We start from the raw sequence: 111833 nt of genomic DNA, 5'->3' as shown, positions 1-111833 counted from the left end.
AACAATAAAGAGAGCACTTCAGTTTCTGAATCAGTTTCTCTGATTTTGCTATTTATAGGTTTATGTTTGAGTAAAATGAACATTGTTGTTTTATTATTCTGTAAACTACAGACAACATTTCTCCTAAAATCCAAATAAAAATATTGTCATTTTGATCAATTATTTGCAGAAAAAGAGAAATGGCTGAAAAAACAAAAATGCAATGAAAAACAAGTTCATATTCATATTAAAGTTTTAAGAGTTCAGAAATCAATATTTGGTAGAATAACCCTGGTTTTTAATCACAGTTTTCATGCATCTTGGCACCATGTTCTTCTCCACCAGTCTTACACACTGCTTTTGGATAACTTTATGCTGCTTTACTCCTGGTGCAAAAGTTCAAGCAGTTCAGTTTGATGGTTTGATGGTTTGTGATCATCCATCTTCCTCTTGATTATATTCCAGAGATTTTCAATTTGGTAAAATTAAAGAAAATCATAATTCTTAAGTGGTTTCTTATATTATAGAAGCTTATTCTTCTCTACATCCAATCGCAATCAGATTCACTCTATCTGGATAAAGGAGAGATTTATCTGGATGGGGGCTTTTTTATTTGAACGAGCTGAAATGAAAGTTCAGATAATTGTGTTAAAATGTGCATTTTTTTGATAAATTCGATGTTTGTTCACAATGAAACAGAGACACACACTCACCAAATGTCTTGCAAGTAAGTAGGAGAGGTTTTTAATGTTTGTGCTCGTGTAAATACAGTGTCTGGACCGGGCCCTTTAGTCTGCAGATACAGGAAGAGCAAGCAGCAGGCAGGAGAGTAAGAAGCGTGGTGAGATCATAGTGCAAGCATATAAAAGCAGGGGAGCGTCTGCATAGCTAAAGACACGAGAGCAGGGAGGAGTACTGAAGCGTCCTCTACGCCGGAAGAAGAAGAAGAAGTGGTTAAAATAGTCCTGCAGCTGTACACTGTACATTTCTACACCTTCACACTCCTCACCAGAGTCCATGTGTTGTGTAACAGCACATTCGTATACGCCACGCTGTGTGTGTGTGTGTGTGTGTGTGATGGTGTGTGTGTGTGATGGTGTGTGGAATAATAAGGCATAGTCTCAACACAACTCTGATCTAAATCACTTCTGAAGCATAAAAAGGAAGAGGAGTGTGAAAGACCAGTTTCTTCAAATGCAAAGACAGATGTGCATAATAAAGCTTTCTGCGTATAGAAAACACACACACACACACACACACACACACACACACACACACACACACGTTTACGCATAAACACACTCACGCAGCCTATTATATACAAAGCCTTAATTATGTGTTGTTAAAAGCAGCATGAAAATATAAGATCACAAGGTTCATAGAATCATCGTATTGAACCCCCCTAGAACATTGTTTGCTATGAACATATATATATGTTAATTATATATACAGCTCTGGAAAGAATTAAGACCACTTAAGTTTGAGAAATGGCTGAAATAACAAAAAAGATGCAGAGCTTTTAGACCTTAAATAATGCAAAGAAATCAAGTTCATATTCATAAAGTTTTAAGAGTGCATCTCGGCATCATGTTCTCCTCCACCAGTCTTACACACTGCTTTTAGATAACTTCATGCAATAACTTTAAGCAGTTCAGTTTGGTGGTTTGATGGCTTGTGATCATCCAAATTCCTCTTGATTATATTCCAGAGGTTTTCAATTTGTTCAAAAATCATAATTTTTAAGTGGTCTCTTATTACTTTTTTCCAGAGCTGTATAAAACCAGAGGTTCCCAGTCCTGGCTCTGGAATTCCTAAGAAATTCCCAAAGCCTTCAGTAGCTGCATGAGCAGCGCAGAGCAGTCTAGGTTTAGGTTTTTAGGTCCAGGACTGGAAAACGTATAGTACACACAGCAAACATCCCAGTGTTTGAGTTTAAACACATAAACACACTGGATTTCTCACTTTTACATAATCACAACTATCTGGCTGATGGTGCAAAATGGCTCAATTTAAGCTTGGAAAAGAGATTCCCACCAGATTCTCAACATTTCTCACAATTCAGTGGTTCAGCTGTAGATAAAGTCATTTAGAGCGGGGGTTTGGTGTGAAAATTTGGTTTGTTTTCTTACACTTATGGTGAACGTCTGAGTTTTAAACTGTTTTAAATGTTAAAGATTAGCAAATAATATCAAATCATTACTATCTTGAGCGGACTATCTTGTCTTTATTTTAGCGATTAATGTTCTCTAACTATGCCTCTTTGTTCTCCCCAATTTGGAAGGCTAATTGCCCCACCCACATCTATAGTTAATTGGATAATTTGGATACATGTGAAGTTAGACTCCGCCTCTTTTCCAACTGCAGCTGATGCAGCATAACTGGGTAGCCAACACACTTGTGGAAACAGCTAGCATCCAGCTAACAGACAACGTTGAAACAATGTTTAGCAACGTTTCGAAAAGGTTCCAGAAAATTAAGCCTGTAAACTGTAACATTACAGAAATAAAGTTTCAGGATCGTTCTGAAAAAGCGTAGCATTAAACTGGTTTGCATCAAAACGTTATTAAAGCGTTTCTCACAAAACATTTCAAGCTAGCGAATGCTAACATTATGGAAACGTTAAAAGTAACATTCCCAAGACTACAAATTCAAACAAAGACATTGGCACAGAATATTTCAAAATGTTAAATAAGGGTGCTTTCACACCTGCCTCTATTGGGCCGGACTTTCGGACTTTTCAGTTTGGTCCGAACCAAAGTAGCAGGTGTGAAAGGGGCCGCGAACCACGGTCCGGACCAAAGGACCAGATTTTGGTCCGACCAAGAGAGGTGGTCTCGGTCCGGATCTTCTGAACCATGGTCCGGTTCGCCTGCAGTGAGAAAGCGCTTTTCTGGATGGTTCCAACTTTCGGACCAATTACAGGAAGCTGAGCAGGCGTTCCTCAACAACGGCAGCAGAAGAAGAAAAATAACTGTCGGCGGCGATACAGCTGCTTCAGGACGAGCACTTTCGTTTGGCGAATTTGAAATAACCCAGAGTACTTTACCTGAAGTTGCTGCTGCTGCTGGTATATAACCCACAACAGCAGCAGCATTACTATGGAGACGAAATGAATCTGTTCATTCATTTTATCCTGATCCTGGAAAGACTTCTCACTGAATGAACCACCGGCTTAATTATCATCAATACGTATCAATACGGTCAGACGCATGTCCTTCTTAAACCAATCAGCATCAAGTTAAGGAAAACGCATCGATACGTAAGTGATGATGAAAGGATGTAGCAGTATCACACAAAGGTATTTGGTGCGCTCCATAAACTGCAGTGTAAAAACAAAAAAAAGCGGACCAAATATATACAATGTAGCACTTTCAGGTGTGAAAGCACCCTAAAATGTTCTACGCACATTGAGAAAACTTGACTAGCTGAACATTCCAAGAACGTTTATCGTAATGTTTAAAAAAAAAAAAAATTTAACTAACCAAAAATTGTTAGCCGGGCAGACGCCTGTGCTGACTGACATTATATTAGGAGTGATGAGGGGGAAAAGAGTGGGAGAGCACCATCTACCCACTCAGCCAATTGTGCTCTTTCTCTCTCTCTCTCTCTTTTTCTCACTCTCTCTGACTCCGGCTGCTGATGCTGATAGCAAACAGCATAAGCCAGGATTCAAACAGGACTCCTCGGATCTTAGTGGCAGCACCTTAGTCAACTTATACATATTAACCTGTATCTTCTTATTACTCTTAAACTATGTTAAAACTGTGTTTCTGGCAACCTCTAAATTACTTTGTTCACATCTTAACCCTTTTACTTGTGTTGAAATGTCGAAAAAAAAAACTGTTGGATAAAACCTCAATAATGTACATTCAGGTCATCATTTCCACCCATTCGTAGTGTACAAATCACCCAAAACTTCAGAGAAAAACCCTTAAATATTACTTTTTTCTTGGTGAAACGACATTGCAGACGATCCAAAGTCTCCAAAACTGCTGTTCAAGGCACTCTTTGCAGGTTCTCCACCTGAATTTCAACAGTCGTTTCCAATTTCTCCGTTTCCTCAGGGTTGAACGTTGTCGAACAAAAAGATTGTTGAGCGTTTCTAGCGTTTCTAGAGTCCAGTTCAGGGGTCTTAGTCCAGAATGAGTGGTATGAAGCTCTGGCGACCGCGGGACCGTCAGTCTTGAGGCTTCACAGTGATTATGCTATCATTACTGGTGGCGAGACAACCTCTCGATGTCTTATTTACATACATAATAAGATTCCTCAGCTCAGAATCTACATGAACAGTATTTACATTTAATCCGGCTCTATTGGAGTTTAAATTAAAGGCTCAGCTACATATCAGTACGACTGGCTTAGCTTATATACACTCATATATATTTATATTTATATATATACTGTATATACAGTGGCTATATACAGGCTACGTACGCCAGAACACCATTAAGGGTTCAGTTCTTATTGGTAAGACTGGGAAGTCTATGCACACAGGCAAGCATAAACTAATGAAGAAATAAAAAAAGAACACAATAACACTGTACATGGATTATTATGGACATATATGACACAGGTGACGCAGTGCACCTTAAAAATATACATATGCTAAATATACATCAATGATCCAGCGTGAACTGGCATGATCGGGTATTTACACCTTATGTATACCGTACTGTTTACATCAACCATAAAATACATGCTTTCATAAGAAACTGATATAATCGTATGTCCTATAAGACCAGACTAGATGATGCTAAATCAGGCGATTCCCATTCCCAGTTCTTGGGGGCTCCATGATCCACATAATTATTTTATTTTTTATGTTTTTACTGCTCTAACACAACCAAACCCTGGTTTTTAACCCTTATTACTCTTGGACTTAATGAGAAATATGTAAATACATAGAGTTTAGTACGTAGTTAGTAATATAATTAATTATATTTGATAAGATAATACAATTTAACACAGATAAAAACTCAGGTTTGCACTTTTTCTGTTAGTTTAGAACTGTCTAGAAATGAAAATGGTGTGAATTTAAAACAGACAAACAAACAACTCTGTTTCTCTGCTTGTTTCACTGAAATACAATCATAAATGATTATTATTAAATCTCAAAAGCATGCCAAAAGTTATAGGACACAATACTGGATCCTGTCCCATGACTTTTGGCATGTCTATTATTATAGTACTGTATGTCATGCTAGTGTTATCTGCAATATCTATCACAGGTTCCTCAAATTCATTCCTGGCAGCCAAGCCAAGTTAGTCTTACCTAATCTTGAGGGAACAAAATACTGGAATACAAACATCTGATTGCCATTTCAGAAACATATTTTAAATCACTGATAAAATCTGTTAATGTCATGAATAGTTTATAGTATTTAAATCAATAATGCCCAAAAAAAACCCACTGATTTTCTGACTTATTGTGGCTGCTGCTCCTGCGCACATCTCCACAGCAAGAGAGGCTTCCCTACCAGCACCCTGATTCTCCTCCACGCGATACACAACCAGCAAGCTGATTGGTTGTTTTTGCTAATGGACAGGACTTTGTCCTGGAACGGGTGCAATAATTTGCATTGCGAGAAATCGCAAAAGATTAACGCATTTATAAATAATAACAATGTCTCCTTCTTAAACTCAAAGCTTGGATCCTAACTCTACCTCAACCCTAATATCAACCCCAAACTGCGACCCAAACCTAACCTAGGCCTAACCATAAATTCAAAACTCATCCTTAAACCACACCCCTGATCATAACCTAACTCTAAATACCCTAAACCTTAAATCTTAACCGTACTGTAACTCTTTTATCAACCTTACACATAGCCTTAACCCTAACCCTAAACTCTAACCCTACCCTACACATAGCCTTAACCCTAAACTAGGCCTAACCCTAAACTCTAACCCTACCCTACACATAGCCTTAACCCTAAACTAGGCCTAACCCTAAACTCTAACCCTACCCTACACATAGCCTTAACCCTAAACTAGGCCTAACCCTAAACTCTAACTGTACCATACACATAGCCTTAACCCTAAACTAGGTCTAACCCTAATCCATAAACCTACCTTAAACACAGCCTTAACCCTAACCTAGGCCTAACCCTAAACTCTAACCCTACCTTAAAACCAGCCTTAACCCTAACCCTAAACTCTAACCCTACCCCAAACACAGCCTTAAACCTAACCTAGGTCTGACCTTAAACTCTAACGCTACCTTAAAACCAGCCTTAACCCTAACCCTAAACTCTAACCCTACCCAAAACACAGCCTTAAACCTAACCATAGGTCTGACCTTAAACTCTAACGCTACCTTAAAACCAGCCTTAACCCTAAACTTGTCCTGACCCAAAACTCTAACCCTACCCTAAACATAGCCTTAACCCTAACCTAGGCCTGACCCTAAACTCCAACCCTACCCTAAACACAGCCATAACTCTAACCCTAAACTGAAACCCTACTCTAAAAATAGCCTTAACCTTGGCCCTTAACTCTAACCCTACCCTAAACATAGCCTTAACCCTAAACCTAGGCCTAACGCCAACTCTAACTCTCTCCTAGTACTAAACTCTAACTCTGCCCTGTTTGGTGATTTCCAACTCAAAGCCAACTGGATTAAACTGTCTGTAACTGTTGAGCGCAGCAGATGAGTTTTAGACCACTAAACCTCTACGACTGGATATGAAGAACCGTATGAAGAACCCTGTTCTATGGGGTAAAATCAGAGCTGCTAGAACAGTAAGAACACACACAGCTGTGCAGAGTATGGAGCCCCCGAGTGTGTGGGAAGCACTGCTGCTGTAGGTGATCCTGTAGAGGAGCTCAGCTGTAGGCTGAAAAGCTGCTGAAAGCCCCTTCAGATGCTACAAAGTCCTGTTCTGGGTTCGAGGGGGTTCTGGGGGAGACGACGGCGCCGTCCAGGGCGGAGACACGGTGGAGAAGGTGAGCACGCCCTGGCTGAGAGGTGCAGTCAGAGCGGGCCAGCGGGCGATGTAGATGGGGGTCCGCAGGACCTCTGCGAAAGGGCCGCCGTGCAGAGAGAACCCGTCCTGGAAGCCCAGCAGATGATCAGCCGTCAGAGTGGAGGTGTGAGAATTAACTCTGGGCCACGAGAGAGGAAGCCTGGAGGCTGCTGTCACCGCCGCCGAGCCTGGAGGCATCTAGAGACAGAAGTGATAGATGGTGATGAGGATAAAGATTTGTGGTAATTTGTGTTATTTAGTATAAAAATCACTTTTTTTAAGTTGCATTTTTTTTCTACTTTAGAATTAGATTTAAATATGCATTTACGCGCTTTATGCACAGAGCTAACTCTCTGAGGAAAGCGCAGCGACTCGGTTCTGATACATCAGCTCACAGACGCAGCCTTGTGCTGATCCAAATCACCTTAGGAGTGATGAGGGGAAAGAGCGCCATCTACTGTACCCACTCAGAGAGAGCCAGACCAATTGTGCTCTCAGGGCTCCGGCAGCTGATGGCAAGCTGCGTTACTGGGATTCGATCCAGCAATCTCCTGATCTCTTTTTCATTATCTTCATTTTTGTTGATTTTTAGTTTACTACATAATTTGAACAGAAAAACTGTCCCTTACACTGTGCCAAAATTTCTTGATGAACAGACCAATAGAAACTCTTCAAAATTACCTGAAATAAACTCTTTTTACATTAACTTCCATTGAAAATTTACAAAGGTTTTTTCTCTCTCCTGTAAAGTTGCTGTTTTGGAGATAAATTGGACACCGACGATATATTATCTAGTTTGCTGTCGAAGTTTAACATAGGTCTCCTTTAAATGAAAGATTCTGGGTTTATTTAACATTTTTTGAGATAAATACTTTTTACTGGCAACATGTTTGGGCATGGCTGTATCTCGGGGGGTTGTGTTTTAGTTTCAGTATGAGACTCTTCTCAGTCAGCAGGGTGTTTAGTCCTCACCCCTCCGGTGCTCCTGGTCCTGGCTCGCGTGGTCCACGTGGGCCTCTGGCCGACGGGAAGGCCGAGCGTGGGGCTCCGCGACTCCTGAACCCACGTGCCCACCAGCCGCTGCAGCTCCACAGGAAACAGGTCGGTTTTGTTATTGCTGTTGTTGGTCTGAGCCTGAGCCAGGCCCACTACCGGCTGGTGGGGAGGGGGGGTGGAGCCTGGGGGCATCTGTGGCTGATTACTGGCTGCTGGAGGAGCTCCAGTTCCTGAGAAATCAGAGAGATCCGATTGAAATATGGGTTAATTTTATGGGCCATTAGCTTGATTTGGGGCATGTCAGTGTGTCTTTGCTATCGTAACGACGGGAAAAGTACACCATGCCTAGCTTGAAACATGCAAAAAGCATGTACTAATTCTCTTAATTAATCATTGGTGTCTTTTGGGTGTAACGTGAAATAAACCAATCAGTGTGTCATTTGCTAATCATTTCCTTTAAGAGGCAGGTGTGCTCTTTCCATTTTTTTTATTTTTGCAATTTTAAAGGAGGCGCAGCCGGTCATTAACAAGAGCAGAAATGTTATTTTATTCTGTATTCTGTTTACTGTTGATGTAAAAGTTGGGTTTGTGCACTGATGCATGTGCAAGTGTGTGGGTGTAACGAGCCAGGCTGTAAGAGTGCTGATGGTTGACATCTGCCTTGGTTTTTTCAGTCAGTGGAGCCCCTGTGTTTTCCGCTGGCAAGGTTTTTACATGCCAGGAAAAATGTACATAATTTCAAGATCACCACACCCATCGATGTAGATATATTCAGAAGCACCATTGCTCATCGATATTTCAACGATGCAGGAGCAAGGTGTGAAAATAGACTGTTGATGGGGGATAAGATAGCAATGAGCAGTGCAACGTCTGACACCTTTGTGTCAGATAGTGCTCTCTGTGTGCTCCACAGTCACCTGTGTGCTTTAAAACAGTTTATTTCAAGGTTAAACAAGTGCTGGATCTAAAAGGTTCAACACCTTGGTTAGCAGCAGCACTTAGCGCTACTAAACGCCGCCCGACAGCGCTACACTGAGGAACCTTGAGTGTTCCGGTAAGCTAGGGTGTTATCAGCTAGCGATTCATTCCTCGTAGCTTGTTTTAACACGATATACATGCAGACTACAATCCAATAACTCGCGTCTGAACGATTAAAAAGCTAGTGCTACGCTTAGCAGCTAATGCTAATAGTGCTCCAGCTTTATTGCTGGAGAAACTTCACTTAAACTCCTGTATAACGGATTTGGAGGTGTGTCTTATTCAATAAAATTGAAGCTTGTTCTAAATGTAGGTATTGTGTACAGTAGATATACAGTATGTAGGGGTAAAATGATAATTACTGCTGCCACGTTCTTTTCCCAGACAGAGCCTCTTCAGCGTCGACCCTACAGAACAGAGGAGAACATCAGGGCTCAGGATCAAACCAAACATCAAATCCACGCCCACTGAGATACTTATTTAAGGTTACACTTTCTATAAATGTCATGTCTATTAGCATCCATAAAAATACTCATAATATCCATAAAGCATTATAAACATGGTTATACATATTTTTAAAAATGCGTAACATAATTATAGCTATGTGTATTATACATTATAAATTGTGATCATGTGATCACTTTTAACCACTCATTAATTACACAAAATATTTATAATAGTTCATATTACTTTATATTGTATTATAATGTGTCGTCGTACACTCTAAGTAAAGTGACAGATGTCCATCATGGGAATATACAGTATTAATAATGACATATACAGCTCTCGAAAAAATTAAGAGACCACTTCATTTTCTGAATCAGTTTCTCCGATTTTGATATTTATAGGTTTATGTTTGACTAAAATGAACATTGTTGTTTTATTCTATAAACTACAGACAACATTTCTCCCAAATTCCAAATAAAAATATAGCAATTTAGAGCATTTATTTATAGCAGAAAATGAGAAATGGCTGAAATAACAAAAAAGATCTTAAATAATGCAAAGAAAACTATTTCATATTCATAAAGTAGTTTTAAGAGTTCAGAAATCAATATTTGGTGGAATAACCCTTTTTTTTAATCACAGTTTTCTTCATGCATCTTGGCATCATGTTCTCCTCCACCAGTCTTACACACTGCTTTTGGATAACTTTATGCTGCTTTACTCCTGGTGCAAAAATTCAAGCAGTTCAGTTTGGTGGTTTGATGGATTGTGATCCTCCATCTTCCTCTTGATTATATTCCAGAGGTTTTTTAATTAGGTAAAATCAAAGAAACTCATCATTTTTTGAGTGATATATTTTTTCCAGAGCTGTATATGATCATTTAACCTAGATGTGTCACAATTCACCATTCATAATGCATAATAAACATAGCTATAATGTGTTATTTATAGCCATGTTTATAATGCATTATGTGTATGTTTATAGAGTCTAATAGACATGACGTTCATAGTAAGTGTTTCCCTATTTACTACCTCACATCTGTATTATAATAGTAATAGTAATAGTAATAGTGCTAATGCTAGTGTTGTAGATTCAGGTGACAGATGTTCTGCAGATGTGAAACAGGTTTCTATATAAAGTGATTTTCTCAGTAATGTCTGTAGAGAGCGAGTGTGTTTATATAATCTCAGTAGGAGCTTGGTTTTGGTTTTGGTTTCAGTTTCAGTTTGACTGGGTTCATTAGAACAGAGCGAGAACAGATGCTCATAAATCGTAGAAAAACAAATAAAACCCGTTTCACATGAATGGAGACAACAGTGGAACAAAGACTAAACATCAGGACCACAGAATTCTGTCTTATTGGTCAATTTTAGGCTCAGTAAAGCCCTGCAGGTTAATCAGGGTGCTGTGAGTAAGCCTCATAAAGTCCTCTTATTTTGTTTCAGCTAGAAATAAAACAATATTAATGTAATGTAATGCAATTTATATATATATTAAACTTAAAGTTTCTTTTAGTTTCTAATCACTATCAGAAAGCCTGTGACTGTTTTAAATGACTTTTTTTAATAGTTTATCTTTTTTTATATTATTTATATATTTTATTTATTTATTATTATTGTTATTTATTTTTTTTTTTTTTCATTTTTTTGTTTATTTATTATTACTTTTATTTTTTCATTTCATTTTAATGTTTTGTATTTTCACTCTTGTTCTTAGTTCTATTATTCATTTAATCACTTTTAATCATTTTTAACATTTTACTTTACTTTTGCTATTATCTATTTTTACGTATTTTATATTTTATACATATTTTACTTTTTATGTCAAATTTGGTTTTTTTTTAAGATATTTTAGAATTTGCTGTTTTACATATATTTTTTTATTAAATGTTTATTTAAAATGCGTACTTTTTTTTTTTTTACTATTTTATTTCTTATTATTTCTAAATTATCAATAAATGTGTTTAATCCCTTTGGTGTCATAAAGGCTCGGCAACATTGTAAATGAGGGTCACCCTCAATGTTTCTTCCCAAGTGAAAATAAAGGTTGATTGATTGATTGATTGATTGATCGATTGATTGATATATATTATTGTATCAGCCGATATCGCTTTATTTAGAATAATTCAGGGTTCATACGGTCATGAAAAACCTGGAAAAGTCATGGAATTTGAAAATAGCGATTTCCAGGCCTGGATGAGTTTTGGAAAAAAATACTCAAAGTTTTGGTCTACAAATATTTGTGTTTCTGTTTATCGATGGAGGGAATCAGTTTTGAGCCAGTGATTTAGCCCTACACAAGAGAGCTCTCATTTTATTATTAAATATTGTGTGTCATTTATTTTAGACCAACTATAATCAATTTTAATCATAGTTTTAGGTGATTTTTTGTTTTATTGCCCATGTCTTAAAGTCATGGAAAAGTCATGGAAATTTATTGGTTAAAAAGTGTATGAACCCTGATAATTGTTTTGTGCCAATGCCGAGATTTGGCTGATATTTTAAACCAATGTTTGGTGACATATTAATTATATACTGGAATAGAACCAAGCGACTCTGTGCTACTTTAAAATTCATTTATTTAAATTGGCAGATATAAACATGTGTAATATCAGATATTGGCATTGGTGCATCTCTAACTTCAGCATTTATTTTTATTATATATTTTTTGCTGCACGCAGTTTTGATGTTAAACTCAGAAATATACAAACTATGCAGAATAAACTTAAAAGTTTTCATGTGTATTGTCTATGCACTTATTTACAAGTTTGAAAATACTTCACTAACTTTAATTTCTTACTGAACTTAGATATTACTGTATATCTGAGACTGATATTTACACTACAGCCTTTAGTAGAAATGGTCATTCTGTGGTCTTGGTGTGGAAAGAAGAACAAGTGAAAAAAACATTTAATCCTTAAAAGAACAGTTTAACCGTTTTCAGCTTAGACCCGACTGAACAAACAGCCTTCAGTTTATATAGAGATCTGAGCTGAAACACAGAGAAATGTTCCTTTAAAGAGGAGCAGAAATTACAAACTGCACTGACAGAGAGAGAGAGAGACAGAAACAGAGAGAGAGAGAGAGAGAGAGAGAGACAGAAACAGAGAGAGAGAGAGAGAGAGAGAGAGACAGAAACAGAGAGAGAGAGAGAGAGAGAGAGAGACAGAGATAAAGAGGCATAGATAAAAAATAGATAAAGAGAGAAACAGAGAGATTGATAGAGAGATAGAGATAGATAAAAAGAGATAAATAAAGAGAGAGATAATATAGATAAAGAGAGAAAAAACAGAGGGAGATCAATAGTGAGATAAAGAGCGAGAGAGAAAGGGAGTGAAAATTAGAGAGAGATCAATAAAGAGAGTTACGGAGATGAGGGATAAAGAGAGACCAATAGAGAGATAAAGAGAGGTTGATAGAGAGAAAAAGAGTGAAAGAGTGCAATAAAGAGAGATATGGAGATAAAAAGAGATCGATAGAGAGATGATAGAGAGAGATAGAGTGAGATACAGAGAGAGAGAGAGACAAAGAGAGGATAAAGAAAGACTGCTGAGTGTTTGGGTGGGGGAGAGGAGAGATAAGGAGGTAGATAAAGAGAGAGAGAGACAGATAAAGAGAGAGACACACAGATACAGAAGGACGTAGAAGGACTGCTGAGTGTTTGGGTGGGGGAGAGGAGCGATAAAGAGGTAGATAAAAAGATAGATTAGAGAGATAAAGAGAGAGAGAGGTAAAGAGAGAGATACACAGATACAGAAGGATGCAGGAGGACTGCTGAGTGTTTGGGTGGGGGAGAGGAGCGATAAAGAGGTAGATAAAGAGATAGATTAGAGAGATAAAGAGAGAGAGACAGACAAAGAGAGACAGACAGATAAAGAGAGAGATACACAGATACAGAAGGATGCAGGAGGACTGCTGAGTGTTTGGGTGGGGGAGAGGAGAGAGATACAAACAGATGGAGAGAGAAAGTGGCCCACTGATGAATCTAGCGCGAGGTTTACTGGACTTATAGCTGACCCTCTCGGCTGCCTGCGGACAGGGGGGCCAACCTGCAGAACAGACAGGAGGAAGGGTGGAGAGAGAGAGAGAGAGAGACGAGTGTGAGATCAGAAGTTGTTTCAGCATCCCACAAATGAAAATACACTAATACACATCCTATCATTACCAAATATACACTAAAATGCTAACACTATTTAAAATGTTCTGCATTGTGGATTAATACTAGCCATCTAAACTATGAATAAACACATATGGAAAAAGTGTTAAACAAACCAGACTATGTTTTGTATTTTAGATTCCTCTTGCTTAGATTAGACAGCTTTGCAAATCTGCATTTTGCTTTATGAGGTAGAGTCACCTGGAATTCAGGCTTTCAGTTAACAGCTGTGCTGAACTCATCAAGAGTTAATTACTTGAATTTCTTGTTTGTTCGTGTTTGAGAGCATCAGTTGTAAAGTTTCTAGTAAAGAAAAAAGAAGTATCCTCAAGTTGCAAAGAATATTATGATGAAACTGGCTCTTATCAGGATCACACTTGATGATAAAAAAATTTGTATTGACTGACCATCATTACTTTAAGTATTTTTTTTTTACTTAGGACAGCAGGTCTTAATCTGTTTAAATGAAAGAATATACAAGCAATGGACGCAGGGTCTGAAAGGGTTAAATCTCGGTAAACTCACCCTGTCCTGGCTGGCTGTAAGCTCCAGGTCCCTCTCCCTGCAGTCCAGCGTAGATGTTATCGGAGGACAGCGAGCCCTTGAGGGAACAAGGCTGCTGGGTCTGGACGGGTTCAGATACAGAGCTGGAGAGAGGACCCGTCCCTGAGCGAGAGCGACTGTCCGACAGAACCGACGCTCGCGCTGGAGAACCGTTCAGACTTAGAGCCGGCTCACCTGACGGAGGAAACAGGTGAAACTCTGTTACAACACATACAAACCAAATACACTTCTCTACCGTATGTTACTCCTGACTGTACAAGCCCCACTGTAAAGTTTGGTGGATGGGGGATAATGCTATGATGGTTTTTAGAGGCTGGCCTTATGCTTTTTAGTTCCAGTGAAGGAAAATATTAATGCTTCAGCAAACTAAGACATTTCAGGCAATTATAGGATTCCAACTTTGTGGAAACTGTAGGGGGAAGGCCATTTTATATTTCAGCATGACTGCGCTCAGAGTTCACAGCACCTTTTTTGCTTTTCTGTTTTGAACTTTTTTATCTCAGATCTGAGTCTGTGTTCTGCTCACAGAGCTGTGAGACAGCAGTTCCTGCATTATCCTGACATGGTTGTGTAGCATATTTCCCAGCAGAAGGCCGGTAGTGACTCACTGTATTTGGCGGCGTCGCCGGATTTGCTGCTTTCGCTGGTTTTCTTCACGCTTCTGAGCTGCTGGACCAGAGGACTCAGGAGTTTCCCGGCTTTGAGTTTGTGCTTGCTGGTCTTGCGTCTGCGTCCGGCCGGGGGCACGGTGGAGGTGAGGCCCAGGCCAGTAGGGGGCGCTTTACCCAGCCTCATATAGAGCAGCTCGATTTCTCCACGCTGGTGAGCCTGCAGCTCTGTGATCTCCTTCATATGCCTACAAGAGTGAAGATATTTAACAAGCATAGTAAGCATCAGCAGAGATTGACCTCCTAAGACCAGTTGGTACTTTTGGCAGTGTGGGCAGTGTGCCAAGTCCTGCTGGAAAATGAAATCTGCATCTCCATTAAAGTTGTCAATAGCAGAGGGAAGCTGTAAGATATGAAGTGCTGTAAGATTTTGTGGGAAAACAAAACTGCACTGACTTTAGACTTGATAATAAAACACAGTGGATCAACACCAGCAGATGACAGACATGTCTCTCCAAACCATCACTGATTGGTGGAAACTTCACACTAGACCTCAAGCAGTTTGGACTGGTTATCTCTCCACTCTTCCTCCAGACTCTGCTCCCTTGATTTACTTTAAATGAAATGTAAAATTTACTGATGATCAGTGATGGTTTGGAGAGACATGTCATCTGCTGGTGTTGATCCACTGTGTTTTATTATCAAGTCTAAAGTCAGTGCAGTTTTGTTGTCCCACAAAATCTTACAGCACTTCATGCTTCCCTCTGCTACTGACAACTTTTATAGAGATGCTGATTTCATTTTCCAGCAGGACTTGGCACACTGCCCACAATAGGTGCCAAAAGTACCAATTGGTCTCTTATATAATAGTCTAATTTTCTGAGACACTGATTTTTGGGTTTTATCATTGGCTGTAAGCCATAATCATCATAATCAACAATAAAAGGAATAAACTTATAGATTTTAGATCACTCTGTGTTTAATACATCTATATAATATATGAGAATCACATTTTGAACTGAATTACTAAAATAAACTATTTTTTATTGATATCCTATATTTTTTTAGATAGCATTTGTATACAGCTCTAGAAAAAAAATAAAAGATGACTTAAAAATGATGAATTTCTTTGAATTTACCAAATTGAAAACCTCTGGAATATAATCAAGAGGAAGATGGATGATCACAAGCCATCAAACCACCAAACTGAACTGCTTGAATTTTTGCACCAGGAGTAAAGCAGCATAAAGTTATCCAAAAGCAGTGTGTAAGACTGGTGGAGGAGAACATGATGCCAAGATGCATAAAACTGTGATTAAAACCAACCAGGGTTTTTCCACCAAATATTGATTTCCTAAGTCTTAAAACTACTTTTTTGTAATTTTTTTGTTATTTCAGCCATTTCTCATTTTCTGCAAATAAATGCTCTAAATGACAATATTTTTATTTGAAATTTGGGAGAAATGTTGTTTGTAGTTTATAGAATAAAACAACAATGCTCATTTTACTCAAACATAAACCTATAAATAGATAAATCAGAGAAACTGATTCAGAAACTCACTTCTCCCTCAGTCTCTGCAGCTCGTTCTTTATATCCGAGTCCTCCATCTCCGAGTCGTTATCGCTGCTGATGTAGGAGCCGTAAACGCCGCCCTGCCTGCTGGGGGAGTCGGAGCTCTGCACGCTGCTGCTGCGACCCGAGCGCCTCAGGAATGCCACCGCCCTCTTCATGAAGTCACTCCCCCTCCTCTCTGATTGGCTGAGCCGAGAGGGGGTGGGGGGAGGCATCTTGGCGGGGCTGCTCTCCGCCCCCGAGTCGGAGGACATGAAGCGAGCGGCGTGGACGTCCACCGGGACGGAGGTGTGCGCCCGCGGGAGGGAGCCCCGCTTGGTCAGGGAGGGCGGAGCATCCAGGTAGAAATCGGGCGGAGCCGAATACCTGCTGCCGTGTTTCCTGCGGGTCACTTCCTCCTCCTCCGCACTGACCACTGAGAAACGCCCAATGGTGCTGACTGGAACACTGGGCCCCGGGTAAACGCTGTGCTCCACAAAACCGCCACCAGGGTGCGCTGGAGAGGCTGTGCTGCTCAAACTCCGCTGCTTTATCTGCTGCCTGCCCAGAATATCAGGAGGACCAGGAATCATCTGAAGGAGAGAACAAGATATTTAGAAAGCACTATTTCAAATACACTATGGATTCTGTTTATTTAGAGCATGTCAGTGCATCTTTGCTATCGTAACGACAGGAAAAGTACACTTTACATGGCTCAAAACATAGGCATTTGCTCTAATTCTCTTAATTAATCATGGGTGGGTTTTGGGCGTAATGTGAAATTAAACCAATCAGCGTATCACTTGCTCATCATTCCCTTTAAGATCCAGGTGCACTCTGACTTTGGCGGATTGCTATTTTAACGGCGCAGCCAATGCTTCTCAGCAGAGGAAACTGACTTGTTCTTGTTCTGGGGAATTCTGTCACATGCCACCTGTCATCTTCCTTGGGAATGTCCTCATGCTCATCTTCCCCTGATTGCTAATTTGACTCAACTGTGTTTCATTTACTTCCTATGTACATTTACTTCCTAAGCCTGTTTTTTTTTACATTAAACCTTGCACAGTTTCCTTTTACATAATTTTTTTTAACACGTTTTCTCTTTGTTTATGTCTTTTATACTACAAGTGTTACAGATTCATTTTTAAATTAAACTGGAATAATGTGATAGATGAGTCCCACCATATACAGTATAACATGCTTTTTTATGGGTTATCCCAGAGACTGTAAAAAAAGATTGGTCGCCGTGTTGCCGTTCCCATTCATTCCGTTGCCGTTCCCAAAATCTTCCTCCATGTTGGCGATCCTTAAGCCCGAGTCTGCGCAGTAGAGACCAGAGGAGGGAGAAAGACTGTGGAGAGACCGCCTCCTCATTTAAATAACCCCGCCCCTGAGGGCTGCCTCCACAGAGCTCACACAGTCTGTGGTCCCACCCATACAATCATTGGTCCCACCCCGGCCAGCCCTTTTACAATAACCACATCTTTTTGAATAGAGCTGAATAACGTTTTTAAAAACTAATTCTGTGAGAATATAAAAATGTAACACTATAAGCAGAGGTTACACTAGCTGCTGCATTTAAATAATGGAGGTAGAATTACAGTATATTAGAAAAAAACGTGATTGAAAGTTGTCAGTTTTGCCATTGAAACCTATGGGGATGGGTGGGGTTAAACAGCTTTCTGCAACCGAACAGCAGGGGGCGCCCGACCTGTGGTGGCTTCACTTTTGAGAGACGATGCTCTGTCCAGCTATACACAGTCTATGTGTTATCCAAACTGAATGTGATCAGTTTACATCACTCACTGCAGGCTGGACCTTAAACCTAAATCAAGCTTCCAGGTTTGTGTGTTTGGGTGTAGTGGGAGCAGCAGGTACCTTAAAGCGATTCCTGGAGCCGGAGCAGGAGGTAGAGTGGGGCATCACATGTTTCTTTGATACTGTAACTGCAGAGACAATCATCTTAACTATAACTCACAACCAGTCTACAGTATATACAGTGTGTTTCTATTCTTTTACTACGGCATGTTTCTCGAAAATGTAAGAAAGTGAAAGTTTGGACACTCATTTCCTTCTTAATTAATGTGATTTCTTTATTTGTATTATTTTTTTACATTGTAAATTTAATATTGAAGACTGTGTTAAAGCTATACAAATGTCATACCTCCAACAGCAGAGTCACTGAGGGCACTCAGACTGTCCACTCTCTCTGGAATCTGTGGCTGAAAGAGACGAACAGTTTTACAAATACAAACTATAAAAAAATTATCATCACTTTTACACTGTTATTGAATGATCAGGATCCCACAGAGCAGCTAGTATTTGGAAGGTAAGTTATTCTCAGTGTATCAGACACAGCAGTACTGCTGGAGTTCTTAAACACCTTAGCATCCTGTGAGCACTTATGGATTGTTATGCTCATTGCTATCTTACACCCCATCAACGGTCTATTTTCACGCCTTAACCTGCATCATTAAAATTTGCAGCAGCCGCACTGCTGTATCTGATCAATAATAATGACCCACCTTTATGGTTCTGATCATTTAAGTAACAATTCTTACCAAACAATTAGAACTTAAAGGGTCATCATCTTACCAGCTGTTCCCCCGCCCGGATCAGCCCCTCTCCGATAAGGCTGGGGGTGCTGGTGCCCGACCCCCCGGTGGCGCTCTCCGGCCCGGGTGGGGACTGGATGTACTCTGTCCCGGACCCGGGAGTCTCGGCGGCGCTCCCTGAGGGGTACATGGGCGCGTACTCCTGATACAGCAGGTTCCTCAGCTTCTCGTCCAGCGTCTTTATCGTACTGTCCACAAACCCAACCCGGCCACGCCCCTCACCATCTGATTCACCAGGGGGGAGATGGTGCTGCGAGGGGGCGGGGCTCTGGGGCAGCGAGGGAGCTTTGGCCCCGCCCACAGCAGAGAAAGGTTGCTGAAGGACGACAGGATGCTGACCCCGTTCTGAGATGGACTGCAGCTGCTCCCTCGCCGACGGGACGTCCTGCGGTAGAGGGGGGGTCAGCGGGGAGATCTGCGGGACGCCCGCGGTGACGTCCAGGGCGAGGGGCATGACGAGGGGGCAGCAGGGCACAGTTTCTGCCACCGACGTGGCACAGGCCAGGTCTGCCCCCTGCTGGGCGGCATAGAGCGGCGAGAGCGGCGCGAGAGCGGCACTCTGAGCTTCGTCCACCGTCAGCGAGCCGCTCAGAGCCACGCCCGCCTGCACCCGCAGCTGAGCTGCAGCCGGGACAGCGCCCTCTTCTGGATGGTGGGAGGAGGGCGGCGCTGAAAGAGAGGCAGCCTGCGGCACAGGGGGCACCGGAGAGAGCGGAGCCAGAGATAACGGGTCTGTGGTGGTGAGAGAAAGCGGACTGCAGAATCCATGAGCATCACTGTCTCCAGAGGGGGGCGCTGTAGCATAGCCTTCTGAATCTGAGTGATAATAAAGAGAGAATACATGAAAAATATCAATTAAAAGATTTTACAGCAATAATAAACAGAATACAGAGTAAAATAACATTGATGTTCCTGTAAATGAGCTGATCGCACACCTTCACAGCGTGAACAAGCAGGTCAGTTTAGCTCTGCGCCTTTAAAATAGCAATCCGCCAAAGTCAGAGTGCACCTGACTTTTATAGGGAATGATGAGCAAGTGACATTCTAATTGGTTTATTTCACGTTACACCCAAAATATACCAATTATTAATTAAAAGAATTAGTAAGTGCCTTTTGAGTGTTTTTGAGTTGCGCAACGTGTACTTTTCCCATCGTTACGATAGCAAAGCCTTCTAAATCTGAACTATAATGAAGAGAATACACAAAAATAATCAGTTAAAATATGATATTTATCATCATTAGTAGACAATATTACTTGGAATACTTCAAAAGAATATAGCCATATGTCAATATGATGCAAAAACGAGCCAAAGCTCATTTAAAATTAAGAGAGAGAGAGCAAAATAGAACTTATTAAGGCGTGGGAATGAGATAATAAAGTCATAGCCAGAGAATAATAAACGTATTAAGGCATTGAAACAAGATCTTGTTCCTATGCATTATGTTCTCATTCCCACACCTATATAAGTATATATGAGGCCAAGTGTAATTTTATTTTATATTTTTTTACATTATTTCCACTTAGGGGCTCCACATAAAATCTGGAGGTGGTCAAATATTTAGCTCTTTTTTACATTTATTTACATTAAACACAGTGCCTCACCTTTTTTGGAACTGGGGTTGTAGAACTGTTATGGTCAAATCTATTGACAATTATTACTTTATAATTATAAGGCTTTATAATGTTTTTTCAAAGCCTAAAAAAGACCTTTACCTATAGAGACAGAAGCAGATGCAGTGCTGCCCTCTAGTGGCTGTGCTGAAGCAGTGTCTGCAGTCTGTACAGGAAGTGTCCCATCAGTCAGTGCGCTGGTTGGGGGCGTCTGTGTGGCTGTAGCTCCCTCTGCTGGTGCCTCCGGAGACGCTGCAGGAGGCTCGTCCACAGGGCAGATAATAAACCACCTCTTTCCAGTATGAAGCACTGCAGAGAACAACCAACACAAACACACAGCGTTACGTAACACCACCCACAACACTGACTGATGACAAACACTGGGGAACACTGGTGAACTGTCACTGTGATGCTTCCAGAAAAAGCTTATTAATTTTTAATTAACCCCACACCACACACTATTAAATTGTATTAAATCTAAAAAAGAGTAAAATAGAGTAAAATAGCATTGCTGAACATGCAGCAGGTCAGTTTTCTCTGCTGAGAAGTGCAAGAGATATAAAACGCTGTGGCCGATTGTGTTTTGAGTTGTACTTTTACTGTCGTTATGACAGCAAAGACACACTGACACTCGCTAAATCTGTATAAATAAAAGCTGCACGGAGCACGGTTGACAGTTTGTTTATAGATCACTAAAATATGACCCAAACTGTTCAGCAACAGATTCAGAGCTTCTGTCTCTGACTTTATCAAACCCAATAAAATGTATTTCTATATTTATTTATTTATTTATATTAAACACACATCACACACTATTAATTCACATTGGATATATATAAAAAATAGTAAAATTTAGACTAAAATACCATTGTTGTTCCCGTAAATTAGCTGAACATCATGAACATGCAGGTCAGTTTCCTCTGCTGAGAAGTGCAGAAGCTTTAAAACGTGGCTGTTTGTCTTTCGAGGTGTACTTTTCCTGACGTTACAACAGCAAAGACACACTGACACTCGCTAAATCAAGCTGCACAGAGCACGGACCCAAACTGTGCAGCAACAGATTCAGAGCTTCTGTCTCTGACTTTATTAAAACCCAATAAAATTGATTTCTATATTTATGTATTAATTTATTTATATTAACCCACAAAACACCCTATTAGATATATAAAAATAATAGTAAAAAATAGACTGAAACAAAATGGTTGTTCCCGTAAATGAGCGGAGCATCATGAACGTGCAGGTCAGTTTCCTTTGCTGAGAAGTGCAAAAGCTCTATAACGTTGTGGCTGATTATGTTTCAAAGTGTACTTTTCCTGTTGTTACGACAGCAAAGATTTCCCTTGGAGAAGAGCTGTAAATGTAAATGTATATTGACTCACACTTGGAATATACACTTTCTTTAGGCTTAAAAGAATGTAAACTCTCATCACTGATAAATATTTATATAAATTATTCTGCGGAAAATTAAAACATTTACCGTTCTGCTGATAGACCGGCTGAGGGGCTCCATCTCTCTGTCCTCTTGTGGCCTGGAAACATCAGACAAACAGGAAAAGAGGAATTTTAGTTGCTGCTGTGATAACACTTAGTTTTTTATTCACCTTTTTGAGGCTGTTTGGACGAGGGGAGCAGATTAAATGTCTGATGGTTCAATAATTGCTTTATTATTTTCTGTATTCTGTATTTAACCAAATTGTTTTTTTATTAGACAAACCTAAATTACCTTTGGTTTAACTTTACAATATGTCTGTAATAATCTGTGTAGTTACAGGTTAACAATCCATGTAATAACGCCTTGTTCCAGAATAATGACAGATGCACATGTGTATGAAGGTCAGATAGATATAGCAGAATATTTTGTTAATATTCCCAGGATAAAATCTGAATAATGTTTTTTAGTATTCAATCAAAGCCCTAAAACAATCAAAGCCCTAATTACATACCATGCAAAGCTGTTTGAGAAACAAATTAATTAAATGAATTACATAACCTCTACAACCGTAATAAATCTGAAAATGTATTCCTTAGTACGTTACACTGTTATTACATGATAGTTATCCTGTAACTACACAGTTATTAGAGACACTTATTATAAAAGTAGAGCCAGTAACTTTTCTATTAGGTATAATTTCCCTCACCTCGTCCCCCACCCCACCAGGGAAATGTCCCTGTAGTGGAGCGTCTCTCGGGGCAGACGGTCTGTCCCCCTCCACCTCCTCATTCAGCATGTCCTCAGCTTTGTCCACGATGTCCTTCAGCTGATCAATGAAGATCTCCTTCTCTATGGGCAGAATGAAGCCGTTCTCCACCTGCAAGCACACAATAGTATAAGAGAATAAATGTAGTATATATAATATGTTTTACAGGTAGACAATCTCACTAACTACTGACTTTATTTATGTTAATTTGAGTCTCACCATGTACGTGGCGATTTCCTCTGGTGCATCTCCGTCCAGATCAAACTTGAAGGTCACCATTTTGTGGTTATGGGTTTCCAGCTGACATTCCACCATTTTATCACCTGTATCACAAACCTGATAACAGCAGAGAGAGAGAGAGAGAGAGAGAGAGAGAGAGAGAGAGAGAGACAGGAGGACAGGTGAACAGACAGGGACAGAACAACAGACAGACAGGGACAGGAGGACAGATAGGGACAGGAGGCAGACAGACAGAAAGGGACAGAAGGACAGAGAGGGATAGGAGGACAGATAAGAGGACAGGGGACAGACAAACAGGAGAACAGACAGGGACAAGAGGACAGACAGGAGGACAGGTGAACAGACAGAGACAGGGAGAGGAGGACAGACAAACAGGGACAGAAGGATAGACAGACAATATGACAGACACACAGGGATAGGTGAACAGACAGAGACAGGGAGAGGAGGACAGACAGACAGGGACAGGGGGACAGACAGGAGGATAGACAGACAATATGACAGACACACAGGGACAGGAGGATAGATAGTAGGACAGACAGACAGGGACAGGTGGACAGACAGGAGGACAGGTGAACAGAAGGAACAGGAGGAAAGACAGACAGGGACAGGAGGACAGACAGAGACAGGAGGATAGATAGTAGGAAAGACAGACAGGGACAGGGGGACAGACAGGAGGATAGACAGACAATATGACAGACACACAGGGATAGTTAAACAGACAGAGACAGGTGGATGAATAGTAGGACAGACAGGGACAGAAGGACAGACATGTACAGGAGGAAAGACAGACAGGGACAGCAGGAAAGACAGATAGGGACAGGAGGACAGTAGTTAATATGTGCTAAAAAAGATATATAATCTATATATAATCTGTATATAACAGTAATAATGAAGCGTGTGTCTCACGTTGAGCATGCTGAGTTTGGGTTTGTTGGTTTTCTCTTGGCGTGATCGGGTCCGGGATGATTTTCGATGGTGTTTTCTGGGTTTTCCGTCACCTTTTCCTCCGCTGGCGGCGGCGTCGTAACTATCGCTCATCTCCTTACCTGAAGCTGCATCTGAATTTAAACTGGACACCAGCAACACAACAACACTGTCATTTCCTTCATACGAAAAAAAAATACATTTGGCAAAGCTAAACTATTCGAGATTCTGCCACAATACAAATTAGCACTGATATCACAGAAACTGGAAATACTGCCAAAAACACTCATTTATTATTACATTTTTAATATTATAGCAAAATTTTTTTTTTTTTTTGTATTCCTAAGATACTTGGAAACTGTAAAGGACCATTAATAAACAGCAGTGGTGGAAGTCACCTACCTGTCACATGTGTAGATGGGGAGTGGCATGGGTATCGGCTCCTGAGACATAAACACACTGATTTAAGCAAAATTCGAATTGTAGTTTTACAGTGTTCACTTTTAAACGCTACCACAATCCTCAATCCACAGTCATCTTAACATCACAGCACAACTAACCTGTCGAGATATGGGACATATTTTAGTGATCTAGAGGCGAGTTGTTAACTGTGTACTATGCAGCTCGGTTTAGGGTGTGTTAGTGTGTCTTTGCTGTCGTAATGACAGGAAAAGTACGACATGTGCAGCTGGAAATGGGGAAAAGGCATGTATTAATTCTATTAATTAATCATGGATGTGTTTTGGACGTAATATGAAATAAACCAATCAGTGTATCACCTTACTATTTCTTTTAAAACCAGGTGCCCTCTGACTTTGGCGGATTGCTATTTTAACAGCGCAGCTACCTTCTTGTTGAGTGTGATACTTTTTCAGTGTGGATCGTGTTCAGTGTGATGTTCTGCGGTGCTGCTGTACCTCCTGGCCGTGGTCAGGTGCAGGGGGGAGGTACACTGAGGTTGGGTCCAGGATCTTCTGAGTGTTGCTGGGTATGGAGCTTTCGGCTGCAGCAGCTGCTGTCTGCGTTCCAGCCGGCTGCAGAGTCTGCAGAGTCTGCAGTGCAGCGTTCTCAGGGACGATCTGCTGAACTCGGTCTGCAGCAGCTGGACAAGATACTGGGAGATTATCATTGAGTTGTATCAAATACAGTGCTGTGAAAAAAGTGTTTGTCCCTTAAACCTAAATACTGGATGTGCTTCCCTTATTTATAAACCCAAATTTATAAAGCCTTACGATAACTGGCAACAAGTTTTTCACTCATTGTCCTGCTGCAGAACCCAAGTAAATCTGAGCTTAAAGTCACAAACTAATGACACTCCCCTTTAGGTTTTTCTGGTATAGAGCCGAATTCATGGTTCCATCAATTATAGCAAGCTGTCCAGGTCCTGAAGCAACAAAGCAGCCCCAGACCACCACACTACCACCACCATGTTTGAAGATGTTTCATTTTGATGTTCGTTTTCTGAAAATATGTGTTAATTTAGTTGTTCTGGGTTCTTTTGGGACCTCCTGGATGAGTTGTTCGTGCCCTTTTGGAGTAATTTCAGGCGGCCGGCCACTCCTGGGAAGGTTCACCACTGGTCTGTGTTTTTTTCCATTAGTGAATAATAGCTCCCAAAGCTTTAAAAATTTTAAGTAATTTCTTGATTCTACAGATCTGGAGGTAATCAGGCCTTGAATTGAATTTAACTCAACTTTTAAAAAAATGTAGATAATCAAAGTTTTGTGAACAATTACTTTTTCACACAAGGCCAGGCTTGTTTGGATAGTTTTTACCCTTAATAAATGAAAGGTTATATTTCTCTGATATTAAAGTTTGTTAGATAATCTGAAAAATGTAAGTTTATAACAAAATAAATCTAAACAAGGGGCAAATCATTTTCACGGCACTGAAAAATTATACTACTAGTAATAACACAAGGAAGCTTATTAGTCATTATAAGTCATTTTTAATGTTATGGATGATTTGGTCTAATCACGACTCACCGCCGCCGGCTGCAGAGAACTCCAGCTCAGGTTCCTCCATCTGTGGAGGAGACTGGATGCGGGTGGGGTCGGCGTGGCCCGGGGCCAGGGTGTCCTCCTGGGGAGGGAAAGCGTGTCGCAGTGGGGTTCAGTCTGGATGCTGCTATATCTGCACTTTCTGACACTTACAGTAACTGCTTTCCTCCACTACATAATATATATATACTAAAAAACAATCACTGTGCACTACTGCCCTGCCTGAGCGCATGCTAACTCAGCTAAACGCTAGTGTTCAGGAATTAACTCCTGAGTTCAGAGGTGGACATAAAGCTCCTGCTTCCTGATTAAGCACTCCAGTACACTCCTGGGAAAGAAGCCCATTCTCAGGAGTCTACAAGTGCAGCTTAGTGAAATGCTGCTCTGACATGAAACCTGCTTATCTGAATAAGATGAGTTCAATTCAATTCAATGCAGCGTTAATTCTATAGTTAATTCAATAGGGATTAAATAAACTACCGATAATACTTGTTTGCTCTTAATGCCAAAATTGTAACACAGCGATTCTCAACTGGTGGGTCGCGGACGGCTTGTAAAAAAATAAATACATAAAAAACATTATATATATATATATATATATATATATATATATATATACATATATATATATATATATATATGTATATATATATATATGTATATATATATATATATATATATATATTTGTACTCGTCTTTAATATTGGGGAAATATATTTTCTCTCCAAATATACAAGGCCAATTACCCAACTCACTCATTAGAACTCCCCCTATCACTAGTGATGCCCCAACACACCAGGAGGATAAAGACTAGCACACGCCTCCTCCGATACATGTAAATTCAGACTCCGCCTCTTCTTTTTTAGTATCATCACAGCTCTAACGTTTGGAGGAAAGCGCAGCGACTCGGTTCTGATACATCAGCTCACAGACGCAGCCTTGTGCTGATCCACATCACCCTAGGAGTGATGAGGGGAAAAAGCGCCATCTACTGTGCCCACCCAGAGAGAGCAAGGCTAATTAATTGTGCTCTCTCAGGGCTCTGGCAGCTGATGGCAAGCTGCATAACTGGGATTCGAACCAGCGAATACTGTGGCAGCGTCTTAGTTCGCTGGACCATTCGGAGCCCCTAAGAGAGAGTTTATTTTGTGCAGTTTTGATGTTTAATTTTATTGTACTAACTTTAATACATGTATAGTTGAATTGTGCCTCCTCAGTTTCTTAATTTAATTAATTTCTTTAATTGACTTTGCATGCATATGTATGTGTTTGAATAGGTTTATTAAGGCTAGTTTTCAAAAATAAATTTGTTGGGTTTGTATTTTATAAAAGTGGGTCGTAACCTAATGATAATGAATAAATGTGGGTTCTGGGATGAGACCAGTTGAGAACTACTGATCTTATACATTTATAGGTGTGCTATAACATGTAAAATGTACTGTAACTGAACATAAAGTACCTTTAACGGTTAACACTGGCGATTTCTCATCATTTAATTTAATTTTTTCATTAAACTGCTTCTGTTTACTGAAGGACAGTGAAGGAAGAAGATGACTTACGAAGAATCTGTACTAGAACATCATCATCACATCCTCATGCAGATGCAGAAGAACTGGAGGAGAACAGCATGCTTTTAGCTACAGAGCACCAGTGAGCTGGAATTCACTACAGGAAACTCTAAAACTTTAAAACAGCTCACTGGTGTCACTAAATCATAAAATCTAATATAAGTAAGCCTGTACCTGTTTTACTTAATCTTATTTCCTTTTTATTTCTTTCCTTATTTTATTATTTTTTTTAGTAGTTTTGTATTATTCCTTTTTAACTTATTTTGATTTTCTTTTATTATTATTACTATTATTTTTATAAGTTAATTTGAATTCATTTATTTATTTGCATTTGTATTGTATTATGTAAAAGTAAGTTTTAGCTCATTTTAACACATTTTTTTGTATTAATCTTAATTTTCTTTTGATCTTTTATTTTTATTTTTTATGTATTTTTATATTTTATTTACTGTTATTTTAAAATAATTAAATTTAGTTATTATTTTCTTTGCCATGTTAATCCATGTTTTTGTAAATGCTCGGATACATTGAAAATGAAGATTGCCCTCAATGTACTTCCGAGTCAAAATAAAGATTGATTGATCAATTGATTGATTGATTGATGTACCTGTGCAGACGGTGTGGAGGTACAGAGCTCCTGCTGAGGAAGGGAGGACGGAGGCTGTGGAGGGATTTGAGGGAAGGGCAGAGTTAACTGGGGGGGTTGGGGCTGAAGGAGAGCGCCCTCTGGAGGAGGAGCAGGTGAGTACACCTGCTGCTGTTGCTGCTGTTGTGAAAGTGGAGGTACGAGGGACGGGGGAAGGGCTATACCCAGCAGCGGGATGGGGGCCGGTATACCCATGGGTGCAGATACGGGGGTCTGGGGCGTTCCTGCCCCGGGGATGGAGGGCAGGGGCTGTATGGAGGCGAGAGACAGGGGGGCGGGGCCGGGGGAGTAGTAGGGGGAGGGTACAGGAGGACCGGTACTGGGGTAGGGGGAGGAGTACGGGACAGGGGAAAAGGGCATCGCCTCACTTCCAGCAGGAGTGCCCCCTGTTGGCAGAACAGGGTATGGCGAAGGGAACTGAAGAAGAAGAAAACATAAAACAAACAAAAAATAAAGAGAAACAGGCATGCTACTCGACACTGCAGTGAGTTAGGAGTTACTGGGGGAAGAACAAACTCTTTCACACTGGATTCTTGCCACAACAGGTCTAAGGATGTTGATAAGGATGTTTTTTTTAAAGATTTAAAAGCACTGCTAGTGATGCACTGAAACTGAAAAAAATTAAAAAAAGATAAATTTAGCTAACATTTATCACAGCTTTTTAAAATACATTTTGCCACTTTTTAAACCATTGCATAAAATTAATTGCCTAAATGTATTTCTGTTTCGCTTTACAAAGAAAAAGCAATTAAAACATTTCTTAACTCAACACAATGGTAGCCAACCAATGCATAATAATGCTATTCTTAAAATCGTAATCAAAACTAATGAAAATCAAAACTAATCTCAATATTTTATAAGTTCGAATCCCAGTCATGCAGCTTGCTATCAGCTGCCAGAGCCCTGAGAGAGCACAATTAATTAGCCTTGCTCTCTCTGGGTGGGTACAGTAGATGGTGCTTTTTCTTTCCCCTCATCACTCCTAGGGTGATGTGGATCAGCACAAGGCTGCGCCTGTGAGCTGATGTATCAGAACCGAGTCGCTGCGCTTTCCTCCGAGCGTTAGCACTGTAATGCTACTCTGCAATGCTGTGGGTGGGATATTCAGCCTAGCTTAATTGGGAAAGAAGTGGAATAATAAAAAAAAAGATTTAAAACAATGGATTTTTCTGAGCTGGATTACTCGCTGAGTTGATGACAGACTGAAATTTCTGTATGAGCTCAGTGGCTTTAGGCTTCAGTCTGTTTTAACCTTAAGCTAACTCTGACATATTTTTACTTCGCTTTGTGTCTTGGAATTCAATAAATTCCAGCATTGATAAAAAGAAATCCTAGACGAAATACTGAAATATGGCCTAAAATAAATTAGTCATATTTTTAATCTTTTTAAATATTCAGCCATATTTTTTTAGTCGATAAATATTCAGTGCATCCCTCAGCACCTCTACAACTTTGAGGCAAGTCCAGACAGTGTGAAAGGAGTTGTGTAGACACGTCACACAAACAAAGAACAAACTAATATCAAACTACCATCTACATTTATCCATTTACTGAAGCTCTAAAACACAGATTACAGATTTAAACACGTGCAGTTTAGTGTAAAATCTGCAGACCTGTGTGGAGATCTGAAGAGGCTGCAGGAGCGCGGTGGAGTGGACGGTCTGCTGAGGATGCTGAGGATGGGTCTGGCCTTCAGAAGACGACTCTATGACTGGCTGCAGAGTCGATAACGTCTGGTGGAGAGGAAGAGAAAGCTCTGTTATCTGAAACTGAATTACAGACATGCTGTTTAACCCTTTCAGGCACAATCTGAGAATTTATTTGATCATATTTTTTGGTGTGTACAAATTACACACTATTAAAATAAAGCAAATGCGGAATGTGATTTTTGAAATATAATTTTTGACGTGTTTTTTAAGAAATGGGCCGGACCTAGCTTTTCTGGAAAAACTACAGTTCATACAACAGTTCCTGTGTGCTACATTTTTAACTGTCCCCAGAAAACATCATTTATTTCTAATGTAGAAGTTTTCTCTTTAAAGCTCCTGTTCAGTCTTTCAATAAGTCAGTAAGTCATTATTGAGATACTATGTAATTATCATTAGATAGTAGTTTATAATTAAGAGATAGTAAGTCATTATTTTGAGATACTAAATGTTTATTATGATACAGTATGTTATTACCATTAGATAGCAATTTATAATTATGAGATACTATGTAATAATTATTAGATAGTAAGTCATAGTTTTCAGATAGTAAGCCATAATTATGAGATAGTAATTTATTATTATGAGATAGTAAGTCATTATTTTGAGATACTAAATGTTTATTATGATACAGTATGTAATTACCATTAGATAATAATTTATAATTATGAGATAGTAATCCATAGTTGTGAGATACTATGTAATGATTATTAGATAGTAAGTCATAGTTTTCAGATACTAAGTCATTATTATGAGATACTATGTAATTATCATTAGATAGTCATTTATAATTATGAGATAGTAAATCAATATTTTGAGATACTAAGTTTTTATGATGATAGTTTATGTAATTATCATTACATAGTAATTTATAATTATGAGATAGTAAGGCATTATTCTGATACCAAGTCCTTATTATGAGAAATTATGTAATTATCATTAGACAGTAACTTATGATTATAAGGTAGTAAGTCATAACTACAAGATAGTACGTAAGTCATTATTTTGAGATACTATGTAATTATCACTACATAGTAATTAATAATTATGAGATAGTAAGTCATTATTTTTTTGTCATTATCATAAGTCCCAAACCTGAATAAGTGATATTGTATCTCACAATTATGACTTACTATCTCATAATTATAAGATAGTATGTCATAATTATGAGATACTAGGTCATTATAGTGAAATAGTAAGTCATAATTATTATAATAATGAGACAGTAAGTCACTAAGACAGCTGTGGAACTAGTAAAGGATTGTCTTGTCTTACAATTATGAGATACTAAGGCATTATTATGAAATACTAAGTCATAATTATGAGATCTTTAAGCTCAGACTCAAAGAGTCTGAATATTAAAATTCAGCCGATATTTATCAGATTTTGGGAAATGAGGAAAAAATAGAACTTTTCTAACAGTGAATATCGTGCCTCAAAGGGTTAAACTAGCATGTGATTTCATCAGGAATGGCAACCCAACAATGAGCCAGAACTGGACTTCCTTGAATTTCCTTACTTACTTAGCAATTAGCAATGCTAACATTTCTCAATCAAAGTTCCTTTGATCTCCAACAACATAGAGCAACATATGAAACAGTAAATCACGCTCAGTTTCAAATCTCAATCAAGATAAACTGCAGATTTATATATTTTTGATATTAAAATCCTAGTGCAATAATTCTCATTCAGGTTAGTGATCCAGAGGCCAATGAGAGAGAGAGCTTAGCGACGGGAGGATGAGGGAGTTTCTACAGATCTGAGACGGTGGGTCTACCTGGGACAGGAAAGCTGCAGGATGGAGATAGAGGTGAAACTGAGAGAGATAAAAACACAAGAAAGAAAAAACAAGCTAAATTAAAACACTAAGCCACTACACCATGAGAACAGAGGTCAGTTACTCCACACATGGATGCTAGCGCACACAAATATACTGTAACACACACTTACACACACACACACACACACACACACTCAATGTGGGCCGATGCTGTTAATTCTCAAAGCAGAAGCGGATGTTGCTGTGTGAGTTAAATAGACCTGTGAGGATCTCACCTCCTGAGCTACTGGATGAGTTGGAGCTGGTGTAGCTGGAGCAGACATGGTCTGAGCCAATGAAGCAGTGGGCTGAAAAACATCAAACATCAACACTTTAAAAAAAAGAAGCTCCATCAGAAATAGGAACATCACAACCGAGAGCTACAAACCTTAAAGGTGCCCCAGAATGAAAAACTAAAAAGAAAAACTGCATTTTTCTTGGCTGAGTTACCAAGAAACCGCACTGTGAACTAGGGCTGCATGATACTGGAAAATTTTTACATTGCGAATGTTCTTTTTTCAACAATATATCTAATTTTCTGCTAAAATAAAATAACTATAGTAACAAAGGAATTAACCCTTTTAAAGACAATAAACTTTCCATTCCTGTTTAGGCACCTAATTATACATTTTGGAACCTAAAAAGTTCCCAGCTTGAACCAAAGTAGGTTATAATAAGTTCTTAAGTGTATATATACACATTGTGAAGTGTGGAGGCAGGGGAATCGTAGGTCTGGCCCACACCATGACATGCAGCCCCGGTCTGTCCCAGCTGGCACGCGTTGAACCGACATAAAGACCCTGCCTCAGCCTTCACTCAAGAGATATGCTGATGGTGAATGGAAGGCTGAGGCAGCACGAACCTAAGTCACTAGAGCTACTAAAGCTACTAGAGCTGTTAATATATTTCTTTAAGTTAGTTTTGTGTGTTGATGGAGGACATTTTTCCTAATGAAGATACGTTTTGAGTTAATTCACTCTTTGTGTCTGTGTCTGTGTTTCCACACTACCAGGTCACTGCTGCCAGCGCAGTCACAATATATGTCAGTGCATTTTATAAGTGCAAACACAATTGGAGATATCACGATTATTAAAATGATTGAAGTCAAGTCAATTTATTGAACGATAAGTCGATAAGTCGCGCTTCTCAGGAAGCAGCAGCCTGTCACTCACACAGACACAGAGACAGCGCTGTGTATCTACTTCTTGTGTCAAGAATCAAAACGTTGCAACATGACGTGTTTGATTTAATTGCCTTAAGTGACTATTGCGTACGCGCACGTCCCGATGATGATGCCTAAACTATATGTTGTGGTATATAACACAACAGCAGGTATATACAGTGTACTGCAGCCTCGGCATCCTTCTAAAAAGCTCAATCAGAAGAACCTAAGTATCACAATAACATTAACTACTGGCAATGCGTTTGAAAGATCAAGACTTAAAGCTTAGACCCCAGAAGGGCTACAAGACATAAGCTGAGCTGCTAATTTCCCCTGATTAGGCAAGAACTGAGCTTCACTGAGCTTAGACACAGACTTTGTATTTATATTTCACAAAGCACATTCTCAATACTGTACATGCATTCTGTGGCACCTTTAAAGGAATTATCTACTCAAAATGATCTTATTATAGCAACAACAGAAAGCAGATCAAAAAGGAGCCTAGTTTGCATTATGCATTATTAGGATAGAATCACAACGTTTGCTTATATTTCTCCTGCTAGCAACAGTTCGCTGTTAGCCGCATTAGTACTCTGGGTGAAGCAGTCGAAGGGTTGAGCAGGAAAGGGAGAGTTCCTAAGGCAGCGTTTTTTGTAGTAATGTGACAAGGGAAATTATTTTCTGCAGCTGGAGAGAAGAAAGCAAGAAGACAAATGGCCTAAAGCTACGGGGAGCTCTGAATAGAGAGTTAAAGAGTTTGGGGGATGCTTCTGGAGAGAACTTTTGTTTTGGTGACAGTGGTAATTTTCTGCATTGCAGCAGTTTATAGTCACTGTGTTTTGAGGTTTTTTAGAAAGTCATGCTTTTGAAAAGTATGTTTTTTGAATGAAGTTCCATTAAGAACTATACTGCAACTGTATGTTACAAACTGCATAACAGTCTACAAAAATCCACTCCTGTTTGTGGACCATAGGGTGCACAGAAGTGCAAGGACTTGTAGGACACCCACTTATATATTTGAAGCACTCCAAAGGTGGCGTAGGAAGCTTAGCCAAGCAGCAAGGCAACAAATGGGAAGGAACTAGAGATGTTTACTTGTCCACTACAGCAGAAATTTGGACATACCATAAGAACTTGTCCAAGTACAGAAATTGTCGTGCCAGATGCCTTGTCTGTAGGAGTGGACGATGATCCCAACAAGCTCTGGAGGTTATCTTGCGGAACAGAGAAGCTGTACGATCTGGAATCACCATGGCTGTTCCCTGGCTGCCATGCCGTTCTGTCCAGCAGTACTGGTGAGCTGGTGCGGCGACTGGTGATGTGGTGTAAGCAGCGATTGAGAAGAGATAGATCTGCACTGCCCCCTACAGTTCGGGAGGCACTGAAACCATGTACCCCTGAGGAGGACGGGCTAACAGGGGAACACGGACCAGCAGAAGAAGAGGAGAACATGTTGTGTTTATGGGAATTTGGAGACATGACTGGGGAAGGGATCAGTATGTGCACTGGAGAGGTTGCGTTTTCGGTCTTGCGTTTTAGGGACGGAGAGGATTTTGGAGACTTTCTGGAACAGGAATAGTGTACGTGTTCGGGAGAAGGGGGTGTGATATGAACTAAAGAAGGTACAGCCTGGGGAATGGGAGACAATACCTTTTGGAGTTTTGAAAAGGAGGCATGAAGGTCAAAGGAAGAGGGAGGGGAACTTCTTGGGGAAGGTGCTGGCACATGATTTGTGGAGGTTGGGGTTGGACTTCTATGGAATAGGGAAGCAGAGATGCCTTGATCTGAGTGGACCGGACAAGTCGAACTGTGGTCAAATGATCCTCTGCTTCCTGTCCTTGCACTCAACAGCAGAGCAACGCAAGCCTGGCAGAAATGTGGACGGCACGATGGGCCAAGACAGCTCCTAGGGCTTGAGGGCATGGCTTGTGTCTGGGGCTTAGGATCTGAGTCAGTCCAGGAATCAAGGTTTCCTCGGTTGCCTCGAGGAGACAATTCAGCTTCCACAGAAGAAGCTATCCCAGACAGGTTATCCTTGAGGAATTCTGGCAAGGACTCTGGCAAGGCACTTGGGGAAAGTCTTTCGCGTATCGTGTCCCTGTAACAATGTTCCTGTTTTGGACAGCTACAGGGCAGGTGTGTCAGTGGACTTGTGTGAATGTGCAAGTGCGACCTCTTCTGCAAGGTATCGAGAAATGAGGTACTGCCACGTCTGGCACCAATCAAGCTCTCATAGGACATAAGAGAATCCTGCGACTCACATGGAACACTCCCATGTCGCTGAGTGGTCATGGTCGAAGAAATGAAAACATGTTTAGAATGCAAACAATTGTTAAACATACAGGATATGCTTTAAATAAGTGTACATTTCATTATAGTTCATTATAATCACAGAGGGAGGGATGTGTTTTACTGTATTTTAACGCTAAAGGCAATCAAGGAATCAAGGAGACTGTAGACTTACCGTAGGAGACTGCTGGTAAAGGCTCTGGTGTAGCGGCAAAGAGGACTGCAGAAAAGCTCCTTGTATCTGAGAAGTGGTTTGCTGATAAGCCCCTGGAAGCAGCTGGGCCACAGGCTGTTGTTGAGTCCCTTGGGTCCCTTGGTAGACCTGTGCTGCAGGTTGTTGTAGGGTTGCCTGGTGGACCGGTGTTGCAGGTTGTTGCTGGGCTCCTTGGTAAACCTGTGCTGCAGGCTGTTGCTGGGATCCTTGGTAGACCTGTGCCACAGATTGTTGCAGGGCTCCCTGTCCCTGTTGGACCTGTGTCACAGGTTGTAGCAGGGCTCCCTGGTATACCTGTGCTGCAGACTGTTGCTGGGATCCCTGGTAGCCCTGTGCCGCAGGTTGTTGCTGGGATCCCTGGTAGCCTTGTGCCACAGGTTGTTGCAAGGCTCCCTGTTGCACCTGTGCTACAGACTGTTGCTGGGATCCCTGGTAGACCTGTGCCGCAGGTTGTTGCTGGATCCCCAGATGCAACTGAGCACCTGGCATTGACTGGACACCAGGCTGTGCTTGGATTCCCAGCAGTAACTGTGCAGCAGGTTGATGCTGGGCTCCAGGATGCAGGTGGATTACAGATTGTTGCTGGGTCTCTTGATGCAGCAGGCCACCTGTCTGCTGAAACTGGGCAGTGGGCTGCTGTGGAGCCCCAAGCTGAGCAACAGTGTTCTGTAAGGCAAGGCAAGGCAAGTTTATTTATATAGCACCTTTCATACACAACGGGCATTCAAAGTGCTTTACAAATTAGAAAATACACAGAGAAATAAAATAAAAAAAAAAAAATAAAAAAAAAACATGTAAAAGATTAACAGTAAAAATGGAAATAAAAACTAAAATAAGAATAAAGCATGATTGATTAAAACATGATTAAAACAAAGAGAATTACATTAAAAACATGTAAAAGAACAACAAGGAATTAATAAGAATAAAGCATGAATAAAACATAATATAAAAGTGCCGTTACAGAATAAAAGTGGGCGGAGCTGCAGTGTTTTAAGCTGAGCTGAAACCCTGATCAAACATGTAGGTTTTCAGTCTGGATTTAAACATGTTTAGTGTTGGAGCTCTTCTAATGCTCTCTGTTAACTGGTTCCATTAAAGAGCAGCATAGTAGCTAAACACTGCCTCTCCGTGTTTAGTTTTTACTTTAGGCGGCTCTAACTGAGCAGTTCCTGATGATCTGAGAGTTCTGCTCGGCTCATACTGCTGGAGCACATCAGATCAATATGCTGGTCCTGCACCATTAACACATTTATAGACCAGTAACAGTACCTTAAAGTCTATTGTGTAACACACTGGTATCCAGTGTAGGGATTTAAGGATGGGGGTGATGTGCTCCCTTCTTTTACTCCTAGTCAAAACTCTGGCTGCTGAATTCTGAATCAGCTGAAGCTGTTTAATGGTCTGTTTTTTGGGAGTCCAGTTAGGAGTCCATTACAGTAATCAATCCTACTAGAAATAAAGGCGTGGATGAGTTTCTCCAGGTCTGATTTAGACAGAAAATCTCTGATCTTATTGATGTTCTTGAGGTGATAAAATTAACTGCAGAAAGTTCTGTCCCATCCATTTATTTATCTGCTCAAGGCATTTACACAGTGAGTCAATGGGACCATAGTTGTTTGGGCAGAGGGCCATGTAGATCTGAGTGTCATCTGCATAGCTGTGGTAAGATATCCCATAGTCACGCATGATTTCCCCCAGAGGAATCATATATAAATTAAATAAGAGTGGCCCAAGAATTGAACCCTGGGGTACACCACAGGTCACTGGCACAGTCTCAGAAACATTATTTTCCATTTCCACAAAGTATTTCCTTCCTTGAAGGTATGAACTGAACCATTTTAGGACAGTTCCAGAAATTCCAACCCGGTTCTCAAGTCTATCTATGAGAATGTTGTGGTCAATGGTGTCAAAAGCAGCACTGAGATCAAGCAGTAGTAGAATAGATATTTTTCCTGAGTCTGTGTTTAAGCGATTGTCATTGATAACCTTACTAAGCGCAGTCTCAGTACTATGATTGGGCCGGAAACCTGACTGAAATTGGTCTAGACAGTTATTTATGGACAGGAAGTGCATAACTTGCTTGAAGACAATTTTTTCAATAATTTTTCCAATGAATGGTAGATTAGAGATTGGTCTGTAATTGTTCAATAAGTTTGTATCTAAATTTTTCTTTTTTAAGAGAGGCTTCACAACGGCTGTTTTTAATGCATTTGGGAAAACACCTGACATGAGTGAGGTATTTACAATTTGAAGAATGTCTGCTGATATTGAGTAAAAAACATTCTTTAAAAACTTGGTTGGTAATGTATCAAGACCTCTTGCTGGGCCACGGGATGCTGCAGTTGCATTTGCGCCTCCTGGTGTAGTGAAGCAGCAAGTGGTGCCAGAAGTGGGGCTGGAGGGCTGAGAACAATCTGGGAAGTGGAAACGGTATCTGGAAGGATCTGGTAAGGAATGCTGTGCTGGTGACCCAGAGCGTCTGAAACGGCGCTGTCTGCTGCAGAGAGAACAAGTGACACAGTGCCAATTAGAAACCAATAATATGATCCTCTGGCTACCCCTTTCCTCTCTATTTGAAGCCATGCCATTCACAATGAAGCAATTAATTCACTAATTATCTCTGTTCTACACAGAACGAAGTGTATTTTTCCATTCACAGGGCAATAATTAAATATGTTAGGGTGAGAGCACACATTGTAAGTGTGGGAAAAAGCTGTGGGTGAGTGACTGCTTCATGGTCATTTGAAGGTTCACTGGTGACTCATTCTGCTGACTCACTGGTGAGGTGAAACTCTACAGACAGCAGAAAAACGCTCACAGCCTTGTTTAAGAATGCCTCCATCTAGTTATTTCCCCTTGAATAAGTCTGAATTTGTATGAATTGCTTCCAGACGTATTTCAAAAAGACCAAAAAGGGATGCCGAAGCTTTTTTCTACCTTTATTTGAGCACTGCAGCCAGTTGGAGGACTGGTTAAGAATAACTCTATCTTGGCTTCAAGGTCTGTCTGATAAAATGCTCCCAAAAATCCATTCACAAATTAAGCAAGATTTTTCACAGTTACACTATTTCGCCTGTCAACCATTCTGGTGGCTTTTTTTCATGGAACGCTTATAAACCTATAAACCTTCTCAGCATGGTTAGCTAATCATACTTAGGAGCCACAAAACCATTCTATTGGAGGGCTTAATGACACTGGGATCATCTGATTGGCTATCTAGGCCAAAGCTGGTAGAAATAAGGTAAAAAAAAAGTGGTAAAAAAAAGTGTGCTAACACTGTGGTAGTGATGCTGGACGATGCCTGTAGCTGTTGTGAACGCTCACAGTTTGCCTTTTTTTCATTTAGTTAGCATGCAATTAACTGCATCATTCTTAGTAATTAGTGTGCAATTGGGACACACTCTCCCCCTCAGACTTGATTGGTGTTGGGTTTGGGGTAAACCTTGCTCACAGTACCATTAATAAAAAACATAATTAAAACACAATATTCGTTATACATTATTAGCATTAGTCCTGAAGTGTATAGGAATAGCCAGCGCTTACCAGTAGTAGCAGCAGTACCGGAGGTCGTGGCGGGGACAGTACACAGCAGGGTGACCTGCTCGCCTTCAGGCTCCTCTGGTTCAGTGTAAGGGACAGGAGCGCCACCTTGTGGTAATCCAGCAGAGGGAACCTGGAGCAGATTCTGCTTCGTGCTCTTGGTACCTTTCCTCACAGATTCGCCTTCACCACCAGTGACGATCCGTTCCCTTCGCCACTTTATCAGAGCCACCCGGTCCCGTATCGACTTGCTCACCAGCTTCACATCACACTCCAAGAAGAGGCCCGAGTCCACCTACAAAAAAAAGACGTAATTTTACATTTTTATTTAATAACCACATGGGGGTCTCCATTACAGGCACTGATATTTCATCAGGACAATGCTCGTCCACAAACTGCTGCCATATTTTAAGTTTGCCTTAAAGACACAAAGACTACATTGAAACTGTGTGGGACGCTATTAGAAACTCTATCAATAATCCTATCAACACGTCTACTGCAAAATCTGCAGGAACTGTGTGAGAGTATTGAAGCTGAATGGGATGGATTACAACAGGACTCCATTAGGAACCTCTACAACTCCATACTGAGACGTTTGGCATGTTGCCATGTAACACATGCATTACTCACTACTTCTGTATGTGTAGCTCAATAAATATGACTAATGTGAGTTCCCCATATCAGTCCCTATAATTTTAGTTTTTCCTAATAACTTTTATCTTCCTTTAGAATGGAATTGTAAAGCACAGTATTTTTGCTTCATTCGGGGTGTTAATTCTCCAAAATGGCAGCTTCACATTTCATAGAAATATCAATAAAAAGTGAATTTCAATGCAAGATGAATAAGAAAAATCACTGCCAGATTTACATTATATTTAAAAGTGAAAAGTTGGTAAAAATGGAAATACATGATGAAATAAACCTGTTTTTATGTTTAAAATATCACAGATATGTTAAATATGGAAGTGAATATGTAAATAATATTATGTATTAATTTTTTAATTTAAATATCTTTTGTAACTCTAGTGCTTCTAGATAGTAGGAGTGTTATAAAATATCAATATTGTATTACATTGCCATATATTTTACCGCAACACTGTATCAATTTTCCAATACACAATATTGATTTTTATCCCATAAAAGTCTAGACCCAGTTCTAAACATTGATTAAAAAATCTAAAATTAAATCTGTTAAACTAATTGAACAGCTGATTCATATTTTTCTCTTACTGTAATTAATAGATTGTGAATTGTGAATATTTTTGCGGTAAAATCCTGACGTAACATAAACGGTACAACGGCAGTTTTATAACTTGTATCTTTAAATTTTGTATTATTCAGTAATTAAAGAAATTAAGTTCAAATTGTTAAAACAGAGCTGTAAAAGCCAAAAATGCATCAACACAGCACTCCTACATTCTGTAAATAAGGTAATGTTTGATAAAGAACTTTAAAAAACTTTCATTTTAAAGATTCTGTGACACTTATACTACATCACAATGGGTTATTTTGGGTTATTATTAGTTTACATGGTAGAGATTGGTGTCAGACACTGGTTCATTTAGTGTTGTGTTTAAACTCCACCCACTAGAGGGCAGTGTTGTACTCTGTGCTTAGATCCCACTGATCTGATTGGATAAAAATTAAACTTTTCTTTTACTCATATTTTTTAATATGATGAATATGTCAGAGTATGAAATATTGTGACTAGGGGTGGGCAATATTATATCGTATACAATATATCGTGACACAGAAATAATGATAATAGGGCTGTTCTGTCTTAAAAGTAGTCTATTATTTACTGTGAAGCTTTAGGTGTATTTATTGTATAATTGTTTTAGTTTGCAGTTTATATGCATGCACTAAATATTCTGCAATATTATTTGCTGCATTATATTATTTTATGCTTTATTAATTATTTTGCCACATTATGATTATACTGTTATACTCATACTATATTCCTGAAATTAATTAATTATTTTACTGTTTTCCTATATCGCCAAGTATATCGTTATCACAAAAATACCCTGAAATATTGTGATATTATTTTAGAGCCATATCGCCCACCCCTAATTGTGACATATTGAATCATAACCCCAGTATACAATGTGAAACATATTGTATTGGTAAATTCCAGACAGAACTAGACAGTGCAGTTGGCTGCAGTTATATGAGGTTCTGGTTCACTGAAGGCATTTAAACTCCACTTAGTCTCAGCAGGGTTTGAGATAAACTGTCTGCACTCGTTCAGATCTGCTCCCCCTCCGTTACTTCCTGAGAGAGAGATCAATGGCTGGGCTGAGTTTGCAAAATTAATAATTAATGATCTCTCTTCCTTCCAAAGCAGCTTGGCAGCGGGCTGGGGGTCTCTGGGTGTTCGGATTTGAGCAAACAAGATATTAAAAGAGTAAAAGATCAAACGTAAAATTATTTATTTTAAATATTTAAAGATAAAGTGACTGTAGAGACGGTTAAAGTTAGTAAATCCTGATACCCAGACATGGAAACAGACTAACACCGGAGTTCTGGGCCAATACTAATGATGATAATGTGCATATCTGCAGATATGATGTATAAACCTTTCAAAAATGTAGAAACTGGGACTAAATCCACCTGAATCAGCATCACAGATAAATCACTACTTGCTATATACTGCACACACAGGCTTCATTTATTCCTAGCATTCATTAAAACACTGTATACTGAACAAACTGTACATATTAATACTGTATAATAACAGCAGACTGTGGGGTTTAATTTGCCCTCTTAAGAGATTGCCCTCCCTGAGGACACTACAGATGCAATGTCAAAAATCTGCAGAAACCATATGAGAATATTCAAGCTGTAATCTAGAGGTAAATTCATGGCCGAACACCATCAAACTAAGCTGAACTGCTAGAATTTTTGCACCAGGAGTAAAGCAGCATAAAGTTATCCAAAAGCAGTGTGTAAGACTGGTGGAGGAGAACATGATGCCAAGATTAAAATACTGATTTCTGAACTCTTAAATCTTTATAATTATGAACTTGTTTTCTTTGCATTATTTGAGGCCATTTCTCATTTTCTGTGAATAAATGCTCTAAAATTACAATATTTTTATTTGGAATTTGGGAGAAATGTTGTCTGTAGTTTATAGAATAAAACAACAATGTACACAAAGCAATCCAGACTGTTCTCATACAGAGTTCCCCAATGGTGGAACAAACTACCTTCTACTACCAGATCAGGAGAATCTCTCACTATCTTTAATAAACTCCTGAAGACAGAGCTCTTCAAAGAGCACTTACTCTCTTAACACCTCTAACTAACTACCTTCTACTACCAGATCAGGAGAATCTCTCGCTATCTTTAATAAACTCCTGAAGACAGAGCTCTTCAAAGAGCACTTACTCTCTTAACACCTCTAACTAACTACCTTCCACTACCAGATCAGGAGAATCTCTCACTATCTTTAATAAACTCCTGAAGACAGAGCTCTTCAAAGAGCACTTACTCTCCTAACACCTCTAACACACTAACTACTTCTAACCTCATTTCCTTCTTCCCCTCCTTCACTCCTCTATCCTATTATTTCCCTTCGACCTCCTTTGAGCCCTATCTAAAATGGTTTATCTTAATTCCTATTACTTTTGTACTTCACTATTGTAAGTCGCTTTGGACAAAAGCGTCTGCCAAATGTAATGTAATGTAATGTAATGTATTGTAATGTAATGTAATGTAAAAAACAATGTTCATTTTACTCAAACATAAAAATCAGAACAAATTGTGAAACGTGGTTAAATAAAAAAGTGGTTAATTAATTCTCTATTTTTTTCCAGAGCTGTTTATTATCAGTTTATTACAAATAAAATATAACATGTTTTATTAGAGAATGGCAGCTGGAGGCTAAAAGTTATCTTACTATGTTTAAAATAAGCAGATTAAGGGTTCAATCCCCTATATACTATATACTATATGGACAAAATAGCACTCGGTCCTGTTACTGGCACTCACTCCTGTTACATTTTGTGTTTTGAGTAACAGGAATGAAAGTAACGGGAATGAGTTTTTAGGCATGAATTAACAAAATGGTGAAAAATATGAAGGATTTTAATAATTATATTTCATGGTAAAGTTTATAGTTAGAGAGTAACAAATGCTATATTTTCAGGGTTCTAAGTAGTTTTTATTAATAGTTATAATTACATATCTTACTTTTGCAATTAGGTCAATTTACAAGACACTGTGCTTAATAATAAAATGTATTTTAAAGTAAATTTATTTGTGTGCACATTTATACATGTAACTTCCTGGGGAGAGAAATGGCACAGATTCGGTGGAATATGCCCTGTCTGTCTGTCTGTCTGTCTGTCTGTCTTAAACACCCAAATTGTGTGTGTATCCCAAAACCTTTGTCCATATAATGTACATCCTCACGCCTCAGTTTCCTACACCAGTCAGTAAGACCCTGCTGTTTATTTTCCATCTGAAATTTGAGACAGATTTCTCCTCTCTTTACCATTTCCTGGGCGACGGTGTCGGGCGCCTCTTTCTCCAGGTCGAACGTGAACTCGATGGCCCCGCTGTCTTTATATTTCCCTTTCAGCTTCTTCTGATCCTCCACCCACAGCCTGAGACCGATCGTCATCTTCTTACCATCGTCTTCCTCAGCGAGCTCCACCCTGACGCCGGTGTCCTCTGCGAAGAACGCGTGATTCAGCAGCTCCTTTATAGAGTATCTAAAGAAAGAGAGAGAGAGAGGAGGATATAGCAGCGTTCAGACCAGACAGGACTGTTTCAACTGTTTAAACTGTCACATACTTTATTCTGCATTATATATATACTGAATATATACTGTATATGTTTATATATACAGCTGTGAAAATTTTAAGAGAGCACTTCAGTTTCTGAATCAGTTTATCTGATTTTGCTATTTATAGGTTTATGTTTGAGTAAAATGAACATTGTTGTTTTATACTATAAACTACAGACAACATTTCTCCCAAATTCCAAATAAAAATATTGTCATTTAGAGCATTTATTTACAGAAAATGAGAAATGGCTGAAATAACAAAAAAAAAGATGCAGAGCTTTTAGACCTCAAATAATGCAAAGAAAAAAAGTTCATATTCATAAAAGTTTTAAGAGTTCAGAAATCAATATTTATTGGATTAATCCTGGTTTTTAAACACAGTTTTCATGCATCTTGGCATCATGTTCTCCTCCACCAGTCTTACACACTGCTTTTGGATAACTTTATGCTGCTTTACTCCTGGTGCAAAAATTCAAGCAGTTCAGTTTGGTGGTTTGATGGTTTGTGATCATCCATCTTCCTCTTGATTATATTCCAGAGGATTTTAATTTGGTAAAATCAAAGAAACTCACCATTTTTAAATGGTCTTCTTATCTGGGGAGCTGTTTGTTAACTTGTAGTTTCTGAGGCTGGTAACTCTGATGAACTTATCCTGTACAACAGAGGAACCTCTTGCTCTTCCGTTCCTAGGGCCGTCCTGATGAGAGCCAGTTTCATCATAACATTTTTCTTAAAGTAATTATTTTTCGTTACTTAGTTGAGTAGTTCTTGCCATAATCTGGATCACAACACAACTGATGCTCTCAAACACATTAAGAGGCAAGAAATTCAAGTAATTAACTCTTGACGAGATCAGCACAGCTGTTAACTGAAAGTCTGTCGTCTAAGCAAGAGGTGATACTTTGAAGAATCTGAAACATATTCTGGCTTTACTAAATAATTCCATATGACACAAGTACTATGCCATGGTCAGACATATGCTAGATGCAACTGCATACATGATAAATATAATATTTCTGTATGAACAGGCACAAAATATAATTTTTGTATATATTTTGTATAAAATATATGTTTTTATTTAGAGATATTTGGATTAATTACTGCACATCTCCAAAATAACAACTTTATTTAAAAAAGAAACAACATGCTTAGATTTCTATTGGCGTCAATGTAAGATGTCATTTTGGATCATTTCTATTGGTCAGTTAATGATAAAAATATAAAAGTTCGTGTGTTAATACATTAATAGTGATTTTTTTTGTTGTTTTCATGTTAAATCAGTCAGTGAATTGGATGCTGATGTTCGCTCACCTCTCCTCCCAGCGATGCCGAATACACTCCCCTATGATCTCCTTAATCTCAGGTACTGTAACCTTACTGTAGCTGGCCGGCTTCACACCCTGCACACACAATACAACAATTATACATATATATAAATAATAAACGATTAAAGTAAAGATTTATTAAATCAAATCAATTTCAGCAGCTGAAAACTCAAAGCAGAACGGCTCCTATTGGGTCGGGCTCATAAAAATGGTCTGTAACAAAGGTTTTTAATGATATTTTTTATTTGTATGTATCAGAGCAATGCTGCACCAGCGAATATATAGGCGGTGGATGACTTCACATGAGTCGGAACTTACAAAAGCTTCAAGAAATGTATTTTTTAGAATAACACATTATCGATAAGGAGTTTTTTTTTTTATAAATACAGTTTGTTTTATAAATTTATTCAAATTTTTCCCATTTTCTCCCAATTTAGCTAGGCCAATTGTCATGTAGAGCTCAATTTTCGGGACCAATCTAAACTCTACACTCTAAAAAACAGAGGTACGATATGAGTACGTTTTTGTACTCAAAGGTACAATATTGGTCTTTACATGGTCAGATTTGTTCCCACTGAAGAACAAAGTAATTTCTAACAGCAATAAGTACAGATTTGTACCATTTAACCTGCAGCCAAAAGGTACATTCAGTATTCAGTATCACTGTACTAATAAACAATATATATTTTAATTGCACATTTTTATTTGAAAGCCAGACAAGTTTTTGAGCCATATTTAGTTGATGATAATGTTTATAATCTTTATAATCTTTACTGGCACAAAAAACATGGGTACAAAAAAGGATTTTCACTGAAAGGTACTATTTTGTACCTCAATATAAGGTACAGCCCCAGAGACAAGCTTTATACTCTTTTAAGTACAAATCTGTACTTACTTTTCTTAATGTCTAACACACACACAAACACTCAGACTGACAAATGTGGAAAGCAGGGTGGTCGAAACTAAAAAAGTGATAGATGATATTGACATCGCCAATCAATTTCTGTCTCAGTTCTAAAAATAACACAAAGCTTTAAAAGCTGGAACACATCAGAAATACAGTGTAGAGCTGGAGGAAACTCACGCTGGTGACTTTGCGGTAGATCTGAGCAGCGTTCTGACACTCTGAGTACGGATACTCGGACGTGGCCATCTCCAGCATGCACATCCCAAACGCGTAGACGTCCACAGCCTCGTCATAGTGCTCCTCATACATCTCCGGAGCCATGAACTCAGGAGTGCCTGAGATACAGCAGAAACACAGACAGACTTAAAATGTGAAAGCAGCAGTTTATTTAATCTCTTTAGGCCGGGTAAATAACCTGAAATAGTACAAAATCAAGTAAACCTAATTGGTTAGCAATCATCAGAGTCCCTCTTCCCTCCATCACCGAGATCTACACCACACGCTGCATCCGCAAAGCTACCAGCATTGTGAATGACCCCACCCATCCCTCACACGGACTCTTCGCTCTGATGCCGTCCGGCAGAAGATACAGGAGCATCCGAGCCTCCACTACTAGACTCTGCAACAGCTTCTTCCACCAGGCAGTCAGACTTCTCAACGCACAGAGACAGAACTGAACCCCACCCCACCTACCACTCACACAACACACTCACACAAAAACTAAACTGTACACCCCACCCCACCCCTTTACACACACAAAGACTGAACTTCACACACACACACACACACACCCAGTCAGCACACAGAGACTGACATGTCTTTATTCCTATCAGCAATATTTGCTGCACTCTTAAAAAACTATAAACTGTCAGTACCTCAGTAGCTGCTGTGATTATATATGTTCTATATGTTACAGTATGTTACACATCTCTGCACCTTATCCTCACTATACACTTTATTATACCGTATCGGTACTGCACTGTCCTGTCTTTAAATTGTCTCGTTCTTTGTATTTATTGTATTTATTGTTATTTAGTGTTATAATTTTATAATTTTATGTTGCACTGTCGTCACTCCTGCACTTTATGTTGTCTATTGCTTGTTGTTCTATGTTGCACCATGGTTCCGGAGGAACGTAATTTCATCACACTGTGTACCTGTACTCAGATGTAATGACAATAAAAGCCTCTTGACTTGACTTGACTTAGCTGTAAACTGGCAGCATTTTTAAGCAAATAAGAACTAAAAACAAAAAAAAATGGGAATAAAAAAGGAAATAAACTAAGCTTTGGACATGAAGGCAAAAAAGTAAGAATTTCCAAAGTCTTTGTCTGTAGTAAAGCAGTTCTGGAACTGTGATAGTGTTACTGCTGTTACTCTCTACTGCAGCAGCATTTACACACTTACAGCACATTCACACGTTCATCATTACATTACATTACATTACATTTGGCAGACGCTTTTGTCCAAAGCGACTTACAATATTGTCATATTGTAATATCATAATAACTAGAAAAAGACACAGAAACACAGAAAACTGTAACTATTCGGAGCGCAGAGTGGTTCAGCGGTCTAAAGCGCTGCCACTATGAGCGAGAGGTCGCAGGTTCGAACCCCCGCTCATGCAGCTTTGCCATCAAGCTGCCGGCGTTAGAGGGAGCAAAATTGGCCCTGCTCCCTCCGGGTGGGTAGATGGCGCTCTCTCCCCACATCACTCCTATGGTGATGTCTGCAGCACAGGGCGTCTGTGAGCTGATGTATCGGAGCTGAGCCGCTGCGCTTTCCTCCAAGCGTGCTGGCTGCTCGGTAATGCAGCATCAGCAGCTCGAAAAGAAGCGGTGGCTGATTTCACATGTATCGGAGGAGGCATGTGTTAGTCTTCACCCTCCTGGTGTGTTGGGGCATCACTAGTGATCCTAATGAGTGGGTTGGGTAATTGGCCATGTAAATTGGAGAGAAAATGCACCATGCTAGCTGTTAACTGTATTTTAAGCATTAGGTCCGCCTATCTAATAATTAAACAGCAGAATGTTAAGAAAGCAGCTGGGATCCTGCTAAATATGAAAATCAGAAAAAAAAATGGAAATGCCCACTCTTCAACATTTCAGATTTTTTAATATGGGGCCCTCCTAATGAAAATACTTTACTTTGTAGATCCAATTTAAAATGTGCACGATAATAGCTTTTTCTGCTGAGGTCCAGGGTTATCAATGGGGATGGGGGTGGAGCTGCACGATATTGGTAAAATTTTATATTGCAAATATTCTTTTTTTAATGATATACATCTCAATAATAAACAATGCAGGGCCCATGACATCACCAGCCCCGCCCTCACCCGTGCACTGTCTCACGTCCGGACCAATCAGGAGCTGAGTCAGCGCCGAGCTCTCAAAACCCGAGTAAAAACAGCAAAACAACAGTGATCAACCCTTTAATCAGGCTTTAAATGGCTTTTTAAAAGGTATATAATCCCATTTTTCTGTGATTAAAAGCGTGAATTCAGCTGTAACTGGAAATATCTGCACTGCAAAACTGTGCCAGACTGAGCTGCACAGCTTTCAATACTTGCCCACATTTACGAGCACGTGCCCAACCATGTGGACGGAGGCCATGCAGTTACCTCGTGTTTACTCCTCCCCACCCCCTCGTGCTTCTCAGGAAGCAGCAGCCTGTCACTCACACAGACACAGAGACAGCGCTGTGTATCTACTTCTTGTGTCAAGAATCAAAACATTGCAACATGATGTGTTTGAATCTGGAGAAAAACACATTGCTAGCTCTTCACAGGGGTTATCAGGTCAGTATTCATCAGAGTTTCGCCAAACTAAGCCACACACTCCCTTCCCCACATAACCTCAGCCACTCTCAACCACAACCACTGACTGGATCTTCTGGCTTCCTCTGACAACTTCCTCCTGACTGCCCTCAGCACTTGGCTCTAAACCCCAGTCCTGCAGTAATAACACGAGGCTTCTAAGAGCTACATGTGAAGAAGACATGTGACGGGAGTGTATTAAGTTAAATCAGGTGTGACAGAGGATGGAAACATTAAACACCGCTGTTTTAAGACCCTCCTGATCCAGACGTGGTCCCCCCCGGATGCGGCGGGGCTACAGTCTGCAGCAGAGCGTGAAATTACTCTTTATCTGAAAGGCCCATGAGGACGACCCGGTCTTTACCGATGACGCTTTTGGCGAAGGAGGTTCTCTTCAGCGTGGCCAGGCCGAGGTCCCCGATCTTCACCGAGCCGGTCGGGCCGGTGATGAAGATGTTGTCACACTTTAAGTCCCGGTGGATGATGGGAGGGGTCCGTGTGTGCAGGAAGTGAAGACCCTTGAGGATCTGTCGGCACCAGCTGCGCAGAACCTTCGGCTTCATCACTTTAAACCGCTTCAGGTAGCTGCAGGAGAGAGAAGAGTTTACCACGGTTAGCTCTCATCACATCAGTGTGTAGTCAGTTCCCTGCAGAGCACTGCGATTTTCCTCAACCCTCTAAAGGCCTGTGTTTAGTGGTAGAAGGGGTTACATTAAAGCAGCAGTCCCTAAGATTTTCCTTATAATTGAATTCAGTAGTGTTTCTATATTTCTGAAAGAGTAGGGAGATGCCAAAATATTCTAAATATTCTAACTAAAAAACAGAGTGGTCTGGTAGGTTTGTTATTTACATTACCTGCATTCAAAGTACTCTTCTTCATGCCATGCATGCAATTGCACATTCTCACCAGAGGGGTCACTAAATCCCCAAATCCTCAAACCTTACAGGCTGTCGCTTTAACCACTGGTTTCCTAGACTAAAATAATCTTATTAGGAAAAATATTAGGAATATGATTAGGATATTTGCTATAGACAATCTCGGTTTATTATTTTTAAATCAATCAGATGAAATAATCAATTAATCAATCAACCTTTATGTAAACTTGAAATGCATTGAGGGTGACAATTTACAATGTATCTGAGCATTATACAGTAAAAATATAGCAGGAAAATTAAAACAAAACCATGAATTTAATCATAAAACTTGATACATGAAATAAATATAAATATGAGAAAGAGCTAAATAAAATAAAAGCAAAAGATTATAAGGCCTAATAATTATAATATTAGGAGTAAATACTATTACTAAAGAGAAAAAAGAGAAAAATAAATAAGTAGATTATGACTGAAAATAAAAACTAAATTATAATAAGTCAAATAAAACAGGTGCAGACTAAGTGGAGGTAAGTTAGAAATAGAGAAATATATTTTAAATATATTTTAATATATTTTTAATCTTTTGATGGAGCAGCAGAAGGGAGCTAAAACGTACGTTTTCAGTGTTCCTGACGTCATGAGCTCGGTCACCAGGACGATGCACTTCTTCCCTTTAACTGGAGACTCCCAGAAATCGTAGAACCGGACGATGTTGGGGTGCTGGAGACCCTTCAGCATCTCAGCCTCCTCCTTAAACCTCTGACGCTCCACTTTGGACAGCTTTCGGTCCTGAGATCAGGAGGTGGAGAGAGAGAGAGAAAATTAAAAAATCCACAATAGCTGCCAGCACAGCTACCGTAGTATTATTATTAAGGCAGTATTATTATATTTTTTTGCATTAGCACTTTTACCTGTTAAGACTACCTGTTAATTAAATCAGTCATACAGACAGACATCATGTTTCCATGGTGTTCAGATACACAAAACACAGCTAAATGTGTTGTTATTAACTGATGTTGCTAGCTATGCTAACCTGAGGCAATGCTAACCTGAGGCAATGCTAACAACAGCAGCTGATAGTCTGAAGGTTTAACAGAAGCACAGTAATCTCGGCTGCGACGTCATTCCCAACCCGGACATCCGAGGTAACCAGATTGCAGCAGTAAAACATACTGAAAACAAGCTGCTGCTGCTGCAGAATCTGCAGGTCAGTGTTTTACAGACAAACCCATTCATTAACCGGTTCTGCTGTGTGAGCAAAACTACAGAACAGATAAGAACAACAGCACAATTATTTTTACAGGCATCCCAAGTTGCAAAAATGAATTTCAGAGAAGTACCCCCAAACCTGGACTGTACAGCGGGCAAGACTTTCATAGTTTTTTACTTTTAACAGACATGGATATACTTTAGAGTAGTCTGAGGTGAAATGAGTTTTAATGGGAGCCATGATGCTCCTGAACGCATCCCGTCCAGAATGGAAAAAAACCACTGCCTGCCCACACTTTAAATTGATTGACTGACTCACAGACTCTTTCCAGAGAACAGGCCAATCATAACCCTTTTTGTTTTGCCTGCTCGTCATGAATATGTGCACGAGGAGAATGCCTTTCTCTCCCTCTTCCTCTCTTTCTTTCTCTCACACGATTGGGGGAAAAAAGTCTGTGATGCCTGTATGCATGTTTGTGTTCACTCTTGGGCCACTCATTCTAGATTCTGGGAGATTTTATCTGACTTATTCCATCAAACCAAGCTGAACTGCTTGAATTTTTGCACCAGGAGTAAAGCAGCATAAAGTTATCCAAAAGCAGTGTGTAAGACTGGTGGAGGAGAACATGCCAAGATGCATAAAAAATGTGATTAAAAACCAGGGTTATTCCACCAAATATTGATTTCTGAACTCTTAAAACTTTATGAATATGAACTTGTTTTCTTTGCATTATTTGAGGTCTGAAAGCTCTGCATCTTTTTTGTCATTTCAGCCATTTCTCATTTTCTGTAAATAAATGCTCTAAATTACAATATTTTTATTTGGAATTTGGGAGAAATGTTGTCTGTAGTTTATAGAATAAAACAACAATGTTCATTTTACTCAAACATAAACCTATAAATAGCAAAATCTGATAAACTGATTCAGAAACTGAAGTGATATTTTTATTTTTTCTGAGCTGTATGTTTTGGGATTTGTGACATCATCGTATATTTTTATAATAATTTTTATGTAATAATTTTAATAATATTAAGCTCTTTAATCAGTAAATGAACCTCTGACTGCCACACCCACCAGCATGACCATGACACCACACACACACACACACACACACACACACACACACACACACACTGGTCCTGAGCAGGCTCCTCCTGATGGGGGTTCTCTGTTACGGGATGGGCAGGGGCTGCTCCCCCCGGCGCTCTGGGACAGTAAGCGGAGACGTTTAGAGGACGCTGGGCACTGCGGTCCACTGACTGATGCAATCAGGAGTGTGTGTGTGTGTGTGTGTGTGTGTGTGTGTGTGTGTGTGTGAGAGAGTGTGTGAGAGTGTGACTCCAGTGATCCCAAAGCTGGGATTAAGGTGTGTGTGCTGATGATTATTATACTAAACACACCAGCACACACTTATATCCTCAGCTGACCTGCATATGCACACACACACTCTTTAGCACACACACACACACACACACACACTATTCAGCAGACACACACACCCTTCAGCACACACACACACACACACACTCTTCAGCAGACACACACACACTCTTCAGCAGACACACACAGACATTCTGCAGACACACACACACATTCTGCAGACACACACACACACGCACACACTTTGCTTTGTTTTAACAACATCTTTCTTTCTCCTAATACCTCTCATTCTCTCTCTCTCTGTCTTTGTCTCACTCTCCCTCTTTTTTTACTTTCTCTCCCTCTGTTTCAGTTCCATCCACTACTCCTTCTCTCTCACTACCTCTCTTTCTCTCTCTCTCTCTCTCAACCTATCTTTCTCTCTTTATTTCTCTCTCTTTCTCTACATCTCTCTCTCTCCCTCTGTCTTAGTTCCATCCACTGTGCCTGTTCTCTCATTACCTCTCTCTCTCTCTCTCTCTATCTCTCTCTCTTTGTCTCACTCTCCTTCTCCTTCTCTATCTCTTTCTCTCCCTATGTTTCAGTTCCATCCACTACTCCTGCTCTTTCACCACCTCTCTTTCTCTCTCCCTCTCCCTCTACCTATCTTTCTCTCTTTATTTCTCTCTCTTTCTCTACCTCTCTCTTTCTCTCTCTTTCCTAATATCTCTTGTTCTTTCTTCCTCTCCCTATCCCTTTGTACTTTTCAATAGTCCTGCTCTCTCTCTCTGTACCTCCCTACATCCCTCCTTCCTCCTCCGCTTTTGTCTCAAGCTGTAGTGTGTGTGTGGTGTGTGTGTGTGGTGTGTGTGTGTGGTGTGTGTGTGTGGTGTGTGTGTGTGTGTGTGTGTGTGTGGTTTTTGGAATCTGGACAGCAGCTTCACTGATGATGGCTTTCATTCAGCTGCAGCTCATTATACACATTATACATATCTCTCTCTCTCTCTCTCTCTGTCTCTCACTCTCTCTCCATCTCTTTCTCTCTCTCTCTCTCTCTCTCTCTCTCACACACACACACAGTATTTTTAATGATTCTGGAGACCTGATGTCTCACAAAACCGCTGATATATCTATGCAGTGGATTTCCATATGAATAATACAGTACAGTACACAAACATACACACTCTCTCTCTCTCTCTCTCTCTCTCTCTCTCACACACACACAAACACACTCACTCACTCATATACATCACCTGCATGAATTATAATTATAAACAATACTTCTGTTTCTCTGCACACTTAAATATTCTCCTTTCCCTGTTTTAGCTATTATTATTATTATTATTATTATTATTATTATTATTTGGGTGGTGGGTCTTTATTCAACGCTGATAAGCATGGTGGTGGTGTATAAGGTGTTAGCGTGTGTTGAGCTGGTGGTACAGTGAGTGGATCAGATACAGCAGTGATTAGCAGTGATTAGCACATGGTGGTGGTGTATGAGGTGTTAGTGTGTGTTGAGCTGGTGGTACAGTGAGTGGATCAGATACAGCAGTGATTAGCATGGTGGTGGTGTATGAGGTGTTAGTGTGTGTTGTGCTGGTGCGAGTGAGTTGATTGGATACAGCAGTGCTGCTGTATTGAGTTTTAAACACTGTATTGCCATATGAAAAGGAGTAGGAAAATGTAAAAAGACGATAAAGTACTTTTATGACTTGGATCTTCATCTGTAACAGCTCATCCTTTCAGCTCACACACCTGAGGGCAGAGCCCACAAACAGCAGATGCTTCCTGACAGCTCTTTCAATAGAGCTGTGAATCTCTCTCTCTCTCTCAGGTGCTGCAGTCTCTGAGGAACACTCTGAGGTTCAGTTTTCTCAGGTGTGTCTGTGTCTCGTCGTCTAGCTTTATCAGCTAAAATCCCAGCAGTCGCTTAAATTAAACAACAGGAACAACAGAACAGCCTTATTCACTCTCTTATTATCTAGTTTACACAGTTTTATACTTTAATTATAAATAAATTATTTCAAATTCTAACCCATTTACCTCTGATACTCATGAATCACTGGGTAGCCGCTCTGTCTGGAAGAAAGCACCAGATCCCCAGCTCCAATACAACAGCTAACAGAAGCCTGTGCTGACCAACATTATATTAGAAGTGACTGAGAAAGAGAGCCCCACCTACCCACCCAACCAACCAGAGAGAGCATGGCCAAATGTGCTCTCTCAGACTCTGGCTGCTGATGCTGCCACAGGATTGTTATAAAAAGTAAACAGCATATAATAACTTTATGTTAAATATATGTTCAGTAATCTGTAAAGTTTAAAGTGCACGTAAACTCAAAATATTTGTAATTTATAACCATTTTATACACATTCTTTTAGATGCATTATGTTAAAACAAGTGATTAGTCCAACAAAAATACTTTTAATTTTAATAAGTCACAAGTTTGTTGTAACAGACTTCGTAAGTATGCTCTTTAGTAGTTAAAATTTATTTTATGCTGTGTCTGGAAATGAATGAAAGTAGGATAGAGGGGATTTTTCCTCTATTGCAGGGGTCGGCAATTAAGTCTGGCCGTGGACTAGATATTTTCCAAGTCATTACAGGTTTTAGACCACAAAAAATTAAGTTTAATGGTATGTAGTGCTAAAGACTAGTAGCTCTCCAGCCCAGAGGGTTGTTGAACCCAACTGCAGAACAGTTTACTTCAAAGCATGTAAACCCATGAAGAAATTAATAAAAATAAATAAATAAATAAACACAGCGCTCCTCACGCGGGATCGAACCCATGTCGTCAGTGTCGCGCTCCAATACACTACTTCTGGGAGGCCAAGAATGGGTGGAAAATCGAGAACGTGTGGAAACTAAAGTCACACCGAGCGCAACAGAGAGAGAGAGACAGGGGAGGAATGTAAACAAAAGCTCACCAGAGAAGCATTTTATTTTAAGTTCATTATACCCCTGCTTTATTACATAGCAGTAAATGTTTGTTAATGCTTTCTTTGACTCTCGCTGTGTCACATAAAGCAGAAAAGCCTCTGATTGGCTGCTTTCTAACCTATTTACTATACATAAAGTCCTGAAAAAGCTTTTTTTTCAACATTTTTTTTCTACTAAGAAGCAGGAGATCTGATGCTACCAGGGGAATGAACATATACATTTTATTTTATAAACTTTCTTATGTGGTTTTGACACTAAATTTTATACTTTTATCTATAGAAATGCATTAAATGTGGCATATTTATATTATTTAGATAAGATTACGTAACACATTCTGAGAAAACATTGGATCAAGATGTCCAGCAGATGCTGGGACATAAACACACTGCGCATCTTCGATAAGTATTATCTACTGTTCCACTTAACCACAGATAACACGTGCCTATACAGACACACACACACACACACACACACACACACACACACACACACACACACACACACACACACACACACACACACACATACACAGAGAGGAAAAGCTATAGGCCTATCTCTGCTAAAGAGCCAGAGTGCTATCTGTTATCTGCAGCTGTAAACTGTTCTACTGCACTAAATACATCACACACATACATATATACACATACGTATACACACACACATACACACTATGGTCTAAGAACTAATGCACAATAGCAGTGTAATCCCTGTGTAATTTATTTCTCTCATGAAACAGCGGTGATGTGCTGCATTAAAGATTAGAGTGTAGCGTTGCATAATAATGCCTGTAAGCTTTACACACAGGAACACTGCATTATTTATAGAATGTTAAGGTTATAAATATTTATATATATATATATATATATATATGTAAGACCTACACACACAAATATATATGTAACCATTTTACACATTAAGATGAAAGTTAATTTTAAAATAATATATTACATATTTTTTACTGTATATTTAGGTGTGTGTTAAAAGCTGGAAGTTTAATCATTAGTTTTATATGGTATAAAATATAAATAAGTATAAATTGGGTACTGTCACTTTAAGAGCACGGCGAGTTCCTTATGTGTATACACGTACACTGCTTCAGATATATATATATATATATATATATATATATATATATATATATATATATATATATATATGCATTTATATGCAAAATCTCTCTCACACACACACACACTGCACTGGGTATAACATTATTACCCCTGAGACAGGCCTAGGCCTCTTCTATGGAGATAACTTGCCAAGTCATTCAGCCTTCACTGCAGATATCCCTGCAATAAATGCTTCAGACAGTGAACACAGCCAACCCGACAGCCAATCAGAAAATAGCATTGCTATATTAAATCAGGTTCAATTTCACGGAGGACCAAGCCTGCCCGAGCAAAATATGAACAAAGAAAAATGAAATAGGATGTATTTAAACACTAATAAATTAATAAATAGATATATAAATAAATAAATATGGGACAAAAAATAAATAAATAATAATAATAAATAAAAAAATATTAATTAAATACATTTATTAAATAAAGTAATTTAACATAATAATTTCCCTCAAAACTAAAGTGCAGCCTATTTACTGCAAACAAACAGGTTCATATTCATAAAGTTTTAAGAGTTTAGAAATCAATATTTGGTGAAATAACCCTGGTTTTTGATTACAGTTTTCATGCATAAAAAACCTCTGGAATATAATCAAGAGGAAGATGGATGATCACAAGCCATCAAACCACCAAACTTATCTGCTTGAATTTTTGCACCAGGAGTAAAGCAGCATAAAGTTATCCAAAAGCAGTGTGTAAGACTGGTGGAGGAGAACATGATGCCAAGATGCATGAATAAAAACTGTGTTTAAAAACAATCAGGGTTATTCCACTAAATATTGATTTTTGAACTCTTAAAACTCTGCATAAATGCTCTAAATGACAATATTTTTATTTACAATTTGAGAAAAATGTTGTCTGTAGTTTATAGAATAAAATAACAATGTTCATTTTACTCAAACATAAACCTATAAATAGCAATATCAGAGAAACTGATTCAGAAACTGAAGTGATATCTTTAATTTTTTTCAGAGCTGTATAATACACAGTGAGACACGCTGTAATTGGTCAGTTTGAGTACTGCAGGTTTCTGAGATATCACGCCGCAGAGCCACAGATTACCACTCAGTCCACAGAGCAGCGCAGCGGGACGGTGTATAAATTACACACAGAGAGAAGCTCCAACTCTCACTGCCTCGATACTACAGCAGCACCGCCTGCCCTTCTCAAGCTCAGCGCTAAGAAGCAGTGTTATGGATTATTGGCAGCATGTGAGAGGGGCTTAAAGTCTGCCTCAGAGACTCACACACACACACACACACACACACGGCCCTGCCCTCTTCCACTGCGCCATCTTTCACCAGCTCATCCCTCCATACACCCCCTCCAACCCCTCTGTGTATCTGTGGAGACACACTGTTCCTCCTCAGGAGGCTCATGTGCAGATCCACACCCTTTATAGTGGTTTAAACACACACACACACACACACATAAACACACACTCACACTGTTATTTTGCCATATCACACAATACAGTTCCAGTAATGTACCACCCTACAGTGCATGCTTCTCTTTAAAGAGCCACTAAACCCTAAAACACATTTTCTGTTCCATTAATAGCTGAATTGTGTTCCTCTAAAGTAATAAAACATACAAACAGTCCTGCTTAACGTTTATATAAATATTTCCTAACCTTTAAAAAACAAAAAACAGTTTTATTGTGCCTCTGCAGCGCCCTCTCAGGTTCAACTGTGCTATAGGCGAGGATGATTTGCCCTTTGAGTACTTTGGTACGCAAAAAATCACAATATACAAAACAGATAATCAATAATACCGCCCCCCCCCTGCTAATGACGTCCAATCATCTGCGTCTCAACGCTATCAGAGGCACACTGCTGCTGCTGTAGCCCCTCCTCTAAACCCATACATCACGCAGTGTTCCGCTCAAACTACCCCTCCGATATGTTCCCTTTTTCAAATTTGAGCTGAGGGTGGAATCAGCCAAAATCAGGGGGTTTAGTTACACTTTAAAAACGGTAAATAATTCTCAAACATTAGCCCTATTATAAAGTATAATATTAAGACACAACAGCTCTTTTTTAAGCTATTAAGAATTTTCTATTTATTCTATTTTCTATCAATATGACAACAATAACAAGACGCTGCCTTTTATCTTAAATCTGACTGACAAATGCATTTGGTTTGGATTTAAACCATTAAATCTGCATTTTCCGCACAGTTTCTATGCTTGTTTTTAGTCATCAATTCCTTATCAATCCTAATATCCCATGAATAAAACAGAGGTTTAGTATTGAGGGGAAAGAGGGCCATCTATCCACCCAGAGAGAGCAAGACCAATTGTGCTCTCTCGGACCTCCGGCAGCTGATAGCCAGCTGCATGACCGGGATTCAAACCAGTGATCGCTCGATCATAGTGGCAGCGCCTTAGTCTGCTGGAACACTCGGTGCTCAACTGACCGAATCCTTTAAAGCAGCTTAAATAATGTAAATAATTGGTAAATAATTAAGTAAGTAAATTAAAGGGGTTAATTGAACCACACTGTGCAGATCTGTTTACTAAAAGCCCTTTAAAAGACTGTATATAGTTTATATATAGAGAGTGAGAGAAGATCTGTTCTTCTGTTCTCTGGTGACACCATTACTAAACTCAATCACTCTTCCTCCTCCATTTCTACAGCACCTGCTCTCTCACTGACGGCAGATTAGAGTCTTACGGGAAGTGATGAGAGCAGCCGCTGCATGGTCTGCTGGGAAGTGTAGTCTTTCCGGGGTTCAGTAAGGTGATACACACGCTCGGCGCTGCTGCTCAGCATCCTGAGAGTAAAAATAGCCGGCGGTGTCGGCCTGATAATAAGTGCTTTCTCTGGGTGAACTCTCTACTCTCATATAAACCGCCTTCAGAGCGCAGACATCTCAACCCCACAGAGATTCTCCACACACTTCTGAGGCAACTGACCACTGCATCAATGGGATTTATAGCAATGTTAAATACAGGGTTTGGACAATGAAACTGAAGCACCTGTCATTTTAGTGTGGGAGGTTTCATGGCTAAATTGGAGCAGCCTGGTGGCCAATCTTCATTAATTGCACATTATTGCACCAGTAAGAGCAGAGTGTGAAGGTTCAATTAGCAGGGTAAGAGCACAGTTCTGCTCTAAATATTGCAATGCACACAACATTATGGGTGACATACCAGAGTTCAAAAGTTGGTGCACGTCTTGCTGGAGCATCTGTGACAAAGACAGCAAGTCTTTGTGATGCATCAAGAGCCACGGTATCCAGGGTAATGTCAGCATACCACCAAGAAGGACCGACCACATCCAACAGGATTAACTGTGGACACTGTAAGAGAAAGCTGTCTGAAAGGGATGTTCGGGTGCTAACCCGGATTGTATCCAAAAAACATAAAACCACGGCTGATCAAATCACGCAGAATTCAATGTGCACCTCAACTCTCCTGTTTCCACCAGAACTGTCCGTCACCACAATCAATTATTGTGCTCTAAAACCAGGTGTTTCAGTTTCATTGTCCAACCCCTGTATGTACAAATACTTTGTAATGTTACTCAACTTACTGGAGAAATTATTTCTACATTTTCACACAATTATCTGAACTTTCGACTCCTTATATTTTAAAATTAGCCTCGTTACTCCTGTATCATTTCAGCTCGTTTTCATTCCGGCTTCTCATCGTTCAATAAAACCCCTATCCAGATAAATCTCTCCATCCAGATAGAGTGAATCTGATTGTGATTGGATGTAGAGAAGTATAAACATATACCATTCCGACTCCCTATTGGTTTATACTGTGATCCATCACACCTGCACACGTCCCGCCCTAGTATCAATACTTCTGGCTACAGAGTAATGACTGGAGAATGCTTTAGACACATCTGCGAGTAGGGAAACCCTCTTTACTTTGGAGATCTGTGCAGGTGCAGTAGCCATAAAAAGCTAAAAAAAAAACCTTCCTGTATCACCATTCAACTCCTGCTGTCAGCTGTATCTCAAACCTGCTGAAAAAAAAGTACAGGGTTGGAGAGCAGCGTCTATCTCACAGTCCAAATTTAAAAAACACAAAGAAAATCAGACGCTTTTACGCACAGAGGAACCTGATCCTCCACCAGCACTCCAGAGTCACTCCCAGTAAAAATACCCCAGTGTTACTGATTCTCCGGGGTGAAAAGGGTTAAACCTAAAGAGTCAGAAAATTCAATCAATCAGACTTTAAGATCTGAAGAGCTGCATCAATAGTAAATGAGACTGAACTAAGATGACCTTTCCTTGAGATTTGCTGACTAACAGGTTCTTACTCTTACCATAAAACAGCCAATAGATATAATACTAAATAAAACTCACTAAACTCACTAAAACTACACCTTTTAAAATCTGATTTAAATTGATCATATTGTATATGCTGTTTTGATTCTAATATAAAAAGCTTATCTAAAACCTAAATCATTAGGTTTACCTGGTTAATTACCAGAAATATTATGCATTAGCCAATTAAACCCTAAGGTTTAAAAGAATAAATGATACTTTCAATAGAAAATCTTAGTTTAAAATGCTGTGTAGTCCAAGACTAGTCCTAATTCATGTCTGGGAAATTGCCCTTAGTGTTCATATCCCATAAATTTACTGGATCATTTGAAACAGACAACCAGCAGGAAAAAGTATATTTGTTTATAGTAGATGCTAAATCATTTATAGCAGTTACTTAGTAATTTATATTAGTTGCAGAATTACTCAATCATTTATAGCAGATAAAAATAGTGAATAATATTATTTATATATATATATATTTCTGTATGTTATTATTTAATCAATTGTAGAAGCAACTGTATTGTTTATATCAGATACAGAATTGATTATAGTAGATAATAAATTATGGTAGGTAGTAGGAAGTAGTTATAAATGAATTTATATTAGTCTAATCTTGTAACAAATACTGAATCATTTATAATAGATACTAAATAATTACTGAATAGAGGTTCCTGAACAATGTATTTATTTGTATTTATTTGTGATAATAAAAAACTCTAATAAATAGACTCTAAAGGGTTCCTAAAATATATTACAGAATACAATTACAGAAATTGCTATATTACATATGGCAAGGTTTGACTAAAATCAGCCAGTTAAACAAAATCAGAACTCAAGATTCACCTCTGATTCACTATAGCATGTTCTGGTAACAGAGAGGTTATAGTTATTGATTTATACCTGGAGATTAGGTGAAGTCTAGGCTCTAAATGATGGGTCTCCAACCTCCCTACCTATAGAGTTCCATCATATACAGGTCTATCACATATCTAACACACACCCCCCTCCCACAGGATCCTGTTCCTCTGACGCACTGTTAGATCAGATCTGATCTGATTACAGACTGAACTGTCCCCTGTAGCAGGTGGATCTACATACAGAGAGGCGGTAAACGCTGCTCTAAATTCTGAATGAATCACACACACAGGGCTTGACCTGCAGCCAGAGCCCAAAATCTGCTCTGCAAAGATTAGCCCTGCCTCTCAATCACAGCCCTGACCGCCCAACTCATCTGACTCAACTCACAGCTCATTACCAGGACCTTCATCAGGTTTAGAGCGGGTCTGATGGAGCTGGGTGGCTGTAATTTGCACTGCGGGGGAAAAACTACAGACGTAGGATTAGATGACCCCACTCATCCCTCACACGAACTGTTCTCCCTCCTGCCTTCGGGAAGAAGGTACCGCAGCATCCGGTCCAGCACGACCAGATTCTGCAACAGCTTCTACCCCCAAGCCATCAGACTCCTCAACTGCAGAGACTGAACTGATGTTTTTTCTGTACATGCACAAACACTCTTACCCCACTTACCCCAGAAAATGGAAAGCACTAAAAACCCTACTACCTCACTGGACTCTATTGCACACTGTGTAATAGAGGTAATTACTACCTCACTGGTCTTTTTTGCACACTTTTTGCACACTGCATAATTTGCACACTGTCTTGTTATTTATTATTCTTTGTCTGTATTGTGTTGTATTGTCTGTCTGCACTTTTGTACTGTTGCACTATTGTTCTGTCTACACTGTGTTTATGTGCACCATGGTCCCTGGAGGAACGTTGTTTCGTTTCACTGTGTACTCTGTATATAGCTGAAATGACAATAAAAACCACTTTGACTTTGACACTTTGACTTTGACTTGAGATAAATCTGAATTAAATATCCCACAAATGCTTCCTTCCCACATTCTCACAACTCTCAGCAATGAACCAACTTTCCAAGACCTACAGTATTCTTACAAGATCAACATTCAAGAAGTTTCTACTGTTTAAACACAGATCTCATCAATGTAATTCATATCTATCATACTGTGAATGAGCGCTGGAGTGACTTAGACTTTAAGGTCTCAATGAATTAAAGTTTGAAGTACTTTTTGTTTGAGAGTATTTCTATTAAAGGACTCACAGAATCATCTAGAACAGTGGTTCTCAAACGTTTTAGACCATGTACCACCAATTACCAAACTACAACTTTCAAGTACCACCTACAAGCCGTTTTACAGGAACACATGTAGTTACCAAACACAAGCTTATTTATAAATGGTAAATTAAACGAGTAAACCATACATATACATACATATGTCCTCATATCTTTAGCCGATATGTGGATTCTTCAACTGTTGTGTGGAGCTTGCCTGCTTAAGTTAGTGTGGTAATTTGTTTATTGTTGGTTATTGGTTCCGATAAATACAGTATTCCAGAAGAATTTAGACAAAGGAAAACAACAAGAGTGATACTACAATGTTACTATCATATTTATCTATTAACTGTAATGCAGAAACTGTTATGAACTAACTGTGGGTGACTGTTGGTTGATATGTCGTATCTTGTGGCGTTCCACAGGGTTTTACTCTAGGACCGATGAAACTGCTGTTAATTATTATAAAACTGTAGTACTGAATTTTTTTTTTCTGAGATCATCTAGTGTTCCACCTTCGGATGCTTCAAGTACCACCAGTGGTACCTGTACCACATCTAGAAGATCAGAAGGTCATCCAAGGAGTTGTCTGTACCCCTGTAAGCCCAGAACCCACCATTGTAACCTGATTTCCCAACTCTAAACACTATGTGTCTGCTTCCTGAACAGAGAATAAGTCAATGGAAAATCTCTAAGTAAAATGCTGTGTAGTCCAAGACTAATGTCCATGGTCTAATATCTGACACTGTCAGTCTGCCCATGGTCTAATATCTGACACTGTCAGTCTGCCTGCTCAGGACTTTGAACTGTTCTCTAAAGACTCCATTTCCCAGCATGCACCCGCACCAGACTCCACTGATCACATGACACTACGGTGTTCCTGCTCTCCGAGTTACTAATTGGCTCCACCTGTCCTCCCTAGTATATACTGTATAACCCTCAGTTTGCTCAGATCAGGGCTGAGTATTAAATCTAGTTGTCCTAGCTCATCTACAACGCGTTCTATTGGTTTTGCCTATTTGTTACTGACTCTTTTTGTATCTCCATTTATCGCCTTTTGCCTTGCCCATTCTATTCCTGTTATTACCTATTGCTGACCTTTTTTGTATTTTTGACTCCTCTTTTGCCTTCTCCCTTGTTTTTCTGGATATACTACTACTACTTCTACTACTACTACTACTACTACTACTACTTATAATAATAATAATAATAAACAAAGATTTATTTTTTTATTTCTAAAGCATAGAGCATTATGGTCATTTGATAGTTTAAATTTACTGTATCTTTATCCAGTTTCCTTACTTCATTTCATTCATGTGTTGCAGACCTGAAAAGCAGAAATGGCTGTTTTTTAACAAACTAAATAAAGTTTTCCATATAAACCCTGAAATATCTTAGGTTTATACCATCTTAAATCAAATAAAAGTCAAGAGGCATTTTTTTCACACTGTCCCATCTGTTTCTGATTTGGAGCTGTAATACTAGACTTGCTATTCCACTCATCTGGGGGATTGTACACTGTGTCCCTGTACAGTATATACTACTTGTTTTAAAGTATAATCCTAAAGACACTGCACCACTCCTCCCAAAATCTTCTTTGCTGAATCACTGGATGTTCTTCTCTACTTACAGCCTGTAAAACCGTGAAAATACTGCACCGCTCACCAGAAGGGTTCAACACTGTATCTCTGATTGGACCACTGGACCTGCAGTACCTACAATACTGTCTCGTGGACACTGCAGGACTCATCAGAGGGTCTTCACTGCTGTATCAGTGGCTTTTCCACTGGACTGGCATTGAACCAACTGTCTGAAGAGCTCCAACACTGTGTCAGCAGACATAACACTGGGCTTGCAGCATAACAGTGATGATGGTGACAATGTGGATGATGACAAGACATGACGAGACAAGACAAGACAAGACAAGACATAGAGATTGAATGCCTTTCGTCTCTGCCTTTAACCCAATATTAAAGTCATCCAATTGTTAAACCTTTCAGACTACACACCTTGTTTTCATCTGTAATCAGGAAACTTTCAGAGATTGTGTTTTGCATAGTACACGAATGATCAGTCTTTCACCAGGAGGAACACACAGTGAACCTAATTGCTCTACAAATTCATGTTTTTGTCATCTGGTTAAGTAGTCATTGACTGGTCCAGATATCAAACCTGCTAGATATTTGTACGGGGCTCACAAGGTATAGGTCAGGGGTCGGCATTAAGCATGAAATAGCATGAAACATCTGGCCCGTGAGGTCGTTTGAACTATAATGAACGATAATGAAGAAAATAAATAAATAAAATGCTTCTCTGGGGAGCTTTTGTTTACATCCCTCCCCTGTCTTTCTGTCACACTCGGCGTGACTTTAGTTTCCGCTCGTTCTCAGGCTTTCTATCTCCTTATAAGGGCGTTTTTTTTCCCCCAGCAGCATTCACCTAATTCACTAGCCGGGGCAGCGATAGTGTATTGTACCGCAACCTTGATGACACAGATTCGATCCCACATGAGGAGCGGTGTGTTTATTTATTTATTTATTTTTATTAATTTCTTCTTGGGTTTACCTGCTTTGAGATCCACTGTTCTGCAATTGGGTTCAACAACCCTCTGGGCTGGAGAGCTACTAGTCTGTAGCACTACATCCCATTACACATCATTTTCCAAAACAGATTTTTTTTTCACAAAATGGATTGGAAAATATCTATTATTTCCCCTTAAATTCTTTTTACTTTTATACTTTAAGTAGTTTTGAAACCAGTACTTTTACTTAACCATTTTACTCAAAGAGTAAAAAGCTTGAGCTGATTCTTCAACTTCTACAGAAGTATTTTAAACCCTAGTATCTATACTTCTACCTACAAAGTAAAGAATGGAGGTACTTTTCACTTCTTTGCGTAGGCTAAGTTTGTGTATGCCGTGGTTAGATTAAATTTTTAAGCCTAATTTTGTAGCTTAAGCTCCTCAGATGTTTTTATTTGGTGCTGTTAGTTCTTACCTGTAGCTCGCACCAGGCCACCTCCACCCACGTGTCCGTGTCCAGACCCTTGTAGACGCTCTTGAAGGAACCCCTGCCGAGCTCGATGTCAAACTTGAGGAATCGTCCTCCTGGAGACGTGCACACCGCCTTCACCTCCGCCTCCGCCTCCTCCTCGCTCCCGGCCTTTCCGCCGGTGCTGGAGGCTTTTTCCCGAGCCTCTTCATCATCAGCTTTATCCTTCCTCTCCTGCTCCTCCTGCTGCTCTGGCTTCACCTGCTGCTCCTCCAGCTGAACTTCCTGTTGAACCTCCTGCTGAACCTCCTGATGATCCTCCTGCTGCTGTTGTTGTTGTGGTTCCTCATCTCCTACAGCGTCGCACCTTCCAGCTGAACAGGGTTTATCACCCGCAGGGGCCCCGTCCGGGCTCTCGGGCCCCTGGTCCTCAGACTCGGAGAACCAGAGGTTCGTGCGGATGAACCTGCGGCGCACCGACTCGGCGTGGCCCGACGCCATTGGTCGGCTCTCTGGGTTGGATTTATGATGTTCTCTTTCACAGGTGTATCACCTTCAGTCTGTGGGTCAGGGCTCGCGCCGGCCGGGCGCAGAGGTGCATGCACCTGCTGCTAAAGTCCTGCATCTTCAACACACACATAACACACTCTCTCTCTCACTCACACACACACTGTAATAATCTACACACACACACACACATACATAAACTCCATTAAACATTATTACATACTAGCAATGTTAAACAATAATAATGGAAATAAACATAGGGCTGTTTAACCCTTTATATTACAGTAATATTAACATTACCCTCCACAAGATTAAATATATACTACTAAATATTACGTATATGTCAATAAACAGAACAGTACTAGGTGTGTGCGATACGGCCCTAAAATAATATTACAATATTTCAGTGTACTTATGCAATAACTATATTTTTGGCGATATAACAAACCATGAAAATGTTATGAATTAAAAAAATATATACTAATACAACAAAATAAATATTAGTTTTATAGAAGTTTTAATTAAAATAAAAGTAAGAGTTTTGTTTATTATAACCACTAACTAGTGGTAAGCGATATGGCCCTAAACTAATATCACTGTATTTCAGGGTATTTTTTGGCGACATGACATTGGTCTTTTTTTTAAGAATATACTACTGTAATAAAATAAACATGAACAAGTTGTATTCATGTATTACTTGAATATAACGTAATATAATTAGAGAATCATAAATGGAAAAAATAATCTGAAACGTTTTGTCATAAACAGTACAAAAACAGTAAAAGGAAAAAAAAAAGAAAAGTAGCAACAAAATCTATTAAAAACTAAATTGTAACATAATGTGTGCATTCATTTGAACTACAAACAAACATTTAGAAGTAAATAATTTCCATAATGTTGCAATATATTTTTTGTGTCTCAACATTTTTAATTTATTGTATAACACATTATAATACTCATTGGTATAAAATCATTGCATTACTATACATGATTAATGCACCAATATACAGTATTAATAAATGAAAATAATATGCTTTACTGATTCCTGCTGGTGTTCCAGTTCTAAATATTAACATTAAATGAACAGTAGCAGCATTAGTGAGAGGCAGAAGGCTGAGGGTTAAATATTGTTTAATATAATAATAAAAAAATACACTAGCATAATAATAATAATAATAATAACAATAATAATAATAATAATAATGTTATTATAATGTTATGTTATTCTAGGCTGTGTTAAATATTCAGTAATAATAATAATAATAATAATAATAATAATAATAATAATAATAATAATAATAATAATAATAATAATAATGTTGGTATGTTATTATAAGGTATTATATAGAGTATTATAATAATGTTATTCTAGGCTGTGTTAAATATTGAGTAATATATTAATAATAATGTTGTTACTATAATGTTAATGTTATTATTAATGTTGTTAATGTTATTTATAGGCTGTGTTTTAGTGGGAGAGTGTCAGTAACTCCTCCGCTGCTGCTGCTGTTTCTCTCAGAGCTAAATCAGCAGATTTACTGCGGCAGCACCGCCGAGTCACCCAGCCTCACCTTCACACCACGCGCGACTCCCCGCGCCGCTCCGCCCGGCCTCAGCGCTCCCGGCCCGGCTCTCTGCTCTCCGGTCTCCCGCTGCGGCTCCGGTCAGTAGCGCGGCTCTGCTCTCTGGGTTCGGGCGGAACCTTTACCAGCACGCAGCGCTGCGGCCGCCCGAACCGCGGTGGAGCTTTATTTCAATACACACCTGTATTCCGGCAAGCCACGCCCTCCTGCGCTCTGATTGGCTGGACGGTCCAGATTAAGCAGTCGCTTATTATTGGGAGGGACAAATAATATATATTTGGAGGGCTATATACTGATTAAAAAATACATATGAATAGAATTTATCCTGAAAACAAACAAGAAAAATATTTGTAATATTAAATAAAAAAATAATAATAATAAATCATTTTAAAAGCCTATTTTTAATATTATTTAAAATATTTATTTGTAATAATATTACAAATATTTTAAAAATATATTTTAATTTTGATATTTAATATTAGAAACATTAAGGATATTATTTTTATATTATTATTACATTTTGATAGATATACAGAAAAAAATCAGTAACTGATCAATGAGAGGACCAACATTTTACCAATACAGATAAAAAAAAATACTAAATAAATAAAAATAGAAAATATTCTGAAAACAAACAGTAAAAACTCCGTTTAGTTAATAACAAAAGAAACATGTCAAATGTTTTATTATATCTACTTTTAATAGATTTCTTATCGTTTTTCACTAGTTCATTCATTGTGTTCTGCATTGTGGATTAGTCAGTAAAAAAAACGAAAATTTTCTAAAACTTTAAAAGTATCCTCAACTGCAGTCTCAAAGACCATCAAACGTTATAATGAACCTGGCTCTCATCAAAAAACCTTCCAAAAAAGGGAAGAACAAGAGTTTCCTCTGTTGTACAGGATAAGGTAATCAGAGTTACCAACCTCAGTCTGGATCACTTCATATTCATTTAGAATGTAGGAATAAATACAAGAATAAAAACATTAAATGAGAAGGTGTGAACTTTTGACTGGTACTGTAGATTATCCTCTGTAAACATGATTTATTTGTATAAACATATAAACAAACACTACAATTGTTAAACACTATTTTTATTTATTCTTTATTTTTATTACAGATTTTCATTTGAATTAGATTACTTAAAATTATATATATAGAATATTTCGATTATTTATTGTATTTTTTGCATTTTTTAAAACTTGTGTTCTGTGGTTGCCACGGTGACCTAAACAAATTCTCAACCGTCCAATCAGTGGGCTGCATATGAGTGTGGACAACTAGCCAATGACAGTGCGAGAAGGGCGGGGCTTGTCGGAAAACGGGTGGGGGGGCGCAAAAAAATAAAAACACAACACGTTTAAAGCTGAAGGACAGAGCAGCTGCAGCATAACCAGCTTATTTACCTGTAACTTTAAATATTAATATGTTAATATACTGTACAGCATTTCAACAACCTGTAACTACAGAATATACTGGATATACTGCATTCAATTTCTATTTATTTATGCATTTATTTATTTTGTTGTTTATGGTTTATGTTTTAAATTATATTATTATATTATAATATATTATATTATATTATTATGTTACTTTTTGTCTATATGGTTCTGTGATGTGTGATTTTCCTATAGGATGAATAGATTAACCTCTGTATGTCTCTGTATGTGATGTGTGTCTATGCTGCACATGCCCTGGCTGTAAGTGCACACGTGCACTGTGAGAAATGCTGAATTTTTCATATTGTGTTCTTAGTGAATGAATGTTGCATGACGATGCTGTTTTACAACCACCCTCTTCCTCCTCCTCCTCCTCTTCCTCCTCCTGCTCCTCCTCCTCCTCCTCCTCCTCCTCCTCCTCCTCACTGTCTCTCTCAGTGCATCCCACCCACTGGTGGAGAGTTAAATTCATTGCAAGGCTGTTTGCAGTGCATTTCCCTTTCAATGCAGGCTAACATTTACTCAGCAGCCTCTTCACCTGATCAGAGTTTAAATACAGCACAGACTCAGAACTGCAGAGAAATGTTCTGTACACATCACCCCATGACAAACTGGGGTGCTTGTGGAAAACAATTTGGCTCAAATATACTTCATAGAATATTTCTTAAGCGTTTACTGATAAGAATAAAGGTTATAAGCATACTCTGTAGCATTGTTTCAATAAGCTTCTGCAATGTCACAAGATTTATTAATTTTAATCCAGTGTTGCTGCATTAATTTTTCACCAAGATCTTGCAGCAGCATTGATGATGGTAGAGTCTGACCACTGCACAAAGCCTCTCTTCTCCATCCAGCACATCCCAAAGATTCTCAATGAGGTTAAGGTCTGGACTCTGTGGTGAACTCTCTCTCAATCCATGTGTGAAAATGATGATCTCATGCCCCCTGAACCCTGAACTCTTTCACAATTCCAGCTCCATGAATCCTGACATTGTCTCATCTATGCCCGTTTCTTCAATCAGGCAAGAAAAAATCAATCCATTGATGGCATAACCTGGTCTATATTCAATATATTCAGGTAGTCAGCTGACCTCATTCTTTCAGCACATACTGTTGCTGAACCTAAACCTGCAGACCAACTGCAACACCAACCAACCCCACATCATTTACTTATTTAAATCCAGGCAGTCTGTATTATTTTGTGTTTATATTCTAAACTGAAAGCAGAAGCATTTCTGAGTGGAGAAGTATATGGATAAAATATTGTGTTTAATAATACCACTGTGCTGAAACGACCTTCCCTGCTAAGCCTATATAAAATATTAATTCTAAAAACTGCGTTGTTGGGTGGCATTTAGCGGGAGTCCTTCTCTGGCCTTGCACGCGTCTTTGGGTACTTACGTCACACGTACAGCCTCTAAAAGAGGATCCGGCTCAGTTTTACTGAATGCGAGCGGCTGGTGGAGCAATGGAGACTTCAGAAGAGGAAACTCATAGCTCAGTGGCTCATTCACTCATAGTAAAAACAAAGAAGCAAAGGAGTGAAGTTTCTGACTGAGCACTCTCTCTCTCTCGCCCAGTTAAAAATAATTCTTCCTTATGCTCAGTGCAATTACCCTTTCTCACCATAGAGGGTGCTAAATCCCTCAAATCCCAAAATGGATATCAGCTGTAAATCCAGGTGGCGCCTTTTCTCATGGCCAGGCAGTGTATAATATGACTTAAGAAACCATCTACCCCATTTAACCTTCAAATATTATAGATAATTGTTAATAATATGTTAATATTAATAATAACAGTGGCTTCATACTCATTTTACGAATTTAATTCAACAATTAAATTGCGGCCGTGGTTGGGTTTTATCAGGACTAAAGGCTGCATGTGTGTGTGTGTTACTGTGTTACTGTGTGTGTGTGTTACTGTGTGTTTGTGTGTGTGGGTTTACTACAGGACTAAATGACTTGGTTACACTACAACTAGTCATTATGATAATTGTAGACCTTTTCAGAGCGAGTGTTTCTGCTGCTGAGTGGTGCTTAAAATCTCAGCTGCTTCTATGCAGATCAGCTCCACAGAAAAAGGCCTACTAGGCCTAAATTCACTACGACTGTAAATTTGGATTATATATTACCTCAGAAATGATCATGATCAATATATATTTTTTATTTTATTATTGTTTTATTGCTGTGATATAATTGTGAGATAATAATATATAAAAAATGAGAATCCATAAAGCAGAATCATATACTCTTGAGACATTTAAGGGACAGATTGGAACAGATTCCTGAAATTAAAATAAAAACATCACAAGAAAAAAAATGAAAGAATAAACCCATTTAAGTAGATATGACCTTTTAATTATTAATAGTATGGTGTATATAATGATGTTTTTAATAATAATAAACATTTTAATCAGGTTTAAAAACCTGGTTGGTGATTCCTGGCTTTTCCCCACAATGTTATAACACTGGAAAACATTAGCCAGTTAATACATGTGTTGCATGTAGTTGTGCAAATAGTGATCCATATTAGCAGCCTCAGTCACAGAGCATAAGGGGTTAAGCTAGAAAGTTTTTAGAAGGTTTCTTTATAACATTATCAAGTATGAAAAGGTCTACTACTGCTGTAATTACCTTTATGTACAACAAAGGTGTAAAAAGTATCACATTCACTCTCCTGGTGTGTTGGGTCATTACTAGTGATAGGGGGAGTCCTAATGAGTGTTTGAATAAGTGGCTGAGTTAAATTTGGGGACAACATTTTTAAATAAAATTATTAAAAATGTTTCACATTCATTACTCTGTAGGTAGATACCTAGGTAAAAGAAATACTTAACTAAAGCTTTTTACTCTTTAAGTACTGCTTTCAAAACTACTTAAAGTATAAAAGTAAAAGAAATCCAAGGGTAAAAAATAAAGCCATTAAGAACAAAAGCTTAGGCCACGCCCACAGAGTCCTATAGTGCACTACCCCAACCCTATAAAAGCTATAATGAATATAATGTCAGATAATTGTGTGAAAATTTAAGGAGTAGAATAAAAATAATTACTATAGTAAGGTATAGATAACCAACATTTCTACAACGAAGTATTTGTACTTCATTACTTGACACCTCTGTTAAATTATTTTCATTCTAGAAATAAAGAAGATGATTTTTTTTTTTCAATTTATTATTAGAATATTACAACCAGATTAGTTTATGTACTTCTTCTTCATTCTGACTCCCTCATGCCAGAAGGTGGCAGCACACCCACTTCCCTAAACCCAGCATCCCACTGCATCTTTACACTCAATCTGAAACTCATTTGTCATCTTTGTCCTTGTGCTGCACTCTGTACTGACGAGCATTCAGCCGTGACAAGGTTGTAGCTTAAGGTCAGAACGAATCACAAGACTGTGGGAAAAACGTCACTTAGTTCTGACAGCAGTGATTATAGTACAGTATTATACTTCAGATGTTCAGAATAAATTTGGTGTAAATGCAGTTTAAAATCCATTCTCCAGTGAAAATCAGAGTGTTACAGTTACTGAGGTGAAATCATAACTGCAGAAAGAGGTAGAAGTACACTTTCAAAAGCTGTTCAACCAAAGCAACAACTGAGTAACTGAGTAACTCTAGACCTGCAGTAGAGCTTTAAGAGTTCATCCATCAGAACAGGGACTCAAGTGTGTTACACTGGTGTTCTACTCAGTGATAAAACTCCTGCATCCGGACTGCAATTGAAAAAACGGGAGCACCAGTGAGTTTTTAGGCTTTCTTGGTCATGTGACATCACGTTCAGTAGCTCCTCCATTTCCACTCTCTGTGCGCAGCAGTGGGCAAATAGCTATTTTATTAAATGCGAGAGGACGAAACTCAGACATATGGATCTGGATGGGACTAAAATTAGTTCAGTGAAAAACAGTAGATAATTCAGCCTGTAATTTTCTCAGAGGAGGTCTGAGAAAAACACATACATGTTTGTTACAGACAGAAATAAAATCACAGAGGACCCCCATAAAAGAGAAAATTACCCCAGGACCCCCTCAGAAACTAATCTCATTCAGATAGATCTTTAGACTACTAAAATTCAGCTAAAACTATCTTTTGTTGGCTGCTTATTCCAGTTGGTGTTAGATATCCAACTTGACACATTTATTTTCCTATGAAAGTTACATGATTTATTAGGACATATATTTACAGCACATGACTTTTGTACTTTTAAACAAATAATTTCAGGTAAAAAGACAGTGTAACTCCTGGGTAGAAGCACTATACTGCCAAGAGTATCAGCTCCACTCCATCGTTGTGGTAGGTGAGGTTTGGGTGGACCTGCTCGGCTATGAAAATTCTCCACTCCATGAGTCTCTCTACTCAAGTGTTCCCAAGTCTCACACACACGCACCTTAGCGAGTTCACACGCTCACACGCCACACATGGTATTTCTCACGCTTGCCAATTCATCGGCTGTATATTCTAATGTACTCTCATTGAGCCAATCAGAATTAGATCGCTCTGTTGTTAGGCAGACCTAGTCAAAGAGGGTGGAGTTTCAGCCAGAGTGTCAGGCGCAAAGAACTGTCCGATTCGAAAATTCTGAAACACACGTCAGTGAATGACTGAAGGAGAACATCGGCAACCCCACCCACAAGGTGATGAATGGATGGGTGATGAATACTTTTGGAAATACAGTGTACGTCTATTAAATCACCACAGGTGAATAGTTTCTATAAGAAGAATCCTAATTAGTAGTTTCAGTTTAAACATGCTTCAGGTTCACAAATGGGTTTCCCATAATTATATTGCATCTATATGTTATCAATGTTCTTTCGAAATATGTTTTTATGAACATATTATATATTATATATAAATATATCTATATATTTTCATATTGTAGTTAAATGAAAATTAAGAAAAAAGTGAATCAGACATACTTCAGTAACAGTAATGATACACAAAAACGCTAGTAGCTTTTTTTTATTACTCTCCACCACTGCCACTGTACAAACAGTAGATCACAGGCACAACCAAATTCGGCCATTCTTATTTATAGTCACTGCAACCAAAGAGAAAGCTCTTACGGTTGACACCGCCGTACACTGATGTAATAAGGTTTGATCCTCATTGTTTGAAACCAATGCCGGTCCAAAAGCTAATCCAAACTCAAATCCAGTTGGGCCTGAAGCAGTAAGGCACAGTTCAGAGCTTGCTGTGCTCCAACACATCCAGATCCACCACGGATGACTGAGCAATGAGATGGTCCGTTGGATCATGTTTGTTAAATTAGGGAATATGCTAAACTCTGCAAGGCCTCAGCTAAAGATAAACCACCACACTATCTACCATTAACCTGCTGTCTACTGCTGTCACTGATATATATATATATATATATATATATATATATATATATATATATATATATATATATATATAACAGTTTTTAAACTTTTAGAAGTATAAAAAGTTAGCTTAGAGGATGTCTGTACATAAACTGGAAAATCCCATAGTACTGACCTGGATAAAAACAGGGATTTCACATTTTGGGAGTTTTACTTCTACAATCGAGCTACAGTGTTCCTTAAAATCATAGATAACCATATTATATATTCTGTTTTTCACTTCTGTTTTATTTCTATCTTAAAAGGTCATGACTGCAGAAGGGAATGTAGCAAGACCATGATCCAGAGTAGTTAAAAGCTTCTCACATGAATTTAAAATAAGACATTTTAGCTTTTATAAAACGTTCGTCATCAAATGCCTGCAAACATCACAGTAAGAGGAAAAGGAATGTACCATAAATGCTCTTACATGTTGTAAAACAGAAACTACAGAAAGCATTTGATTGCAGTAATATATTGTGTACCTAGTGTCCCTCATTCTTTTTAGATTTTTATTTTTATCTTGCTGTACTTGTTGAAGCTTTGGAAAGTCATTTCAATCCTCTATATGTCCTGTACATATGCAGTATTGACAGTAAAACTACTTTATTGTCATTCACACAAAGCAATCCAGACTGTTCTCATACAGAGTTCCCTAATAGTGGAACAAACTCCCTTCCACTACCAGATCAGGAGCATTCCTTTACTATCTTTAATAAGAAACTCCTTTTACAAGAAGAAACTCTTCAAAGAGCACTTTTTCTCATAACACCTTTAACAAACTAACTACATCTAACCTCATTTCCTTCTTTATCCCACTATTTCCATTTGATCTCTATTAGGCCCTGTCTAAAATTGTGTTTGTTTGTTTTTTTTACATTGAACTTCTATTACTCTATGTACACCTGCTCTTTTTCAATGCATTTTCTTTATTTTAATGACTATTTACATTGTAGATTCTCACTGAAGGCATCAAACCTTTTAATGAACACATGTGGAGTTTTATGTACTTAATAAAAGGTGAAATAACTGAAAAAACATGTTTTATATTCTAGTTTCTTCTAAATAGCCACCCTTTGCTCTGATTACTGCTTTGCACACTCTCGGCATCATTCTCTCAATGAGCTTTAAGAGGTGGTCACCTGAAATGGTTTTCCAACAGTCTTGAAGGAAGGAAGGTTCTCAGAGGTGTTTAGCACTTGTTGCTCCTTTGCCTTGTTCTCTCTGTGCTCCAGCTCACCCCAAACCATCTGGATTGGGTTCTCAGGTCCGGTGACTGTGGAGGCCAGGTCATTTTTTGTTAAGTACATAAAACTCCACATGTGTTCATTCATAGTTTTGATGCCTTCAGTGAGAATCTACAATGTAAATAGTCATGAATATATAAGTATAATAATTATTATAAGTATAATTATTGCCTTTCATCATCATCAGAGTAGAGGTCTGCTTTCTAAATTCTACAACACTTTACTTCTAGCCTCAAAAGAAAGTAGTTGTTCATATTTACAAGCATGGAAAACAGATCTGCAAACAGAAATCTCTAATGAAGATTGGAACAACTTGTGTCAGTTGGCACAAACGCAAACTATTAACACTAAGTTTCGACAATACAAATGGTTATTCAGAACCTATATTACGCCTGTAAAACTTCATCATTTCAATTCAAATATTCCTGATGACTGTGTTAAATGTGGTACAGATAAGGGCACTCTTCTTTATTGTATGTGGCAATGTACAGAACTTCAGATATATTGGAAAGAGTTTACAACATTTATTTATCGTGTAATTGAATGTGATATGCCAATGGATTGTAAACTTTGTTTGCTGCACATTTTTCCTGATGGTTTTGGAGGGACTGAAATAAGGAGAAAGCTTACCAAGCATGTAATTGATTAGATAAACCAATGGATTAAACAAATGTCCAGCAACCTGGAATTGGAGAAACTGACCTATATAGCTAAAGGGAAGCTTGAAGACATGTGGTTACCCTTATTGGGATTTGTAAAAAAAATTGTAACGTAAAAAATGTAAAGATGTAAAGTTTGTATCTATAGAGTGAGCATTGGGTTTTAGGGTGGGGGGATGATTTGTGGTTGTAAAATGCTGAAAATTAATAAAGATATTTGGGAGAAAATAAGTATAATTATTATTTTTTCTGATTTACACACATGTCCCCATAACTTCAAGGTCCCAGTTATGTCGTCATCAGACTGACGCAGGGTCCCCACAGACTAAACACACAAACCCACAAACCCACACACACACCCACACACACGCTGCTCAGCGCACCCCCTGTACGCGGGAGGCGGTACTGCAGCATCACTGCCCCCTCCCCATGATCTCACTCCGCACTAGCGGGAAGTCTGCAGCCGGTCCGGCTCCTTCACTTATTCTCATCTTTCTGTTGTTACGGAGGAGCGGAGGAGACCGGGGAAAGCGAAGCCATGGCGTCCGAAACGCTGGAGCTGAACGGAGCCGCGGATAAGAGCATCGGGGCGGAGGTGAGCGGCTGTTTTACCCGGGGAGAGAGTCCCCATCCTGCGGGCTGTAAACACCGCGCGGTCCCCACTAAACACCGGGGCTTACAGCGCAGCGGCTCTCCCTGAACTAAAAACACTGAGGAGATCAGACCAGCGACACGTTTTAACTCGTTTTTATTTAATTTTAACACAATTAGAGCTTAGTGAACATTGTGAAAACTATCTGTACTATAGTATACTGTAGCAGGATGTGGTTAAAAACCGTATTTTTATTGTTTATCAGCAGTTTATTAGCCTCTATTAGTGTTTCTCTGGGCTTTAGTTTGGATGGCTGGTGTGGTTTGAGACACAGCCATTGAGAAGTTGTGGGTTCTGATGGGGAAAGAGAGTGAAAGTAGTGAAAGTGACAATATTATTATTAATATCAATATTACTAATATAATCATCCAAATCTTGGAAAGTATCCTCAAGTGCAGTTGCCAAAGATCATCTAATTAAAAAAAAAGTAGTAAAAGTAACAATATTATAACATTAACATTATTTTCAGACAATTTAAATGACACTGATATATATATATATATATATATATATATATATATATATATATATATATATATATATATATATATATATATAACAAAACAATTTTAATTAACCTTAGTTGGGGAAAATATGTACCTAATTTTGGTCACCTACTGAAGTCTGTGTACACTGTGTGTATGAAGTCACAGTTATTGAAGCACTGATTGGTCATTTTAGCATGATAAATGCTGTTTACTGTTATAGATGTGAACAAACATACAAATAATACAACAGACAATATCAGGTTTATCAAATATTAATGAGGTCATACATTTTTATTGTACAATAAGTCGATAATGCAATTATTGTGACAGACCAATGACACTGTTTTTATCATTAATGTTCTCATTGATTAATTTCACCAATTGAATAGTTTCAGTTTTGATGTTTGTGTGCTTTGCCAGCAGTGTTATTATTATAACAGCCCTGCCAATACAGCCAACTCGAATGGAACTGAGTTGAATTGAATTAACAGAGACTGTAGTGTGGAAAAACTGGTTGGAGGACTAAAGCCTGTAGAAATGTGATCACCTTTCCTCAGTGAATGAGCTCAACTGGTAGTAAAACTGGAGATACAAAGGACTGAAGAAGTGGGTAACCTTCTTATTATGCATTATACTCCATATACAGGGGTTGGACAATGAAACTGAAACACCTGTCATCATTTTAGTGTGGGAGGTTTCATGTCTAAATTGGAGCAGCCTGGTGGCCAAACTTCATTAATTGCACATTGCACCAGTAAGAGCAGAGTGTGAAGGTTCAATTAGCAGGGTAAGAGCACAGTTCTACTCAAAATATTGCAATGCACACAACATTATGGGTGACATACCAGAGTTCAAAAGAGGACAAATTGTTGGTGCACGTCTTGCTGGCGTATATGTGACCAGGACAGCAAGTCTTTGTAATGCACAAGAGTCACGGTATCCAGGGTAATGTCAGCAATACCACCAAGAAGGACCAACCACATCCAACAGGATTAACTGTGGAGGCTGTAAGAGGAAGCTGTCTGAAAGGGATGTTCGGGTGCTAATCCGGATTGTATCCAAAAAACATAAAACCACGGCTGATCAAATCACGGCAGAATTCAATGTGCACCTCAACTCTCCTATTCGCCTTATTCTCTTGAAATAGGGCAAAATCAACCTCCTGTTTTTTTTTTGATAATAGACCAAAAGTAGGCCTGTCACAATAATTGCAATATTGATTTATCGTACAATAAATTAACATGACCTCAATATTTTTTGATAGTCGTGATATTGTCTGTTGTGTTTATTTGTATGTTTGTTCATATATGTATAACAGTGAACAGTATTTTAGCTAGTCATGCTTCAATAACTGTGACTCCATAACATACACACAGTGTGGACTAAAGTAGGTGAAGAAATAAGTATATAATTCTCAAATGAATTATAATTCGTGTACATTAATAATTCAAGTTTTCTTGTCTTTAAAAAGTGTTTAATTGCTTTTTTAGGCTATTCTATTATCATTATGTCAGTGGCATTTAATTGTTTATCACAATAATTTCTGGGACAACATATCGTCCAGAAAAAAACATCTTATCTTTACGGGCCTAACCAAAACCTAATTAGTAACCATTAATAAACTAATTGTAACCCATTTATAAACCCTTTATAAAGGTAGTCTTATTTTAAAGTGGTAACTTTCTTACAATACGATACGGCACACACCTGTTACAGGCTGACTTTCCTGGAAATCCACCAGAGCCTCTGATTATTATTCATTATTGGATAATAAGTTTCGATTAAACTATTTTCTGATTTAAATATCAATGATTTATCTATAATGTACAGTGAATGTGGGAGTGTGTGAGGACTTGCTGGACGGTGTTCAGTGTGTAGAGGTGGAGTGTGGTGTGGTCAGTGTGTTTGAGGAGGTGATGCAGGTGTGGTAAAGCTCAGGTCATGGAGGAATTAGAGAGTCTCTTTCCAAACAAGCCCCTCATTCATTCATGTAGAAACCCACCTGCTCCAGTGAGAGTATGAGGTCACTGGTCTGTGCCGCTGGGTTTCTGTAATAAGTGGATTTTTTATGTTTGTAAGAAGAGATTTCATACATTTCTACAGCTTATATATCTCAGAAACTGTTATATACAAGTTATATTTACTTACATATATTTATATATTATATATATATATATATATTATATATATTTATATTTATATATTTATTTACTTATATACATATTTATTTACTTACTGGACATTGCAAAACACAATTTCTTTAGCTTACTTTAATTTCTTTAGTATCATTAATCATATTTTGGTAAATAAATAAACTTAGTGGTGCTTGAAATTGTATTTTTATTGTATTTTTGGGATAACAATCTAAAAAATGTTTTTTTTTAAGAATATACTACTGCAACACAATAAATATTAGTATATTAGTTTTATTAGTAATATAAGTATTAGTGTAATCGATCTAACTTAACTAGACCCTGATTTTGTTTAAAATAATAATAGTGTAAGAACATATTATTAAAAAAATACCATAATTTAACCATTTGTATTTAGATTCATCCAGAAGTTGATAGTTATTGTTTTTACTCTTGGTTTGGACTTTAGTTCATAATATTTGTCCTTTGATTGTAGTGAATTAGTTCAATATTGTTGCCAATTGAATTTACTAAAAAAATATTAGATTAATTTCAGCATACATTTTAAAGTTATTGCAAGAATATATACAACAAAATGTTATCTAAAAGTATATACACCACTATATATGATAATAAAAAATGTAGAAAAAAATATATGCATAGAATCAAAAGAGGTAAAAATGTATCATGTGTCAGCATATTGGCATATACTGAAATATACAGCTCTGGAAAAAATAAGAGAGCACTTAAAAATGATGAGTTTCTTTGATTTTAGATGGATGATCACAAGCCATCAAGCCAAGCTGAACTGCTTGAATTTTTGCACCAGGAGTAAAGCAGCATAAAGTTATCCAAAAGCAGTGTGTAAGACTGGTGGAGGAGAACATGATGCCAAGATGCATGATTAAAACTGTGATTAAAAACCAGCAAATATTGATTTAGGAAACTTTATATATGTTATATATATATTCCAGCTGTGCATGTGTTTGGTTTTCCAGCTGAACAGGTTAGGAATGATTGACAGACTGTATGTTTAGTACAGAAGGTCAGAGTATTGCAGAAGGTCTGTTAATGAAATACTGAATGTCCTGCTTCAGGAAAGAACGGGGGAAATCGGGGAAGTCTGAATCAGCTGACCTGAACTTCACATTCCAACACTTAATACATAAAAGCAGCTGAAAGCTCAGTTTCCATCTTCACTTTCACTTTCAGGATGAAGTAAGCTGGTGTTCCTCTGTAATGATGAAAAAGGGTCTTTAAAGGGAAAATCCACCAATATTTCAACAGTAAAAAACTATACAATTAAGCAGCAATCTATAGAAAATATTTTTTTTATTATTACATTATGGACTTAATATACAATGTATGTAAGTGTATTTAATATATATATATATATATATATATATATATATATATATATATATATATATATATATATATATATATATATATATAAGCTAAAAATGTACGCTTATTGTAAAGTGTTACCAAAATATTTATTTATGTCCTATATGTTCAGAATATTTCAACAATTTATTAATCACTTATTACAATTCTAAATATTTGTTTAACCCTTGTGTGGTGTTCATAATTTTTTTACTTGTATTTAATTCAGCAAAATTAAGCAATTTTACATTAAAATGCTTTACACATGCTTGCTTCACCTAAACTGCAAGCAATATAAACAGCTTACATGGTTAATATTTGCCCTTTACCTTTCTTATGTTACATTTCTTTTAAAAAGTGCTACTCTTTTTTTAGTTTTTTAATAAAATGTAAAAGAAAATGAATTAAACTCAAGATATGAGTAGAAAATTTGTTTAGTTTCAAATTTACAAATGAAGCAATGTTTATTAGCCCTTGGCCAAACATACTATATTTAATATAAATGTGTGTGTGTGTGTGGGGGGGGGGGGGGGGGGGGGTGTACAGTGTGTGTTTATCAAAAATGTGTTTTGATACATGTTTTTCACAAAAAATGAGCCAATGCCAATGAGTTTGAGTTAGAAAAAATATTTTTTTAGTATCATTTGATGAGAAATGAAAACGGGTCCCACAGACCCGAACACCACACAAGGGTTAAAAAATTTTAATGATTAAAATAAAAGCTTTTCATCTGTAAAGATACAGGTGGTTCCTGTAGCTTTCCCTGCTGTTATAACTAACAATTAAGGATCAATTAAGCCAGACTGCCTTGATTTGTTGTTAGTAATCCTATGGCTGTGATAAAGTCAGTGAGGCATCAAGGGTTCAAAATAATGCATAAATATGTCTTTATTATTGATGCACGATGATATCGGCTTTATATCAGCTTTATATCGGCTTTATATCGGTTTCGGACGATAATTGCCTTTTTCCAGAATCATCGGCATGCATGATATTTCAAATCGATACATGCTGATGTATTTATTGTATGTTGTAAAGATTAGGCTAGTTTTTTTTTTTTTATCAGTTTTAAGTTATAAAGTGTATATCGGCAGATTCATTTATTTCAGGAATATGAGTGTATTTACCTAAAAAACACCACATATGATTTGAACAGATGCAAATAAAAATAAATACAGTAAAACGTAACAAGAATTTCTCATTTTTAACTATAAGTATGTTTTATCCTGTGAGCTGAAGCTGAAGAATAAAGTGTAGAGATTCCAGATTTCTCCTCGATGCTCCTCAGCCAGCATGTGTATATTATTATGTTCAGTTCCGTCAGCAGCTCACCTGATTTACCACATTTACCAGTAATTCACCAAACCAGGTGTTGATTAATATGATGAGAACTAGAAATAACTCTATTAAACTCAGATGAGGAGGAGAGATTAGGAGATTTAGTGTTTTAAGGAAAACAGGGCTGTAAAAGCTGTAACTGCTTTTATTAAAATTGCTGTTTGTATTTATTGTAATGCTGGAATGTGTTTTACTGAGATAATAAACACTTACTGCACAGATAAGAAGCTTTTTCTTTACTTAAAAGTCCTGTACAGTAATGTACACTACTGTTATATAGTTATATTAATGGTATCTGTAATCTAGTTTTATTTGAGTTATTTCTGGATGATCTGACAGGGCTAGCTGTGTTTCTGTAGGGGTTTCTGTGGTCATGGTGACAGACGCTTGTTTCCATTCACCACCTCTGTAAAAAAAGTCAAATTCTGTGAATTTTACTGCAGCGATTTCACACCATCCCCCCAATCAGCATGACTGTTTACACCTCAACCACTGAATTCTACAGAAATTCTGTTATTTTTTACGCTTCTAGAGAAGCATTTTGTTATGGAAAGAAATATTAACAGCTTCCTCATAACTCAGGGCAGTATGATGTATCTGACTGGGTCACTGACGGTACTGAAGGATCAGCATATAAAAGAAGAAGCGTTTTGTATCATGTGCTAAAATCTCCTTTTTGTGAAGCTTTTGCTTATTTCCTAAGAATAAGACATACAGGATCTGTGCTAGTAGATGACAATGCAACTTATTATTCTTTTATTTTCTGTTCCTGTTAAAACAAACAATAGATATCTAAAATCTAAAATTAAAATTAAGTGAATGTAATATTTTTTTAAATGTACAATTTTGTATAATCCTGTATTGCTGTTTTTTGTATTTGCCCATTTTAGTTTTGTATTTATTGTATTTATTATGTAGTATTTGAACATACAGAGCAAAAAGTATAAACAGAATTTTAAAAACAGTATTAAACTCATTTAAAATAATTATTCATATAAATTACATCTCTGGTTATTTTGATTTATTTTTGAATTGTGAAGTTTATTTACAATATAACCATGAGCCACAGGAAGGGTTACAATGAAACGAATTAAGATTGGTAAAATCATAAGTTAAAAGTTATGTTAAAAAGGTTACATTTAAGCATACAGTGTATGTGTTTGTGACAGGTGTTAAAAACAGTCTCAGGGGGCTCTGAGTGCTGCCACTATGATCAGGCGATCACGGGTTTGAATCCTGTTCATGCAGCTTGCCATCAACTACCGGAGCCCTGAGAGAGAGCACACTTGGTCTTGCTCTCTCTGGGTGGGTACAGTAGATGATGCTCTTTGCCCTCATCACTCCTAGGGTGATGTGGATCAGCACAAGGCTGTGTCTGTGAGCTGATGTATCAGAACCGAGTCGCTGCACTTTCCTCCGAGCGTTAGCGCTGTGATGCTACTCGGCAATGCTGCATCAGCAGCAGTTCAAAAAGAGGCGTCGGGGGGACATCGCTATCGATAGGGGGAGTCCTAACGAGTGGGTTGGGTAATTGGCCGTATAAATTGGAGAGAAAATGTTAAAAAAAAAAAAAAAAAACACTCTCAGAGCAAGTGATTCTGAGTCAGGAAAAAACTGCTGTAGTGTGAAAACTCCCTTACAGAGAAATGCCCACTTTTTAAAAATCAGCATAATTCAGAGTAGGGCAGGGTGTTATGGCCCTAAAATAATGAACATTATTATATTTAAATGCTTAGGTTAGTGAAATGAGATGTTAGTTATAAATGTGTAATAATTAATTAAAGATGTATTTGTGCCAATTAATAAATAGTTGAGGCAGACTGCTGTAAGTAGAGTTAATGTACCCTTATTGTAAAAATGCCATGACTTTTTTATTTATTATTGTTGGTAAAATAGTGTTAAAATAGTGACAAATCTTGCACTTTTTCTCTGTAGATTATTTACTGGCTAAATGCACCAGAAATTCCAGAATTTCCCTCTGGAATCCATCCATCCATCCATCCATGTACTGCTCTGTTTCACCACTGCTGTTCTCCAAATATTAAAAATTATAGTTTTGTATTTTTTTAAGCAAAAAATGAATATGTTTAGTATATTTAAAGCAGAGGTGTCCAAACCTTTTTTTGTTGGGGGCCAGAAGAAGAAATATATTTGAAGTCAAGAGTCATTACTCTGTAATAAAACAAATAATGAAATATACCACTTTAATTATACATTTTCATTTCATGATGTCTCTTAATATTAAACTCCTTAATTACGGCAACTTTTAGACTCTTTGGCCCGTTTTTCTGCCCTACAACTGAACACTTTCGCCACTTTTAGACTCTTTGTCCCGTTTTTTCTGCGCTAGAAATGCGCACTTTCTCCGCTTTTAGACTCTTTGGCCCGTTTTTTCTGCGCTAGAAATGCACACCCTCTCCGCTTTTAGACTCTTTGGCCCGTTTTTCTGCGCTACAACTGCGCACCCTCTCCGCTTTTAGACTCTTTGGCCCGTTTTTCTGCTCTACAACTGAGCACTCTCTCCACTTTTAGACTCTTTGGCCCGTTTTTCTGCGCTACAACTGCGCACTCTCTCCGCTTTTAGACTCTTTGGCCCGTTTTTCTGCGCTACAACTGCGCACTCTCTCCGCTTTTAGACTCTTTGGCCCGTTTTTCTGCGCTACAACTGCGCACTCTCTCCGCTTTTAGACTCTTTGGCCCGTTTCTGACACCTAGCTTTCAAACTTTGAATCTCACATTATAAAAACCTGCTTAACAGCGGGCCAACTTTCATTCTATTTCTAAAATACTTCGCGGGCCGCTCCAAAAAAGGAAACGGGCCGCAAATGGCCTGCGGGCCGTAGTTTGGACACCCCTGCTGTATATTATTTACTGGCTAAATGCACCAGAAATTCCAGAATTTCCCTCTGGGATCCATCCATCCATCCATGTAATTCTCTGTTTCACCACTGTTGTTCCCCAAATATTAAAAAATATATTTTAATAATTAATAATTAATAATTTTGTATTTTTTTAAGCAATAAAGGAATATGTTTAGTATATTTAAAGTATATTTAATTCATGTAGTTTTTAAAAAATCATCAATTTTTTTTCAATTGGCATTTTGGCCAAAAGGTTTAATCTTTTTGCATTCGTCATTGTTATTCTATAGGCCAATCTAATCATTAACTGCCACAGTTTCCCTCTACTCAGGCACGTCTACAGTGTGTCTAGTGCAGATGAATTGCCGCTATTGAGAAAGGAGAAGAAAGAGAGAGAGAGAGAGAGAGAGAGAGAGACACAACAAAGAAGAGAGGAGACCACCAGACCACGTTTATTATAGTGGGAAAGACTGAGACTGAGATCAGGGTGACAACAGTATAGAGCAAGTTTACACAAACTGTCACCTTCAGATAATCACTGACGTTTGCGAAACTTCCTGCACACTCTTATATATACGAGTGTGTGTGTGTGTGTGTGTGATTGCGTGTGTGTGGTTACATGTGTGTGAGAAGCTGGGGCGAGGCTCTTTTCCTCTTTGCTGTTGCCCTCCACACACACAAAGGCCTTCTGTTGGGCAGAGTGACTCCTCCCAGCTGCCCAAGCACTCAGTTCCTCTACTCTCAGGAGGATAGATATACCTGGAGGATATCTATCTGCAGATCACAGCATAAACAGAGACAAGATAGAACTAATAAAGATCAGTCTGAGCTCATCCTTTTCTAAAAGGAATCATTACTGCAGTGAATGTAGAAGAACAAAAGCAGAAGATTAATGAGTAGCATGTTGTCTTCTATTGTTTCAAAAGGAATATCAGTAGAAATAGCTAGAAACAGCAAATTAAAATTAGGTTGAAATTAAATAGTTATGATTAGCTATTAGAGTATTGTTTAAAGATCCTCTAGATGCACTAAATCTTAAACCATATTCTGGATATTCATTTCATTAATATTTTAATATTAAGTATTGATCGGGAATAGCCTGGATTAGACGTTTTAAGAAAATGGTCCTGGATATTAATTGATTACTGTTGGAGCTTTATCATGTATGTTCTGCTGTTTATCTGTCAGTTTAAAGTCATTTATAGGTGGGGGAATAACAGTAAACATCAGTTCATGTAGTTGTTCTTTTTTAAGAGCCACTAAACCTTAAAAAACAACAAAAAAATTATTAATAGCTGAAATGTGTTTCTTTGAAGTAATAAAATGTACCAGTCCTGCTTAAAATTTGTAGAAACATGTCCTAAAACACTTTTATTGTGGTAATTTTCACCTCTGCAGTGCCCTCTCAGCTTAAACTGTGCTATTTTTGCTATTTATAGGTTTATGTTTGAGTAAAATGAACATTGTTGTTTTATTCTATAAACTACAGATAACATTTCTCCCAAATTCCAGATAAAAATATTCTCATTCAGAGCTTATATTAGCTCTAAGTTCAGAGTTTAGAAATCAATATGTGGTGGAATAACCCTGTTTTTTAATCACAGTTTTCATGCATCTTGGCATCATGTTCTCCTCCACCAGTCTTACACACTGCTTTTGGATAACTTTATGCTGCTTTACTCCTGGTGCAAAAATTCAAGCAGTTCAGTTTGGTGGTTTGATGGCTTGTGATCATCCATCTTCCTCTTGATTATATTCCAGAGGTTTTCAATTTGTAAAATCAAAGATACTCATCATTTTTAAGTGCTCTGTTATTTTTTTTCCAGTGCTGTATGTACCTGGATTTATTGACAGTCGTAGGTTCAGTGTTTTTTTTAGCAGCGTTAGCCGTAGCATCTCCTGTTGTATAGAGGGGCTGATGAGATACCAGACATATCTTGGCTGATCTTCAGCATTTTTCTGGAAAGAGATAAATCATGTTCATTAGTTTTTATCTTTTAATAACACTGACCAGCTGCATGTTTCCTCCCACAGAGCAGATTTAACCCTGTGTTCAGCCTATTAGTGAAGAGAGATTAACCTCAAGTGACCCGGCAGCCCCCCATCCCCACCCCAACAACCTGCCCGCCCACCAACCCTGTTACAGCCCACCCACCAACCCTGTTACAGCCCACCATTCACCATTCAGCATCTCAGTGGCCGTAAATGGCAAATACCATTGTCATCAGTCATGGCAACACTGTGTTTACACCCTGGACTAAACATGACCACACACACTAAATCTTTTACACTTGTGTTATCCAGCCTCTGTTCTGTATCTCTGTCCTCACAGTCTGAGATCGCAAAATGAGTCACTGAGCAAAGAGTTCAAGCCTTTATAATAAATATAAATAGCAGAGCAGACAATCAATTAAAAAAAGAGAAAAATAACAGACCATAGATGATTTTCTTTGATTTGACCAAATTGAAAACCTCTGGAATATAATCAAGAGGAAGATGGATGATCACAAGCCATCAAACCACCAAACTGAACTGCTTGAATTTTTGCACCAGGAGTAAAGCAGCATAAAGTTATCCAAAAGCAGTGTGTAAGACTGGTGGAGGAGAACATGGTGCCAAGAAAAAAAACTGTGATTAAAAACCAGGGTTATTCCACCAAAGCTGTATATATACAGGTACATCTTAAAAATAGAATATCAGCCTTTTTTATTTTATTGTTCTTTCAACGCGTGCCTATTTTTGTATCTCTTGTTTTTTGACCTTGCTTTGTTCACCGACTCTGATTTTTGCCTGCCCTCTGATATTGCCTGCCTGTGTTTGACCTCTGAACTGTTTCTACTCTGGTATGTTGTATTCCTTCTGCTGTTGTTCGCCCCTGTTGATATATTTCTGTCTGACTATCCCTTTGTCTGCTACTTTATTTAATAAAGTCACGTTTTATCTGCATCAGCGCGTGTCTGAGTCCTGTCCAACCATGACATTCACATTTTGAACTAAATTTGTAAAATAAGTAACTTTTCAATTATATTCTATTTTTTTTAGATACACTAGTGTATATATACAGTAGTGCTGTTACCAGCCAAACAGCAAGTCTGAAAAGTCTAAAATTTAATCCAGTCAGAATCATCAGAACTTCCCCCAGAGCTTCATAGTAAAACCCACAAATGTTCTTGGATGTTTTTTGTCAAGGACAATGAATATTATTACCGCTGTCACCTCTCCAAGTCAATTCAGTGGTCCAAAAAATGTGAGGAAGGAAGTGAGGTCATGGTTTCTGACCGTATCCATTTGCGTCCTTTCACACCGGTCAGAACGTCCTGCAGTAAACCTCAACAGTTTCAGTTCCTCTCTATGGGAAAACACGGGGGTCTTATAATGTTTATTTAACAATCTGCTTACTGAGGCCAAAAACATGCTGAACATACTGGATACATGAATATTCAAACGCAAATAACCTGGAGTTTCTAGTGTTACAGTACACACTTCTGTTCAAACACAGAGACAACCCTTTTATTCAGATATTGGGTCCAAATTCACAATAACATTACATGCAATTACATTTACTATAACAATGACTGTGGATTTACTTAAGGTAAAAAAAAAAAAGTTTTTTATTTTGGAAAAATATAACTAATATAACAGGGACACAAATATAGGTTTTATTAAAAACTAAAAATAATATTATGATATTTTAGATACATTAAAAAAAATTAAGAGACCACTTTTCACAGTTTATGAATCAGTTTCTCTTTATTGAATATAGAAATATAGAAATGAGTTCAGAAATTAGTATTTGGTGAAATAACTCTAGTTTTTAATCACAGTTTTTTTTCATGCATCTTGGCATCATGTTCTCCTCCACCAGTCTTACACACTGCTTTTGGATAGCTTTATGCCTTTACTCCTGGTGTAAAAATTCAAGCAGTTCAGTTTGGTTTGATGGTTTGTGATCATCCATCTTCCTCTTGATTATATTCCAGAGGTTTTTAATTTGGGTAAAAGTAAAGAAACTGAGCTGTCAATTGAGCAAGAGGTGCTAAATATAAAAATATATATTTATAAAACATTCTGGTTTGTTTAACACTTTTTTCCATAGTTTTTCTTCATAGTTTGGATGATTTTAGTAATAATCCACAATCTGCAGAACATTTTAAAATAATAATAAAAAACACTGAGTTTAAGGTGTGCCCACACTTTTGACTGGTACTGTAAATCACTATGTTGATTTACATGATTATATGTAATCCAGTGATGAACCTCTTTTCCTCTCCTGTGATCCAGCCCACTCTCCCCAGGTTAATTACTGACCATCACTGAGCTCTGAGGGCTGTAATAACTGTGATTCTGTGTGTGTGTGTGTGTGTGTGTGTGTTTAGGTTTCTCGGCGTCCGAGTTCGAGGAGGGCGCTGTCGCAGCCTCTCAATATGAACCACTACGCCAATAAGAAGAGTGCGGCGGAGAGCATGCTGGACGTAGCGCTGCTAATGGCTAACGCCTCTCAGCTAAAGGCCGTGCTGGAGCAGGGCCCGTCCTTCAGCTTCTACACAGGACTCATCACCCTCATCAGCATCTCCCTCATCCTGCAGGTCATCGTCGGAGTCCTGCTCATCTTCATCGGTGAGACCAGACACTGTGTATCATACCAACAGCTATTAACCCATAAACCCCTAAATCAATCAATCAATCAATCAATCAATCAATCAATCAACCTTTATTTTCACTCAGGAAAAACATTGAGAGTGACCCTTATTTACAGTGTTTCTGAGCATTTACAGCATGTTAAAAAACATTTAATAAGAAATTTGAAATAATATAGAATAAAATAGAAAAAGAAATACATAAATAAAAAATAAATACTAATTTTAAATCAACATTTAATATATATATATGAAAAAATATATATGTAAAAATATAAAATTAACATAAAAAGTAAAGAATTTGTAAAATATAAAATAAAAGAAAAAAAGTTAAGTAAATTGATAAAATGAATAATAAGCATTAAAATATAAAATATTAGAATAAAAAAGTAATAAAAACATATAAATAAAATAAATGAAAAATTAAAATAATAAGAAAAAGATAAACTACAAAAAAATTATAATAAAATAATAATAAATAAAAATAAAAATAAAAGTCATTTAAAACAGTCACAGACTTTCTGGTGGTGTTTAGAAACTAAAAGTTTAAAATGATTCAGTGATCCCAGTGAACTGAACCTCAGTGTTTCCTGTAGTGAATTCTCTGATAGACTGTTTACAGCTAAAATCAATCAATCAATCAATCAATCAATTAATGATATGCTATCTTATAATCTTTCTCTTTCATTGTTTTGTTTCAATTGCCCATTCTTCATTAATCTTATTGATCAGAAAGGAATAATAAAGGAAAGGTCTTTTCTTTTTATTTTCTTCAGCTCTATAAATATTGCATTAAAAAGCTGTTTTACACATAAAAATAAAAAATATTAAATATTTTTTCTGTAAATGGATTTGCGTGTGCAGCAGCTGAATCATGGTGAATGTTGAGAAGTTGCTCTTTATTCACTGTGTTCATGCGTGTGTGTGTGTGTGTGTGTTGTTTAGTGAAGTGGAATCTGAATGATGAGAGTAAACACTATCAGCTGAACCTGCTGGAGAACATCAGCACCGCCCTCGTCTTCATCATCGTCGTCGTCAACGTCTTCATCACCGCATTCGGGGTACAGAAACCCGCCGGCTCACCATGAACAGAACAGCGTGGTAAACACTGTTAAATACCACACTCACACACACACACACAGTTAATCTAAAATCTTAATCGAATTTACCATATTACTCTTGGATATTAATGTGATTCGAAGAATTTAATTTTAATGAGAAATTAATTTACTCATTAATTTTTCATTTGAATAAAAACTCAGCCTCAAACTAAATTCTAGATATTATTATTATTTAAACAAAATTTTAGATATTTTTGTATCTATTGAGGCACGTAACACTAACTGAGGCCTGCTGTTCATCAGAATAGACTGTGAACCAGCCAAAGAATAAGTGTACAAGCCAATAAAACAGTAGCTTAGCCCCGCCTACAGCACTGGAAAAAAAACAGCAACTCAGTTGTACTAATTGTAATGTGATTTAGAGACTTTTTATTATTTCTATTATAACAAATTTAAACACAAGTTAATATAGGTTTTATGGAGTGCAGAGAGAGATCGCTGGTTCAAATCCCGGTCATGCAGCTTGCCATCAGCTACCGGAGCCCTGAGAGAGCACAAGTGGCCTTGCTCTCTCTGGGTGGGTACAGTACAGTAGATGGCGCTCTTTCCCCTCATCACTCCTAGGGTGATGTGGATCAGCACAAGGCTGCGTCTGTGAGCTGATGTATCAGAACCGAGTCGCTGCGCTTTCCTCCGAGCATTAGCGCTGTGATGCTACTCGGTAATGCTGCATCAGCAGCAGTTTGAAAAGTGGTGGAGTCAGTGCTAGTCTTCACCCTCCTGAAGTTGTAGTATCACTAGTGATGGAGGATATATAGCAGAGTATCAGCTGGATGGGTGGGACAGTTGTCCTAGCTAAATTGAGAGAAAAATGAGACATAAACAGAATTTGCAGCTGCACATAAATATAAGATGTATTAATAATAATGAATAATAAAATGGATTTTATTTGTTTTTGTTTTGTCTCAGTACCCCAGAACCTTCCAATCATGAACAACCAAAACCACCGAGCTGAATATCTGAGCGTTTGTCTCCAGAAGACCCAGAGCTACCTGATAACGCCGGGGGTGAAGTTCTCAGATGGACATGGTGGACAGTGTGTGTGTGTGTGTGTGTGTGAGAGTGTGTGTGTGTGAGGACAATATTTACATTTAAATATCTTTTTACATTATGCAATTGAAGACCAGTCCTCTCTTAATTGAGAACTTTAGTCTTTTTTCTCAACTTTATTTAGAACCTCTTTCACCACTGCCAGTGTTTCAGCTCTGACCACATGCACACATCAGTCTGTTTCAGTTTACCGTATTTTTCGGACTATAAGGCGCACTATAAATGAACGTCTACTTTCTGGTCTATTTTCATACATAAGGTGCACCAGATTATAACACTCATTATGCGACACTAGTAAGGAACAGGGGTGTTGCCATGTTTTCCTTCTAATTCAGCAGGTCTTGCCGCTGGGTGGCGAGACCTGTTAAGCTAAGCTAAGTAAACAAAACTGTAGTTCATAAAAAAACATTTTCTTTTAGAGTAAAATGAGTGCTGGATGTTAATCTACACAGATTTATCTCCTTAAAACTGTTTATTTGATTACCGTTTATTTATAGTAAGCTTAGATTTACAGATTTCCACTAACGCCGCCCGACATACTCACCACTGAATGGTAAAAGAGCTAGCATTTAGCACAGTTAGCGGCTAATGCTAAAGCTGCTCCAGCCTCAGTGCTGGAGAAACTTCATTAAAACTCACCCTTATAACTCTGTACTTCAGCAGAGTGGATTTACTGCTCCTTAATACCCGACTGGTAAAATTAATACATTTAAGGAGCACCGGATTATAAAGCTCACTGATGATTTTTGGGAAATTTAAAGAAGTTTTAAATTTCGCCTTATATTTAGAAAAATATGGTAAATAAAACAGAGCTGAAATACATTCAGGGTCAAAAAAATAGTTTCAAATATATATAATTGCACCCAGAAGGACGTGTTGGATTGCAGTGCTGTTCAGAGAAGGGCTAAAATGTAGCAGGAGCAATAAATTATTAAACATTTAGACTGATATAGGATACTCTTAGGCTTTGTTCACACAGCAGGTAAATGTGGCTTAAATCCTAAATCTTTTATGTCATCATATCTGAGACAGGTGTGTTGTTTGTGTGGCTGTGTGAACAGCAAAAACACATTGAATTTTTAGTTTTGATCTGGGAAAATTCAATATGTGGTACTGAAATACGATGCATGCCTGATTTGAACGGCCAGATCAGGATTTGACTGAAGGAAAAAAGACAGCAAAAAAGAACAGAAAATGGCTCTAAGAGACAGGAAAATGGACAGCAGCAATATATTTAGACTGATATTTCTGTTTCAGTAAAAAAAAAAACTTACCGTGGCTGAATAACATGTCCTTTTTCAGCGAGGCTCCAGCTGGGATTAAAGGGAAACTTAACGTGAAGCACTGCTCTGTGCCACTTACAAATCACAAATAATTCAAACAAATATCTAGAAATGGGTCCCATTTAAAAGATTGTGTAAACAGCACATGCATAAAGCTCCTCCCCTTTCCAATCTAACATCCTAAAAGTCCCCTTAACTTCTCTTACCTATCATAAAGAGCTTTCGCAATTCCTCACCTCCTCTCTTTAACTCTCTCGCCTCCTTGACACTACTATAGGATAGCGGGACTGGCTTTCTACGACAAGCTGAAGCTGTGTTTCTATCCTCTCATCTTTCTCTTCCCAAAATAGCCATAAACTGATAGCCTGTTTTGAACAACAGACCTCCTGTCACTCCATCACAGTCTGCCATGACTACCCACCGGGTTTCATTCCTGTCGGTTGATTCCTTCTGGGTGCAAATGTTTTTTTGACGATGAGTGAATTTCTTTATGTCTGTATATAAAAGTATTATTTTAGATTATCCACCTCACTGAGAGCTTCCAACCTGCAGATTTTATTCTCTCAGGCTCTAGATATTATATTATTTTTACAGATCTGGAATGTATTAGGTGGTTCATGGATTTGAGTTGTAAATATGTATGTATATCCGACTCATACTTTTAGATCAAGTTATTTTTACGAACTACGACAGTAGCAAACCAAAGTGTGTGTGTGTGTGTGTGTTTTGTGTGTGTGAAAAGAAGACAGTCTGGGATAATTTGCTCCAGTAAATGAAGGAAGGGTCAAGATAGTATATTTTAATCAGGCAGTTTTATCATAAAACAAGAGAAAACGTCTAGAGAGGAGCATACCAAAATGAATGGGTTCATATGGAGCAACTGAGCAAAACCATAGTTAATAAATGTTTTTGTGTATTTTTATACTGAAATATGTTATAATTTCCACATACAGAACTATATCAAATGGTTTAGCACTGAAGACATACCTTTTAAAGCTTTTAAACTCCAATTATAAGACTTTTAAACTCAGTTCTCTGGCTATAACTATAGCATCAGCTCATCACCCAGTCAGCTCACAGTAGCAGTAATGCTAGCCAATCTGTTTTTCTGTACAGTACCAGTCTAAAGTTTGGCCGTGCCTTAAATCCAGTAGTGTTTTTAACACACAAACACACACACACACACACACATCATTATTTATATGCACCTACACCTAAATTTCAGTGATTTTTCTTTATTTTAAAATGTTCTGTATTGCAGATTCATACTTAAGTCATCCAAACTATGAAGAAAAACATATGGAATAATTTAGTGAACAAAAAGTGTTAAACAAACCAGAATATGTTTTATATTTTACATTTTCCAAAATAGCTCCTCTTGCATAGATGACAGTTTTTCTCAGTGAGCTTTATGAGGTAGAATCACCTGGAATTCAGGATTTCAGTTAACAGCTGTGCTGAACTCGTCAAGAGTTAATTACTTGAATTTCTTGTCTCTTAATGTAAAGTTTGAGAGCATCAGTTAAAGTAAAGTAGTGTAGAGGTAGAGTTACAGGTAGACAGTGAATAGTGAATATTTGAGTAATGTTCTAATCCAGATTATAAGAAGCAAAAACTACTCAACTAAATAAAATAGTCAATCTGAAAGTCAATTTTCAGAACTTATAAGAAAATATCTTTAAGGCCGTCGCAAAAAAGAACTGTCAGAAATGTTGATGTTGATGATGATGAAACTGGCACTCATCAGGACTGGCCCAGGAAAGGAAGAGTAAGAGTTTCCTCTGTTGTACAGGATAAATTCATCAGTGTTACCAGCCTCAGAAACTGCTTAAGTTAACAGCTCCTCAGATAAGAGCACCTTAAAGCTTCTTCACAGAGTATTTTAGTTTGTTTAACACTGTTTTTAAGTTACTACATGATTCCTTATGTGTTCCTTCATAGTCTGATAGATCACTTCACTATTCAATTACTATGTAGGAAATAATTGAGAAAGTGTGTCCAAACATTTTACTGGTACTGTATAGGCAAAATACTTATTACTACTTCACACATTTAATAGATATGCAGGGAAGTGTTTTTTTACTACTTTTAATTTTAGTTTTTATTCCTTTTGCTCCATTCACCCTATTCATTATGGACTCACTCGCTGACTCCCTCTAGTGGTTCTCTGATATAATGGGGGAGATTGGAGGAAGTGCTCAGGCTCTCCATAAACTGGCTCTGGTTGCACCGTGTCTGCAAAGTCAATGGGCTGTAATACTTGAGTTACAGCGCCACCTACTGGTAAATATCTTTATTACATATGGGGGGAAATCCTTCTGCCTTTATTTAAGCCCTTCCAACGAAAAACCCTGAACAAAAAATTAAGAAAAGAACAAAAATCAGTTATTTTCTGTTTTTTATCATTATTATTATTTTATTCAAATTTCAGACTTTTATCTCTTCATTCATGAAGACACTGCTATAACTTATTTCTCACCAAAGAAACACATTCTTCATATATGGTTATTTATTGGAAGGGCTGATTTTTATTATTATCATTATTATTATTGATATGACTGCTTTTTTATACTATCAAATGTAAATGTTTGACTTTTTTTAAATGTTTGTTTTTTCATGTAAGTTATTATTATTATTGTTATTATTGTGGACCAAAACAATAAAACGCTCTTTAATAGTAATGTTTAATAGTTCTGTTGTAATTTGCTGTATTTTTTTCTGTTTACAAAAATTATATCTTGATTATTTTAAAATTTTTATACTTTTCTTTATTCATCGTTACAAGCTATATACAAGCTATAATATATAAGGCACCAATACGCTAGCATGTAGCAAGTTGCTCCCCTAAAAACAGTGTAACCTTGATTCTTTGGACTGTTTTTTTAAGGTTTAGGTGTTTGAAATGCTAATATTAATATTAATTAATAATAAAAAACTGAGGCTATGCTGCCTTTACATACAATTTAAAAAATCATAAAAGGAAAATGTCCCAACCTTCTGTCAGAGCTCCTTAAATTCAACTAATGAAGTCTGGAGCTACTTTGAGTTTGTTAATGGTGTAAAAATAGTGATTTCTTTGCACGGGTAATTCTATGCCCCCATCACTAGTATTGTAAGCCTGTTGGGAGCATCGGCTAAAAGTGCTGTATTTGGGAAATCTGGAGAAGAAAGGAGGTAGACTATTCAGTAAAAATGTGTACTCATTATCATGTTTCATTACAAACCAAGTCCAATTCACACTGAAGTTCTCCTTTAAATATGATAAAGAAAAGAGAAAACACTCAAGAAATACAAAAGCATGTACTTAAGCAACAAATTTATTGTTTATTGTTGTAAAAACTGCACCTAAAAGCTGTGATTCCGCACATAGCAAGTTCAATATATCAGTTCCAGATTGAGATTAGAGTTATTTAATTTTTCAACAAACTCATCTCAGGCACTAAGGCACATTTATAAGCAATTTAGCCATATTTAGTCAATAATCCAAAAGCAAAGTTTAACCAAGAAAAATGTAATCAACATATTGCTGAAACTCTGAAACCAATAAATACAACACCAATACACAGCATTAGTGTTTACACCCAGACCTCAATAAAAAATGACTTGGTTTAAAGTCCTACATTCAAAAGATGCGGCTAATAATGCAAAATAAGCTAACTGAGAGATTAGCACGCTGCACACTACATATCGTCACTTTTCACTTTTTGATGATTTTTAGTTCACTTCATAATTTAAATAAATAAACTGTTCCTTATACTGTGTCAAAATTACTTGGTGAATGGACCAATACAAAATCTATAAAAGTACCTGAAATAAACACTTTTTACATTGACTTCAATTTAAAGTTGACCATATTTTTTTGCACTATAAAACTTGCACTTAAAATCCTTTAATTTTCCCAAAAATTGTCAGTGCAGTTTATAATCCGGTGCTCCTTATGTATGAATTCTACCAGTCAGGTATTAAGGAGCAGTAAAGCCACTGGAGTCTGGAGCAGCATTAGCATTAGCTGCTAACCGCAGCGCTAGCTCTTTCACCGCTCGAGGCGAGTATATCAGACTGTAGCCTGCGTGTTTACTGTGGTAAAACAAGCTATGTGGGACGAACCGCTAGCTGATAGCACCCTGGGTTACCGGAACACTCAGGGTTCCTCAGTCTAGCGCTATTAGCCAGCGCTTACAACTCACTAGCACTGCGGTTAGCGGCTAATGCTAATGCTGCTGCACCTAGCCTTAGTGCTTAAGGTGAAAAATTAACTCTTCCATGTTTAAGACCAATTATTACCACAGGTTTTAGGTTTTAGAGCATGTTTACAGATTTAGCATTTATTTTTTAGCTTTTAGCATTTAGCATTCAGTAGAGCTAGGTTTAAACAAAGAACCTTCTACTGATAGATTCCCACAAATTTAAATGCTTTTCAACTTACAACTATATATGTACATTAATTTTAGCAAAGACTGTGTGCAAATCTTAATAAACGTCCCTATAAATGAACAGAACAAAAATATATAAGGCCTCAATATGCTAGCATGTAGCACCCAAGTTGTTCCATTATAAACAGTATAACCTTGATTCTTTGGACTGTTTCTTAAGGTGTAGATGTTTGAAATGGTAACATTATTATTAAATTTAAAAAAACGGTGAAAATCTGAGATATAGGCACAGATTTAAGGCAGCCTGGGTTTGCTATGCTAATGTAGCGTCATAAACTGAGATGCATAGATAGGAGGAACGTCTCTAAGCATTTATATCTAAGGTTTGTCACAATGATTACTTTATTTATTTGACTTATAGTGTACTATATGGATATATTAATCATAAGCCAAAACAATAAACTCTTCCTAAATCCCATAATTAAATATACTTATACAAATGCTGCTTCATGTGCTTGTTGTTTTATATATATAAAATATAAAATTTCCTTATACGTTTTGGAGTCCAGCAGAGCCACAGCTAGGCCTGTCAACATAATTATTTTGCTTTAATTTTATCGATTTATGGTACAATATATAGATATAACAGCTCAAATATTTTTGCAGGCCTTAATATTGGAGGAAAGTGCATTAGTTTACTTAATGGGCCGGTATGTTTACTTTGTTTTAAATGATTAAACTATTTAAATTGTATTTTTTAACATGCTTTATATTAAAATGTCCAATGTCTGAATATCCTTAATAATATGTTTAATTATATATTTTAAAATAAAGTATTATTATGTTATTGTATCAGCATTATATCAATAGAATAAAATAGTGTTTAAAAATAGTTCTTAAAAAGCCAACAATATTGTTAATTACAATTATTTCTGGGACAATATATATATATATATATATTAAAAAGAGACATTAAGATCATCCATGGTGAACCACAGACTCATCAGCTGCCACAATAAAGTGTTACAAAACCCCAGAATTAAATATGTTTAAACAAATTACAGTTTCTAGTGATTGCCGTCTTGTATGCAAATCTACTGTTATATAAAAAAACCTCTCCAAACACTGGTGGAGGAAAAGAAGTAGAGTACTGCAAGATGATTAATAAGCTAGAAAGCTATTCAAAACTTGGTTTTCCTCTTTACTGTTTCTGATTTCCTGTTATTTCCAAACTTATATTTAAAATATATATTTTTTTAATTTTATTTCTGTCCACTTGTACTTGTACAAAACTACAGTGGCACTACAGAAACTTCCTAGCTAGCTTAGTGTTAGTATGTTAGTATGCTAACTGTATAACAGGTAAGTTATATATAAAAAATATGTGTTTTGTATGGAGTGATCAGTGTAATCAACATTATTTCCTAGACTTATTTTTTTATATAAATATCAAAAATATACAGCTCTAGAAATAATAAGATATCACTTCAGTTTCTGAATCAGTTTCTCTGATTTTGCTGTTTATAGGTTTATGTTTGAGTAAAATGAACATTGTTGTTTTATTCTCTAAACTACAGACAACATTTCTCCCAAATTCCAAATAAATTATTGTCATTTAGAGCATTTATATACAGAAAATTAGAAATGGCTGAAATAACAAAAAATATGCAAATCATATACATAAACTGTAAGAGTTCAGAAATCAATATTTGGTGGAATAACCCTGTTTTTTAATCACAGTTTTCATGCATCTTGGCATCATGTTCTCCTCCACCAGTCTTACACACTGCTTTTGGATAACTTTATGCTGCTTTACTCCTGGTGCAAAAATTCAAGCAGTTCAGTTTGGTAGTTTGATGGCTTGTGATCATCCATCTTCCTCTTGATTATATTCCAGAGGTTTTCAATTTGGTAAATTCAAAGAAACTCATCATTTTTAAGTGGTCTCTTATTTTTTTCCAGAGCTGTATATTCCATGTCAGTATTCAGAGTGGGCTGTAGCACAATACACATTAATATGTCAAAAAGCACAGGACAACAGTAGGTAAATCGTGTCTGTTGTGAGGTTGTGAGGTGTTATCTTGTAAGTGAAGCTGAACACTGGCCAATGTGCTCATGGCAAGGCAATGTACCAGACGGATGGGACAGAGAAGGCACGGGTTAAGGCAAAAATCATGGGACACGATACTAGTGGAGTATGTTGTTGTGTGTTAGCGCTATTATGCTTAAATTACACTACAATATACATTTATGAGCATATTGTAGCTTATTGACAGTAGATAAAATCCCTGATTAACTAAATTATATTTAATTTATAAAGTGAATCTGGCACTACTGGTGTATTTTGACTATTTAAACATAAAAAAAAATTGTAGAAATATTCTAAAGTCATCAATGGCCAAGTTCAGAACTCAGAAATATATCCATCTCATATATCTGGTAAAAAAAAAGCATTATGATTAGATCAACAGTAGGTAAATCGTGTCTGTTGTGAGGTGTTATCTTGTAAGTGAAGCTGAACAATGGCCAATGTGCTCATGGCAAGGCAAAGTACCAGACTGATGGGACAGGGAAGGCATGGGTAATGGCAAAAATCATGGGACACGATACTAGTAGATTATGTTGTTGTATGTTAGTGCTATTATGTATTGTGGATTATTGACAGTAGATAAAATCCCTGATTAACTAAATTCCATTTAATTTATAAAGTGAATCTGGCACTACTGATGTATTTTGACTATTTAAACATAAAAAAAATATTGTAGAAATATTGTAAAGTCATCAATGGCCAAATTCAAAACTCTGAAATCTCATAAATCTGGTAAAAAAAAAACAATATGATTAGTTTGATCAACCTAAATATTATATATAATGTATATATAATATCATTATTATTACAGGACTAATACAAGGTAGCCCATCCTTATATTCCTCATATAGACAATATATTAATATTAGCTATACTACTCATAATAACAGTTATAAGTAACACACATGCCTCTACTGTTAAGGACACTTAAAACATTTCTTCTTCTGAGATTCAGATTCCTGATCTAGGATCAGTTTTATCTTTTTAAAACTCATCTCAGATCATCTGGACAGTAAAGCAGCTGGACCCTCTGCAGGCCATCATATAGGATATAGAAGCTTTAAAAATGGCAGCGGCTGCATTATTTACAGTTATAGTTTCAGTATGTACAGATGCTGATGTTCTGAGGCACTTAAACCCGGGCTGGGGATCTGCAGCTTTCCCATAGAGGATGCTGCACGGTAACCCATGGCAACACCGTCTCAGCGCCGCGTCCATCCTATGTGTACCAGATGAGAACTTCTTTAACCCGCCTCCCGATCCCGAGAGCAGCCAGACCCAGAGCACTGCAGGATCCGGACGCTCCCTTAAAGTCTGAAAACACACACAAACACACACACACATTATTAACAAATTATTAAATTATATAATCAAGAGGAAGATTATATAACTGAACTGCTTGAATTTTTGCACCAGGAGTAAAGCAGCATAAAGTTATCCAAAAGCAGTGTGTAAGACTGGTGGAGGAAAACATGATGCCAAGATGCATGAAAAAAATTGTAATAAAAAAAAAACAGGGTTATTCCACCAAATATTGATTTCTAAACTCTTAAAACTTTATTAACATATCAATTTGAGGTCTGAAAGGTCTGCATCTTTTTTGTTATTTCAGTCATTTCTTATTTTCTGTAAATAAATGCTCTAAATGACAATATTTTTATTTGGAATTAGGGAGAAATGTTGTCTGTAGTTTATAGAATAAAACAACAATGTTCATTTTACTCAAACACAAACCTATAAATAGCAAAATCCGTTAAACATTTTTAAGTTACTACATGATTCCTTATTTGTTCCCTCATAGAAGGAAGTGTTGGAAAGATAAAGGTTACCAAAAACAATAAACACACACACATTAATTTCACACTTAAAACCTTTTTATGATGAAAGGCATCATAAAAAGGTTGTTTTTTATGTTTATAGATGTAAATGCAGCTGATTGGCTCTTACCCCTGTGGTAATATAATAAAGCTGCTCCTACAACAGCAGTGAAGCAGCTCAGAAAGAATAACGGGCCTGGAAGAAAGGAGAGAAAGTGAAAGAGAGAGAGAGAGACAGAGAGAGAGATGAAGATCATCACAATTTAGAAACACACGCATCTCTCAAACTATGAGTGTAAAATGTGTGTATGTGTGCTTCATACCCTGATCATTCAGCACAAATCTATCTGTTGGGACGACAACTGGACCCGGCAATGGACCAAAAGAGTCTGAGGAAAAAATACAATAAATATAAAAATCACCCAAAACCAGAGTTTGTTATTCAGATATATTCAATTTTAGGGAGCCTCAGTGTCTATGTTACCTTCTGGCTCTCTCCCTTTTGTTAGGCTGTTTTATTTAGATCTGCCGGAGTCATTAGATAATCACAGACCTATAATGTTTTATACTCTCTGTTTTACATAAATCCAGTTGAAACTAATTCCTTCTCTCTGTAGTTCTGTTTTTTTTTTATCTATCTCTTCCACATGTATGGAGATGCCCTGTTCCTGATTTTGCCCAGCCTGGCTCTCCACTGCCCGCTGTGTCATAAATTAGAACCTGTTACATTAGCTTTAGCTTTAGCTCACATTATCTCTTTGTATTGCTGTTTTGTTCTGTTATTTGTTTGTTATTTGATTGTACTGAGCAGGTCGACCTGAGGTTTCTTCCTTGTAATGTAAGGAAGATTTTCCTTGCCACTGTGTCACACAATAATTGGCATCTCTGTGGTGCTGCTCATACAGAGGCGTGGACCTGTTTTTCTCTGTAAAGCTGCTTTGTGACAACTTTGGTTGTAAAATTGAATCGAAATGAATTAAATTAAATTAAAGATGTATTTTAATACAGCGATATGCGCCTTATAATCCGGTGCGCCTTATGCATGAAAATAGGCCAGAAATTAGATCAGAAAATAGACGTTCACTATTGAAAGTGCACCTTATAATCCAGTGTGCCTTATGTATAAATTCTACCAATCTGGTATTAAGAAGCAGTAAAGCCACTATGCTGAAGTACAGCATTGGACAGGGTGAGTTTTTAGTAAAGTTTCCCCAGCACTAAGGCTGGATGCAGCAGCATTACCCATTAGCCACTAGCTCTTTCTCCATTTAGAGGTAAGTATACTTGAATATAGTCTGCTCATTTGCTGTTTGCTATGAAAATAGACGTTCAGTGATAGTGCGCCTTATAGTCTGAAAAATATGCCTTTTTACACTATATTTAGTGCTGTAAATCAGGACCAGTTTGCCTTTTAGACTAAGCTAGACTTTTAGTACTTCACTATTGTAAGTCGCTTTGGACAAAAGCGTCTGCCAAATGTAATGTAATGTAATGTAATGATATATTAGCTACCACTGTAAAGGTTGTGATTATACATTACTGAGTTATTCTAATTAATAACTATATATTTATTTTGAATGATTGAATAATTTGTTTAAAAGATGGCAATGGGGTGGGTTGGGCAGAACACTGTTCTACTGGCTGGTCGCCCGCGGGAAGAAGCTATTTCGGAACCGGCTGGTTCTGGTCTTTGATATACTGTATATCCTGAGGAATAAACTGAGAAATATACTGCTAAGAGAGTATATTTGTTTTATACTGTAGTAATCTACCGAAAGTTGTTTTATACTGTATGATTAGGTATTTATGGAGGGACTAACCTCTGCGGCGGCGGAGGCGAGTGGGCAGGCTGAAGTACAGCTCCTCGGCGTGCAGGTGCAGAGCGCGGTAAAACTCCCTGCACGCCTCCTCACCTTTCTCCTGCAGGTACGCCAGCAGCTCCGCCAGACGCACACAGGTGGGCACGTCCAGATCCCGGAACTGCACCGGAAAATATAAAGTAAAAAAAAAAAAACAGCAACAAAAAGTGTGAAGAATATTCACTTTCATCACTCTGAAGGTAGAAGTATACTGTAGATACTAGGGTTTAAAATAGTTAAAAGTTATAAAAGCTTTTTACTCTTAAAGTGAAAGTGTTTAAAAAAAGTACTGGTTTCAAAACTACTTAAAGTATAAAAGTAAGAGTAATGTAAGTGGAAAAAAAATAAGGCCATTAAGAACACATGCTTAGGCCACACCCACAGAGTCCTATAGTGCACTAGCCACCCCACCCCCCCCCCCCCAAAAACACATTTTTCTAAAACCCATTATGACTATAATGTTAAAATATTAAAATGTTAATGTTAACAATATCATTTGGAATGCAAATAATATTAAGCTCCCTAGTGTTTCAGCTGCATATATGCTTATTAAAAATGAATGTATTTTAGTAGAATGTAAATATTTTAAAGAAGCTTAGTTGGAGTGTAGGTGTGATGGATCACAGTATAAACCAATAGGGAGTCGGAATGGTATATGTTTATACTTCTCTACATCCAATCACAATCAGATTCACTCTATCTTGATGTAGATGTAGATGTAAATGTGTCTTCTGGATTGAGAGTCTGTCCAAAACCCAAAAATATCCAGCTGAGAGCTGCTCTGTTGCTCTGTGGTCAGAAAACCACCACTAATGAAGGACTAGTAGAGCAGCGGTTCTCAAACCAGTTCTGAGGGGCCACTGGGCTTCACTGGGCTTCACTGGTCTACAGTCTACAGTAACTATACACCAGTAAGGCGGAGCCACCAGGCAGGGTAACTGAGTGAAGTGGTTTCTGCACATTAAGCATGTAAAGGAACCTCCCTCAGCAGGTATTCTGGATCTGGTTCTCTGAAATGCCTCAGGCCGTGAGGACAGCGTGTTCACACCTGCAGTAAAGCTTCTCCTCTGATCTGAATTCTTACCCTGGTGGCCTCCTTATCGGTGAGGATCTGCGGGTAGATCCGGTTCAGCTGCAGGATGAGTTTATCCACTAGCTCCGTATCCAGACGACGGTCAGACTTCAGGAACCAGCTGTCCACCCGTAACTGCTCATGGAAGCTCTCTGACGTTCAGAACCAAACATACAATCAATCAATCAATCAACCAAACTTTATTTAAACTCGGAGTACACTGAGGGTGGCCCTCATTTACAATGTAGCATTTAAATAAGATATATAAAATATTTTAAAATAAGAGATAAAACTAATAAGATAAAAAATATAAAAACTTGTTTTCTTTGCATTATTTGTGGTCTGAAAGCTCTGCATCTTTTTTGTTATTTCAGCCATTTCTCATTTTCTGCTAATAAATGCTCTAAATAACAATATTTTTATTTGTAATTTGGGAGAAATGTTGTCTGTAGTTTATAGAATAAAACAACAATGTTCATTTTACTCAAACATAAACCTATAAATAGCAAAATCAGAGAAACTGATTCAGAAACTGAAGTGATATCTTATTTTTTTTCCAGAGCTGTACATACAGTATTATCTTATAGTAAGTTGCAGCGCTGTAATGCTACAGTTTGGGCAGTAGTGGCCGCTGTAAGCACAGAAATCATCCAAGCAAAATTTGTATATGGATCAAACTGGATTTAAGTGCGACTTTTCTGTTCATATATGATATAAACTATTATTTATATCATATTCTGCACACAGGCAGGTTAATATGAAGTCTAAATCATGCAGACAATTGTTTTATAACAGTGAAGAAGCAGAGCTGTGGGTGAGTGACGTTAAAAAGTTGGGAAAACTAACGTGTTGACAGTCTGCGGTTTTACTCAACCAAGATACTCAATACAAAAACCATACAGAACTGAACCATAACTGCGAGTATCAAACCCACACCTGTATAAACGCTTATAAACTATAACAAACGCTTATAAACGTTCATAAATAACTCAATGACACGTTAAAGGTACAGATCTCGCCCCGGATCAGCAGTTTTAAACACTTTCTGCTGTTAAATCCAGTAAAATCCTCTTTTCTCTGCAGCTGCAGCCGGTAAAACCCGCTGATTCCCCGCAGTATCATTATTATATTACTGTATTTCTGTTTATTCAGTAAAGGTTAAATGAAAGAGCTCCAGTTCAGAACTAACCTCCCATGTTGGATCCTCGTCCTGCCCTTTGTTTAGACACGTCGGCCACGCCCATCCAAAGAGGGCGGGGCCGGAGATTGACAGACAGGAAAGAACAGGAGCTCGAGGAAACATCAGAGAGTCTGTAGAGAGGAGAATAGCCACTTCAGAAGGTATTTAGTGTTGCTCTAAATCTTTCGAGTTTTTAAATGTTTGATCATTTTTATACAGATTTTTTTTACTAATTTCCTAAAAACAGAACAATATCAGTATTTCAGACATATTTTTAAAATGATGTATTTTATTTTATTTAAAATCTGTATTTATTTTTTTTAACCCTCTATGGCATAGTGTTGCCCTCAGGCAACAAGGCATTTTTTATTACACTTTCACTCAAAAAGCCTATTTTATTTGTTTTGTATTCATTTACTTCCTAAAACAGCGATTTTTAATTTCTCAATTGTCTCTGGATTAAAGAGTTAGATAACTCTAAGGCACTCATGTTAAAGTTTTTCAGTGATCTAGGAACAGGCACCCACAAGACAAGCTCCTAAAAAGTGGGCTGATTTTGTTTCTTAACAAATCTAAATATTTGTTTGTTTGTTTTGCACAAAATATTCTGCACTTAATTTTGTGGGAGATTTTTTGATAATCTGTGGCATGAATTTTAGTTGAAGGAAAAAAATAAGCAATGCTTTAAAACAGAACTGACTAAATGATCTTTTAAACAAGGATTTCTAGTCCTAGAATGAACGGAAATCAAGCAAGAAAGCAAGCAAGAACAATATAAATAAATAAATAAATAAAGAAATAAATAAAAGAGAAAGTAAAAGAGAAAGAAAGAAATAAAGAAATAATAAAGCAAAAAAGAAAAAAGAAAGTAAAAAAGAAAAAAAGAAATAATACAGCAAGAAAGAAAAAAGAAAGAAAGAAAGCACGCAAGAAAGAACAAAAGAAAGAAAGCAAGAACAGTAGAAAAAAGATAAAGAAAGAAAGAAAGAAAGAAAGAAAGAAAGCAAGAGAGAAAGAAAGCAATATAAAAAGCAAGAAAGAAAGAAAGAAAGAAATAAGTAGGTAAGTCAGTCAATGACTGACTGGGATAACAATCTAAAAACCCTGTTTAAAAATAGTAACTAACTACATATTCAGTATATTATAAATGAATATAACTTTAGAAAATAGTATAAAATATTTCACTAAAAATAAAAGAAAACTTACCCGTACATTTCCATGTTTATACAACAAACGACATTACACTGTTGGTGAGCAGAGCATTACAAAATAACAAATATTAAACATTTAAAAACTCTGATTTTGTTTAATTGCTTCATAGCAACTTATTCATTTTAGTCTCACTCGGCAACGCCTTCTAGTGGTCAAAGAAACCCAGAACCCATTCTCCAGTGGGTCTTCTCCTTTGTAAAAGCTCTTTGGTAAACATAGCCACACCCCCTGATATGTCTCAGTATCACGTGACTGCAACGCATTACAGAGGCGGCAGAGGGCGCCAGAAACACAGCGAGCAAAAATGAATGGGAATGAATGGATCTTATAAGGGAATAATAAAGTAACTGCTATCATATACATTATAAAATAGCGTGAATTATGCATTTTAATGTATAATTTGAATGGTTTTACATCAATATTTAAAAAGATGTCAGCACTGTAGGCTATACACTTCTGTGTACTGAGCAAAAGAAGCTTAATAAACCATAAATCGATTATATTAGTATACAGTAAATATCATATTTGATATGTGTATAAGTAAATAGTTAGAGTATTAGAGTGTCTTGTCCCTTATTTAATAACCATTTTAAGCTAATCGTGAATTTTGTGTATGTGTACTGAATTTAACCCTCATTTAAGTGATCTGTATGTGCCTTTGACTCTGTATGCATATTAATGAGTATGGGTAAAATGACATGATGCAGGGAATATAAATCAGTGAATCTCAACTAAAATTAATTTGATACTATACTATATCAATCAATCATTCAATCAATAAATCAACCGTCATTTTTAATGCAGCCGAGCATTTACAACTTAAAAAGACTTAAAAATAAATTTTAATTACAATATTCTATATACTGGTTCATATTTGATTTTAATATTCTTGTTGGAACAGAGTATTGATGTTTAGTTAGTGGGCTGTACCTTAATAATAATATTTTTTTAAATAATTTTAAGGTAAATAATACATTAATTAACTAATACTAATAAAAAATGTCTAAATATGGTTAAAATATATATATATATATATATATATATATATATATATATAAACAAATCATAAAAAGATAAAACATAAAAACAAACTAAAATATCTAATAATAAACACAGTACATTATCTAGTCTGCTTTTGAAAACTTCAGTTTCTATATCAGTTTTTCTGATTTTGCTATTTATAGGTTTATATTTGAGTAAAATTAACATCTCCTCCACCAGTCTTACACACTGCTTTTGGATAACTTTATGCTGCTTTACTCCTGGTGCAAAAATTCAAGCAGTTCAGTTTGGTGGTTTGATGGTTTGTGATCATCCATCTTCCTCTTGAATATATTCCAGAGGATTTTAATTTGGTAAATAAACACAAACACATTTTCTTTCAGTCTGGTTTATTTTGCCTTATAAGAACCGTAACACTGTTGCTATGGTTCCTCTGACAATCAGCCTCTCAAACTCCTCTTAAAATTTACCACAGAAATGAGCGACACGTCTCTTTACTGTTCATTAAAAAACCTCCAGCTTCTCAACCAGTAATAAAAAAGCATCAGACTGCTGAACACAGACCAGTCCATCATTCAAGTACACAGAAAACAACAGCAAGACATCATACAGCCTAACATACATCATACAGCTCAACATACACACATACTGTATATATACACACACACTCACAACAGTCTAACATTAGCTGACGTCGAGGGTTATGAATAAATATGATAGAACATAACATTATTTCATATGTTAAAAAATAAAAGCAGAAGCATCTGAAAAGAAGAAAGGATCTGAAAAAACATGATCTGATCATGAATTGGAAAATGCACTTTAATAATATTAATAATTATATTAACAATAGCTCATTTAAAAACTCCCAACATGTTGTCTCACTGTTCTGACCCGTGGGTTTAGTTGAAATAGAGTTTTTACTCATAAAGTTAGTAATAAAGTTACATAATGCTGGAAAAAAAACATTTAAAGGGAAATTTTACTAATTATTTTTTTCAAATCCTCTGTATAATAAAGTATCGGAGATGTAAAGAGTCATTCAGAGTGAGGGATGGTGTGAAATTATGGTTCATAGTAGAGAAACTAGTTGAATTGTTGATTTTTTCTTTACAGTGGTGGTGATTGAAAAGCAGGCGTGGCTTCGTAACTTGGTTATTCTCTACATCCTGGATATACATGACCACACCCATAACTAACCACTGACTTAAAAAGGGCTATTTGGGCGGTTTACTCTAATAGGTAAGAAAAAAACAACCTCACTCACCTTCAGTGTGTAGTCGTTTCCCCCAAATTCTCTTTATATAATGGTTAGCTCTCTGGTTTTAGTGTTGTAGGCTGTAAGAGCAAGCTTCTATTTTTGTGTTGCTAAATGTACAGCAGTACCAAATCTTGAATTACTGTAGGGTTATACTTCCTCTCGCTCACCATCAGTGTGTAGTCGTTCCCCCCAGTTTTTCTTTATATAATTGTTGGCTCTCTGGCTTTAGTGTGTTACTGTAGGATTATACTGTCAGTTTATTTGCTGGAAGTACAGCATTCAGATTATTAAGGTTAGTTTTACTACAGTTGAGACCCAAAATCTATGTTTAAGTAAGTGAGTAAACTCACTATATTGAAAAATGTGTCATTAATTATACCACAGTTTAATGTGATTGGCTGAGAGGTGTTCTATGAGTGACATTATCAGCTGGTAATGCACTGTAACCGAAGCTCTCCATGTACGTATTACTCCGCCACATACAGGTAACCTAGCAACGATGCAGCGCTTACAAACCAAACAGCGGAGCTACAAACAGAGCAGCAATGGAACTATTTTAACTGGCGGAGTGTTTATTTTATAACCAAACAGATCCTATTTTCTCTCCCATTTTAACTCAAAATCTTTCAATAAACAGCGACAATGGAACTGTGGTATAATCAGCAGAGCCAATATTACACCTTACAGTACAAACCTCAAGTGTATTATTGCTTAATTAGCAATCACATACCTATTAACCCCTAGCTAACTGTAGCACAGTTGTATTGGTATTACTTCAAATGTATCGGAGGAGGCATGCACTTGTCCACACTTATAATCCAGGTTCTGCCCGACCCATAAACTGTAATTATGAGCCCGAGCCCGATTTAAACCCCACATTATTTTAGTAAGTAGTTAAAACTGAGCTTTTTAAAAAACATTTTCGGGCTGTTTAAATGAGTAAAATCTGTTCAGAATGATGTTAATTAACATTGCATCACTGAAGAAGCATAGACCCATTATTTAAGAGCAATGTTTTTAAGAACACATACACACAGCGCTGCAAATTGAGTTTAGATTCTCTGCCCGATGCGGGTCAAGATTTCCCACCACTTTCCTGTTTTTTAATGCTATTTTTATCTTATATAGCGCTATGGCGTGATAATCACAATATAGAAAAAGAAACAAATTAAACTGTATCAAACTCCACTTGTCAGCTTTATGCACTTGACTTGCAGGACTGTGTGCATGTGTTCTTAATACACATTGTTCTTAAATAATGGGTCTATGCTTCTTCAGTGTTGCAATGTTAATTAACATCATTCTGAACAGATTTTACTCATTTAAACAGCCCGAAAAAGCTCAGTTTTAACTACTTACTAAATTAATGTGGGGTTTAAATCGGGCTCGGGCTCATGATTACAGTTTATGGGTCGCGTCGGCTCGGGCATATCCTGGATTATTGGGTCCGATCTAAGCTCTACTGTAAACATTGCAACTGATCGAGAGATTGGAAGGTTAACTGTCTCAGGTCGCTTATTTATTACCATTTGGTGCAAAAAAATTTCACCACTACTCTAAACAAATTTTCACTATATATGTATGTTTCTCTAAAACACTGGAATTCACACCAAATCCCACTCTGAATGACTTTCCATGTTTCCATCCCAACAGTTTACTCATACAGGAATCTAAAACACACAGTAAAATTCCCCTTTAATGAGTGGAGCTGAATCACAGCCACCAGTCATTACAGAGAATTAATACACTGTTATCCACCGCCGCCATCACCGTCAACACTGTGCTTATTTATACACACTGATTACAACAGACTGAACAAGTTTAATACTGAACAAAACGCAACACTCCACACTGCTGCTCTCCTCTTTACATTAGTTATCAGTTTATAAAAGGCACAAGTGGTCTTTAAATCCTCTAAAATTAAAATAAAGACTAAAAGTTAGTTTTTATTTGCGTTTCTTCAGCTTCGCTCAAAACCCAATCCTGACCTTCTCCAAATACTTGCTGAGATCTGGAGCGGAGAGAGAGGTGATCTCCTGTACTGAAGCCAGCGTTGCTGTGATCCACTCTGAAACATAGTCCAGCGTTTCCTGGAGCAACGAAATGTAGATTTCTTTCAGATTTACGACACAAAAAGCTTCAAAACTGTGTGAGAATCAACTTCTGCTTCTCTAATATTGGTAAAAACCAGACATACACGACTTTACTGAACCTGTAATTAAGAGTTTTCCCTGTGATTCTTTCAGAATATTGCAAAATAATAATAATCCATGACATAGTTAAAAAAAGAAAGGAAAAAAAAACAAATAATACAATACTTATATTATCTTTTTTTTTGTTAAATACGTAACATTGAAAGAAGAAGTGGTATACACTGAAATGTGCATGTCTTTATAAGTAAATGTGGAGAAATGTCAAAAATCAAAAGTGCAGTTAAACTAAAAGGGCCACATTTTATATTAACTTAACTGTCTGTAATAACTGTGTGATTAGAAATTAATAACCATGTAATAACAATGTGTAACTATACTGTAACTCTTGTAGATGGATTAGCACAGCTTGTTATTACAGCATGTTACTATAACATACGTAAAAACAGCTTACCGTATTTTTTGCACTATAAGGTGCACTTAAAATCCTTTCACTTTATATATATATATATAGATTTTCCAAGAAAGGTATTAAGAAA

At 37.6% G+C, this 111833-nt stretch overlaps 3 protein-coding genes across 16 annotated transcripts; 1 reads left to right on the top strand and 2 right to left on the bottom strand.

Annotated features, from left to right (window-relative positions):
* Nucleotides 1-696: 696 nt before the first annotated feature.
* Nucleotides 697-67778, bottom strand: wnk2 (WNK lysine deficient protein kinase 2). 13 transcript variants are annotated; one of them, XR_007429274.1, is made up of 34 exons: nucleotides 67617-67778; nucleotides 65545-66218; nucleotides 50110-50282; nucleotides 48982-49202; nucleotides 45980-46137; nucleotides 44882-44970; nucleotides 43277-43496; nucleotides 38782-39073; nucleotides 37554-37735; nucleotides 35200-35904; nucleotides 33861-35015; nucleotides 31810-31881; nucleotides 31532-31570; nucleotides 29662-29781; nucleotides 28010-28465; nucleotides 25820-25916; nucleotides 24752-24948; nucleotides 24237-24277; nucleotides 23817-23979; nucleotides 22890-23006; nucleotides 22611-22781; nucleotides 21950-22001; nucleotides 20575-20781; nucleotides 18841-19676; nucleotides 18410-18467; nucleotides 18124-18191; nucleotides 16255-16838; nucleotides 14694-14941; nucleotides 14047-14259; nucleotides 13319-13414; nucleotides 9281-9325; nucleotides 7917-8170; nucleotides 6200-7142; nucleotides 697-6104 (listed from the first exon to the last, which is right to left on the bottom strand). XR_007429274.1 is itself a non-coding variant. In XM_049471490.1 (33 exons), the coding sequence occupies exons 2-33, from the start codon at nucleotides 66037-66039 to the stop codon at nucleotides 6846-6848; spliced, it is 8121 nt and encodes a 2706-aa protein (XP_049327447.1). In that variant the 5' UTR covers nucleotides 66040-66218; nucleotides 67617-67778; the 3' UTR covers nucleotides 697-6845. The 13 variants fall into 13 exon arrangements, 12 of the variants coding, with proteins under 12 accessions (XP_049327447.1, XP_049327449.1, XP_022538270.2 ...); XM_049471490.1 differs by having other exon boundaries at nucleotides 697-7142; XM_049471492.1 differs by having other exon boundaries at nucleotides 697-7142; nucleotides 13343-13414.
* An 8977-nt stretch (nucleotides 67779-76755) lies between these two features.
* On the top strand, nucleotides 76756-92846 carry ninj1 (ninjurin 1). 2 transcript variants are annotated; one of them, XM_022682574.2, is made up of 4 exons: nucleotides 76756-76926; nucleotides 89565-89805; nucleotides 90771-90886; nucleotides 91856-92846. In XM_022682574.2, the coding sequence occupies exons 1-4, from the start codon at nucleotides 76870-76872 to the stop codon at nucleotides 91877-91879; spliced, it is 438 nt and encodes a 145-aa protein (XP_022538295.1). In that variant the 5' UTR covers nucleotides 76756-76869; the 3' UTR covers nucleotides 91880-92846. The 2 variants fall into 2 exon arrangements, with proteins under 2 accessions (XP_022538295.1, XP_022538294.1); XM_022682573.2 differs by having other exon boundaries at nucleotides 90771-90926.
* Nucleotides 92847-96578: 3732 nt separating this feature from the next.
* On the bottom strand, nucleotides 96579-105772 carry card19 (caspase recruitment domain family, member 19). The gene is made up of 6 exons (XM_007254559.4): nucleotides 105679-105772; nucleotides 104502-104641; nucleotides 103379-103538; nucleotides 101882-101947; nucleotides 101689-101754; nucleotides 96579-101055 (listed from the first exon to the last, which is right to left on the bottom strand). Exons 1-6 carry the CDS (start codon nucleotides 105731-105733, stop codon nucleotides 100961-100963), a joined length of 582 nt encoding a protein of 193 aa, XP_007254621.3. The 5' UTR covers nucleotides 105734-105772; the 3' UTR covers nucleotides 96579-100960.
* Between the last annotated feature and the right edge of the window lie 6061 nt (nucleotides 105773-111833).

Source organism: Astyanax mexicanus, chromosome 24, assembly GCF_023375975.1.
Source record: "Astyanax mexicanus isolate ESR-SI-001 chromosome 24, AstMex3_surface, whole genome shotgun sequence".
NCBI classification, from domain to species: Eukaryota; Metazoa; Chordata; class Actinopteri; order Characiformes; family Acestrorhamphidae; genus Astyanax; species Astyanax mexicanus.
Note: the sequence above shows the minus strand (reverse complement) of the source record. Positions and strands in the feature narration are given on the sequence as shown.

What these genes read in the sequence shown, in the direction of transcription:
- ninj1 (XM_022682573.2), top strand. Translation starts at nt 76,870, where the DNA reads ATGGCGTCCGAAACGCTGGAGCTGAACGGAGCCGCGGATAAGAGCATC. An exon ending in ATAAGAGCATCGGGGCGGAG is followed by an intron (nt 76,927 to 89,564) that starts GTGAGCGGCTGT and finishes GTGTGTGTTTAG; the next exon opens with GTTTCTCGGCGTCCGAGTTC. An exon ending in AGTCCTGCTCATCTTCATCG is followed by an intron (nt 89,806 to 90,770) that starts GTGAGACCAGAC and finishes TGTGTTGTTTAG; the next exon opens with TGAAGTGGAATCTGAATGAT.
- wnk2 (XM_049471488.1), bottom strand. Translation starts at nt 66,039, where the DNA reads ATGGCGTCGGGCCACGCCGAGTCGGTGCGCCGCAGGTTCATCCGCACG. An exon ending in GTTCTCTGCAGCCGGCGGCG is followed by an intron (nt 24,949 to 25,819) that starts GTGAGTCGTGAT and finishes ATAATCTCCCAG; the next exon opens with TATCTTGTCCAGCTGCTGCA. An exon ending in CTGCAGAGACTGAGGGAGAA is followed by an intron (nt 14,942 to 16,254) that starts GTGAGTTTCTGA and finishes TCACTCTTGTAG; the next exon opens with GCATATGAAGGAGATCACAG.
- card19 (XM_007254559.4), bottom strand. Translation starts at nt 105,733, where the DNA reads ATGGGCGTGGCCGACGTGTCTAAACAAAGGGCAGGACGAGGATCCAAC. An exon ending in CCGATAAGGAGGCCACCAGG is followed by an intron (nt 103,539 to 104,501) that starts GTAAGAATTCAG and finishes TTTCCGGTGCAG; the next exon opens with TTCCGGGATCTGGACGTGCC. An exon ending in ATTTGTGCTGAATGATCAGG is followed by an intron (nt 101,755 to 101,881) that starts GTATGAAGCACA and finishes CCTTTCTTCCAG; the next exon opens with GCCCGTTATTCTTTCTGAGC.